The sequence below is a fragment of the Aedes albopictus genome, chromosome 1, assembly GCF_035046485.1.
Source record: "Aedes albopictus strain Foshan chromosome 1, AalbF5, whole genome shotgun sequence".
NCBI classification, from domain to species: Eukaryota; Metazoa; Arthropoda; class Insecta; order Diptera; family Culicidae; genus Aedes; species Aedes albopictus.
Window position 1 is genome coordinate 313,397,995 of NC_085136.1, and position 136,240 is coordinate 313,534,234.

The 136,240-nt window shown below is 39.7% G+C and overlaps 2 protein-coding genes across 3 annotated transcripts; one reads left to right on the top strand and one right to left on the bottom strand.

Annotated features, from left to right (window-relative positions):
• The first annotated feature begins 12,466 nt into the window (after positions 1–12,466).
• Positions 12,467–31,118, top strand: LOC109402465 (CLIP domain-containing serine protease HP8). The gene is made up of 4 exons (XM_019675153.3): positions 12,467–12,711; positions 12,780–13,141; positions 13,222–13,315; positions 28,984–31,118. The coding sequence occupies exons 1-4, from the start codon at positions 12,633–12,635 to the stop codon at positions 29,991–29,993; spliced, it is 1,545 nt and encodes a 514-aa protein (XP_019530698.2). The 5' UTR covers positions 12,467–12,632; the 3' UTR covers positions 29,994–31,118.
• An 11,852-nt stretch (positions 31,119–42,970) lies between these two features.
• Positions 42,971–114,256, bottom strand: LOC109402404 (elongation of very long chain fatty acids protein AAEL008004). Of its 2 annotated transcripts, none has more exons than XM_062847162.1 (8): positions 114,145–114,256; positions 86,295–86,402; positions 66,703–66,786; positions 65,419–65,475; positions 59,196–59,301; positions 56,330–56,466; positions 56,093–56,245; positions 42,971–45,079 (listed from the first exon to the last, which is right to left on the bottom strand). In XM_062847162.1, exons 1-8 carry the CDS (start codon positions 114,199–114,201, stop codon positions 44,786–44,788), a joined length of 996 nt encoding a protein of 331 aa, XP_062703146.1. In that variant the 5' UTR covers positions 114,202–114,256; the 3' UTR covers positions 42,971–44,785. The 2 variants fall into 2 exon arrangements, with proteins under 2 accessions (XP_062703146.1, XP_062703147.1); XM_062847163.1 differs by lacking the exon at positions 66,703–66,786 and adding an exon at positions 76,394–76,474.
• Between the last annotated feature and the right edge of the window lie 21,984 nt (positions 114,257–136,240).

The window sequence follows — 136,240 nt, forward strand, 5'->3', positions numbered from 1 at the left end:
TGCCTCAAGCTTTCCAGCATATGAAAGAGGGTAGATTCAATCTTAGGAAATCCATTTGTTTTACTTAAAATTTCACTGGTAACTTATTTAAATAGTTAGGTGAAGTAATAGCATTTTATGTAAGAAAAATGAAATTTTTCAATGATAAGTTTCTAATATGCCTGCTTGCATATGAAAGTTCAAAAACATTATACCTATTTTTTGTAAATGAAGTATAATAATGTATATTTTATACACCCAAAGGCAACTTATCATAAAAATGGGTTTAGATATGTTTTAAGCACTTTTTGCAATAGCCGCAATTTAATGGTGTCCCGTTACGAAAATAGCACATTTGTTGTAATAACTAATTTATTACGAACTTTAGAAAAATTATTTTCAGGATTCTCTTAGTACTCGTGGAGACCTTTCTTCCAACACATGGGTTACCTTGATCGACGCTTTATCTCAGGCGTTACAATGGGTACGTAGACATGGTGTCCCGTTACGAAAATTTTAAAGACATTCGTAAGTGGATAAATATGTTTGGTTTGATCAAATATTTAACCTAGAAACTGTAACCATGATGAAACGATATTGTAGGTGGTATATATTTACAATATCCTTCTTGGTGTAACGGCCCTACTGGAACAAAGCCCGCTTCTCAGCTCACGAAAACTACGTAAAGAAATGGCATTCTGATGGATCAGTATAACAAGTGATATTTTATTAAGTTTTGTTGTGACAGCATACTCTTTGAATGCTATAACCTTTTTAACATGTCCTATGAATTACCACCATGATGTATAAAAAGGCTTATAGAATCACAAAACATTCAAAACATGAAAATCCCGAAGTGATGGTTGGCATTCCTTTTTTACCCCATCAATCACCGTATAATTTACTTTTATGACGACAAACATATTTTGAAGCTTATATTCTTATTGAAAATAAAAAAAAAAAAAAAATGTAAAATGCATCACAAAAATTGCATTGCATTACTTTTTGTGACTACATAAATTAGTAACCATTGATTAAAAGTCTAGCGACCTCCCTCTTGTCATTTTGGTTGTCAACCTTTTTTTCTTCTCGAAATCCGTTTGTTTGTATTGTTACTGGTTGTCGTTAGCTAAATATCAACGGAAAGCCCCCATAATCCCATCGCTTCCAAAATAAAACATTGTTTTCTCTAACCTCGGCCAACCCGCGAGTTTAACGGTTCCCCAAAACTAACATAGTATAAAAGAAAAATCCCCTTTAAAATGTAAAATTTATTTCAAATAAAATTAGTTCCTTTATTCCCAAGGCGCATGAGTCTATAAATAAAGAATTAAAGCAACATGCGACATATGCTTGAAAAGAATGTGTTGGAAGAATGTACTATAGATAACATTAAATCTTCTTCGGATCATTATAATGTAGAATGTGGGAAAACCGCGAAGATAGATACGTCCCATAGTTTTGGAGATACAATTAAATTTCACGTATCCGACCCCCGATAACTCATTTTCAAAATACTGGCATTTCGTCAATTTTCATCCGATTTTTTTTTAATTGCTCTCGATCGATCATAAATTGGTGCTTATTTATTACACTCAAGTGACCATGTATTATCCGGAACCATTTGGGAGATATTCCGGGTTGTACTGTGGTCAGGGGGTGGGGAAGGGATCTGTTTTGCAAATGGCTAAAAGTGATTATTTCGTGTGTGTTATTGTGTTTTAGAGGCCCCCGCGGAACCTGCTCCTGGTGTTACGGAGCGGCCATATTAGTTGAAACATACTTAAGTCATTTTTTTCTATCCCATTCTTTCGAAATCATGAAGATTGACACGTCGCTCAGCATGTTTTGGTTGCCAACTAGAAATGTCCCCGATGACATCCCTGTGGAACCTGTGCTATATGTTCCGGGGTGGCCAAATTAGTTGATACATACTTCAGTCTATCGTTTCTGACTCAGTCATTCGAAATCATGGAGATTGATATGTCGCACGGCATGTTTAGGTTGAAAACCAGAAGTGTCCCCAATGAGGCCCCGCGGAACCTGTCACGGGGATTCAGATGGGCCAACTTATTCCAATCTGGTTACAGCAACTGTGTTTCACTGTTTGCAACAAAAATTTCGCTGAAAATCGATGGTTCAAACACAACAAACTTCGAAATAATCTCTTTTAGCCATTTTGACAACCCCCTGACCCCTGCACAATCCGGAATATCGCCGGAATGGTTCCGAATATTTAACGGCCGCTTGAGTATAACAAACTCGCACCAATTTATGATCAATTGAGGGCGACTTCAAAAAAATCGGATGAAAATTGACGGAATGCCAGCATTTTGAAAATGAGTTGTCGGGAATCGGGTACGTGAAGGTTTAATAAACCTCGAAAGAGGTTCTCCAGGGCTCATGCCGATGGGCACCATAGGGCAAGAGCGGATTTGAAGGCATATTTGTGTCCTGTCGGACAGCTACCATCTGTCTGAAAAACATTGCCGAAGACACCAACATTCTATCTAGCAAAGCATTTGATCTACAACTAGATGTCTTTAGCCGTAACGGGACACCATTAGCAAAACACTGTTTTCACGCGAGCGTAACGCTGCGCTCCCAAAACTAAATCAAGAATATTTCCGAAACTATACATTTCTCAGTAAAACTCACTTCGGCAGTCTTGTTCACATCAATCCAAAGAAGGAATGTCTAGAAGACTTTATTATTCAAAACCTCATAACAGAGCTGATATACGCATTTCAGTTTGAAAATTTTAAAAAGAAGATTTCTGCGATGGTGTCCCGTTACGAAATGTAACATGTTATATTATGTAAATTGAAACCAAAACCCCATAGAACAAGTATTGCATCAGGAAGTACATCTAATAAGCTTGTTATAAAACCTGTTAAACCATATGATCATGAACATTGCATTCGATTGCAGACATCATTTGTTCACCAAAGTTAGTTCCTCGCGGTGTCCCGTTACGCTGGAATGTGTCCTTGGCGCATGCATTCAACGATCAATTCAAATTTAATTTGATTTGCGCGATCCTTCCACCAGATGCGCTAGTGTTCGGTCGCTTTGACGTTTGCCAGTGTACACGTAGCTGAATGATACAAATGAAAATTACAGGCGCTTTGTTTAGTAGTGTGCGTGTTAGATACGCGCGGTCCTACCAACAGGTGGCAGTGTGCTCATGAAAAAGACACCGGGCAAAAGTTTTTGATGAATTTCCTTTAAGAGTTACGTCTGTTTGTCTGTGACTTGACGTTGATTTAACCGGCTTTAACCGCTGACAACCGTTTACAATCCTGCTTCGTATGCATCGATGCTAGTAGAAAGCATACAATCCCAAACACAAGGGTGAATCATAATCGAGCTGGCATCTAATTGCTTGTAAATCAAATATCGAACTGCGGAATCACAAAATTTTATCAATAACATGCAAAGAAAAATCACCTCACAGTCCGTTGCACTAGTCACACCATGCAGACCAAACCACCCTATAGTTGTAAACAACTGTGTAATAGTGCAAGACTTAGAACTCAATTTCCAAGTATAACTGCCATGTCACAAGTTGTTGCACGAAGTGACTACATGCATGCTGCAGTGCAGACCTGCTGACTGCAGCAGCAACCGGTGAATTAACGGATGACTGACTACGCTACGCAAGCTTCTCCACCAAACGGCAATCGTTGCGCCTAGGGATGGTCAGATCATTTAGATCATTCGCACAATGATGGTTTGCCAATAAATTAAATCCAAATCACCGCATCAACCAACAACATACATAGTGCTTTATGTGCGACAAATCTTACTTACCTTACCGGTCAGAACAAAGACATGAGTGTCTCCATTCTAGCGGGTCCATGGCTGTGTGTCTCCAGTTTTGCGCTCTGCGAAGGATCCATAAAACGTCCTCCACATGTTCGACCCACCTAGCTCGCTGCACACCAGGTCACCTTGTACAGGTCGGATGACTCTCGAGAACCATTTTAGTCGGGTTGCTATCCGACATCCTGATGACGTGACCCGCCCACCGTAGCCTCCCGATTTTCGCAGTGTGGAGATGGTTGGTTCTCTCAATAGGTGATGCAGCTCGTGGTTCATTCGCCTTCTCCAAGTCCCGTCTTCCATCTGCACTCCGCCGTAGAAGGTTCCGAACACCTTCCGTTTGAAAACTCCAAGGGCCCGTTGGTCCTCTGCACGTAGGGTCCATGTTTCGTGGCAGTAGAGGACGACCGGTCTAATCAGCGTTTTGTAGATGGTTAACTTCGTGTTACGGCGAACTTTATTTGATCGTAGAGTTCTGCGGAGTCCAAAGTAAGCACGATTTCCTGCCACAATGCGCCTCTGAATTTCTGTGCTGGTGTCGTTGTCGGCGGCCACCAGTGAGCCCAAGTACACGAATTCTTCAACCGCCTTGATTTCATCACTGTCGATATAAATTCGGGGTGGCGGGCGCGCTGATTCATCCCTGGAGCCCTTTGCCATCATGTACTTTGTCTTCGACACATTAATGACTAATCCTATTCGTCTGGCTTCACTCTTTAGTCGGATGTACGTTTCCGCCATCATCTCAAATTTACGAGCAATAATATCAATATCATCAGCGAAACCAAGCAGCTGAACGGACTTCGTTAAAATCGTACCACTCGTGTTTATCCCCGCTCTCCTAATTACACCCGCTAAAGCAATGTTGAACAGCAAGCACGAAAGACCATCACCTTGCCGTAACCCTCTGCGAGATTCGAAGGGATTCGAGAGTGTCCCTGATACTCGAACTACGCACATTGTTGGGACAGCAACGGAAAGTTATTCGGACGGTCTCGTAGCACGACTCGTTTGTGGGTTCCACATGAATCAGCTTTTTACCTGCAATATATTTTAATCCAATTAGCACATAATTGAACATTAAATGGATAGTTTTACTTACATTTCTAGTCCTCAAATTCAAATCTGTCCACTGTCCAGCAATTTTAATCTAGGTTTTAATGACTTTTAACTAGTTTTAGGATATATTTTAACAATTCAATGTGTTGTGTTCTAGTTGTAAGCCAATTCTGTTTGTTTTGTCTGCATGTAGCTATAGTTAGGTAGGGATAATTCAATCAATTCTGCATGACACATTCAATACTGTTGCGCACGTTGTCGACTCTTACATACTACGATCTTCTACTGTGAGTGGATCGAGTGACCCTGTCGCACCGGGGTGCAGGTTTCTGCTCGTTCGGAACACACATCACTCGATCCATCGTCGCCTTGATCAACCGTATCAGTTTATCCGGGAATCCGTATTCGTGCATAATCTGCCATAGCTGTTCTCGATCGATTGTATCATACGCCGATTTGAAATCGATGAACAAGTGATGTGTGGGCACGTTGTATTCGCGGCATTTCTGCAACACCTGGCGGATGGCGAACATCCGGTCCGTTGTAGCGCGTTCACCCATAAATCCAGCCTGATATTGCTCCACGAACTCTCTTGCAATCGGTGATAGTCGGCGGCATAAAATTTGAGAGAGTATCTTGTAGGCAGCGCTCAGTAGTGTGATCGCGCGGTAGTTCCCGCAATCCAACTTGTCGCCCTTTTGTAGATGGGACACACGATACCTTCCATCCATTCCTCCGGTTATACTTCCTCCTCCCAAATCTTGGTAATGACCCAGTGTAGTGCTCTCACCAGTGCTTTTCCACCGTATTTTAGAAGCTCGCTTGGTAGTTGATCTGCTCCAGCGGCTTTGTTGTTTTTCAACCGGCCAACCTCCTCCTCAATCTCTTGGAGGTCAGAGGCCGGAAGTCTTTCGTCCTGTGCACATACTCCTAGATCTGTTACCACGCCACCTTCGGTACTTGCAACGTCGCCATTGAGGTGCTCATCGTAATGCTGCCGCCACCTCTCGACCACCTCACGCTCGCTCGTGAGAATATTCCCCTGATTATCTCGGCACATGTCGGCTTGGGACACAAAGCCTCTGCGCGAGCGGTTCAGCTTCTCGTAGAACATTCGTGTGTCCTTAGCGCGGTACAGCTCTTCCATCGCTTCGCGATCTCGTTCTTCCTGCTGGCGCTTCTTCATCCGAAAGACTGAATTCTGCCTGTTCCGCGCCTGTTTGTAACGTGCCTCATTCGCTCTCGTACGGTGTTGCAGCATTCTCGCCCATGCTGCATTCTTCTCGTTTTTCAACTGTTCACATTCGCCGTCGTACCAGTCGTTTCTGTGATTCGGAGTCGCGAAACCTAGTGCTGTAGCCAAGGTACTACCTATGGCGGATCGGATGTCCCTCCAGCCATCTTCAAGTGTAGCTGCGCCAAGCTGCTCTTCCGTTGGTAGGGCCACTACTAACTGCTGCACGTAGTCTTGAGCCACTTCTACGTTACGAAGTTGCTCGATGTTGAGCCGCGGCGTTCGACTTCGACGCGTGCTGATAACTGTCGAAAGTTTTGACTAAATACCCAAGTAACAATGGTAGCTGAACAGTGAGAGTCAATGCTGAACAATGGCTGATTAATGGTGCCAATAGCTGAATAAGCCGGAAGCTGAACATCTAGTTGAAAAGTAGCTTGTTGAGTTTACAAAGCATATTTTGTTCAGCTTATCAAAGTATGCTAAATATGATACTCAATAGAAGATTACCCAACTTCTCTACATCCATTTATCCAGCCTCCCTACAATATTGAAACTTATGCGCTAGGACTCTTTTATTCAGCCTTTAATGATAATAACAAACCATCAGTGAGAAAGTTGTGCGGATCATAATAATTCACAAAAATGGATTGTATATCAAAATAATATTCAAAATGAATGATACTTATTACCGCAATTCAAAAAAATGTGAGAAATGTGAAAAAGTGTTGAAGATTATATTTTCTGAAAATAAAGGATGATTAAGGTTTGTGGTAGCAGATTCCCTTCGTTTGCTTGAGCTTGGAATTATGAAACGGTGTCTAATTGGATGGCGAGATGGAAGTCTCGGATACGAAGGAAAACTGTATGCTCGGGACATTGAAAAATTAACAACCTCCCTCATAAATACCCAACTTTCATCAGAAATTCATCGATCTATGAGAGGAATGGACTGCTTATCACTTTGGAAGGGAGTAGAATGGAGAAGTTTCCTTAATAACGTAGGGATTGTTGTCTTGAAAGATATTCTGAATGAGCATTTCTCGCTATTATTTGTTGCAGTAACTATTTGTTCAACTGATGCTCAAAAACAACATCGAAAATCTGCTCAACTGATGTTTGAGGATTTCAAAACTATCTATGGGGTTGAGTACATTACAAGCAATATTCATAATTTAGAACATGTCGTCGGGTTTTCCGCGTTTTATCGTTTCGACAGCCAGCGTTCTCTAAAAATAGATAACAGATACTTGTAATCCACACCGCGGATTATTAATTATGAATATTTACTTGTATTTCTGTTCATTTTTTCTGACTGCAGCGGTATTTTGCGATAAGCAAAGCGAGGAGCACCGAACTGTAAACAAAACAATGATGATTTGACAGCTAGTCCATGCATTCGTAACGCACTTCCACCGCTTATTGAACCTCAACACAGCCTTTGTTCAAAATTGTTCAACCTTTATTCATACAGTGATAGACATTCGTTTAGCCGAGGCCCAACAATTTTCAAAAAAGTGTCAGGAAACTCATACAAAAGATTTTATTATAAAACTTTTTTTATCGTAATGATAGTATATCTAGTACTGTTTTATAAAAATGTGATACATCATACTTACATATACACTGAAACAAAAACGAGGGTAAAACCCCTTCAAATATCATTTTTTGCCTAGACATTCGTTTAGCCGAGGTAAATGAAAAATTGGTTTTCAATAGATATTTTGCAATTTGGTGAGTATATTTCGAGGATATACCCCAAGGCATTTAGTTTATGACGTGTTAGCAAGATAATTGATCTTAAAAGTTTATTTATTTGTGACATTCAGAGAAAAAAGTGTCTCGATAAGGAGAAGCGATGATAAACAAATTTATTTAAGAAAAGTGATTTCTGTAAACACTCAAACGTAAGCTAGATTAGCAGTTTTGAAAATATGGCACAGCATTATTATTAGAAATGTTCAAATTGTTGCATAAAAGGTCTTGAAAAAATTAAGTATATTAGTTTTTGATTGGTTAAACCTTAAAATGGGATTGATAAAAGCTAAAATAAATAGTTCTGCGTTGAAATAAAAGCGTGCCCTAATGCCTGTGGAGTATACCTGTTTGATACTAGCATTACTAAATGATTTAGAAAACGGCTAAGTGAAAGAACTGCAAAGAGTGTCAGAATTTTTGTACCCTATTTATTGAAAAGCAGATGTTCATACAAAAATGCAAGATATGGTCAAACAATTGGCTTATTTCATCCAATCTGAAGAAATATATTATAAATGAGTCTTAGTTTTGAACGACATTCTTTTTAACATGATTTATTTGAAAAGAACGTCTAAATTATGACGCAAGTAGTTCATGCTAGAAATTTGAATACTTTCGGTGCCATTTCTCGAAATGTGAGCTGTCTTATGTATGTTATTTCAGCCAGAATACAGTCTAGAAGATATTGGGAGCTATTAGAAGACGTAATAGCAGTAAACGCTGTGATTTATGCAAGTGAAACCATCATATTTCATCAAAACAATAGTTAAATACGTGATTTTTCGATGGTTTGCGTTATTTTTTTCTGTTAAAAACATTGTTTTTCATCAATTTTCAACCTGCACTAGTCATGAAACTTTCATTAGATTCTTTTGAAACATTTCCGATAAAAATAACTACATCAAATCTTAATTTGGAAACATTTACAATATTATGTCATATTTATATGAGATGCAAGTAAAATTAATATGGCAACACTTCCAAAAACGATCTAATTCATGATTTAAAAGTCGATCTATAATGCAGGTCACCATACATAATGATTTTGTTGGATATTTTTCGAAATTTTTTAGTTTTTTATTATGGAATTCCAAAAATTGTATAATTCGGCTAAACGAATGTCTAGGCAAAAAATGACATTTGAAGGGTTTTTACCCTCGTTTTTTGTTTCAGTGTATATGTAAGTGTGATGTATCAAATTTTTATAAAACAGTACTAGATATGCTATCACTACGATAAAAAAGTTTTATCATAAAATCTTTTGTATGAGTTTCCTGACACTTTTTTGAAATTTTTTTGGCCTCGGCTAAACGAATGTCTATCACTGTACATGGTATAGCTTGTTCTTTCAAATCACTAAGCTCGTACCATTTCAGGTAGAGCAAATGCTAAGGTAAGTGACTAAGAATCAGTGCACCGAAGTTCGATTCTCAATTACATATAATCATCATTTATAAATTTCAATTTCAGCAACTATGAACTACTAGTCTACATCTAGACCAAGAGTCCTGGCAGTTCTGGCTTAAATTCTGTGGGACTAATTCTGATTTTTTTTATTTGGTAATGCTTCATAAGTAATGATGAATTGATGAACTAAAGATGATTAAGCGATTCTAAAGCTTCACCTATAAATAGAATCATAAATCATTCCCATTTGCAGAATAAAGACTGGAAAGCGTTCATCGCTCGGATATGAGCGCTTTTTCAACCTTAATCCAGCTTCATGGAGAGCTCAAATCAGCTTATGGCTGGATAAAATCACCAAAATTGGGTGTATAAGAGCTGAACAAATGTTTACAGCTCTTTTGCACAGCTTTTGTTCAAGTTAAGGCTGAGTAGCATAAGTTAGAGAAGCGCTTAATCAACATCGACCAATGTGGCGCTAGCTTCTATGCGCGAAAAATCGCTAAAAGTAAATCGCAAAAATATTGTATGGCGAATACCATCTAAAGGCAAATTCTTCAAAGTGGAACACATTATTCGAAAAAATATTTGGTAGCGGTTGTGCACAATGGTGACCACTATTAAGCCTACCAAATATTTTTTCGGGAAAAGCTTTGTATTTCAAGTAATTCAAGTTTAGATGCATTTCGCCATACAAAATTAAATTGATTTACTCCTGCTGATCAACTGTGGCCGCGCGCAAAGCGGGTAGTCCATTATTATTTCAATTCAATTTTATACCATAGGTGATAGTTTGTATTCATATGTTAATGATGTCCTCTTTTCAAATATTTTTCATTGACTTTGTATAGTACGCCACCATGAGTGTCGACTAGGATTTTTGTTCCGTTTTGTCACTGTTCGGGATGGCATCTTACAAATTATTTCTTCTTTTTATTGAATTTCATTTTTTTTGCTATCTCCTAACGACATACTGTTTTTCTATATTTCTGTTTATGTGTATTTGTTGTCTGTATTTTTATGAATAAATATTGAGCAATCACCTTACGTGAGTGGTCGATTGTTTGCTTTCGGCGTGATGCGAACAATAGCACTTCCGTCTGCATATTTTGTTGCTTCTTTTGTAGCAAATTTTGAGCGACCAGCTGACGAGGATGGTTGGTTGTTTGCTTTCCGCGTGAAGCGAACAACATCACTGCCAAGGTGTTTTTAAAGAAGGTGTTATCTTATGAGCAGTAAGAGGATGCAGGGAGTGCGGTACACTGCGGGGGGATGGAGATGACAGCCGGCCAGTTTGTGTATGCTGCAGAACGCTACAGAAGCGTGGCTGCGCCACATCGGCTACAACATTCTCAACACGGATAACCAATGTTGACATATTTCCATGGCACTCATAAAATGAGTAATATTCCCCCGGGTTTAAAATTTGCTCGTGCCCCCGCATTTTTGTGAATTATGAATACAATGGTGATTTCTTAACCAAAAAAGATGGCTATGCCGAAAATATTGCAAAATATTTGCTTAAGTGGCTGTACGAGCTAATTTGCAATCTGTGTCAGTAGGAAACACTTGATGAGTGTCATGGAGTTTGTCCGATTTTAGTGCTGAGAAAGTTAAACGTGAATAGTTTCTGTGGGGCTGCTACGTTGCTAGGACTGAAAGTTTTTGTATGTCATCTCACTAGTGAAAAAAAAATTAAACACAAACTTGCCAGCTGTCGTTAAGTTTTCCAATATGGCGGATGGTGCAATCTGACATATTGGATTACCTTCCTTTTACTTACCTTGATCACTGCAGTCGGCAAGGCATGCTTCAACTTCAAAAGGTCATATTACTTATCACAGTGAATCCTGACCCAACGATACCTTCCCTACTAACAATCACTCCTTCCTGCAGCCTTTGGTGGAGACGTGCGGTAAACGCCAACTTTCTCATAACAAAGGTTGCAGTTAACATTCCTTCCCCCTTCCAACCTGACTGCAAGGACGTGGCCGGCGCCGTTATTGTACCGTTAAAGAGAGCCTCTGAAGAGTGCACAATGAGAATGTTGACCACTCCCAGTCAATGGACTACCCGCTTGGCGCACACCCACAGTTGATCAGCAGGAGTAAATCCATTTTATTTTGTATGGTGAAAAGCATCTAAACTTGAATTACTTGAAATAGAAAGCTTTTACTGAAAAAATATTTGGTAGGCTTAATAGCAGTCACCATTGTGCACAACCACTACCAAATATTTTTTTCGAATAATGTATTCCACTTCGATAAATTTGCCTTTAGATGCTATTCGCCATACAATTTTTTTGCGATTTACTTTTAGCGATTTTTCGCGCATAGAAGCTAGCGCCACATTGGCCGATGCGGAGAGTAGGAAAACAGCCGATGTAGTTAACTCATTATTCAGTTGATTCATTGTGCAACTGTCATTGGTTCGGGTCAATCACGGAGTAGCAACCATAGATATGTGCAGTCAGTCTAAGCTTAGCTAAGCTAAGCTGTCATGTTGGTGCCATTTTTTTTTATCTGTATTAACGAGATTTTTAGCATTAGGCTAGTTCAACTCGGGACCCACGTTTTACTTCCCTTCCGAAGGAAGAACTCACATTTTGCGAGTTTGTCGATACGATCCCAGGTCCTCGGCGTGATAGTGGTGATAGTCAAGTATTCTAACCATCACACCAGGTCTGCTTCACATCTCCACATGTATGTATTGTTAAGTTTTTCTTATAAAAATTAGCTTCATCCTTAACATGGGCATCTTGTCCCCAGTTCCCGTACCGTTTTTAGGGCGTGATCCCAAGCATTCGATTGGGATTGTGTGTATTATCGATTGCGGAGCGTTAATCGGCGAAACGTCAGTTCTCCCTAACCGGATTGGTTTTCGATTGCTTTGGTTCTAGTAATACATAGTTCCCCTAACGACGGACGGATTGAAATCGTCTAGTTCGGCAAAGTGTAAAACCGCCTACTCTGTTATCATGCGAGCTCTAATTTGCAAACTCACCCACTATTGAACATCCCTCAGTGCACAGCGCTCAACCCAGCGCTCCAGTCTACGCTATAATTAATAAGTCGCATGCGACAAAAAAAATGACGCGGGGAATCACCCGCGAGCGCGTGTTTGTCGTCCGCCGTATAGGGGTCCCAGCCGGCAAAGGGGGATTCTCCTGCGCAGTAGTCCTCTTGTACGCTAACTATAGTATACATACATGAGGGTGCGCGCTGTGTTTGCCATCTGACTCAATGGGGGCTCGCTCTCCACCGAATGACATGATATTTTATAAAAGTGACGCGCTCTCTGAGGGAAACAACCAGTATCCAAGAGAAAGCCGTTGCGAAGGTTCCGTTGCGCAACGTTTCGTACTTCAAGAATAATGGTGAACTTATTACGTGGGAAGATGATTACGGTGTGCAAAGTAGTTATTCTAGTGTGTACGGTGCTTGTTCTTCAAAGTGAGTTAATCTGTCTAGTTTTACCTTTGTGTGCATCTATGATAACGATTGTTCTAACCACTCTTCAGCTTCCGCCGCCAAAAAGTGTCGCTCTTCGGACGAACTCTGCGTACCGGTACGGTACTGCCCGCACATTCAGAATGCCATCGAATCGGGAGCAGTTTACCGGAATGAAACCCTGTACGAGCACGTGTGGTCCCGGACGTGTCACGAGTCAGGCCAAGAGCCACGGGTTTGTTGCGTCCCGGAGAGCACCAGTATGGGAAAGCGATGTCTTACCGCAACAAAGGAACCTCTGGATGGGCGATGCGTTGGGCCCGAACACTGCACGCCCATCAAGCGGTATCTGGAGCAACGGCTGAGACGCAACGCCGCCTACGATAAGGAGTTGATGGAGAATGTGTGTTATCCTAGTGACGCCGATGGAAAGGTGGGTTAGGTCGCGATGCAACGACAACTTCGAGTGTATTTTTATACCAAATGGTTGTTACATACAAAACAATCTCTTAGGATTTCTATTGCTGCCCTGATGCATACGTTAGCGAGCCACAGAAAGCAGATACTCCAAAGAAAAATGAGGAACGGAATTTGAGAGTTAAAAACGGTAAGTGGAAAATAGTTGCAAGCCGATAGATTCAGTACTCAGTTGAAAGGTTTAATGGCTCTATTTACCCAGTCTCTTGACAGAAGTACTATACTCCTAGGTGCTCATAGCGACAAGCTTCAGTCGGGTAATAAAATGCATTGTGCTCTCTACTGAACAGTGCCGACAAACAGACGTAACACTCTGATTATTCCCATCGTACATCGATTGAATGGATTGTTATTAAATGTAATAGTTGGTCAACTGGTCATCTGTGGCACTTGCAAAGTTTTTGTTTAACGGTTGCCCACCAGAGTTGATGTACACGTGCTGTAGTCCCATGTACGGGAGCCACATTGCAAGCAAGCTCCCAGGAGCACAGTACATTTTGAGCCTGAAAGTTGTGCGCCTCATTTTTCTCAAGATGTGTCTCATGAGCTTCGTCTCATGCGCTGATTAAATTAGAAAATTTCACGACAAAAACTTCCTAAACGAACGAGAATTGAAACCTTAACCTTTACATTGAGAGTGCCTAGTCGTATCGCATAGACAAACCAGACACTTGTGTTGTGTATGGAAAAAAGTTGTTGAGGTTCTTCGTTACCAAGAAGGTGTTTTTCACCTTAGATACCAACAGCTCACGCAGCGCATGAGACGAGCTCCCCGGGAGCTATGTGCCTAGCTCGCACCCGCCAAATTTTCGTGAGCCTCCTAGCAGCGCAGCACACTGCGATTTTGAAGAGCTGGGAGACAATTTGGTGGGAGACTCGCTGTCACATTTATGTACACATGAGCAATGGGTAACTCTGTTGCCCACTGCCGCCACCTAGTTGATGGTTGGCCAAACTCAGTCTTTATAGCATTGGGCGAACATGTTTCCGAGACTATGATGTAAATCGAAAAATGTTCGAAGTGTTACGTCTGTTTGTTTGTGGTGGGCCATGATTAAAAGTGCTGAATCGCATCAAAATGACTTCAGCGCACTCTGTGCGCATCGATGATGTCTTCAGTGCTCTGAAGACATCATCGGATTGATTTATGGACGTACCACGGGATGGCAGTGGGAATATCCGTCATTGATCTGTGGCTACTAATATCGCAATTTTAAATTCTACTTCCTATTATGGAGGAAAAACTTAGCATTACACCAAGCATTATACTTGCTCACTTGCACTGCAAAATGTGACTGGTCATTGGTATCAGTCACGTCAGTGCGATGGAACTCGAGATTAGTATCTTTCAAATCGCGAGGCAAATCGCTAGAAAGAGAGGGAAGATAGTAAATATAGCATGCAATCCCGTATCACTTCGCGCGCACTATTATTAATACGCACTTGTAAAAACTGTTGCAATATAATTCGTACAAAAGGCATGACTGTACCGCACTGGGAAAAAACGCTTTATCTAATACCGGGAATTTACGGTATATACAGGGTGTTAGGTTCATGAGTGCAAACTTTTTAAAGGGTGATAGAGGAACATAAATGGTGAAAAAAGTTGTTCTACGCATATGGTCAAATCTCAACCGTTACGTAGTTATTGAACTCCCCATGTTTTTTACTCTTATTGACTTAACTGGCTGTAACTTTAAAATGGTCAAACTTATCGCAGTTTTTTTACTCTTATTCGAAAGATTATTGAATTTTCTATCAAATGGCATCTTTGAATCGATTGGTTTAGTTAAATAACTAAGTTTTCTAGAGCAAAATAGCTAAAAATAGTGTGTTTTTATTTGTTTATGTCAATTATCTTTGAAACATGCGTTATAAATTAAAATTCTTTCCTTCGCAAAGTTGTGGCCCCTGTTCCACTCTACAATTCGTTCTTTGACGCCAAACTTCTAACTCTTTTCGTTTTCTTGCAATTTTGATTTAAATGTACGGCACAGTGCGCAAAAAAGTGTTTACCATGAAGATTGCAAATTTATGATATGAAATGCAACGTTTAAATCGAAATTACAAGAAAACGATAAGAGATAGAAGCTTGATATCAAAGAACGAATTGTAGAGTACAACAAGGGCCACAACTTTGCCAAAGAAAGAATTTTAAATTATTACGCATTTTTCAAAGATAATTGACAAAAACAAATTAAAACACACAACTTTTAGGCTATTTGCTCAAGAAATCTTAGCTATTTAACTGAACCAATCGGTTCAAAGATGCCATTTGAAAGAAAATTCAATAACCTTTCGAATAAGGGTAAAAAAAGTGCGAAAAGTTTGACCATTTTAAAGTTATTGCCAGATAAGGCAATAAGAGTCAAAAACATGGGGAGTTCAATAACTACGTAACGGTTGAGATTTGACCATATGCGTAGAATAATTTTTTTCACCATTTATGGTCCTCTATCACCCTTTAAAAAGTTTGCACTTAGGAACCTAACACCCTGTATAGATCACATAGATATTGATATATTTTGATCTTATCTAAGTGAACCCTACACACTCATATCTGTGGGCTAGGTCACAAACATGCTTCAATTCTGTAGAAAGTGAGGTTTATTAGCTTTCTTCCAAGTTCTCAGTAAGGAACTAATTTACACATTTATCTCGACAATACCCATTGAGGATCCCCCCGTTCCACCGTCGAGAACATAAACAAAACTCACAAGTTCCAACTGCAACATCAAACAAGATTTCCTCCTGCAAAAAAGGCAAGATTCACCGAAAGTCTCCACGAAATCCCGCCGTTTTCGGGAGCCTATGTTATCTGATAGATGTATACATGATGTTGGCATTGAAAGTACAACACGGGAGGTGGGTTTTCCAGCGAAGGAAATGACTTTATAAGTGTAAACAAATATTTCCGTAGGGCCGACCTGCCACAGAAAAACAAAAATATTTACATTTATTTCTAACATAATCTGTCAGAAAATGCATTTTTGTTTCAAACATGGATTGAATACGCTTCAAATGTGACGTTCGATTTGCTCCAAACAGTTTTATTTTTGTGGCCTGAATAAATTGCCAATTTATTTGAATTTACCTCAAATATTTTTGATTTTAACATAGTTTTTTCTACGTGTATATTTGCATAAGATTCCAAATATTTTTTTTTCAAACATGTACTGAAGGGGCCTGCATCAAGTAACGTAAACGAAAATCTTACAAGAAACTGCAACAGATGAGTTAATGAGCAAATTGAATGTGATGATACTAAATCGAAATATGGTTTAAACATTATTATAACTATACTCTCAATCCTAAATTGACTGTTCGGTGCTTTATTGACGAAAATAAAACAGCCGAACTGTTTCGGTAGTTTTGGTTATCGATAGTGTTGAGGTTCAATATACCAATTACCAACAGTCAAAAACGCGTGGCAAAAGGTAAACAAACCATTAGTGCTACATTTAGTTGTTCTATTTTCATGAAAACTTACCGAACACGGTATTCAAAATAAAATGTAAGTAATGTAAATAATAAAATAAAGTACACGCACTCAATCCTGAATTGCCTGTTCAGCACTTTTTTGACGAAAATAGAACAGCAGAATTATTTCGGTAGGTTCGGTAATCGGTTTTACTGAGGCTCAGTACACCAACTGTCAAAACCTGGTGCAAAAGGTAAACAAAGCAGTAGAGCTGTATACAGCTGTTCTATTTTCGTCAAAAATTTACCAAACACGGTATTCCAAATTAAGTGTGCAGTAAATTACATAATGACCCGCATTGAACGCCCAAAAGTACGGCAATTCTTTGAAAATCGTTTGATTTTAGCAAAAACAATTGTTTTCTCTAATGAAGTTTATGCTAAACATTGTTTTCTCAAAGACAAGTTCAATGAGCCTAACATTAATGAATAAAAGAATAATTTTGAGTAATCTGGTATACATGGCGCTGATGGGAGGCAATGCTTTGAAAGAGTTCATTGTGTTTTCAGAAAAATGGGCATAAAAATTATCATTACGTCTTCAACACCACTCACAGCATTGATAGATATATATCATCCTCAGCGATTGAAGGAGTGTGGATCCCATAGTCATAAACTTCCCCCCAGATTACGGTACCGTAGAAGTGGGATGGAATTTGATGCTTGTAAGCGCATAACTCTCCCATATGCATATTGGTCAGTTACCTTAAACATGCATAGTGAGCTACAAATACACTACTTGACCTATGCTAAATAAACTTAACCTTTTTATGCAGGTTATTCTTAGACACTTTTAATTTATGCATATCTTTTTTGCCCTGCTATGTATGGTTTTGTTGTTTTGCAAGAAATTTTCAATTTTCTATTACTCCTATGTTATGGTATTGCATTACCATTGGGGCAGGCTATGAATTTCAGCTTAATTTGTCGACACTTCTAGAATTCTTCTTCTCCTTCTTTCTGGCCAACTAGCACCGTTCGGCGCCAGTTGTGTTTTACGTCGGCTGGGTCTAGGAGCTAAGCCTTAAATTCCGACGCCCCAGGAAGACAGCCACCACACCTGAGGACCCTACATATCGAACCCATCCACACATGGGCCGGGACCTACGGCTTTACTTCCTATCCGAGGGAAGACTTGATCACGGATTTTATGTCTCAGAAAATCCCATCGGCGTCGACGGGAATTGAACCCCGACCGACTTGGGTGAGAGGCAACCACGCTTACCACTACACCACCGACGCCGACTACACTTCTAGAATTGAATCTATGATCGCAGCAAACCGTGCGCGCGAGTGGCTGCGTTTTGAAATCGCTGTCACAGTTTTTCTCAGCTCCGTGATGTGGGGAAATGGATGAAATTCAATTGCTTATTTTCAACGAAGAAAACGCTTTATTCGACGCTTTTAACCCTAAAAGGGATACCTTCATGGCCTCAGTTTCGTCACCTCCTGAGTGTGTTCCATCAAAGACGAGCTCTGAAAGGCGCCAGGGGTCCAATTGACCCCAGGTATCCCTTTTAGGGTTAAAGTCAATGCTATCAGGTTGTATTACAAAAAGTAATTTGCCATGTTTTTCGGAACAATATTTGCCTAAAAAGTATGTCAAGAGCATTTCAGGATGCCCAGTAGGTTTCATTTGAAGCCCAGAGGGTTTCTGGGGGTACCATGAGATCTCAATGGGCCCCAGGGATGCGCCAAGGGATCTTAGGGGGCACCGCGCACTGCCCTCGGACGCATAAATGTCACATGTTACAATAGAAATACACGAGAAAAACGCATTTGAAGTTTAAAAATAAACTTCGGCTATTGTCACATTTGATTGACTTCAACGCAATTCAACTATTTAAATAGGGTGACGAAGGGTATAATCGGCAGGTTTGTTCTCTTCGTCATGGGGGGTTTTTGTGGGCCGAATGGCCTGAAATTTGAGCATATAACTCAGCTTGGTTGGGAAGGATTTGAGGCCAACTCTGAGACCAACAGGTTTAAAAAAAAAACCCACGACGAAGAGAAAAAAAACTGCCGAGAATACGTAAAGTTCCCCTATATATAAATTCATATGGAAACCTGGGACGATTTTCGGCTTGGCAGTCGCAATTGCAATCAAACGATCAGATATTCTCCTTCATCCGACGTTTCAATGTTTATTACATCTTCTTCAGGGAATTAGAAGTGTTAATCGCATTCGTTCTGAAATGTTTTGTGAAAGCATAATCCGTCAACGGCCGTTGATAGGGTTGTTAAAAGCGCGAACCGAATTCTGCGAATATTATTAGTATAATTGAATTTTATTGGCTTTTCTCGGTGAACTTAATACTACTCAAAGAAGAAGGGAGTAACGAAAGTAATGAAAGAAACGGTGGATAGAATCGCAAGTGTGCGACGAGAGAAATCAAATAGAAGTTGAAAATTAACAGAGGGCCATAATTGAACAACACAATCACAATCGTCGTTGGAAATGATTGCAATTGCGACTGCCAAGCCGAAAATCGTCCCAGGTTTCCAGATTACTCAGTCGATAGCTACCTCTAAATTCATATGTTGACAAAAAATTTCAAAAATATGTTTCAAAGTATGACGTTTGACATAAAAACCTCAAAAATGTCGAAATGTAACATGTGACATCCGATGGCAGCGCAGTTCAAGGTGTCTGAAGGAGTTTCAGGTCGTACCTGGAGGTCTCAGAGACGTTTTAGCGGGTTTCAAGGGTACCAGGAGGTCTCAAGGACACTTCAGGTGAAGATATGACGAATCCACACCTCAAATTCTCAAGTCCACAAATCTGAAGACCTCTTGGCACCGGTGTGAAAAATTAGCATTATTTAAAATTCACGAAGAAAAATAAATGAAAAAAAAAACTCCTTGCATCCCTTGAAACACTTTTTTTCAAGAGGGGTCTCAAGATTTAAAGAGCGTTCAAGGAATCACGTGGAATCCCCGTGAAATGACCTTGAAACTTCCATTTACCCCCTGACATCCACTAATACGCTCTTGAGACCGGATACTACCCTAAGATCATCTTGTACCCCCTGAAACGCCCTGAAACCACATGAAAACCCCCAGAAATGCCCCTGTGACCTCCTGAGAATCCCCTGACACCTCCAGGTGCCGCTTGAGACCACTTGAGACGCTTCTGAGACATCAGGGTACACCACTGCACTGAAACGCCTCTGCAGCACATGCAGCATCGCCCCTGTTTGATACCCCCTGAGAATCCCCTGATACCCTGGAGCGCCACGAAGCCACACCTTAAATTATCAAGAGCACACATCTGAAGAACCGCACTGGAAAGTTGATCGACTGGACACCAATCAATCAACTCTTCAGCGCAATATATCAATTTTCCTAAAGCTCCTTGGACCCCTCTAGTAGAAAAAAAGGATCCTTAAAACCGCTAAAAATGCCCCTGAAATGCCTCAAAATTCCCCTGAAACCCCCACAATCCTAACGCTTTTAAATCCTAGAAATCCATTTTAAGTGCTCCTGAAACTTCTTGGAACACCCTTGAAATAATCCTGAAAACCCTAGAAGCACTTCTGAAATGCCTCAAAACCTCATCCTCTCGAAACGCCGTTAAAATTAGAAACCCTTTTCGAAACGCCTGTAACTTTGAAATGTCTCCGAGGTGCCTTAAAATGCCCCTGAAATTTTTGTAATCACATTAAAACGTCAACGAAACCTGTCGGAACGTGCTTAAAAGGCTTCTGATTTTCGCTGAAAAAAAAACCCTGAAACGCTCCTGATGCCTCTTGTGGAAACCTTCATTTTTTGGGTTCCCAGTGAATTTCTCTTGGCCCTAAAAAAGCTCGCATGTTGTACACAGCGACAGAACGTCAATCGCCACCGACGGCACCACCGCCTGTTGAGAGGAGGTGGTTTAAAAATGTAAGAATGTAAGTGATGCAATTATGACGAATAACTCATCCCATCATGAATAGTTCCACCTTCATCCGTGGAGTGCACATGCCGTGAAGGGACTCCCGATTTTTAGCAGTGCTTTAAGTCTTCAAGATAAAGATTTCTCCGGGTCGCTTTAGGGATGTTTCGGGGAGTGTCAGTGGCTTTTCAGGGGGTACCAAGAGCTTTCAGAGGAGTTCCGGGGGCATTACAAGGGGTACCGTGAGGTCTCAGGAACGTTCTAGGGGGCCTAAGGAATGTTTCAAGAGGAATATAGGGATTTCAGAGGCGCTTCAGGGGATTTTAGAGGTCAGAAGGTTCCAGGGAGTTTCAGAGGACCCGTGGGGTAACGGCGAGCCTCAGGGTCACTCAAGGAGTCTCAGGGGGCTCTGGCGCATTTCAAGCGCTCCAAAACAGTTCCAAAGGGTTCCTGGAGGTGTCAGGTGCGTTTTAGGGGATTTCAAGGATGTGCCTTGAGGTCTCAAGTGCGTTTCAGAGAGTCTCACGAGGGTATTTGGAGTTCTCAGGGACGTTTAAGGGAGCCTCAAGTGGTCTCAGGGGCTTTTCAGGGGGGCCCAAAGGAGTTTCGTGGGGGTACCAGGAGATCTCAGGAGCGTTCTAGGGAGCTTTAGGGGGCACCAGGAGGTCTCAGGGACACTTCCGAGTGTCTCCGGGGTTTTTCAGGCTCCATAGGCGTTTCAAAGTTTTACCCTGAGGTTACATAAGCGTTTCGGAAGTCTCAAGGGGTACCTGGAGGTCTAAGACGATGCCCACCAATGCGAGATTAAACCCAAATTGGCAACCCCCAGCATAACGTAGGGCATCGTTGCTAAATCGGATTTGAAATTGCAACCTAAATATCTTCCCGGTGAACAGTGGAATGGTATATTTGGCAACCCAACCCAACCGTTGCTATCACCTTCTTTATGTTTTGGATCTGGATACCAATACAAAAATAAGAAGACGTTCAACAGTTCTAGTCTTGGATAACTTAATTGGACCTATAAGGAAATTAAGTTCTATGCCGGGCATGGTTTGAAATGTACCTAAACTCGATTGTCGGAATAAACTAAATATCGGAAAATTCAATATTCTAGAAGCTCCTTGAAATTTACACCGAAACAACGTCTCTGGCAATCCTGAACTGCGAGTTTAGAGAGCATTAGATTAATAAAAGCATCAGCAAATTAGCTGTCTGCAAAGATCGTTCGCAGAGTGATGCTTTACCAGAAGAAAACCTGCCTATCTTTCCAGAATTCAGGAGGTTTTACTGAAGTTAATTCAAGGATTTTCCTAGTAGGTCCTCTAGAGATTCCTCCGTGATTTTCTTCTTGGATTGCTCCAGGAATTTCTTCAGAGAATGTCCCAGGAGTTTCCATCAGGGATTCCTTTAGAAGCTCCGTCAAGGGTTCCTCATGGGGTTCATTCAGAAATTCTTCCAGAAAACTATTCAATCATTCCTCCAGGAATTCTATCAGGGATTGATTCAGAGAGTTCCTCAGTCATTTCTCCAGGAAATAATTCATGAATTCATTCAGAAGTTCCTTCATATATTCCTCAAAAAAATTTGTTAAAAAATTATGCTGCCGTTAATTCATGGATTCTTCTAGAAAATCCTTCAGAGATTCCTCTAAGATTTTTTCTTTGAATTCCTCTAGGAAATGATCTAGCAATTTATTTATGTTTTTTCAAGAATTTCTTCAGGGATTTCTCCAAGATTGTTTTCAGGGATTCCTCCAGAAATGTCTTTAATGATTCCTCTAGGAATTTCATCACATATTTCTTCAGCACTTCCTTCAAAGATTCCTCCAGCAATTTTCCAATGAATTCCTCCAGGGATTTCTCCAGGAATTCTTTGAAGAATTTCTCTTGAAGTTCCTCGAGGTACTTCTCCTGGAATTTCTCCAAAAATTCGTTCAAAGATGCTATCCGAAACTCCTGGGATTCCTCCAAGAATTTCTTCATGGATTTCTCCTTGAATGCTTTGATGTGCTTCTTTTGGAATTTCTGGAGAAATTTTGTCCAAGAACTCCTTCAGACATTTCTCCTGGATCTCTTTAGGAATTCCTGCAAAAAATCCTACAGGGTTTTTTTTTCCTGGAAAACTTTGTGAGATTTTTTCCTAGATTGCTTGAGCAATTACTACATGAACTCCTTCATGGGATCCCCCGGAAGCCATTTCTCTAAGGGATCTTCGAGGATTACTTTAGGATGTTGGAAATCTTTGAGAAATTTACCTTAAAATTGCTGGAGAGATGTCTCTAGCAACTCCTTCAGGGAATTCTTCCAGAATTTTTTGTGGGATTTTTCCTGAAATTCCTTAAAGGATTTCTTTATAAACTCCTTTGATGATTTCTGCAGGAATTTTTCGAGGTATTTCTTCACGGATTTTTTCAGTAATTCTAGTAATTCTATTATTATTTCTAGTAAGAGATTTCTCCTGGAATTGTTGGAGAGTTTTAGTCAGGAACTCATCCAGGGTTTTCTTCTCAAATTTCTACAAGACCTCCTTCACATGCTTTTTTAACCCTAAAAGGGATGCCTGGGATCCATTGGACCCCAGGCGCCTTCCAGAGCTCGTCTTTGATGGAACACACTCAGCGAGGTGACGAAACTGAGGCCATGAAGGTATCCCTTTTAGGGTTAAAGAGTTTCTTCAACCAGGAAGTGCTTCAGGGAATCCTCCAGGATGCACAGAAACAATATCCGGCGCATATGGAAACGCCTTTCGAAATACACCTCCAGGGGTACCTTCAAGGCTTCCTTCCGAAGTACATTTAGGGATTCCTTCAGCAGTGTCTTCGGGGATTTCTCAATTTAGCTTAGCTTGTTTATAGCATTCGGCATTTGAACGATCCATCTCTTGCATCTCTTGCGTTTGGTCCCGCATTTTCCGTAGTACCTGTCCTAGCGTTGGGTAATTTTGAGTCGATGTTCGCAACATCAATGTTTTTTGTTCCAATCAATTTTTTCGATCGATTTTTTGAATCGATGTTGAGGCCCCACAAAATCGACCAAATCGATTTTTTACATTCGATTTTTCTTTCGATTCAAAAATATGAAATTTCTTTTTTTGGAATGATTCTGAAAAGATTCCGAACCTTTTTTTAGAATGCCTCTCACAATTATAGATGAATGTTTCTTAATAATAAGGAAGATCCCCTCTTAGGATCCCTCTCAGTATTATGGAGCAATCTCTGGGGATTCTAATGGGATGTCTTTCAAAACTGCAGGAGAATTTCTCTCAGGATTCTAAGAGAATCCCTCTCAGGATTCTGGAAGAATCTATCAGTTCAGTTCTGGGGATATCCGTCTAAGCATTCTGGGAGAATCTCGAGGAAAAACTTCTCTTCTTCCGGGAGAATCCATCTTGGGTATCTGAAGAAGTCCCTCAGGATTCTGGAAGAATTCTTCTAAAGATTCTGAGAGATTCCTGGAGAAATCTCCCCCAGAATTCTAGGGAAATCCTTAATAGAATTCAAAGAGAATTCCTATTTGAAAAGTTTTCCTTTCTTTTCTGGGATAAGGTCTCTCAGGATGCTGGTGTGTTAATTTTCAGCATTTTGGAGGAATCTCTCACAGAATTTTAGAGTAAGGTTCCCTTAGGAATTATGGAAGAGTCCCTTTAAAAATTCCGGAGGATTTTTTCTCAACATTATTATATGGAAATACCTATCAGAATTCTAGGGAATTTCTGGATTCTAAGGGAATTCATTTCAGGAATTTGGGGGTATTCCTACCAGGGGTCCCTACCAAGGTTCAAATCGCATTCAGGATTATAAGACATTTCTGGATGATCTGGGCTGATTCCTCTAAGAATTCTGGAAGACCCTCGTTTAGGATCCCGCTCAGAATTCTGATGAAATCTTTCTCAGGATTCTCAGGAACTCCTCTAAAATTCCTCTCAATTCCTCTCAAAATTCTGGGGGACTATTTCTTAGGATTCTGGGGAAATGCCACACAGGATCACTAGAAATTTCTCAGGATTCTGCGTAAGATCCTTTTAAGATTCTGAGGGAATATCACTAAGTATTCTGCGTGTACTCTTCCCCAGATTCTCAGAAAATTCGGACTTTCTTGGGTAATCCCCATCAGGATTCTGGGGAATTTTCTCTCAAGATTCTGGGGAACTTGTCTCATAATTCTGGAGAAATCCTTGGGGTTCTTTGGCTTTATTTTTCAAGATTCTAGGGCAATTTCTTTCAGAATTATTAATTATTGAAAAATCTCTCACAAGATTCTGGGCAGAATTATCTGGAGAAATTTGGATTTTGGAGAATCCCTCGCATAGGTTTTAAAAGAAATCCTTCTCAGCATTCTACGAGAATCCCAGTAGATTTCAGTTTTCTGCGTTCTGGAACAGTTGCTCCCAAGAAATTCCTTGCAGGGTTCTGGGAGAATCCCTCTTAGCCCTTCCGTTACCAACCCCTCCAAACGAGAGTGCGAATAAACACTCTTTTCGCTATAACATTTTTGTTTTCCAGTATTTTTCAACCAAATTTTGACACAAGAAGTGCATGTCCTTCTAATTTAGGGATTTGCCTGGGATTTTTGGAATGGCCACCTGGTTTCGGAGTTCTTCCAGAATCAAAATGGGTCATTGGAGTTGGCCATGTTGGAAAAAGTGAATTTTCGATATGAGAACAGTTTAGTGTTCAGACCTAAATGAACTAAAATGATAGAAAAATATGCCTGAAAGTCCATCCTGGTCACTAAGTACCTTTGAACCAGTTTTACGGATGTTCCTTGAATCACGAAGTTCGAGGTGTCGCATGAAGGTATTGAATCATATTCAAAAATTTAGCGAGGGGTTGGTAACGGAAGGGTTAGTAATCAGGGAAAATCCTTGACAAGATATGGGGAAATTTTCTTGAGATTCTGTTGTAATAGTTTGAAGTATTTTGAATTCTTAATTCTAAATAAATAACTCTCAGAGTTCTGGAACAATCCCTTTCGGAAGTTTGGGGGACTCCTTTAAAAGATTCTAGGGGAATGTCTTTCAGGAATTTGCGATAATTTTTTGTTTTATGTGAGAATTCCTCTCAGAATTCCAGAGAATCCCTCTGAAGATGGTGGGGAAGTCCATTCTAGAAGTCTTCGTTCCAGGGATAATCCTTATCAGATTTTCGGAAAAGTCTCTCTTAGGTTCCTAGATATATTTCTCTCAAGAATCTGGAATGATCCCTCTCAAGATTCTGGGGAATCACTCGTAGAATTCTGAGGAATACATTTCGGGATTCTGGCAGAATTTTTTTCAGCATTCTAATGGATTTCACCCAGGATGTTTTGGGAAATCTGGGAGAATACTTAAAATGATTCTGGAAGAATTCTTCTCAAGATTCTGGGGTCCTATCTCCCAGAATTCTGTGAGAGTATATCGCAGGTTTCTTTGGCAATCCCGCCTAGTACTTTGAGGGAACCTTTCTCGGGATCCTGGAGTAATCCTTCTTAGGGTTCTAAGCTACCCTTTTCAGGATTCAGGGTCATTTCTTTTAAGTTTCTTGGGGAACTATCCTAGGAATCTAAATATCTTTTTTTTGTGAGAATCTCTCTCAGTATTCTAGATGAATTTATTTCAAGAATGTGGAAGAACCGCTTTTGGAATTCTTCCCAGAATTCTGGGAGAATTCATCTAAGGATTCTGGGATAATCCTATTCAGGGTTCTGGGATAATCCCTCTTAGGATTCTGAAAAATTTTGGGAGAATCCCAAGGGAACCCTTATCTTAGGATTCTGAGGATTCTGGGAGAATTCCTCACGAGACTCTGAGACAATCCGTCTCGGGTAATCTCTCTAAGGATTCTAGGAAAGTCCTTAACAAAACTCAGAGAGAATTCCCACCAAGATACCGGAAGAGTCTTTTTTTTTCTAGATAATGTCGCACAGGATTTTGGTGTATTTTCAGCATTCTGAAGAAATCTCTCTCATAATTCTAGAGTAACTCCTGGGGAATCTCATGATCTCAGAATTTTTCTTCCGATTCAAAATTATTTATATATTTTTTTTTCAGAATTTATTTAGACAAATAAAACATACCATGAACTTGAACTACATGCAGCAAACGAATTATTTTATAGTTTTGGAATATTTCATAATATCGATTCAAAGCATTCGATTAAATCGGTGAATCGATTCTGCTGATACGATTCGAATCGATTCACAAAAATCGATGTCTCAGCCAGATTTGCCCGCGAATTGCATGTCATCGTAACTGCAATCGAAAATTCGAACAGAGCACTTGAGGAACTATGTACCTTTGGGAATAGAGCATGCCACACCATATACTCATGAAGAATGCATGGTCATTTTCAGAGGACGCTCTCTACGAACATTTGAGGAAGTGCTCACAGAACACTAAGCTGGGAGCCAGGATGCTAGCTGGATCTCAGGGCTGTTTCTGGGAATCTCATGGGCTTTTTAGAGCGTCCCAGGAGGTTTCAGGAGGTCGCAGAGGCATTTCAGAGGGTACCAAAGGATCTGAAGGGCATTTAAAGGGGGCCTCAGGAACTTTCAGAAGGTATCTGTAGATCTCAGGAGTGTTTAAGGGGTCTCAAGGAGCTCCAAGGGGTCTCAGGGGTACTATAAGGGCGTTTCAGGGGGTAATAGAGGTCCTGAGGGTCACTTCAAGAGACTCAAAGGCGTTTCAGAGGGCTCCAGAGAGTACCATGAAATTTCAGGGGGCTCCGGGGCGTTTCAGGCGTGTACCGAAAGATCTCATGAGCGATTCAGGATGTACTTGGAAGTCTCAGGGGCGTTTCAGGAGATCTCACGGGGGTTCAGGGGGATTCCAGGGGGTCAATAAGACCCCTTCAGAAAAACTCTTGAAATCTCTCGAAACGCCCCTGGAACCCACATAATCCCACTGTTACGCCTTTGAAATCTCCGTAATCAATTTGAAATACCGCTAAAACCCCTTGGAACGCCTTTTAAAGGCTCTAGAAACCCCCTGAAATGCACCTTAAAACTCCTTAAAGAGACCTTGTAAGCGAGCTTGCAATTTTCCAGCTAAGATACTTCCCACGAAATTCTTCCCGGGGAGAGAGGTGTGTTTTAGATGGGATTGTTTCCCAAGTAACACACTTGTCACAGAAGAATCAAGGCAGCGCAGGTTTTTATTGCGCAGAAGTCACTACCTACACAGCTAATCGCGTTCGGTAATTTTTACCGAAATCTCAACCGCTGAGCGTTCGGTAATAGATTTTTAACAAAATTCTGTAAAAAAATAACAAATTTCGGTAAAATGTTATCGTTTATCTGTCAAACTCTAACGAACTTCGGTAAAAGTTGCTACCTTTACCGAATTTTTCCTGTAAAACAAACTTAACGGTTGAGATTTCGGTAAAACATTACCGAAGTCGGTGATTTTTTTCTAACTGTGTAAGTAACCATGCTGTTGAAGCTGTACGTATTGCATATTTAAAGCACATGTATTGGCATGCATTGCTCTACATTAACCATTAAAGTTGAAATAAAGTGGCAAGTGGCGCCACTATTGCTGACTTACGATTATACTGGTATAATCGTAATTCAACAATAGTGGCGCCACTTTAATACAACTTTAATGGTTCATATAGAGTAATGCATGGCAATATATGTGCGTTATTTATCCCAAGCAACACACATGTTATAATATAGTTACGACAGCGCAAGTTTTGGTTGTATAGCAGTTTATTTTACGTAATTCCAACATTGTGTTGAAATAACGTAAAATAAACTTCTATACAACCAAAACATGCGCTGTCGTAACTATATTATAACATGTGTGTTGCTTGGGATGAAATACGTACAGCTTCAAAATATTATTATCATTAATATTTATTAAAGACACTTTACCACTTATGTGGCATTCGTGTCTGGCAAACGTAACACAGCTTCAAAAGCTTGGTTACTTGGGTATGACTCACTTCTAACAAATAAATACTTACTTGCTAGAAGTGAGTCACAATGACTTCTACACAACAAAAACCTGCGCCGCCGTGACTCTTCTGTGACATGTGTGTTACTTAGGTTGTTATACTTATGGCCTTTTCGAAGGTCGAGTAGGTGCTGGCGTCAAATGTTACGCTAGACTTCTGTTAAGATATTCAGGCATGCTATTGAAGCTCTTGCTTAGGTCAACTCTAGGTCGAGCTTAGTTATCGCTTGTCGAACTCAAATCGAGAAGCTGAATTCAGTAAACACTGTTCACCTTGAATGATCACCTAACCCTTCTTCCATCGCAGGATATAGGCCGGGTCCTGCCTTTTAGGGCACTGTTTGAACCCATTGTGGTACGCTTGAACGTTAGTGTCGTCTTATATATTATGAGGGTGGTTGCTTGCAAGAATACATGTAAATTCTCTTAAAATGGTTTTCCTTTTTTTCAAGACGACTCAACATTATATCACTAAAACCACTTTTATCCAACTCTTCCATCCACAGCATTCCCTCCGTGTCACGACCCAAACGGAAAGCCCGGCCTATGCGTCCCGGTGCGCCACTGTGACGGCATTCATGCAGCGTTCCTGGACTCACGGATCACACGCGACAGCAAGCTGGCCGACTTTGTGCATGCCAGTCGTTGCAAATCGGATGCCTCCGGTGGTCATTCGATCTGCTGCGCCAAACCCTCCACCAAACGGAAGAGCGTCTTCATCCGGAACCCGAAGGCAGCCAAACTGGGACTGTCCCGATGTGGTAAGGTCCCGTTCACCAATCGAATCTTGCAAGGAAGCGAAGCCGGCCTGGGCCAGAATCCGTGGATGGCCAATCTGCTCTATCAGAAGCGGCATGGCCTCGTAAGTCTCTGCAGCGGATCGTTGATCCATTCGAGGTACGTCCTGACGGCGGCCCACTGCGTGCAGGGTTCTACGAAACCCGTAGCCGTCCGACTGGGGGAGTACGACACCGAAGCTAACCCGGACTGCGACGAAAGTGGATGCGCCGCACCGATTCGGGACTACAGCATCGATAAACTTATAGCGAACGACAACTTCAATGGCCGCGATGCGGATTTCGACATTGCCCTAGTTCGGCTTCAGCAGGAAGCGGCCCTGAGCGAGGGAGAGATCTACCCGATCTGCCTTCCGCTGACAGAGAACCTGCTGATGCTGAAACCGACCAAGCTGACCGTGACGGGATGGGGTATGACCGAGCGCCAGGAACCGTCGCCGGTTCTGCTGGAGGCAGATTTGAACATCGTGAGGAGGACTAGCTTCTGCGAAGGGGAGGCTACGTGCTGTGTGAGGGGTAAGCACTCGGAGGGGCACTGCCGAGGGGACTCTGGAGGACCGATGCAGGCTGCGGTGCCGGTTGGCAAAAACTACCGGTTCGTGCTGTTCGCGGTGATCTCTGGGGGATCGGGCTTCTGCAGCGTCGAGGCGAAACAGCCCGGAGTGGGGGTGATGGTTGGCTATCACTTGAATTGGATTTTGGATCAGATGGATGTTTGAGGATAGTAGGGGTTGCCGAGGAAAAAGTTTGAGTAACGCTTTGTGATTTAGGTTTTAAAACTTCGAGTAGTATTTTACATGTAACTACATTAGTTACATAGCATAAATAAAAAATAAATGGACTACCCGATTGGCGCACAACCACAGTTTATCAGCAGGAGTTAATCCATTTAATTTTGTATGGTAAAAAGTATCTAAACTTGAATTACTTGAAATAGAAAGCTTTTCTTGAAAAGATATTTGGTAGGCTTAATAGTGGTCACCATTGTACCCAACCACAACCAAATATTTTTTCGAATAATGTATTGCACTTCGATAAACTTGCCTTTAGATTCTGCTTTAGATGCTATTCGCCATACAATATTTTTACGATTTACTTTTAGCCTATTTTTCGCGCATAGAAGCGCCACATTGGTCGATGCGGAGAGTAGGAAAACCACCGACGAACCGACGTGACAGCTAGAACAAATAAATTCAAATTTGTTGTCCGCGACGCCATGATGAAAAATAGCCGAACACTATCGCCACCTCTATAAGGCAATCTAACGATAATCACCCTTCTCTCTCAAGCAGCAGCACATGATAGCAATTTTTTGTTTAATATGTTCATACGGAAACGTTTCCGTATGAAAACAAACCAATCCTTCTCGGGAGCTAAAAAGAGAAGAGTGATCAAACGTCAGATAGCCTTATAACGGCTCGCGATGATTAGTTAGCTTGACACCGAACCCCCGTGTGTTCATATAGGAAACGGTTCGCGTCTGCGCTGATTTGACAGAAGCGATCGCTCGCTTCGGTGGTCGACCGTTAAATATGGGGGGACACTTTTGAATCACCACTGTCACGTCGGTTCGTCGGTGGGAAAACAGCCGATGTAGTTAATTCATTCTTTGTAAATAAGTACAAAAATTCATTTGAATACATTTGATGTAGTTAATTCATTCTTTGTAAATAAGTACAAAAATTCATTTGAATACATTTTACTTGGTTTAGTTTAGTCCACATATATTATACATACAGCCATACATTGAAAGAATCCAGGATAATGATAAAACCGATTATTTCAATCATTTGTTATTCTAATAAATATTACTTTTTCAGCTAAAAGCTGATTCGAACTATGGAGTTTGGTATTTCACTGGGATGGAATCACCCCTCACGTGCAGCACACACAACTTACCCAGGCTGACGTCGGTTCGCAAGTGGCGGTTGGGTGACGGCTGGAGTTGTTGCTACGCAAGCAGGGATGCTAACATTGCCTGCTTGACAGTTCGCATCACATTCAAATCGCCCGCTGTGATCATTCTCTTTATCACAGCTTTATTCAGTACATCTTAAATCTCACACGCACCAAACCCCTTGAGTTGTGAGCTGCTCCGAAGGTTTCTGTATGCCTTTGATCCCGTAACAGCCTTCTTTTGCTTTCTGACGCTATCTGGGCTGCAACTCGTCAGGATATTTAAAGTTTTCTGCTTTCTTCACGGCTTGCCTAACTACTGTAAAGTTTAACCCATTAACGCCCGAATTATGCCACAATCACAGTAGATGTCTGATTTTTTCTGGAGTACCTCAACCCCATAAAAGAATGTTATTGCAGTCATTTGAACGGAAATCTACGGTGAAATTTTCGTTTTAATACACAGTGGGGCATATGCACGTGAAACTTTGAAAAAATATTTTTCTATTTTCTTTTTTTGCGCAGCTACGTTATTTTTATGAGCTATGTAAATCTATTTTAGATGACTGATTATGATGCAATTTTCAGTTTGAAATGTTCCAGAAAGAGATTACAATGTAATCATTAGTAATAACTAATAAAAATCTAATAGTAGTTTATCAATGGATAATTTTCAACAGTTTTTAGGCATTCCAATATGCATCATTCTAACAATTTCTATACATAATGAGTTGATATTCGGCATTCTAGTAGTATATCCTGCCCACCGTATCCTTCTGGATTTGGCAACCGCAAAGCGTAGCGAGCACGTGGCTCACCCTCTGCCGCCACACACCGTTATCTTGTACAGCGCTAAAGATTATCCTTAGCACTCATCATTTGAAAACTCCAAGTGTTTGCAAGTGTTCTTTGAGCATGGTTTATGATTCATTTTTATAAGGGACCAGCTTATTAGCGTTCTACACATCTCATTCTCATCTATCTCAGTTTTCCGGAGCTCACAGTAGAAACGACTTCTACTGATGATGCGTGATCGTATTTCACGGCTCACGTATTCTTCTATGTAGTCTGATTCTCAAGTTATAGAAATTCAGAATTTTTAGAACCCACTTGCGCCACCTAGCGGACAAACCTACAACCAACTAGTTCACTGTCGGATAGCAGTATATGTCCTGATCAACCTTGTCGAAGACAGAATTCTTTTTTGTAGTCGGATTCTCGAGATACAGAGGTTTAAATTTTTTAGGACTCACTAGCGCCATCTAACGGACAAACCCAGAACGAACTAGTTCACTATTGGATAGCTATTGATGTCCTGATCAACCTTGCCGAAGGAGAAATTCTTCTATGTAGTCGGATTCTTGAGATACAGAGGTTTAAATTTTTAGGACTCACTAGTGCCACCTAACGGATAGACCTAGAACCAACTAGTTTACTATCGGATAGCTCTTGATGTCCTGATCAACTTTGCTGAAGACAACATTTTTCTATGTAGTTGGATTCTCAAGATACGAGCGCGACAGTATGGGAAGCTGCGTTTATGCTAGAGGGCCGGTAGAGGCGCTTTCCTGATAAATGCGGTAAACGTGAATCAGTGCTGAAAAATTCATTTCGTCATATTGAAATTCAACCACCAACAGCTCATTTTAGAAGCTGAACCTGAGAATATGGTATAAGAAAAACTTGTGCGGCTAGACCAATGAATTAACTACATTGGCTGTTTTCCTACTGTCCGCATCGACCAATGTGGCGCTAGCTTCTATGCGCGAAAAATCGCTAAAAGTAAATCGCAAAAATATTGTATGGCGAATAGCATCTAAAGGCAAATTTATCGTAGTGGAATACATTATTCGAAAAAATATTTGGTAGTGGTTGTGCACAATGGTGACTACTATTAAGCCTACCAAATATTTTTTTCAGTAAAAGCTTTCTATTTCAAGTAATGGACTACCCGCTTAGCGCACGCCCACAGTTGATCAGCAGGAGTAAATCCATTTAATTTTGTATGGTGAAAAGCATCTAAACTTGAATTACTTGAAATAGAATGCTTTTCCTGAAAAAATATTTGGTAGGCTTAATAGTGGTCACCATTGTGCACAACCAATACCAAATATTTTTTTCGAATAATGTATTCCACTTTGATAAATTTGCCTTTAGATGCTATTCGCCATACAATATTTTTGCGATTTACTTTTAGCGATTTTTCGCGCATAGAAGCTAGCGCCACATTGGTCGATGCGGAGAGTAGGAAAACAGCCGATGTAGTTAATTCATTCAAGTTTAGATGCTTTTCACCATACAAAACAAAATGGATTTACTCCTACTGATCAACTGTGGGTGTGCGCCAAGCGGGTAGTCCATTCTGCAAGAAAGTCACGGGAAAACTTCTATTTTTCGAATATTTAAGGTAAATGTCACGGACTACCTTCGAAAAATGCCAAATGATATTCACCGTGAATATCATTGGGGTTTTTCGAAGGTAGTCCGTGACATTTACCTTAAATATTCGAAAAATAGCAGTTTTTCCGTGACTTTCTTGCAGAACTGGTCTAGCTGCACAAGTTTTTCATATACCATATTCTCAGGATCAGCTTCTAAAATGAGCTGTAGGTGATTGAATTTAGATATGACGAAATTAATTTTTCAACACTGAACGTGATAACAGTGTAAAGTAACGGCGAAGGTTACGCTATGCGATCGTAGACGGCGCTCGTGTTCACGTGTTTTTCACATATACAGCGGCGCCGCCTGGCACCTATCCACTCCAAACATCATGCGCAACACGGGTGAAAAATGCCAGTCAGAAAAAAAGAAGTAAACAACTTGAAATTTGTATGGTGGTGCAGTCTTCCCACGAACTCAACTCATGTTAAACTTGTGTACGTTTTCTCGCACTTGTGTTGAACATCAAACACCAAACATCGAAGTACGCGTGTTTGCTAGCATACTCCGTACCGAAAAGTACGGAGTATGTCCATACAAGAAAAATGATTGTACTTTTAATGTGGTGGCGCCATCTCTGAGAAAAACAAGCTTTGATTTCTTACTATAGTAAGAAATCAAAGCTTGTTTTTCTCAGAGATGGCGCTACCACATTAAAAGTAAAATCATTTTTCTTGTATGGACAAATCGCTGGCTTGCACTTGTTCCACCGACGAACCGACGTGACAGTGGTGTTTCAAAACTGTCCCCCCTCATTTAACGGTCGTCCAGCAAACCGAGCGAACCCTTCTGTCAAATTAGCGCAGACGCGAACCTCTTTCTATATGAACACACGGGGGTTTGGGGTCAAGCTTGCAAATCAACGCGAACCGTTATAGAGGTGGCGGTAGTGTTTGGCTGTTTTTCATCATGGCATCGCGGACAACAAATTTGAATTTGTTTGTTCTAGCTGTCACGTCGGTTCGTCGGTGCTTGTTCCGCATCGCAACGATTTGTACCCTGGGGCAAAAAGTTGTAAATTAGAAACAAAATCATTATACCTATGCGTTTCTTCCGGATTCATTACAGTAACAGAGAATTTATTACGCCACCATACAAATTTCAAGCTGTTTACTTCTTTTTTTCTGACTGGCATTTTCAACCCGTGCTGCGCATGATGTTTCCGAGTGGATAGGTGTAGGCGGCGCCGCTGTATATGTGAAAAACACGTGGAACACGAGCGCCGTCTACGATCACATAGCGTAACCTTCGCCGTTACTTTACACTGTTATCACGTTTACCGCATTTATCGGAAAAGCGCCTCTACCGGCACTCTAGCAAAAACGCAGCTGATTGCTTCCCATTAATGCGGTTGGGTGACGCCTGGAGTTGTTGCTACGCAAGCAGGGATGCTAACATTGTCTGCTTGACAGTTCGCATTACATTCAAATGCGCTATTTCGCCTGATGTGATCATTCTCTTTATTACAGCTTTATTTGGTACATCTTATATCTCACATCCTTCTTCTACTCTAAAGAAGTTTTACACATTTTTAACATTAAATTGAATTTCCGTATCTTATTTGGAGTATTTACTTACAACCATTCAACATATTAACTTTATATTACATCGTCACATACGTTGCAATGGACTACCCGCTTGGCGCACACCCACAGTTGATCAGCAGGAGTAAATCCATTTTATTTTGTACGGTGAAAAACATCTAAACTTGAATTACTTGAAATAGAAAGCTTTAACTGAAAAAATATTTGGTAGGCTTAATAGTAGTCACCATTGTGTACAACCACTACCAAATATTTTTTTCGAATAATGTATTCCACTTCGATAAATTTGCCTTTAGATGCTATTCGCCATACAATATTTTTGCGATTTACTTTTAGCGATTTTTCGCGCATAGAAGCTAGCGCCACATTGGTCGATGCGGAGAGTAGGAAAACAGCCGATGTAGTTAATGGATTAACTACATCGGCTGTTTTCCTACTCACCGCATCGACCAATGTGGCGCTAGCTTCTATGCGCGAAAAATCGCTAAAAGTAAATCGCAAAAATATTGTATGGCGAATACCATCTAAAGGCAAATTCTTCAAAGTGGAACACATTATTCGAAAAAATATTTGGTAGTGGTTGTGCACAATGGTGACCACTATTAAGCCTACCAAATATTTTTTCGGGAAAAGCATTGTATTTCAAGTAATTCAAGTTTAGATGTATTTCGCCATACAAAATTAAATTGATTTACTCCTGCTGATCAACTGTGGCTGCGTGCAAAGCGGGTAGTCCATTGTATTTATTTGTATGGTGAAAAGCATCTAATTTGTCGGGGCCCGTGGCGCAGTGGTCCACACGTTCGCTTCATAAGCGGATGGTCATGGGTTCGATCCCAGCCCCGGTACTTGCAATTTTTCGTCAGTTGCTCTTCCCCCCGAGAGCAGCTGACACCAGACCCTCTTCGGAGCATATAGCTCTAACGGACCCGGAATTTGGATATCGGCGAACCGCAACTCATAATGGACGTCCCTCAATGGACTACCCGCTTGGCGCATACCCACAGTTGATCAGCAGGAGTAAATCCATTTTATTTTGTATGGTGAATAGCATCTAAACTTGAATTACTTGAAATAGAAAGCTTTTACTGAAAAAATATTTGGTAGGCTTAATAGTAGTCACCATTGTGCACAACCACTACCAAATATTTTTTCGATTAATGTATTCCACTTTGATAAATTTGCCTTTAGATGCTATTCGCCATACAATATTTTTGCGATTTACTTTTAGCGATTTTTCGCGCATAGAAGCTAGCGCCACATTGGTCGATGCGGAGAGTAGGAAAACAGCCGATGTAGGTAATTCATTGGACTGGAAAGGGGCCGTTCATAAACCACGTAGACTTTTTGGGGGGAGGGGGGGGGGGTCTGGCCAAAGTCTACGCTCCATACAAATTTTAAAATTTTTGTATGAACGAAAGTCTACGAGGGGGGAGGGGGGGTCTGAGATGACCAAATTTTGGTCTACGTGGTTTATGAACAGCCCCAAAAGGAACAGCAACCCACAGCATCATCGTGCTCATCATTCTACCGGGGACAGGGTAGAAAAGTGGAAGGCAGCACAAATGCACCAGTTCGATACATGTAGCAGAATGAATTAACTACATCGGCTGTTTTCCTACTCTCCGCATCGACCAATGTGGCGCTAGCTTCTATGCGCGAAAAATCGCTAAAAGTAAATCGCAAAAATATTGTATGGCGAATACCATCTAAAGGCAAATTCTTCAAAGTGGAACACACTATTCGAAAAAATATTTGGTAGTGGTTGTGCACAATGGTGACCACTATTAGGCCTACCAAATATGTTTTCGGTAAAAGCTTTGTATTTCAAGTAATTCAAGTTTAGATGCATTTCGCCATACAAAATTATTGTGCCTTGCAAGATAAATCCGCAAAACGCGTTAGTCTTCTTCTTTTCCATCAAGTTGCAAAAATATGACCGCACCACTATGAGCGACCTGATGGTCAGAAAATCTACATGCGGCGCTTATATCAAATCCACATGAGGCTGCGACGATATAGCCGCGAGGAGATGCACGCGATACAGACGCAATGTGGAAATGGAAAAAAATGCAGCCGCATCCCCCTGCAGCATCACTAAATAACATCCCGATTATTAAACACAAAGCCGACGAGGTGATGCGTATGCGTATATTGAATCAATGTCGCGATAAATATTTATTATTAAATACGATTTCTGGCCACCTGAGTTGCCATTGTGTTAACTTTTGTTTTGGTATGAACGGCCTGAAGGCTGCTGCGATGCTGCTGGGTGGGTGACAGTATCTGTTCGATTTTGACATTGCGTCTGTATCGCGGGAATCTCCTCGCGGGTATATCGCCGCCGCCCAATGTGGATTTATTATGAGCGCCGCAATAAATGGACTACCCGCTTGGCGCACACCCACAGTTGATCAGCAGGAGTAAATCCATTTTATTTTGTATGGTGAAAAGCATCTAAACTTGAATTACTTGAAATAGAAAGCTTTTACTGAAAAAATATTTGGTAGGCTTAATAGTGGTCACCATTGTGCACAACCACTACCAAATATTTTTTCGAATAATGTACTCCACTTCGATAAATTTGTCTTTAGATGCTATTCGCCATACAATATTTTTGCGATTTACTTTTAGCGATTTTTCGCGCATAGAAGCTAGCGCCACATTGGTCGATGCGGACAGTAGGAAAACAGCCAAAGCATTTAATGGACTACCCGCTTTGCGCGCAGCCACAGTTGATCTTCAGGAGTAAATAAATTTAATTTTGTATGGCGAAATGCATCTAAACTTGAATTACTTGAAATACAAAGCTTTTCCCGAAAAAATATTTGGTAGGCTTAATAGTGGTCACCATTGTGCACAACCACTACCAAATATTTTTTCGAATAATGTGTTCCACTTTGAAGAATTTGCCTTTAGATGGTATTCGCCATACAATATTTTTGCGATTTACTTTTAGCGATTTTTCGCGCATAGAAGCTAACGCCACATTGGTCGATGCGGAGAGTAGGAAAACAGCCGATGTAGTTAATGGACTACCCGCTTGGTGCACACCCACAGTTGATCAACAGGAGTAAATCAATTTTACTTTGTATGGTGAAAAGCATCTAAACTTGAATTACTTGAAATAAAAAGCTTTTACTGAAAAAATATTTGGTAGGCTTAATAGTAGTCACCATTGTGCACAACCACTACCAAATATTTTTTCGAATAATGTATTCCACTTCGATAAATTTGCCTTTAGATGCTATTCGCCATACAAAACTTTTGCAATTTACTTTTAGCGATTTTTCGCGCATAGAAGCTAGCGCCACATTGGTCGATGCGGAGAGTAGGAAAACAGCCGATGTAGTTAATTCATTCATTCATTCAAATCGAACGCCAGAGTTGATAACAAATCGCATTGAAAATGACTGCAATAGATGAGTAAAAAACTCTTTGAGTGCATAGGAGGAAGTACTAGAGCACATGGTTGAGTTTCTTCTACTCACCGCTAGAGGGCCACTGATCTGTACACGCTGTTGCACAGTTAGTCAAAATTCAGCTGAAACTTACTCATTTCTGGAACTATGCACGGAGAAATCAAACTACCTAATTTTTGGGTCGATTTTACTCAAAGCTGAGTATATCGAATAAACTAGTTACCCAAAATTAGGTTGTTTCCCTCTTTCCCTCACCAATGTTGTCAAAATCAAACAGAGATGCATCTACCCAACGGGGGTCCTTGAGCCCAATAAGCCAATTTTGGGTAAATGCAGGTTTACTCAAATTTGGGTTGATTGAGGGGGGGGTTCTTGGGTTGAATTTACCTACTCTTAAGTAAATGTTTTTGCTGGAGGTGAAGGCAATTTACCTAGTGTGAGTTTAATCGATTTACTCAAATTTGGCTTATTGGGCCGAACTATGGGATTGCGTCAAAAGAACTCAATTTTGGGTAGTTTGGCGGCTCCGTGTGGGAATAAAAATACAGAGGATAGACAAAATGATCGGGACAGGCAAAATTTTCTCTTCTAAAAAAATTTTCAAACAGCTGAAATTTTTCGAAAAGTGCATCGAATATTCTCAAATGTTCACTGCAAGTTGATCAACTAGTTGTGTATCACTCATAAATGGACAAAACTTCATTGCATTCGGTTCGTTGAATCAGGAGATATTACAGCTCAAAGTTGGCTATCGGATGATTATACCTTTTTCCACAGAGAACAGACATCCAAGCTAGAACAAATTTTCTCTCGAAAACTGTGTAGGAACTCAAATATTTTTGGCGTTGACAACACTAGCGCCACCATACAGCAAATTGCCACAATCAGTGGTGAGTATACATATCTAGATAAGTTTTATATTCACCACTGACAACGGCACGGGAACTTTGCGATAGCAGCGCCGCCACGGAATTGCCACTTGTGTTGCCATTTCAAATGACCGTTAAATTCCTTACACAGTTTTGGAACTGGACTTGGATGTCTGTTCTCTGTGCTTTTTCTAAAATGCTTATAACTTCGTGCAGAATAACCCGATCTTTTCCAAATTATGTCCACTGATACACAACTAATGGATCACTAAAATAACTAAAACGGCCGCTATGAAATGAACAGATAGCGCCACCGTAGCCTTGTGTGTTTGACGTAACTCGACTGCTGTCACTGTGTGACCTTCCATATATGGTGATGCTTTTGTTTTGATGCGGTGAGTAGCGGCTTCAATGATACATTGATCAACTTACAGAGAAAATTTGAGAATATTTGATGCACTTTTCGAAAAATTACAGCTGTTTGAAAATTTTTTGAGAAGGGAAAATTTTACCTGTCCCGATCACTTAGTCTATTCCCTGTAGATTCAGAAAAACTTATGTGAAGCTTTAAATCCACAAGGGGGGAGGGGAGGTGGTAGTTGCTTGCAGTGTAGCAGCCGGCATAGAACAGCACTACTACGGATCACCTATCACCTGTTTCACGGTGGTATGAATCTATCAAACAAGGTTCATGGTTTTGAGAAGCTCGTGCCAAGAAATGAGTGATTGAGGGGGTAAATGAGATGCTGGATCGAAAACGATGCCTTTTGGGTACATGGGTACCCCTCACAGTTATTTAACACCGCTAGCCATCATGGTTTCCCATAGCGGAAATCATCATGACTACAGGTCGCAAGCTCTGATAAAGTGTGGAACGTTTTGACGGCTGTGATCCCTGACCATCATGTAATCTAAACCCCAGGGATACTCAAGTGACCATACTGTTGGGTTGTGGGGGTTGCGTGTGTGGGGTGCATAGATTGACAAGCATTGCTATGAATCGTTAAGGCTGAGTAGGAGCGGAGAATGGATCTACGATTGCTGAATGAATGGACTACCCGCTTGGCGCACGCCCACAGTTGATCGGCAGGAGTAAATCCATTTAGTTTTGTATGGTGAAAAGCATCTAAACTTGAATTAGGGTCTTTCTTGTACCATTTGGGCAGGTGTACCTATTTTGGGCACTTGTCGCTATAACTAAGTCAATTTCAAACGTATTGATTTGAATTTTTGTATAGGGTTAGGTACGTACAGCATCTAATTCTATACAAAAACTCAAATCAATCGGTTTGAAATTGACTTAGTTATAGCGACAAGTGCCCAAAATAGGTACACCTGCCCAAATGGTACAAGACCCTACTTGAAATAGAATGCTTTTCCTGAAAAATAATCGGTAGGCTTAATAGTGGTCACCATTGCGCACAACCACTACCAAATATTTTTTCGAATAATGTATTCCACTTCTATAAATTTGACTTTAGATGCTATTCGCCATACATTTTTTTTGCGATTTACTTTTAGCGATTGATTTGAATTTTTGTATAGGGTTAGGTACGTACAGCATCTAATTCTATACAAAAACTCAAATCAATCGGTTTGAAATTGATTTAGTTATAGCGACAAGTGCCCAAAATAGGTACACCTGCCCAAATGGTACAAGACCCTACTTGAAATAGAATGCTTTTCCTGAAAAAATAATTGGTAGGCTTAATAGTGGTCACCATTGTGCACAACCACTACCAAATATTTTTTCGAATAATGTATTCCACTTCGATAAATTTGACTTGGATTTGGTAGGTAATTCATTAATGAATTAAATGCTTTGACTGTTTTCCTACTCTCCGCATCGACCAATGTGGCGCTAGCTTCTATGCGCGAAAGATCACTAAAAGTAAATCGCAAAAATATTGTATGGCGAATAGCACCTAATGGCGTATTTCTCGAAGTGAAACACATTATTCGAAAAAATATTTGGTAGCGGTTGTGCACAATGATGACCGGTTTGGTGCCTACCAAATATTTTTTCGGTAAAAGCTTTTCATTTTGAGAAATTCGAGTTTAGATGCTTTTCGCCATACAAAATAAAATGATTTTACTCCTGATGAGCAACATTGAACGCACTCCCTGCCGGTAATCCATTACCTGCATCGGCTGTTTTCCTACTCTCCGCATCGACCAATAAGGCGCTAGCTTCTATGCGCGAAAAACCGCTAAAAGTAAATCGCAAAAATATTGTATGGCGATATATCGTAGAAGCGTGCGAGGTAGCCGTAACGGGTGGAGCTTCCAGGCGACGCTCGCGAGGCCAGGAGGTTTTTAACTCTGAGATCCAGGAGTCCCTGAAAGCTACGAACGGTGGGTCCGAAGAAGTCGGCTTTTCTGAATCGAAAGGAGCAAAAGGGGTGCGACCATTTTTTGGAAGGTCCTCAGACACCACGAGTAAGGGCGAGTGACGGAGAGGTCACCTCTTGAACCGAAAGGACAGGAAGAAAAAGATGAGAAAGAATAAAGAGGAACAGGAGTGTAGGAATTCCAAGCCAAGGAGAGATAAGAAGGGCTGGTGCCAAGCGCGTGAAAGGTGACGCCCTCGTCATCAAGACGGACGAGTACTCGGAGTTCTTGAAGGCGATGTGGAGCGATGCTAAGCTCTCGGATCTTGTAGCCAATGTACGCAGTATTCAACGTACTCGTATCGGCGAGCTGATCCTCGCGTTTAAGCGAGGCAAAACCCGTACAAGCGCCGCCTACAAGTGTCTAGTGCAAGAGGTCCTTCGAGAAGATGTAGAGATGAGGGCTGTCGCTGCTGAGGCAACTAAGGTTTAAAAAACCTGGACATCGTAATCACAGCACTGTGGTAACAGTCAGGGACAGGTATCCACCGCAGCCCTTTGCAACGGAATGGCCCGGCTGGGACACAGGTGGCCTTGTTTTAGCTATCTGTGGTAGACGCTAATAAGTTTGACTGGTCGGTATGCCCTCTACTCGCTCCACATCCACTGGGCAAACACGAGCTACCGGCGGTTTGCTTGAAGTGTCTTGAACCAGGACACAAGTCGCGGAACTGTAAAGGCCTTGACAAAAGCAAGCTTTGTAGGCGATGTGGAGGTGAAGCACAAACCCTCCCAAGGGCTTGATTTGTTCCGGGAGATTTGCTCAGCTCTCAAATAAACAAAAACTCACAAAACTGGGAATTTCGGATCGTCCAGAACCACAATCAGACTTGCTTTTTTTCAGCAATATTTACCTTTTATTAGATTGACCGCCCAAGCGCTCTAACAGCTGGTTCTGTGTCTGTAACCAATGTACATTGTTCGACTTTCATTTTTTTGTTTCGCCAGATTCACGCCATTGAAGTGACTGCTCTTCCAATGCTTATGGCGCTGAAGTTGATCTGTATTTGTGTCTATGTGTATGTGATTTGTAAATATTCTGCGAATGGCTTTTTTTCTTTTGTATATATGCATACTCGTACTCGAAGCGGATATACAGTATGGACACGGAGCGCACTCGATGGGTGTAAGCATTTGTTTTTCTTTTCTCTACTTTTGGGTTTAACAATTATTTGAAATTGTTTGCGGCGGAATATTCTTCAATATTTTTTTTTTTTTTTTACATTTTCTCCTTACTACACAATTTGCTTGCTTTTGCATTTTCCTTACAAAAAAAATAAAGAAATCACATTAGAGTTTTTTCGTTTCTTATCATTTTTAGGTTTATATCCTACATAACGACAGAGGCATCTTTGTCTGTCTGTCCCCTAAACACCTTCTATTTTTGTGTGTTTTGTATTTTGTGTGTATCATAGACTTGATATCTACTGTTGTAGCCTTACTAAAGTATGTAGTTCCTGTTCCTGAATCAGTGTGGTTTGTCTGTATGGGTTGATGATCGTGTTTGGGTGTGTATGTGTTGAATGATCTTACCGTTTCGTCGAGAGGGATAGAAGGAAGAAATCCAAAAAAATTGGCCCAATATGCCAGAGAAGCCACTAAAACAAATACACATTTATTTTCCTCACATTGTAAAGCTGTCTGTGTGTGCCTGTCCTAACAGTCGTGTCCTAATAATTGAAATAAGTAAAAAAATCCTAGTTGATAGGTAAAATATAGCATCCAAAGGGTACTGTCTGGCGTTTTCTTTTTTAGAATCTTCACCGTTAGTTCACTTTTTTCATCCTCCACTAACTGCTGTTGTATAACCTTAAACCTACATCCTTAACGCCTACGCTTTTAGGTTATCTAAACTATTTACAAATTATATGCTTGCCTGTCTCGCTCTTCGCCCAGTAGTAGTTCCTCTTTGATTTTAATCCTTTACATTCACAAATTACTTCCCTACACTGCTCTAAACAAAACCACTCCAAAGATGCCGCCATTTTGTTTGGTTTCATTCTGTTTTGTTTTGTTCCATGTTCATTTTTCTTTTGTTTAATTTTTCCTGAATCCTCCCCACAGTGTAAGACGAACCTGCCAGGCTGACGCTGCTATCACCGCGCAAGTTACTAACACTTTATTTAAAAACTCTAAATAAAGGTAACACATTTCTCTCCTATCGTCGTCGCCGCATCCAACCATCGAAGAAGGGCGGGCCGGGCCGGCGACGACGAAGATCGAAACGGAAAAGCTTTCACCTCTCATTTATTCTCTTTCTCTCTCTCTCTCGCTTAGTTTGTTTTGGCTTTTGCTTACATTTTTTTTTGTATATGTGTTGTGTGTGTTTTGTGTGTAACTGTGTGCTTTGTTTGTTTGGTTTACATTTCCTGCGTGTTTTGATTGTTTTCATGCTTCTCTGTTGATTAAAACTTTTTTTTCGTAATTTTCGTTTTACAAACAGTAAGTAACAATTTTTTTTTTTTCGGTGTGTACATGTTTCGCATGTTTTTTATCATGATAAAATATACTTTTGCTTGCACTTTATTGCGAATGTTGACGATTTTTATCCCGATTTGGTGTGAATATGTTTCAGTGTGTATGTATGATCGAAGAAGAGATTGACAAAAAAAAACTGGAAATACAAATAAAAACTTGACAGCGAGTTCACATTCACATTTTCTGTGTGTGTCTTTGTGTTGGTCTGTGTGTGTTGGTTTATGAATTAATAATATTAAAGAAGTTTCACAATAAATTAATTAATCATAACAATAGAAACCACTGCGCTTTGTATGCGTGAAGGAGTGTACTAGGGAAGGAAGGGGAACTTTTGGTTCTCGTTGAGAGGAGCAAAAAGGAAGCCAGGGAAGTATGTTGGATTGCATATTGTCTGTGTATGTGTGTATGGGTATTTGTGAGTGTCCTATCGCCTCCCGTACGGGGAAGTGTCTGTTTTATCGTATTCGCTATTATTGGACCTGATTGCGGCTGCTGGGTTGTCGCTGCGTGATCTCGATCTCGGCCGGGAGATCGCCCCGAACGTAGTAGTCGGCGGCCTTGTTGCCATTGCCGACGCCGTTGGACAGTAACGAGGTGCCGTTGGAGGTGGCACTGCCGTTACTGTGATGGTGCACCGAACCGTTCTTCCCGTGGTGTCCGTTGGCAGTGATGGCGCTACCGTTACTACTGGCAGCACTGCCATTCTGCAGTTTGGCTTCTTCTGCTGCCAGCCGTTTGGCTTCGGCGGCTGCCGCTTTTCTCAGCTGAAAATATAAGAAGAAAACAGTTGTGGTTAGCAATAGAGTTTTGCATCGAAATTTAACATCAATTTTCTCTCCGAGAGAGAAAAGAACGGCAACGAATGGGAATCAAAACAAACCACCGGAAAATGTCAAAATTCGCGTGAGAGGGAAAAGGAAGGGACGAACGAGAATGAATCGAACGTTCATTCGTGACGTCACCTTGCAGAATTCTATAGTTGAAGACACATAGATCGTAGCATAATATTGTTGGATGAACAGTGTGCGCCCATTATAAACTGGCAGCACTGTCACGTTAAACATTGTACAAGTGTATGTTATTTGTTTTTATGTTATGCCTTTTAGTCAATAAGTAAACGCTGGGACGGGACGTGACAGCTCACTGGTACAAGCCCTCTTATTATTTTTGTTGCTGTTCATACGGGGGTTGCTCTAGTGCTGCCAACACTTTTCATATGCAAATCAATCAAAACTTGTTAACTAGTTTTATTTAGCATTCTACTTCGAAGAATGAGTTTGTAAACAAACTGATCTTCCTCGTTTGGATCTCTCACCCAGACTTCCGTCCCTTGCCGGCAATCCTTCGGACTCTTCGAAAATTAGTAAAAATGAAGCCCAGAATGATACACATCACTGCGCCCATAATTTATCGTTTTGCACTTCATTTCACCATGTCGATTCCGGACAAAAACAGCACAGCAAACGAGAAAAACGATTATTGTTGTTAGTTATTAATTATCAATCATACGAGATTCAAAAAACCCGTAACTACTAGCAACACGGCTAACTCAACAACAGAGTGTCCTCTTGTAAACGAACGTATCGGGACGCAACGCTGCTTTTGTCAAATTGACCAATCAGAAGTGGTCTTTTCTGACAGGCAAATGGTTTAGTATTTGCACTAGCACCTGACGGGTCCCGTCCCAGAGTAAACGTTTCGAGAGAAACATTAAATATACGATAGTCCTTAGCAACACGGCGCGTAGTCTTTCTTTTGAGATCTTAATCGTTCTTCATTTCGAAGGTCGGCCAACAAATATGTCTGATAAAATGACGAGAATTTGCAAGGAATACGTGTTAAAAGACACATGTAGCCGCATCTGTATCGAGTTCAACTCCCGATCGGTCCAGGAACTTTTCGTAAAGGATACTTCCTAGCCTTCCTTGTGCATAAAGTACCTGTCACGCGATATACACATGTAAAATGGTCAAAACTTTGGAAGAGCTCATAGAATACTGGAATAATCTGGAAGCAGGCTTTTTCTAAACACGGCTGACTCTAAGCTTCGTAACCGTGCGCTCTACATTTATAGCATTTCTGACAATTTGTAAATTTTCCGTTTCCCCGCGTCTGCCCTAAAAATGCTGTATCGCCTCAGCTATACCTAAAAAGGCATGCCTAACCCCGGTAAGGTAGCCTATAGAAGCCTTTCTACACCATGAGAAATAAAATTAGAAAAAAATGGGCCGAAAACCGGCCCGCCACCGAAGTAAAGACTATAATTGAAACTCGTTATTTGAAACGTCAGAACCTTGAATGAACTTGGACGAGTGAATCTTTTGGTTCGTGAATTTCTGAAAGTTGATGTGGTGCGAGGCTGCCAATCAAGTAGTGCGATGGCTCATATCAGGTGAATGTGAATTCAGGACGGTGAAATAAGTCAACTTTGCTGCAGTCAGGAGGATGACCATTATATTCACCTACTTTGGACGCAAGGATATTCACAAGCATACCTGGTGACACCCAAAGGGCAAAGTGTGCAACCTAATCAATCATGTACTGGTATATGGCCGGCATTCGGACGTCATTGATGTTAGAACTTTGAGGGGTTCCAACAACGACTCAGATTACTATGTCGCACTGCTCAAAGATGACCTAGGAACGGGTGGTTCAACGAGGAGTGCCAGAGGGTAACGGACGAGAAGAATGCTGCCCGGCAGAACAGTGAGCGATATACCTAAGCAAGAGTAGCCGAAAACCGAATTCACCGCAAAATGAAACGAAAGCATAAGAAAAATGTTATTGCTCAGGCACAAGAGTTCATGGAACAGAATGATATGCGGAGGTTTTACGAAACTGTGAACGGTGTACGGAGATAATACAGCACCTTGACTGCCAGGTGGAGTGAGCACTTCGAGGTACTGTTGAATGGTGGGAAGAGCAACAGACCGAATCCGGATTCGAATCGATGACGACGGACAGGCTGTAGAACCTTCAACGTTAGACGAGGTCAATACAGCCTTTGAGGGCTGAAGGCAAAAGAACTAGGCTGCTGAATCCTTTAGTTTCAAACTACGGTGTTTGATTCGAATCAAACTAAGATACGGTAGATTGTAATGCGGTTTGTGAAAGAAAATAAAAACTTCGTTCGTGCAACATAAACTTCCAGTTAAATCAGTTCAAATATGGCTTGCGTTTAAATTTTCTTGCACATTGTGGCAAAAAGCTTCTAGAGTCAAATATCTCGAAACTCAACGCCAGCCAAATATAAAAGACTCCTCTTGTTGAAAAATTAAAACGCAGATGCTTTTCGTATTATAAAATTATTCGCCCTGATGAACAACTGGAGGACAATCTGCGGACCCTTCGCAGAGTGCGGAACTGGGTACACAAAGCCATGGACCGAGTGGAATAGAGACGGCTACTATGTACAGCAGAGGCCACCCAGGCCTAAGCCCGTCCGCTGAGGTAAGTAAGATGACCAACTGTGAAAAAGACAAAATATTGTCGTTGAAGTTGAAACCGAAAGATTCGCCACACGCGACAATCGACTTTCCGCCAAATTCATATACGTGAAACCCAACGTCGGGCATAGTGTGCGCTGGACAGCGGGCCTAGTTCTCTATCCAGCGTACTGTACGCAACGTACGTTAGACTCCCGGTTAAGGTGGAAGAAGTCGTTATTCACATAATCGTCATCATGAAAAATTTGAAAGCAGTTTTCTAGTCTAGTCTAGTCTACACATGCACAGTCATTCGTTAAAAGAATCCTGGAAAATGATAGAATCGACCATTTCCATATTTTTTTTTGTCATTATTATTGTTGCAGTGCATCGGAGATGCATTACAAGCATTGAAGCGGCCAGGCCTACTATACAACGATTTTAAATCAACGATAAAGACTGGTGTGGCTTCGTGGTCGTGCGGCTAGTGTCACCAAGCATTTAGTCGCATCGTGCTAGGAGCGCGGGTTCGATTCCCGCCGCAGCTGTCAGGAAAAGGTTTCGGTTGTGCCACTGGGCGTTGCATGCTAGTCCGTTATCTAGTGTCGTGCTTCCTTCAAAGAGCGAATAGCTCACTGGAAGTACTAAATGTGTCCGTGTCGTTTAAAAAAAAAGACAATGAGTAGGGTTCGTACCAACCGCTCAGTTTATGAACAAGCAAAATACGGTTGCCGGGGCCCGTGGCGTAGTGGCTACACGTTTGCTTCATGAGCAGATGGTCATAATGGATCTCCAATCGGACTGGAAACAGGAACAATCAACAGACACACATCAGCATCCTCGTGCTCATCATTTTACCATGATAGGGTAGAAAGTGAAAGCAGTGCAACGGCAACCAGTTCGATGTAGTAGAGTTGTGATGGACAATGGTTGATGTAACACCTGATCCCAACTAAGCACAACTCGTTTTATTAAGATTATTACCCTGTTGGGATTACTTCTTCAAATTTCCAAGGGCTCTAGAAACCCTTTACCAAATATCGCCAATCTGTGATGGTACAGCAGAGATGCCAGAAATACAGATTTTTCTGTATTATACAGATTTTTGACCTTCCATACAGACAAGATACAGAGTACAGAAAAATACAGATTTTTTAAATGTTATACAGATTTCTCCAGAAAGCATTAAATTTGAAGCTATTCCCACTAAATCTAATGAAAACTTTTTAAATTGATGCTTAAATTTTGAAGACTTTATGAAAAGGGGAACATTTTCACAAATATTGAAAAAAAAATACCTGTAAAAATTAAAAACTGTCAAAAAGCAGTACATTTTTTTTAAGTTTCTATTGAAATTTTGGACTCTCGGTATCTGCTACATCCTCAAATACGGTGATACAGAAAAATCTGTATTGATACAGATTTTTGATAAAATAATCTGGCATCTCTGTGGTACAGCACTCCGCAGTTGCAGAGTAAATGCTTGGCAGTTTCGATTTCCGTTTGACAGAAACGACACTTGGAGGATTGTATTTTTCCAATCTTACTTAGATGATATTTACTCGGGCAGTGGCCAGTCATCAGACCAGTAATTGCCCTGAGATCTCTTTTGTTTAGATTCAGTATGGACCTGGCTTTTTCTGCAATGTGTTTTATGAACCTTTTTGCTTGCTTGGATGTATCCGTGGCATTCCAATTAGATTCTACCGTGGACATTTCCCAAGTTTTTACTTTCATCCGAAGAGCACACTCAGGAACTCCACAGAAAGGTTCAGGGCCTACAAAGCTTGATGCCGCACCCGGTCTAGCTAAATTGTCGGCGTTTTCATTTCCCAGAATTCCACAATGACCGGGAACCCAGTATAAAATTACCTCGTTACTATTGGCCAATTGCTGCAGAGAAATAATGCATTCCCACAAAAGATATTATAGTACAAGATAGAGATTGTCGCTAGTGGTCCCATTGTTCTGGCGTCGGAGCATCTCAGGTACATATCTGTCAAAACAAAATGTGGATGTCTTGAAATCACTACACCGATTATGCTGATCATCGACGATAATCAGCACGATTTGCATTGGGATCCCTAGTTCCTCTCATTTGCCTTTCAATGTTTCTATCTCAACATTTGATTATACCCTGAATCACTTTTTCTCACATGCGGAGTACTCGTTTCTTAAAACAAAATTAGATTTTTTTTTTTGTTAGACGGCGTTGAAAAACCTGACAAAAATTTCTATGGTTAATGTTCGGCTCAGATTACTTAAATCATTGATTTCAGTTACAAAAATTTTCAGGATTTCGTCACTCAGAATGGAGGCTGACATATTCTATTTCAGACACTTTCATATGCTAGCCTTTCATCGCCACCAGCTGATGCTGTAAACAAACCGTTTGACAGATATGGCCCGGAGATGTTGCGGACAGCGACGAGAGCGACAATCTTCATCTTGTACTATAATATCTTTTGTGACTACGGAATTCAAGATGTCTGCGAACCGTGTCTCGAAGGGAAGCAAACTCGAAAACTGGTCGCAAAATTGACAGAAAAGAACCTACTATACACGGATGTTTGCGGTCCCATGGAATCGTACTCGGCACTATAATGTACATATGTGAAAATATATAAAAATGGTCAAGACGCAGCATGGACGGGTTCATAAAGCCTTTAGGTCGGATAACGGTGTAGAGTATACATACAGACAAACAGACGTAACACTTGCAAAATTTCCATCGACCACGCATTTAACGATCACTTAAAATTTTCATAGTTGTGGCTTTCACAACCAGAGGCGCTCGTATCGTTTTTCTTTGCGTTTGACGTTTCACACTAGCGCCTTTTGTTGACGATATTGCACAACACAGTGATTCGTGCAACTTTTCCACCAGGTGATGGTAGTGTGAACTGGGCGATGGATTTCCATGAAAATCGTTCAAGGTGTTACGTCTGTTTGTGTGTGGTATACATCAGTGCATATTTGCGAAATTTCTACAAACACAACGGGATTCTGGCGCAGCACTTTAGAAGTTATTCACCACAATCCAATGGCGTCGCAGAACGTAGAAACCGCAAACTTTCAGAAAAGACTAGATACAAGCTAACCGATTCTGGGCGGAGCCTATGAATACGGCAGTCTATCTTCAAAACGTTCTTCCTTCAAGATCCATTGATGCAACCCCTTATGAACTGTGGTATTTTGTGGTAAGAATACAACCGGACAAGAAGCATCTACGTGTTTTTGGATCCCAAGCTTATGTGCACATTTGCAAGCAACGACGCAAAAGCTGAGCCTTGTTTCCCAAAGATGACTTTTGTTGGGTATTCTCCGGCATTGAGGTTGCTGGATATGAAATCGCTGCAGCTGGTTGTTAGCAGAGATGCGATTTTTTTGGAATGGATAATGGAGAGAAGAAACAACAGATCACGATACTGGAAGACACTCAATGTTGCATTCGACAGTTGGATGGAGAAATGATCGAGAAGTGATCAATACAAATACGCTTTTACGAAGGAGTTGAGAAAGAAAAAAAAGTTTTTATCAAAGTATCAGTACTAGCAATACTAGTTATGAGGACGAAATCACTATCAAAAACCAAGCTGCAGACATTCAGAAGTGCTGCTGGATTGAAACAAGAATACTACGTTTGAGGAGGAGTGTTGTGAAGTACATCTAAGTATTCTTGACATAAGTTAATCTAAGTAGCCGTAATTTCATTGTCAGTTAAATAAATGAGGAGGTTAAAGGGGGCTGTAAGTGACAAAAACCCACTTTCAAGTAAATGAGGCTCATAGTTTTCTACTAATTTGTCATTCCATATAAAATCCTGAAAAGCATGAAATCTAAAGATCAAAATGATCCCTACACCCCTTTGCATTTTTCGCTCCTCAAATGTATTCCTTAAGTTGCCCTAAAACAAACTTCAAGCGTTTTCCCCTACGCTAAGAGCTTTTATGCTGTTTTATTTCTCCATATGAAAGCACATTTCAATCTAGTTTACCAAGTTTCAATTTCACGGCTTCACACTTGAAATTTCAAGTTTTTTGGCGCATTCCTTCCAGCGTGGAGACAGGTAAACAAATCAAACAGGTTGCTTCGATTGGAAATAACTACCAAAATAAGAAACTGATGACCGTTGCATAATAGTTCCAATGCAAAGTAGAACACCAACCAACAACAGCTGTCACCAGTTGAACCTATAGCCACACGGCTGAGCAGTGTGGTTTGATGGTTCGAACAACACTTGTAGTACAAACTCGATTGCAAAGAAATAATATGTTTGAAAAAAGCTGGTTTAAGGGCGGACGGGACGGTCGAGGAAATATCCGCCATTGCTCTGTGGCTACTAAGATGGTAATCTCAGATTCTACTTCATATTTTGCAACAAAAACCTATCATTGTGTATGCTCACTTGCAGTGCATATGCTGATTGGTTTTCAACATCTTCAGTGCGATAGAACTCGAGATTACCATCTTCAAAATCGCGAGGCAAATTTTTAGAAAGAGAGGCAAGATAGGAAAAATAACACGGCGTCCCGTTTCACCTTAAATGCCATAACAACACCACCGGTTCAGCAGCTACCGATATCATAGTTGCTTCAATAAAGTACAACACAACGTTCTGAAAAATATGAACAAGCATACGTTTCTGTATCTGTACAAGCAACTTCAAGGGGAATGGACTACCCGCTTGGCGCACTCCCACAGTTGATCAGCAGGAGTAAATCCATTTTATATATAAAATGGTAAGCAGCTCTAGTTTGACATATGCGGTAGACCTCAAAGTGACGGAATTCGGCAAATTTCACATGAGATTCGTCGGACTCAAAAATGTTCCCATCTGACGTACACTGACTGTACAAAAATGTCTCAAAATATGGGTTAAAAGCTAGGGGTGTGACACTAAATAAATATATTATCAACTACAACCAACAAAACCATCTAAAAATAAGTAAATGTGTACTCTTAAGCCATGTTTTGTGAATCAAACCAGAAATCTAGAAAGGGGTTGAAGATCCTGTTTTTGTCATATCCACCATATAGAAAAGCATCCATTGTGTTCCTGCACGTTGATGTAAACACCAACAGTTGAAAAATAAAATAAGCCATATTTTTGTTATGCCGCAGTGATCGGGTGTCAGCGGTCCCGTCCAAGCGACAACCCGTATTGTATTTTGTTTTGCTACTGACGTTGGCGGTCAAAAAACTGTCTTGGACGTATAGAAAAAGTAAATAAACCAACCTACCAGCAATGGCTGGTTTGGTAGGGCGAAAAATTTCAAGAACAAACCATCCGAATGATGTGGTGATGTTGTGCCGTTACTATACGGTGAGTTGTCTATGTCCAATGCATGCTTACATCTACATATATGTCCGAGCCAGAGATGCCAGATATACAGATTTTTCTGTATTATACAGATATTTGGAGGTCAATACAGACAGGATACAGAGTACAGATAAAATACAGATTTCAAAAATATGATACAGATTTTTCCTCCTCATATTTTTTGCTTATAAAATGGTTTGCCCAAGATGAAAGATGAAGTGACAAAAAATATAAGGAACATAAAAGCATTTATTCATCCATCTTTTTCACAGTGGACCTTAAACTTCAAATTTTTTTTTTTTTGAATAAATGCCTTCAAAATTGCAAAATTTATGAGACATCAAACGTCCAACAATAAGCATGCATCATGGGCGATTTTTTGTTAATTTTTTTTTAATGTAAAAACTTAAATTTTGGTGAACAATAACTTTTACATCGTTCCTGCAATATTTAGTCTGAAGGCTGAAGTCTGGACGTATTTCATCATTTTTTGGCTTTTTTATGAAATTACGAAGCAATATTTTCCAAATCAGCTTTCGTGCACATGTAGAGTATGCATCAAAGTAATTTCTGATTTTTTTTTCCTGGAGGAAAATGTTTTTCGTTTTAGAAATCATTTTTTTCTGAAATTTTGTTTAAAAATGGTTTCTGCAAAACGAAAAACATTTCCACCAGAAAAAAATCAGGAGATACCTTAATCCATGGATATCCAATAGAGTATGGATACTCTATAAATACACGAAAACCGACTTTGGGAACATGCTTCGTTATTTAATAAAAAATCAAAAACCAATGAATGAGGAAATGCTTCCAGTTTTGCCTTAAATCATTTTTTTAAAGAAAATGATATTTTCAAAAACAAAATCAAACAAACTGTATCTTTTTGATATTTATGTTTGACAAAAACTGCCAAGAACCTTGTAAATTCATTAAACTATTGAGATGCAAGATAAATTTCATTATTTTTAAACTTGCTTTAAGTAATGAATCACCTAAATTGAAAGTGGTGAATAATATATGTGAAATGAAAGCTGTTTTTTTTTGCAATTTAAGTGAGTTGTTTTTGTTTTATTTCCATGAAATCCGATTTCTTCAGCCAACAAATAATGTACATATTCAAATTCATCAAAAACATTTTTTCCGTCGAACATTCAAGATGATGAAAATTTTTGTTTTAATACGAATACCGTGGAAAAGAATACTTGGTTCATAAGCCTTTTTGAAACAACTAAACTTGCTTTCAAATTGTGTTTGAGGTAAAACTGAAACGGTGGTAGGGAAATTGTTGCTGACAAAATATATTGTTAATAGAAATAGCAAAATTTAAAAATAGCTCCTATTTTTGTTTTTTTTTTTAGATAACTTCAGAAAACGAAAATTGTCAATCTCATGATCCGAAAAAATATCCAAGTTTTATCTTGGAAAAGGCTTAAAGACTTAAACTTAGTCTAAAATTTTCAAAAAAAAATAATAGTAAATGGGTTAAGCTAGATTGTATAATTAACCTTTCAGGACGCACGCCATCAAGTAGCTGAAACTGCACCGCACTCGCGCTGTATACGACAACCAAGGTTTTTTGGTAGTTTTTTACAACGGCTCGCCTCCTGAAGTGTTAAGCAATCCGATTGCTTGCTCTCATGTGAATATCGATATTTTTGCATCAAGTTCTTTTTTTAATTAAAATATGAGAAGCCCCAATATTTTTTTTTTAAATTAAATTTCCAAATACAATTGTTTCTTTTAACATTGCAACGCTACATTCAGAACACTTTTGGTAGATAACTAGTAAATTTAGCTGATTTTTGCGAAGCCAATTGCATTCATATTTTCTGCACAATTTTCTGGAATATTGAGCAATTTGTGCTGATAAAGCACAATGTTGTGCAGGATTCCATTAAAGTTTTCCCGAAAATTCGGTAATTCGTTTTACTGATTCTTGCTTTGCTGCTTAGAAAAAAATATTGGACCGTACTTCGTTAGAGATTTACAGGTAAATGACAACATTTAATAGAAATGCGGTATTTTACAGAATTTCGGTAAAAAAAAACATCATGAATGATCTTGGACACGAATGCCAACTTATTTGGTAAAGTGTATTTAATAAAATATAATAATAATAATAATCATGAATGATCAGCATGAATGATTTCGGTAAAACTTCTGCACGCGACAAGCTGTCTATGAAAAGACGCAATTTTCATGAAAAATCGGTAACAAAAAAATATATGTGGAAAATACAGATAAATACAGATTTTTAAAAACTCTGATACAGATTTTTGAAAAAATCATCTGGCATCCCTGGTCCGAGCATATGTCCATACCATCATCAACGAGTGATAATGAATTGACAAAATACCTTGCGCAGATTGGAGGGGCGACAGTCCAGTTTAGTTCGGGTTAGTCAGTCAGTCAGTCAGTATCTTAAGGCATGCTTTCGGAGTTTGAAGGTTACGAAATCTGACTGAAGAAGACTCGATTTCTTCACATAGAATACACTGAGCATCGGACTACAATTTTCATGATGATGATTATATGGGACGACTATACACACATGTCATAGAATGACCTGGTCCCTCGTCTGTCCCGTCCATATCTAGGAAGAGATAGTTCAGTACATGCAGAGCGTTTCTAATCTTCATTGAAAAAAATTCACCGCCATATTTGCAAGATTTTCAAGAAAACTTAATAATAATGAGGTTATAAAGCTTTATCCAGATTCTTTACCACAAAACACGATTCAAGAGTACCTAGTGATAATTTTATGTTTAAGAATTTATTTAAATTTTGGTTACAAGTATATTTAAAAAAATATTAAATTTATTTATTTTTGGTCTAGTGTCACTCCCCTTAAGGGTGAAGCTGGACGCATTTTCTTAGTTTTTTTTTGAATTATTTTCCTCCGCCATTTCTGACTAAGAACAAAAATTTCGGCACCACTATCGAGCAAACTTCCCTCAGAGGAAGACATTACGGTTTTACGGTTATCTATCATATAATAATGAAAACAATAAAAACAAAAGGACACCCACCTTGTTCGCTTTGTACGTGCTCTGGTAGAACTCGTTGAACAGGAAGAAGAACATGACGGCGTGCATTCCGATCCACCAGACGAAGGCTTTCGGGTAGTTGCAGTCGATGAACAGCAGCTGGAAGGCGTGCACCATGATGGCGACAAACTGGATCTGTAAATGAACGCGATGCGACGACATCGATTACAGTTATAGGTAAAATTTAATCTGAATTCTCTTTCCGGATGATGAACTTACCATCTGCAGACTGGTGAGGTACTTCTTCCACCAGAGGTACTTCTGGAACTGGGGTCCTAGGGCCGTGAACAGGTAGTACGTGTACATGACGATGTGTACGAAGGTGTTGAGCAGTCCGAAGAAGGTGCTGTGACCACCTGTTGATGCGGGAAAAAGGGATTAACAAAATAAAAAAAACGGATGTTAATAACTGTGAGAGTGTAACTCTATAATTCTAGAAAAATTCCAAATTGAATATAAGGAGCATTTCAAGTGGCATTCTAGAAGAATTCCAAGTGGCATTCTAGAAGAATTCCAAGTGGCATTCTAGAAGAATTCCAAGTGGCATTCTAGAAGAATTCCAAGTGGCATTCTAGAAGAATTCCAAGTGGCATTCTTGAAGAATTCCAAGTGGCATTCTAGAAGAATTCCAAGTGGCATTCTAGAAGAATTCCAAGTGGCATTCTAGAAGAATTCCAAGTGGCATTCTAGAAGAATTCCAAGTGGCATTCTAGAAGAATTCCAAGTGGCATTCTAGAAGAATTCCAAGTGGCATTCTAGAAGAATTCCAAGTGGAATTCTAGAAGAATTCCAAGTGGAATTCTAGAAGAATTCCAAGTGGAATTCTAGAAGAATTCCAAGTGGAATTCTAGAAGAACTCAGTGGAATTCTAGAAGAATTCCAAGTGGAATTCTAGAAGAATTCCAAGTGGAATTCTAGAAGAATTCCAAGTGGCATTCTAGAAGAATTCCAAGTGGCATTCTAGAAGAATTCCAAGTGGCATTCTAGAAGAATTCCAAGTGGCATTCTAGAAGAATTCCAAGTGGCATTCTAGAAGAATTCCAAGTGGCATTCTAGAAGAATTCCAAGTGGCATTCTAGAAGAATTCCAAGTGGCATTCTAGAAGAATTCCAAGTGGCATTCTAGAAGAATTCCAAGTGGCATTCTAGAAGAATTCCAAGTGGCATTCTAGAAGAATTCCAAGTGGCATTCTAGAAGAATTCCAAGTGGCATTCTAGAAGAATTCCAAGTGGCATTCTAGAAGAATTCCAAGTGGCATTCTAGAAGAATTCCAAGTGGCATTCTAGAAGAATTCCAAGTGGCATTCTAGAAGAATTCCAAGTGGCATTCTAGAAGAATTCCAAGTGGAATTCTAGAAGAATTCCAAGTGGAATTCTAGAAGAATTCCAAGTGGAATTCTAGAAGAATTCCAAGTGGAATTCTAGAAGAACTCAGTGGAATTCTAGAAGAATTCCAAGTGGAATTCTAGAAGAATTCCAAGTGGAATTCTAGAAGAATTCCAAGTGGAATTCTAGAAGAATTCCAAGTGGAATTCTAGAAGAATTCCAAGTGGAATTCTAGAAGAATTCCAAGTGGAATTCTAGAAGAATTCCAAGTGGAATTCTAGAAGAATTCCAAGTGGAATTCTAGAAGAATTCCAAGTGGAATTCTAGAAGAATTCCAAGTGGAATTCTAGAAGAATTCCAAGTGGAATTCTAGAAGAATTCCAAGTGGAATTCTAGAAGAATTCCAAGCGGAATTCTAGAAGAATTCCAAGTGGAATTCTAGAAGAATTCCAAGCGGAATTCTAGAAGAATTCCAAGCGGAATTCTAGAAGAATTCCAAGCGGAATTCTAGAAGAGTTACAAGCGGAATTCTACAAGAATTTCAAGTGGAATTCTAGAAGAATTCCGAGCGGAATTCTAGAAGAATTCCAAGCGGAATTCTTGAAGAATTCCAAGCGGAATTCTAGAAAAATTCCAAGCGGAATTCTAGAAAAATTCCAAGCGAAATTCTAGAAGAGTTACAAGCGGAATTCTAGAAGAATTAAAAGCGGAAGCAAGGATTCCGAATGGAATTCTGCAAGTATAGCTAGTGTTAATTCTGCAAGAATTCCGAGTGAAATTCTGAATGAATTCCGAGTGGAATTCTGCTGGAATTCCGAGTGGAATTCTGCTAGAATTCCGAGTGGAATTCTGCTAGAATTCCGAGTGGAATTCTGCAAGAATTCCGACTGGAATTCTGCAAAAATTCCGACTGGAATTCTGCAAGAATTCCGACTGGAATTCTGCAAGCATTCCGACTGGAATTCTACAAGAATTCCGACTGGAATTCTGCAAGAATTCCGACTGGAATTCTGCAAGAATTCCGACTGGAATTCTGCAAGAATTCCGACTGGAATTCTGCAAGAATTCCGACTGGAATTCTGCAAGAATTCCGACTGGAATTCTGCAAGAATTCCGACTGGAATTCTGCAAGAATTCCGACTGGAATTCTGCAAGAATTCCGACTGGAATTCTGCAAGAATTCCGACTGGAATTCTGCAAGAATTCCGACTGGAATTCTGCAAGAATTCCGAGTGGAATTCTGCAAGAATTCCGAGTGGAATTCTGCAAGAATTCCGAGTGGAATTCTGCAAGAATTCCGAGTGGAATTCTGCAAGAATTCCGAGTGGAATTCTGCAAGAATTCCGAGTGGAATTCTGCAAGAATTCCGAGTGGAATTCTGCAAGAATTCCGAGTGGAATTCTGCAAGAATTCCGAGTGGAATTCTGCAAGAATTCCGAGTGGAATTCTGCAAGAATTCCGATTTGGAATTCTGCAAGAATTCCGATTTGGAATTCTGCAAGAATTCCGATTTGGAATTCTGCAAGAATTCCGATTTGGAATTCTGCAAGAATTCCGAGTGGAATTCTGCAAGAATTCCGAGTGGAATTCTGCAAGAATTCCGAGTGGAATTCTGCAAGAATTCCGAGTGGAATTCTGCAAGAATTTCGAGTGTAATTGTGGAAAACTCCAAAGTATAGAATCTCGGACGACCAAAACTGGCAACACTGTTGGTATTTCTGCACACAATCCAGTCCTCCGAAGAGGGGAGGGACACTTACCTGGGGTGAACTTGACGCCGAACCACACGGACATGGGCATGCATCCGTGGTGGATAACGTGCAGCGTCGACACTTGACTAGTTTTTTTGCGCATCACGAAGAAGAACTGCAAGAGAGAGAGAGAAACAAAAACAACGATCGATTAGCATCTCTGGTTTTTTGGTTTAGCAAATTGCATTCGCAGTGCGCACTTTGCGAATGCTTTTATTGCGTAGTATAACTGGTCAGAAAGGAATGAAGGAATGCGATAAATCTGCCTGGACTGGGATCAGCCAATTAGTCGAACCGGATTGGTTCACATGCTACGACCTTATTTGTTTACGATCTCCGGGAAACCCCGATCGTGGTTGCCAACCCACCCGACCGGCATCACTGCCGCCGCCCAGTTGTCAACATTGGCGTGACCACCGGCAATAAATCGCGATTTTTTGTGACGACGAATCACATGTTGTCATCCTGCTGACGGTTTGGTTTGTGATGAAGACGCTGATGATCACCAACCGTTTCGCAGTCAGATGCTAATTGCCAGCACATAAAAATATTACATTTCCCAGCGCTTGCACCAGCTCCAGCACTACTGCTGCTGCAACACAAGCGAAGGATGGATGATTTTTCAATCGGATTGAGTCCCCTTGTCTCCGTCTTCGTCTCCGTCTCTGTTTGTCTGTCATCAGCACTGGCGTTGCGTTGATGAAGTGCAAATTGCTGAAACGGTTTTGCGAGCAAAACAAATAGCCGCACTGGATCACGTAGTGATCGAGACTCGAGAGGGACTTTTTTCATTTAGTATTAATTAGTCGAATTAAATTCGAATTTGAAAATTCTGGATGACTGTTCGAGGAAGGTGGCAGCACTGCCATCTGTCAGATTTTGAGTGACACTGAAACAAATTAACGGTTTGCTTTCGAACAACAACCTGGATGATTCCAAGGGCGACGGCTTAGAATCTGGAAAGATCCAGAACCGAGTGCCGAAGGGTTATGACCCCATGGCAACAAATGTCAAGTGCAGCTGTCGTCATCAACAAACTCGACTGAGAGGCACACTTGAAAGTGATGGGGATCAGGCCAATCCCAAAAATTGTGCGTCGTTCAAATCAAGTGGAAACCTCAAAACATCTCCAAAAGAGGCAAACAAAACACGCAAAACCACCCGGTAATGATGATTCGGAATATCTTCGAGTACCACAGCGGGTCACGGAGCTGCAAAATTTGGAGGTCACAGCGAACGCGAAGCCAAAAGTTCATTAATCCAGCTTTGAGCTTGAGAGTCAACATTTGCTAGCTCTTATGATCGCCATCGATCGCAGGGGTAATTGCTGTTCAATTGTTGTTTGCCTGAATGTTTGGCAGGTTGAGTACTTGCTCGAAACTTGCCGCCAATTATTGCCGCTGTTGGAAATGGTTGCGTTGCAGGGCACCCGGCTGCGACCGTCCCGGTCGGTGCTTGAGATCTAAATTGAAGTAATATTCTTATGACGCAAATTCAACGATCGAGCTGAAGTACGATGATGCGTGAATTTGGATTTCGAGTTTGCGAAAATGCTGGAAAGAATTTCTTTCGTATTTTAATTTAAAAAAAAACTTTCGAGCACCCCTACATAGAATCAAAGTAACATTTATAGGGGTGCTCAAAACGAATCAAGAACAACTGTCAAACAACACAAGCTAGATGTCAGATTATTTGATCCATAAGGTAGGCATGGATTAAACGCTCTTACAAGTTGGTTATCCCTCTAGCGAAGTTGAACTGTATCAGACTAATAAGCATAGAAAAACAAAATATTAAGAGACGAAACGTCAAAACAACGACCGTCGATTTTCTGTCACCCCCATAGTCACCTAGTTCCAATCGAACAGGAGTTCTGTCAAATCTGAAAGCATTCGTCATTGTTTGAGATTGAGACACTTTGTGTCCGACCACGGCATAAATCACAAGAAATGACTTTTTCGCTTCTAGGGATGCTTAAAACGTCTTATATGCATACATAATCGAACAACTGTCAACTGACACAAGCGAGACTACTTGATCGCTTGAATCCGATCCAAAACCAAACTTTACTGTAGCAGTCGTTGGCAGCCGTCATAATCTGGATTATGAAAGCTTGACAAATACGATAATTCTCGACATTCTTGTAATTCTTTTTTCTTAATTCTAGGGATGCTCAATACATTTTTTAAAATTCTTTTGAGACAGTTGTAAAATTCCGAAATATAATTTCAAAACCGTTTTGTTGTTTACCAAAAAAAACTTCTTTATCGTGAAAGTATCCATTGTTTGAGACTTGACACCCCTATGAACTGAGGAATTTCGATGAAAACGATTGAGTGATTCATTTCGCAGCTGTCAATCGATCATTTAGCACAGTGTACTCAAATGACTGACCTGTCCCCGGTCATATAATTCATTTCTCCAACTAAAACTATAAATAATGATTGATTCCGATCCGACTGCGTATATGCTGAGTGCTGTTGTACGCCCCTGATAGCCAGCAGGGTTGGGCTAATTGATGGTTGGTAGATTGGTTTATGCGTTCCTAGAATTGAGGATTGGAACAACGGGGAACACACCTCCCAGAAGAAGCTAAAAGAAGAAGGGGTGTTATGGGCCCTTTTCAGTTGTTGTTTTTGTTTCTAGAACCAGGGGTGGATTGATGGATGTCTATAATCAACACAATCAATCGATGACCACCACGACGGCGATGTTGTGACCGGTTTGATCGGGGGTTTCTGTTGATTGAATTGAACAGAGTAGTTGGATTGGATTGGTAGTTGGATGTTATCCCCAATGGTAGTTCATCGAATTCCCAGAAGGGAATTCATCAAATTCCCAGGAGGGAATTCATCGAATTCCCAGGAGGGAATTCATCGAATTCCCAGGAGGGAATTCATCGAATTCCCAGGAGGGAATTCATCGAATTCCCAGGAGGGAATTCATCGAATTCCCAGGAGGGAATTCATCGAATTCCCAGGAGGGAATTCATCGAATTCCCAGGAGGGAATTCATCGAATTCCCAGGAGGGAATTCATCGAATTCCCAGGAGGGAATTCATCGAATTCCCAGGAGGGAATTCATCGAATTCCCAGGAGGGAATTCATCGAATTCCCAGGAGGGAATTCATCGAATTCCCAGGAGGGAATTCATCGAATTCCCAGGAGGGAATTCATCGAATTCCCAGGAGGGAATTCATCGAATTCCCAGGAGGGAATTCATCGAATTCCCAGGAGGGAATTCATCGAATTCCCAGGAGGGAATTCATCGAATTCCCAGGAGGGAATTCATCGAATTTTCAGGAAGGAATTCATCGAATTTTCAGGAGGGAGTTCATCGAATTCCCAGGAGGGAATTCATCGAATTCCCAGGAAGGAATTCATCGAATTCCCAGGAAGGAATTCATCGAATTCCCAGGAGGGAATTCATCGAATTCCCAGGAGGGAATTCCTCCAATTTCCCAGAGGAAATTCCTCGAATTTCCCAGAGGAAATTCCTCGAATTTCCCAGAGGAAATTCCTCGAATTTCCCGGAGGAAATTCCTTGAATTTCCCGGAGGAAATTCCTTGAATTTCCCGGATTAAATTCCTCGAATTTCCCGGATGAAATTCCTTGAATTTCCCGGATGAAATTCCTTGAATTTCTCGGAGGAAATTCCTCGAATTTCCCGGGGGAAATTCGTCGAATTTCCAGGAGGAAATTCCTTGAATTTCCCGGATGAAATTCCTTGAATTTCCCGGATGAAATTCCTTGAATTTCCCGGATAAAATTCCCCGAATTTCTCGGAGGAAATTCATCGAATTTCCCGGGGGAAATTCCTCGAATTTCCCGGAGGAAATTTCTCGAATTTCCCGGAGGAAATTCCTCGAATTTCCCGAAGGAAATTCCTCGAATTTCCCGATGGAAATTCCTCGAATTTCCCGATGGAAATTCCTCGAAGTGGAGCGGACCTGGTGTGATGGTTAGAACACTTGACTATCACGCCGAGGACCTGGGATCGAATCCCACTCCCGACAAACTCGCAAAATGTGAGTTCTTCCTTCGGAAGGGAAGTAAAGCGTGGGTCCCGAGATGAACTAGCCTAGGGCTAAAAATCTCGTTAATACAGATAAAAAAAAAAAAAAATTCCTCGAATTTCCTGAAGGAAATTCCTCGAATTTTTCGAAGGAAATTCCTCAATCTTTCCGAAGGAAAATCCTCGAATTTCCCAAAGGAAATTCCTCTGATTTCCCGAAGAAAATTCTTCGAATTTCCCGATGGAAATCCTTCGAATTTCCCGGAGTAAATTCTTCGAATTTCCCGGAGGAAATTCTTCGCATTTCCCGAAGGAAATTTTTCGCATTTCCCGAAGGAAATTTCTCGAATTTCCCAAAGGAAATTTCTCGAATTTCCGGAAGGAAATTCCTCGAATTTTTCGAAGGAAATTCCTCGATCTTTCCGAAGGAAAATCCTCGAATTTCCCAAAGAAAATTCCTCTAATTTCCCGAAGAAAATTCTTCGAATTTCCCGAAGAAAATTCTTCGAATTTCCCGAAGGAAATTCTTCGCATTTCCCGGAGGAAATTCTTCGCATTTCCCGAAGGAAATTTTTCGCATTTCCCGAAGGAAATTCCTCGAATTTCCTGAAGAAAATTTCTCGAATTTCCCGAAGGAAATTCCTCGAATTTCCCAAAGTAAATTCCTCGAATTTCCCAAAGGAAATTCCTTGAATTTCTCAAAGGAAATTCCTTGAATTTCCCAAAGGAAATTCCCCGAATTTACAAAAAAAAATTCCTCGAATTTCCCAAAGGAAATTCCTCGATTTTAGCAAAGGAAATTCCTCAAATTTCCCAAAGGAAATTCCTCGAATTTCCCAAAGGAAATTCCTCGAATTTCCCAAAGGAAATTCCTCGAATTTCCCAAAGGAAATTCCTCGAATTTCCCAAAGGAAATTCCTCGAATTTCCCAAAGGAAATTCCTCGAATTTCCCAAAGGAAATTCCTCGAATTTCCCAAAGGAAATTCCTCGAATTTCCCAAAGGAAATTCCTCGAATTTTCCAAAGGAAATTCCTCGAATTTCCCAAAGGAAATTCCTCGAATTTCCCAAAGGAAATTCCTCGAATTTACAAAAAAAAATTCCTCGAATTTCCCAAAGGAAATTCCTTGAATTTCCCAAAGGAAATTCCTCGATTTTCCCAAAGGAAATTCCTCGAATTCCCCAAAGGAAATAACTCGAATATCCCAAAGGAAATTCCTCGAATTTCCCAAAGGAAATTCCTCGAATTTCCCAACGGAAATTCCTCGCATTTCCCAACGGAAATTCCTCGAATTTCCCAACGGAAATTCCTCGCATTTCCCAACGGAAATTCCTCGAATTTCCCAACGGAAATTCCTCGAATTTCCCAACGGAAATTCCTCGAATTTCCCAAAGGAAATTCCTTGAATTTCTCAAAGGAAATTCCTTGAATTTCCCAAAGGAAATTCCTTGAATTTCCCAAAGGAAATTCCTTGAATTTCCCAAAGGAAATTCCTCGAAATTATCAAAGGAAATTCCTCGAATTTTCCAAAGGAAATTCCTTGAATTTTTAAAAGGAAACTCCTCGAAATTCCCAAAGGAAATTCCTCGAATTCCCCAAAGGAAATAACTCGAATATCCCAAAGGAAATTCCTCGAATTTCCCAAAGGAAATTCCTCGAATTTCCCAACGGAAATTCCTCGCATTTCCCAACGGAAATTCCTCGAATTTCCCAACGGAAATTCCTCGCATTTCCCAACGGAAATTCCTCGAATTTCCCAACGGAAATTCCTCGAATTTCCCAAAGGAAATTCCTTGAATTTCCCAAAGGAAATTCCTTGAATTTCACAAAGGAAATTCCTCGAAATTATCAAAGGAAATTCCTCGAATTTTCCAAAGGAAATTCCTTGAATTTTTAAAAGGAAACTCCTCGAAATTCCCAAAAGAAATTCCTTAAATTTCCAAAAGGAAATACCCAGAATTTCCCGAAGGAAATACCCCGAATTTCCCGGAGGAAATTTCTCGAGTTTCCCGGAAGAAACACCCTGAATATCCCGGAGGAAATTTCTTGGATTTCCCGGACTATGTAAATTCTTCGAATTTCCCGGACAAAATTCCCAAAATTTCCCGAATGAAATTCCCTGAATTTCCCGAATTCCCTGAAATAAATTCCCCGAATTTCCCAGAGTGCAGGCAGATTTTCGCATATGATGATTATTACATAGAGGAGAGTACTCACCGTATCGAAGAATTCCGTGAACTTGGAGAAGTAGTACCACCAACACGCGTGCACCATCTGTTGTTGGTCCCCGGGTGAAATCCAGGCGAAATCCACGTCGCGAGCGAAGGGGTGATACATTCACACGTTCAATTGGCATCAATGGAAATAAGAACGGTACAGGTAAAGGTTGAAGAGAAAAACACCAATATTAGAATCAAAAGATTGACAGAGTAACAGTGGGACGATATCTGACAGCGCGGAGCGTTACGTAAACAAACAGTAGGGATGCCCTAACACACTAATTCGGACCAAGGTGCTTGTATGATCAGGTAATGTGAAATATCACAAAGTGAAATGGCGGCCATTTTGCTGCTTGCTTCGTTTTATTGACAAACATTGACGTGTCTAAGTCAATAAACAACTGTCAAGTTAAAACTTTTAACAGACCCGATTATACAGACACCTTGATCCGCACTACATACTAAACTGGGAAAAGAATAGACAAAAAAAGAACGAGCATAAAAGCTGACGAGCGATTCCGCGAAAACAAGCTGCTATCTCTAAACGTAGAAACTATCATGACTAGAAGAGAAGAAAAAACACACACACAACCAATGAAGGGAAAATTCGGTTTTAATCACATTCACAAGACAAGGTGATAAGAGCACAAGGTGTTGAGGTGATGGTTCCTATTGCTTCCTAGACTATTTCCGCGAAAATAAAACAGGGTGAGTTCTCTCGCTTTCTCGGTGAGTTTCTGATTCTGGGTTTAGAAGTGTTAGTACGAAGCAAGCGGGTTACGTTAGTGTCAGGTTACTCTACTTTGAATAACAGGTGAGGTTTTGGATCAGTGTTTGTGTGGTTTTAGATAAAGATGGTGTTAGTTAAGATGGAAACAGGTTACCCAAAACGATGAAATAGGCTAAAAATGAAACGGATGGCCATTAGAGTGGTCAAAACTACGAAAAGTTCTAAACATTAGGAGCTACTTTCAATCTACTTGCGTTGCTTCGGTTGCTTAGTGACAGGGTAGAACACATACGATAAGAGGAGAGCTTGTGGTAAAGAGTGGAAGAGTAGGCTGTTGGATTAATCACAATAGGCTATTGTTCGAAATTGCTGGTTTTAACCACGAATGCACATGAGGGTGTGTATGTGTGAAGCACAAACACAGTTTTAGGGGGAAAACAGACATGCATAACATTGTTTTTCTCTCACATCAAAATGGCGGATGCAAAAAATGGTGATTGATTCTCTATAACAAACAACCAAAGATATTGTGCATTTTGGTACTCAACCTACCCTTAACGTTTTAGGGTGGTTACTATAGTCGACTGGCTGACATCGGAAGTTATAATGTCCCGTTAGCCAACCCGATATACCGATCTGTGGATTGGAATTAGAAAGAAAGAAGAGGTTCCAAGTTAGTTTTTGGTGGTCGAAAAAAAAAACATATCTCTGATTCTGGCACGGCTTTACCTCGCGTTCCGGAAGCCCGGGTGCAAAACGGCTTGCCCGCTCTTAATGGGAACCACTTTGAACCCGGGCTTCGAAACTCGGCTGTGTGAAACGATCATGAATACGGCTGAATTTAGGCTTGTCCAATAGGATTGATAGAGGTTGTCTGTAGGAAAAGAAAGGGGTGTTGTCCACGTCTCACGGAGCTGTCATTTTGCGGGGGCTTACGCTGGCGTCAATGGCGACCTTCTGATGACCATTATTATCTGTCTTTCACTTTGTACACGCGCGATGAGTTTTAGCGATGTAACGGGTGGTGCGTTATGATAATAGGTATGTGCGATATTAAATCCATTCGTTGGGAGTGATTGCGCTGAAGATCCCGGTTATAGCGGGGAGTTTCTTCGGACAATCTGCATTTTGTGGGCCGTTGGGATTGATTGTTTTGGGAAATGTAATTGTGCGATAATAACCAGTGTCACCAGATTATAAAATATACGACAAACCTACCGGAGGAGATCAACTGACTTCGTTCAGTGTTGCAACTGGGTGTCTCTTCCAAGGTAGATCTTTCATCACGCCTTTATACTTACCTATCCGATTCCAGGAATACAGTTTTACACAGTTCAGAAATATGTGGGAATGCCTCTTAGACCAAGCCCACTCGTGGGCTTCATACTACACACGCAACAGCACGTCATTAACGATTTTTAATTTCGTTATCCACCCATTTTCGCACCGGTCGTTCGTTTCCATGTGAGTAAAATAATGATCGGTCGCCTTTGCGCACCGGTGGTCTCTATTCTATCCGTACCATCGGTTTTTTGCACTTCTGTAAATCATCGCAATATTTTGTGTATTTCTATGGTGTTATTGCAAATCTTATTCAGTACCTATAATAATCTGTGCTCATATTTTGAAAGAAGGGGTTTGGATAAGACTGAAAACTGTTAGTAAAAATTAAACTCAAATAAATAATTCCCTTGGAGATTTATACCAGTTTTGGTGCGTTTAAAGATATCATTTTCTCAATAATGTATGATTGTATTTAATTCCGGAATTCAAGCACTCTCTTTTTTTTTTTTAATTATATGTTTGTTGCTTACTGTATTACTTGTACGTTGAATTTTTATCTAAAATAATATCCATCTCTTCGATATCCATGTTGCCTTTCTCGCAAGAAATTTATCTGAATTTGAGATTTTTAACATCTTTTTCAATAATTAGGTTTATTGAATAATTACATCCCTTGCATTTCCAACACATTTATAACGTAGTTGTCTCCTTTACAACTTCACGTAGGTCAAGATTCTTGAATCCTGGTCATAGTAGAAGCTGTCTTCTAACAGTCTGCGATAAGTTTGCGCAACTTTTTTTCATAAACGTGTATTTTAACATCAGCTAATTCTATACTCAGTCACAACCTTTTAGTTACAAAGCATCAATCGGAAATCTTAATATATATTGCGATCTTCTATATACTGGTATATGAATATTTTGTTGGAAGCAGATTCTATGCGTTTTAAGTAGACTGCGTATTTGTGAAAGTGCATAATGAGCCCACTCTCTTTTTTGGCACTTCATACAACAATTGTTGCATTTAAACATCCAACACCTTGCTTTTTCTATAACGAGGAACCTACAATATGGCAGTCCTGCACACCGCCCATTTTAATTGATGAAACTTGGCAGTTCGACTACATTTTTTTTAGATTTTTATCGGTATGATTAAAGTATGTTTTAACAATAAAAAATAACTGTAGTATGTCTATGATATCTGAATTGAGTTAGGTACAGTCAAAGCATCTTTGAAAAATCATGACTACTCTAATCTAATCTTATACATATGCATCCAGTACGCGGAATCACCCAGGAAAGCAATCGTGTTACTTTTCTTGTCAATGTTGTTGCTAGCAGCATATCAGGACACATGCATCAAAGCGGCCAGGTCTATTGCGTTGTATTTACGCGCAAAGATGATTCTTCGAAATACTTGGAGTACAGAATGTTTTCTTTCGGCAAGGTACTTCTCGAATTTACAGGGGAGGAAGGATGCGTGTACCAAACGATCCAGATTACATGTTGATGATATATATTAAAATGTGTATAATAGAGCTATATATTGGAAAAATCTCCCCTATTGTTGGGTTGTTTTTATAGATCTAATGTCGAACCTCCTATTCTGTATGATCGGTGTTATTCACATGGGATTGTCGCAGATTTTTTTTTTCTGCTTTGCCCTATTGTTTCTACAAGGGTGAAGTTACCCATTTCGCACACATTCTTCCTAAAGTCTCGTTTATTTTATTTATATTTTTAAATTTATATTGAATCAATCACCCACTAACGGCCACCATTTTCAAAAACAGCAATCAAACCAAAACACCTTTGCCTTTTTCGAAATATACACGACAAAACGAAATGCGAGGCACAGCTCTTTCAAAGCGAGGGATCTCAGCCCGGAAAGTGGAGAAAGAAAACCTTGTGGTCACTTATTATTGTCAAATGGTATCTTTTCGGGTTAGAAAATACGCACATCTTCTTACCGGAATCTGCGACGGATGACGATAATTTTGGAACTTGTCGGAACGAACTTCGCGAGTTATTTATTTGGACATTTTTCTAAATGTGCGAAACCAAACTTTACTTGCAGCGTAGAAACCACGGCTCAAGGATGTACGTGTTAAAATAGCAAAACTCACTGAATCACTATACATTTCAAATATTAGTTTCAAAACGATCGGCCGAATCAAAAACTAAAAGTGGGATTATGAACAATCGTGACTATTTTAAGAGAAAATCAATACATTTTCGATATGCATGATCCTAAAATTGGCGAAGAAGGGAAAACTTTATTCATAACATACTTAAGGACAAGGTATTCGGAGTACATTGCTCAAAATTTCTAGAGCACCGTTTTTTAGAACCGTTGAACGGATTTGGATTAAAATGCATGACGCTGTTGACAACCACTGAACAATTAGCGTGATGCATTTTCATCCAAATCCATTCAATGGTTCTAAAAAACGGTGCTCTAGAAATTTGGAGCTATGTACTCCAAATACCTTGTCCTTAAGCAAAGCTTGTCAATTTAAACCTATTATTTTTCTGCGTTTGTATTGTCACTCTATCACAATTGTATGTCAGACAATTTGTTGTATTATTCGTGTAACGATCTATGATATTAATTGGTTGAAAATTTCAAATATTTGATGCAAACTAAAATAAATTCCTACCTATACAAAACAAGAAAATCATTCTCAAGAAACTATATACCTGGCAACAAATCCATACTCATGTTCTTTCGTCTCCTCTTTACGCTACCCAGAGAGCTAAACGCGAGAGAGCGCACGAGCCTACGGATAGAGACCGTACTTTGCGTGTCTCTATATTCTAAGCCCTGCTACGAACCGTACGTAAACTTTTCGCTTTCGAGCCCTTCTTAGCAGCGACTGGTGCGGTTCGTTTCTTTGTTCGGGGCTCTACTTAACGTTAAAACGCTTGATGGAGCCCATGAGTGGGCTTGGTCTTAGTTCGGAAAAAATTGGTTTGAAAGTTCTGCAGAGATGCTTGGAAAGCTCCAGAGATGCATGGGCAACTTTACGAAAAAGCTTGGAAGTTTTGTAGAGATGCTTGGATAGCTCTGAAGAGAAGTTCAAATAGCTCTTCAGAGTTGCATGAACAGTTCTACCAAAAAAAACTTGGAAGGCATGCGGAGAAGCTTGGATAGCTTTACAAAGAAGCTTAGAAGCACTGCAGAGAAGTTTATACAGCTCTTAAGAGAAGCATGGAAACCTCTACAGAGATGCTTGGAAAGCTCTCCAGAAAACCTTCGGAAGCTCTCACGAAGAGTTTGGGAAGCTTCAGAGATGCATGGACAGTTCTACGAAGAAGCTTGGATAGCTTTCAAGACTCACTCAAAGAAGCTTGGATAGCTTCAAGACTTTCACTCTCCTGCGCCCCAGTCTGCATAGGACTAACTATGGAAGTTACGCGCCGTTTCCTGCGATGATTAACGAATTCAATAAAGTGCAGCAGCTTTTTAATTTTAACATGTCGTTAGCCAGCTTTAGGGACAAGGTTCTTGCTCTAAATTTACAATGAATATTAGTTTTAATTTTTATAAATGTTTTAATTAGTAATGTTCACTAGGATATAAAATCCGATGAATGTAATTTTAATAAATAAAAAAAAAGTATGGAAAGCTCTCCAAAAGCTCTTCAGATAAGCTTGAAATGCTCGCAAGCAAAGTTTGCAAAGCACTATAGAGAAACATGAATAGCTTTGCCAATAAATATACCATTGGACGGTGACTAAAACCCTACATAATTTGCAAAGATGATCGAAAAACTCCAGCGAAGATTCCCGAGAGGCTTGGTAAGCCTTCCGGAGAAGCTTGGAAAGCCTTCCGGAGAAGCTTGGAAAGCCTTCCAGAGAAGCTTGACAAACCTTCCAGAGTTGTTTGTGAAGTCTTCCAGAAAAGCTTGAATGTCTTCCAGATAAGCTTGGAAAGCCGTCTGCAGAAGCTTGCAAAGCCTTCCAAAGAAGTTGGGAAAGCCTTCCAGAGAAGCTTGGAAATCCTTCCAGAGAAGCTTGCAAAGCCTTCCACAGAACTTCCGAAGAAGCTTAGAAAGCCATCCAGAGAAGCTTGAAAAACCTTCCAGAGTTGTTTGTGAAGTCTTGTAGAAAAGCTTGAAAGCCTTCCAGATAAGCTTGGAAAGCCTTCTGCAGAAGCTAGCAAAGCCTTCCAAAGAAGTTTGGAAAGCCTTCCAGAGAAGCTTGGAAAATCTTCCAGAGAAGCTTGTAAAGCCTTGCAGAGAAGCTTGGAAAAACTTCAAGAGAAGCTTGTTAAGCCTTTCAGAGGAGCTTGTTAAGCCTTCCATAGTTGTTTGTGAAGTCTTCCAGAAAAGCTTGGAAGCCTTCCAGATTAGCTTGGAAAGCCTTCCAGAGAAGCTTGGAAAGAATTCCACAGAAGCTTGGAAAATCTTCCAGAGAAGCTTGGAAAGCTTTCCAGAGAAGCTTGGAAAACCTTCCAGAGAAGCTTGAAAGCCTTCCAGATTAGCTTGGAAAGCTTTCCAAAAAAGTTTTGAAAGCCTTCCAGAGAAGCTTGAAAAATCTTCCAGAGAAGCTTGTAAAGCCTTGCAGAGAAGCTTGGAAAACCTTCACGAGAAGCTTGTTAAGCCTTTCAGAGGAGCTTGTTAAGCCTTCCAGAGTTGTTTGTGAAGTCTTCCAGAAAAGCTTGAAAGCATTCCAGATAGGCTTGGAAAGCCTTCTGCAGAAGCTTGCAAAGCCTTCCAAAGAAGTTTGGAAAGCCTTCCAAAGAAGTTTGGAAAGCCTCGCAGAGAAGCTTGGAAAACCTTCAAGAGAAGCTTGTTAAGCCTTTCATAGGAGCTTGTTAAGCCTTCCAGAGTTGTTTGTGAAGTCTTCCAGAAAAGCTTGAAAGCCTTCCAGATTAGCTTGGAAAGCCTTCTGCAGAAGCTTGCAAAGCCTTCCAAAGAAGTTTGGAAAATCTTCCAGAGAAGCTTGGAAAGCTTTCCAGAGAAGCTTGGCAAACCTTTCAGAGAAGCTTGAAAGCCTTCCAGATTTGCTTGCAAAGCCTTCCAAAGAAGTTTGGAAAGCCTTCCAGAGAAGCTTGGAAAGCCTTCCAGAGAAGCTTGGAAAGCCTTCCAGAGAAGCTTGGAAAGAATTCCACAGAAGCTTGGAAAATCTTCCAGAGAAGCTTGGAAAGCTTTCCAGAGAAGCTTGGAAAACCTTCCAGAGAAGCTTGAAAGCCTTCCAGATTAGCTTGGAAAGCCTTCCAAAAAAGTTTTGAAAGCCTTCCAGAGAAGCTTGAAAAATCTTCCAGAGAAGCTTGTAAAGCCTTGCAGAGAAGCTTGGAAAACCTTCACGAGAAGCTTGTTAAGCCTTTCAGAGGAGCTTGTTAAGCCTTCCAGAGTTGTTTGTGAAGTCTTCCAGAAAAGCTTGAAAGCATTCCAGATAGGCTTGGAAAGCCTTCTGCAGAAGCTTGCAAAGCCTTCCAAAGAAGTTTGGAAAGCCTTCCAAAGAAGTTTGGAAAGCCTCGCAGAGAAGCTTGGAAAACCTTCAAGAGAAGCTTGTTAAGCCTTTCATAGGAGCTTGTTAAGCCTTCCAGAGTTGTTTGTGAAGTCTTCCAGAAAAGCTTGAAAGCCTTCCAGATTAGCTTGGAAAGCCTTCTGCAGAAGCTTGCAAAGCCTTCCAAAGAAGTTTGGAAAATCTTCCAGAGAAGCTTGGAAAGCTTTCCAGAGAAGCTTGGCAAACCTTTCAGAGAAGCTTGAAAGCCTTCCAGATTTGCTTGCAAAGCCTTCCAAAAAAGTTTGAAAAGCCTTCCAGAAAAGCTTCAAAAGTCTTCCGGACAAACTTGGCAAGCCTTCCAAATAAGCTTGGAAAGCCTCCCAGAGAAGCTTGGAAAGCCTTCCAGAGAAGCTTGGGATGCCTTCCAGAGAAGCCAGGAAAGCCTTCCAGAGAAGCTTGGAAAGCTTTCCAGAGAAGTTTGGAAAGCCTTCCGAAGAAGCTTGGAAAGCCTTTTGAAGAAGCTTGGAAAGTCTTCCGGAAAAGCTTGGGAAGCCATCCGGAGAAGCTTGGAAGCCTTCCAGAGAAGCTTGGATAGCCTTCCAGAGAAGCTTGGAAAGCCTTCCAGAGAAGCTTGGAAAGCCTTCCAGAGAAGCTTGGAAAGCCATCCAGAGAAGCTTGGAAAGCCTTCCAGAGAAGCTTGGAAAGCCTTCCAGAGAAGCTTGGAAAGCCTTCCAGAGAAGCTTGGAAAGCCTTCCAGAGAAGCTTGGAAAGCCTTCCAGAGAAGCTTGGAAAGCCTTCCAGAGAAGCTTGGAAAGCCTTCCAGAGAAGCTTGGAAAGCTTTCCAGAGAAGCTTGGAAAGCCTTCCAGAGAAGCTTGGATAGCCTTCCAAAGCAGCTTGGAAAGCCTTCCAGAGAAGCTTGGAAAGCCTTCCAGAGAAGCTTGGAAAGCCTTCCAGAGAAGCTTGGAAAGCCTTCCAGAGAAGCTTGGAAAGCCTTCCAGAGAAGCTTGGAAAGCCTTCCAGAGAAGCTTGGAAAGCCTTCCAGAGAAGCTTGGAAAGCCTTCCAGAGAAGCTTGGAAAGCCTTCCAGAGAAGCTTGGAAAGCCTTCCAGAGAAGCTTGGAAAGCTTTCCAGAGAAGCTTGGAAAGCCTTCCAGAGAAGCTTCCTGAAAAATCCTACGAAGAGATTCTACTCGAATTCCGCGAAGGGATTTTACTCGCATCCAGCAAGAGGATTCTACTCAAATCCCGTGAGGGGATTCTACTCAAACCCCACGAAGATATTCTACTCGAATCCCGCGAGGGGATTCTACTCGAATCCCATGCGAGCATTCTACTCGTATTCCGCAAAAGGGATTCTACTCAAATCTTGCGAGGGGATTGTACTCGAAACCCGCGAGGGGATTCTACTCAAATCCCGCTAGAAGATTCTACTCGAATCCCCCGGGGGAGATTCTACTCGAATCACACGGGGGGAGGGTTCTACTCGAATCCCACAGGAGGGGATTTTACTCGCAGCCCGCGAGGTGATTCTACTCGCATCCCGCAAGGGGATGCTCCTCCTATCCTGCGAAGGGATTCAACTGGAATCCCGCAAGGAGATTCTACTAGAATCCAGCGAGGGTATTCTACTCGAATCCCGCGAGGGGATTCTACTCGAATCCCGTGAAAGGGATTCTACTCGAATCCCGCAAAAGGGATTCTACTCGCATCTCGTGAGAGGGATTCCATTCGAATCCCGCGAGGGGACTCTACTCGAATCCCGCGAGGGGACTCTACTCGAATCCCGCGAGGGGATTCTACTCGAATCCTATGAGGGGACTCTACTCGAATCCCACGAGAGGATTCTACTCGAATCCTACGGAAATTCCACTCGAATCCCACGAGAGGATTCTACTCGAATCCCGCGAGGGGATGCTACTTGAATCCCGCGAGAGGATTCTGCTTGAATCCCGCGAGGGGGTTCTACTTGAATCCCGCGAGGGGATTCTACTTGAATCCAGCGAGGGGATTCTACTTGAATCTAACGAGGGGATTCTACTTGAATCTCGCGAGTGGATTCTACTCAAATCCCACAAGGAAATTCTACTCGAATCCCGCAGGGGAATTCTACTCGAATCCGGCAAGGGGATTTTACTCGAATCCCGCAAGGGGATACTCGAATCTAGCGAGAGGATTCTACTCGAAACTAGCGAGGGGATTCTACCCGAATCCTAAGAGGGGATTCTACTTGAATCTCGCGAGGGGATTCTACTCAAATCCCGCAAGGAAATTCTACTCGAATCTCGCAGGGAAATTCTACTCGAATCCGGGAAGGGGATTCTACTCGAATCCTGCATGGGGATTCTACTCGAATCCCGCAACGGGATTCTACTCGAATCTAGCGAGGGGATTCCACTCGAATCCCATGAGGGGATTCTACTCAAATCCCACTAGGGAATTCTACTCGAATCCCACGAGAGGATTCTACTCGAATCCCGCGAGAGGATTCTACTTGAATCTCGCGGGGAGATACTACTTGAATCTCGCGAAGGGACTCTACTCGAATTCCGCAAGGTGATTCTACTCGAATCCCGCAAGGGGATTCTACTCGAATCTCGTAAGAGGATTCTACTCGAATCCCACGGTGGGGTTCTATTCGAATCCCGCGAGTGAATTTTACTCGAATCCCGCGAGGGGATTCTAATCGAATCCCAAAGGTGATTCTACTCGAATTTCAAGTAAACTTATAAGCAGATGATTTTAAAATCGTTCTGTAGAAGGTATTGGAATGATTGGAAAAGTTGAAAAGTTGTTCACAGTTGCGTTGGGATGATCTGCATTGCGTTGTAGGTACTTTCCGCTTCCTCGTCGCTCGTTCAGGGATGGCCTAGGTCATACCGCTAGGTTTTCCTGTTCGCGCACTTGAGACTGCAACAATGGGTTAGTAAACATCATCACCCTTAAACAACTTAAACCCTAAGAGTAACTACAGTACAATTTGGAATACTGAAGTAGGTAATCTACCCGTCGGCCGATGTTGGTTGGTGGTGGTGTAGTTGCACCAGATCTGTGAGAGTTACGACGGTCCCGTTTCTAGTGCGGGCGTTCTCCGTAGTACAAACTCGTGTCCGCTTGGCTTCAGCTGGATCGTTTTGTGTGAATTTTTTGGTATGTATTTTGGGGGTTGGGGCGTGTATGTAGATATGTGCTGCTGGCCTGTCGCACCGACTCCGCTCCTCTCTGGGTCATAGCTTGAGAGGATCCCATATAGGTGGGTGTGTGGGTGGTGGTGTATGGACGCTCTAGTACCTGCTCTGGTCCGTTCCTCGTGCGGGAAGCGCGGTACTAGAATCGAGCGATTTTCCTTCGAAAGGGGAGAACTTTAAGTTTCTTCTTGAGAGAGGGGGGGGGCTAGACTAGACTAACTGCGGTGGATCCTGACTTCTGAATATCTGGGGCTCTTCTCGATTCGTGGCGTTGTTGACGGTTTGTAGAGGGTGGGGAAGGAAGGATTCTGTGGCACTTACTCTCATCGCTTGGCCGGTCGTTCCGTGGTCCACCGGTTGACACCGGAAGCTGTAGGTTCCCCACCAACCGCCCATCAGACACTACAGTCGCGGGTTGGGGACAAGCGGGGTAAGGTTATAAAGCATTCGGTACAACAAGCAATCAGATCAACCATTGTTCAAGGAAGGGAGGGACAGAAAAAAGAAAGAGAGAAAAATAATAAATTCGATTAGCGTTAGGGCGCAGGTAGCTGCAAAGGCTGCAAACGGTTCCGGGTTGTTCGAGTACAGAGAGCCATGCACTGCCAAGCGCTGTGCTGATTCATAGGAAGGTCGCACGGTTCTACGGGGCTATTGATCTCCTAGAATATGTAGGTACCTAGAGACATGTGGATGGACGGCCTGCAGCAGAGAGCGCAGAGAGGGTGGTAGGCACGGGGGTACAATGGCACGGTAATGAGGGTGCTTTGCGTGGTTTTCTTGCGCTCAAATTGAATCATAACAAAAGCATATGGCGGTGGGAAGGCAGATCCTGTCCGAAAGTGAAAGGAAGGTCGTCGTCATCGTCGTAGTTGATCTTGTCGATCGAACGGCGGTGAAGTCGTTGCCCGGTCTTGGCGTGCTGCAGTCAACGTGGATTGTTTGAGTTAATGTGAATGTCTTCTGGATGGGGTGATGCTGGCGGAAAAAGTTGAACCGAAAGGGTAATGAATCGATTTCCGGATGATTAGTTCATTGAACTGTGTCACCTCAGTCATTCTAGAATTGTGCCTGGACGGTATTTCAACAATGGTGTTCATATGGAGAAACAAATCGTTGCTGTCGAATCTACCCTTATTTTTACGTACGAATAACTATCAAAATTTATTTATGTTCTAAGAAACAATGAAAGTAAAAATTGTGATATTTGTAAAACTTACACATATAAAAACCAAATTTTTATATGTCAAAGTATTGTTTTAATTTACATTTTATCTTTTCTTGCTATTTTTTTCTTTTTCAACATTTTTCATACTTACATTCACGACTATGCCTTGCTGAGATAGTTTGGAGCAGATTCATACAGAAGTTAAAAATATTAAAAAAATGTAAATTTTTGTTTGTTTCAAACTTTAATTTTTGAAAAAGTGACACAAAATCCTAATTTTTGTTTTGATTGTTTTGTTTGAATAACAATCGATTGTATTTCTCTAGATAGTTTATTTTTCTAACTAAAGGAACACCGAGAACTATTCCGCAACAAAATTCTAGAGGATGTTTTTTTGCAAAAATCTTGGAAGAATCCCGGTTGATAACTCTGAAGAAACTCTGTGAGGAAATTTAGGAAACAAAATTCCGGGAGACATTTTGGAAGAAATTCTTGAAGGAATTCCAGGTATTCTGCAAAAAAACTGTGGAAAACTACCAGGAAGAACCAAAAGGACGTATTCAGGACATATGTTAGTTTTGATCAATATTTTTGGGTCACAACTTCTCAAACATGGTAATTTTTTGAGTCCACTTTTTTCTAGAATTTGTGTCCGGATTCAAAAATATTGGTCTTATTGAGAAGATAATACGTGGAAAAACCATGATTTCCAAAAACATTTCTCAAAAAAAAAAATGTTTGGAATAGTTTTCGGAATTTCTGAAAGGAACTGCGAGAGAATTTCCGGAAGGAGCTACTGAAGAAATACCTAGAAAAAACTATGGAATCAATTTCTGTACAACTTACGGGAAAAGAAGAACTCCTGAATATATGTCCTGGAAACCTCCCAGGTAACCTTCTTGTAGTCATTCCGCAGTTCTCACATAACCATTTCCGGGATTCCTGTAACGATTTCTTCTGGAATTTCTCCCGGAGTTTTTCCTGATATTCCACCCAAAACTCCTCCCGAGATTCAACCCTGATTCTTTCTCCAGGGCTTTTGCAAAATTTCACATAGGATTTTTTTCTCGGAATTCTTCTTGGTTTTCCTCTATTTTTTCAGAGAGCTTTCCACGAATTCCATCCAGGATTTTTACGGGTACTTGTGCAGGAATTTCTTTGAAAATATTTCTTGCGGGCATTTTCACGGGATATATTTTGCAATTCAATCCAGGATTCTTCCCGAAACAACTGCTTCCGAATTCAACCTGGAATTCCAGCCCAGTTCATTGGAGATTCATCCCAGAATTTCTCCCGGAGTTTCTAATCGTAATTCTCTTGGCATTCTACGGACAAAGTTCCAGAAGAAATTCCGTTAGAAATCCCGGGTGGAATCTTCTCATTTTTTTCGAAGAAATATCGGCAATAATTAAAAGAAATCAGCAAAATGCTCAGGAAGAAATCGCCTGGGTTTCCTACTCTAGTTTAGCTCTGATCATTCTTTAGAGAAGAAGGAATTCTGACAGTAATACAAAAAGAGAGAAAATTCAAGAAACTCCAGAAAGACCTCTGAGAAAAATCCCGAAAGGAACTCTAAAAGGAATCCCAAGAAAAAATCCGGGATGAGCTTTTGGGGAAATGCCAGGAGGAACTCTGGTAAGTGTTTCGGGAAAAGTTCCAGGAAAAATCATTTGCAAATCACTTTAAGAATGCAATAATGTATGTCTCGTCTACATCCTTGGGCTCCTCTTTGAAGTCTTTGCACAGTTTCTTACAGAGTTATTTCTGGGATTCGGGCAAGAATTTCTTCCGGAATTCCTCCCGTGATTCTTTCCGGATTTTTTTTTTCACGGGATTTCTTCAAATGTTTCTTCTGGGATTCCTCCAAGGCTTTTGTAAAACTTCCCCAGGGAATTCTATGCGAAAAGATTTGCTCGGTGTTCCCCTAATTTGTTCTAGGAATTTTCCTGGAATTCCATCTGGGTGTTCCACGGATTGCCTTTCAATAGCGATGTCACGGGAGGAGCTCTGTGAGAAATCCATGGAAGAGCTATTGGAGTTAGGCCGGCAGGAACTGTGGAACAAATTCCGGAGAAATCCAGGAGAAACTCCGGGAAAAAAATCTCGGAAAGATCTCTGCCAAAATTCCCGGAAGGAACTCAAGATGAAACTGCAAAAAGAACTCCGGAAGAACACGCGAGGAAGATCGGGAGAAACTTCTGCGGAAATTCTGTGAGAAACTACGGAAAAATATCTGGAAGGTACCTCGTGAAGATCTGTTGAAGACAGGAGGAGGAGTTCGTGGAATTCATGGAGAGACACGAGGAAGTCCAGAAGAAATCCCGGCAGAATCTTATAAAGAAAACTCGGGGAGTTCTCTGGAAGAATCCATGGACAGATCCCATGAATCTCAGAGAAATATCTCGTGAAGAACTTGAGAAGAAATATCAGGATAAATTCGTGGAGGAAGAAGAAGAACTCCAGAAGAAATTTCTAGAAAATCTCTAAAAAAAACTCGAAAGATACTCTGGAAAAAAATCTGCAAAACAAGCTGCAGAGATTCCTTCAGGAGCTACTGAAGAAGTGCCGAGAGTACCTCCAGTAGAAATTTCGGAAGAAATCCGGGAGTAATTCTGGAAAATCTCTGAGAGATTTTTTGAAAGAAAATATTGAAGCAATCTCAAGAGGAACTCCAGCAAAAATCCACACAAAACCTCTAGCAGAAATCACCTAAGGCGGAAACCTCTGGAAGATAACCCGGTAGCGATTTCTGGAAGAAATTTCGGAAAGAGCTTCTGGAGAAAATGCGCATGGAACTTCTGCAGAAATCCAAAAAGCAACTCTGAGAGACATTCCGATAGATATGTATTGACTATGGGACTATTGGAGAAATTTTGGGATATTCGGGTGGGCACATCCGGGAGAAATTACGAAGGGAAACTTCCAGGAGGGCTTCCGAGAGAAATCCAGAGATCTCGCGAGAAACTCTGGGAGAATTTCCGGAGAAATTCTGCTCAAATCCCGGGGAAATAACTGGTAGATATCTCGTGAGTATCTAGGGAAAATATACCAGAAGGATTGCTGTATTCCCGCGAGAACCTGTGGGAAAATCAAAGGGAAAACTTAAAAAAGAAATCCAAGATAAATCCCGAGAAAACCTTCGGAAAAAAACCCGTGAAAAACTCTGTACGAACTGCCGAAACTAACTCTGGGAGAGATCTTACGAGGAACTCCGGGAGAAATTCCAGGAGGAGCTTCTGGAAAAATCGTGGAAAGAAATCCCGGAAGAATGTCTGGGAGATATCTCGACAGGAACAACTTATTGAAGAAATATTAGGAAGAACTTCTGCTGCAATTACGGAAGAATCTCTAGAAGGAATCATCAAGAAAACTTCCTACAAAAATCCCAAGAGAATTGTTAGTAGAAACCCGAAATTAATTCTGGGAAAAACTCTTAGAGGAATCCCACGAGAAAATTCAGAAGAAATGTCGGAAAAGATAAAAAAAACGCCGGGAGAAACTCTAGGAGAAATTCCGAGAAAATTTTTCTTTTTCTGGGAAATCCCGGATAAAAAAAAACTCTTGAAATGTTAGAGGGGGGAACTTTGGTAGACATTTTGGGAGGAACTCCCAGGAATCTCTCTATAAAAGAGATCCACTCCAGCAAAAACTTCGGGAGAACATATGGGAAAACAAATTGAAAATATCTCGTGAGGTGCTGTAGATGAAAAATAAGGGAAACTTCTACTTAAATCCGGGGAGAAACCCTGAATGAGTTCCGGAAAGAACTCCTGGGGAGGTCCTTCGAGGTAGTCCGGAACAAATACTGAAAAATAAAGAACAATTCGTGAAAGAAACTTATAAAAAAAATTCTGGCGGAAACTCCAGAAGAAAGCCCGGGAAAATTGCAAGGTGATATTCCGGGAAGAACTATTTGAGAAATCTCCTAATTTTTTCCGAATTATTTCGGGAATTCCTACAGGGTTCCTCGATGATTCACTCCCGGAATTTCTGGTTTACTACACTAATATCTGGCATGGCATTTTTTGGAGAAATTTCCAGAAGGAACAGCGGTGGAAATCCCGGGAGAAATCCTCACAAATTTCCAAAGGAAATCCGCTATTGGGGATGTGAAATACCATCGGAAATTTCGGGAAGAACCTTAAGAGAAATCCAGGACGGAATTCTGTGAGATATATCATGAGGAAATATCCGCAATGAACACTAAAAGAAATGTCGGGAGAAGATATTAGATAAACATCAGAAGGAATTCTTACAGAAATTTCGGAAGAAAACCGGGAGAAACTTTGTCGGAGAAATCTCGAAAAAAACCTCTGAAAGAATTTCGGAAAAGAACTACTGGACAGATTTCACGAGGATCTCCGGTAGAAAACATCTGGAAGATAACCAAGAAGGAACTGTAGAAGCAATCCCGGGAGAAGCTCTTTGGGAGAAATCCCGAGAAAAACTCAGGTGATATCTCGTAAGAAATTATTGAGAAATTTCATAAGAAAATTCTGAAGGCATTTTGGAAGGACAACCTGTGGAAGAAATTACGGGGATAACTCTCGGGAGGGGTTCCGGGAGAGATAATGCGAGGAACTCTGGAAGAAATTCCGATAAAACTTCTAGAAGAAGTTTCGGGAGGATTTTGGTAGAAATTCCGAAAAGATCTCCTGGAAGTTCCGAAGAAATGGTCTGGAAAAAAAATCTGGTAAGATCTCTGAAAGAAATCCCGGGATGAACTCTGGAAGTCATCACGAAAAGAATTCCTGAAGAAATGCTGGGAGAAACTCTGAGGAAGTAAATAATGAAGAAAAATTAGGGAGTAACTTCTGCAGGAACCTCTGGGAGAAACCATGGGTAAAACTCTCGGAAAGGGTATCGATGGAGATCATGTGAGGAACTCTGAAATAAATTCCAAAAAATAACATACGAAACAAAACCCAGAAGGATTTCTGGAATAAATACCGGAAAGAACGCCAGAAGAAATTCCTGGAGAAACTTCCGAAAAATTCTGAAGAGCCTCAGGGAGCAATCAAGTGAAAAAATCCTGAAAAAATCTCGGAATGAATTGCGAGAACAAATGCCGAAGAGATCCTGCGAGCACATCCGGGAGAAATACCGGAAAAGAAAACAAAAATTCTGGGAGAAACTATTGGGGAACACCCCGAGAAGAACTGTTGGATAGATAGAAGAAGAAAGTCTCTAGTAGAAATAGCAGGAGAAACAGTGAAAGAAATCCCGGAAGACCTCTATAAGACAAATACCGGAAGGAAATTTGTATGGGGTTTTACGGCTGGAAACATTCTCTCAAACCAGTGCACAGAGAATTGTATAATATAAAAAATATAAAAAAAAACAACACATATACATGGAAAGTCACCCACAAGAGCATTCCGTATGCAAAAACCCCACAAACGATAGACGGTAGACACAACGAACCTTGAAAAAGGCTAAATTCCCAGGCCAAAACGTCAGGAATTCAGATAAAAATCGTTATTGATTCGAAGACAGAGAAAGCCATTTGCCCTTTCTACCGGAAGGAACTTCTGGAGAAATCCCTGAAGAAACAGTGTAAGAAATTTTGAGAAGAATTCCTGGTGAGATATCCCGCGTGCAACTCCAGAAGCATCTTCTGAAAGAGTTCCGGTAAAATATGTAAGTGGGAGATATCCAGTGGGGAACAATTAAAGAAATTTCACGATAATTTTCTTCTGAAACCCCGCGATAACCTCTTGAAGGAATGACGGAACTCCTGGTAAAATTCCATGAAAATATTTCAGAGCAACTGCCGGAAAAGAACAAAAAATTGAGAGAGAAATCCCAGGAAAACTTCTAAGGGAACTATAGGGAAATACCAGGAGAAGAAAGAAATCCGGGTAGACATCTCGTGTCATCACGAGAAGAATTCTGCAAAAAAAAAAAATCCCGGAGAAACCTCTAGAGAAATCCATGGAAAATATCTATATTATATCTCGCGAGGAACTATTGAAGAAATCTCAGAGAAAAAAACTTTTACTGAGATCCCACAAACTTCTGGAGAAACCCCAAAAGGATCGCTGGCAGAAACTCGGAAAAAATCCGGAAAGAACTCCTGGAGAGATCTAGTGTGGAAATCCGGGTCAAATATCGTAGAAAAAATAAATTCCTGAAGAGAATGCCTATAGGAGGTATTGGAAAAATTTCTGGGCGAAATTACGGGCAAAAATCTCGGGGCACATCACACGAGGAGCTTCGGAAGAAATGCATAGAAAACCTCTTGGTGGAAAACCCGGAAGGATCTCTGGAAGAAATTCAGAAAAAAAACTCTTGAAGAAATTTTGGAAAGAACTTCAGGAGAGTTCCCCCGAGGAACTCAGGGAGGAGCTTCTGGAGAAATGCGGAAAAACCTTTGGAAGAAATCATGCACAAATCTCTGACCGGTCTCGTGAGGAACTATTGAAGAAATCTCATGAGGAACTTCTACAGGAAACAAAATCATGGGACAAGCTTTCGACTGGGCTCCCCGAGAGAGATCCACGAGAGAAGTCCAAAGAACCTGAAGGAACTGTGGAAAACACCGGAATCGGGAGGAACTTTTGAACAAATCCAGCGGGAGAAATTTCGACAGAAATATCGAGAAAACATCTTGGGGATATGTATCTCGTTGGGGGTTTTATTGGCATTTCAGTCTAATTTGGTCAATTAAAAACAACTAGATGTTTTCTTAACCCGACGTTTCGGTCCTTATTGGAAAGGGGTTAATTGACCAAATTAGACCAAATTAGACTGAAATGCCAATAAACCCCCCAAAGATATCATCCAACGTACATTCGATCACCCAAAGATATGTATCTTGAGAGAAACTATTGAAGAAAAATATCTGGGGGAATATTTGAAATTCCAGGAACGTCTGTAAGAAATCAAAGGGAAAACTCTTGCAGAAATTTCGAAAGAATCAATGGTAATAAAACGGAAAAAAATGGGAAGAACTCTAGGAGATATCCTGCGAGGAAATCCAGGAAAAATGTCTAAAAAGAAAAAAAAACAAGCTTTTGCGAGAAACTTCTAGGGGAACTTTGGGAGAAATCCCGGAAATTTTTCTATAAGAAATCCCGGGACTATCTATTGGGGAAAATCCCAGCAAGAACTCCTGGAGAGGTCGAAGAATTCCGCTGGAAATTGCGGGAAGAAAAGTAGGAAAAAACCTGGGAAATTTCTAAAAGAAATCCCGGCAGCAAGTTCGGAAGAATTCCCACGAGGAACTCTGGTAGCGATTCCGTAAAAGTTTCTGGAACAAATCGCAGGAGTCGCAGTTTTGAGCATGAGCATGGGCATTGGAACCCCGGGAGTCGCAGTTATGATAACAAACAAATAAAATAACGGAAATTTTGAAAAGTTTTTGATTGACACATTGGAAATTTTCTTAAAAAAAGGGATATTTGATAGGGTCACGGTGACGATAGTGATCCAATGCTTCCAAATTCAACCTATTCGAAAACGAAGTGACAAGGGCACCGATTTCGTCATTTTTTTTGTAATTAAAAGAACACACTTCTAACAAAACAAAATACAAAAACACAAAAATAGGAAACAAAATTAATAGCACATGAATCCTTCGATTTGAATGGGATGGAAATACATAGAAGCACCCTGTTAAACAGATGAAAAGGTCTTTCTAATTAGCTAAATTTTTGAAAATAAGCTGCGAAAAACTCCACCCCTTGGAATTAAGATGAAATTCCGTTATTTTTTTAATTTTTATCAAATAATGAAAGTTTAAAAAGCCCCTCAAGAGATCCTTTGAAAAACTAGATAACTCAGGGTAAGAAATCTTTGAACTGGCGTAACGCACATGAATTTAAGATTTTGACTTTGTTGTGTGGTATATGTCTAACAATTCAGGAATAATCATGATTTTAAATTTTTATATTTTTTGTTTTGTTTTTTTTTTTTTGAATAAAAAATGAAGTACCGAATAAATCTAACAATCTTTTAGTTTGAACAAACTCATACTTTGTCGAAACAACAGTTGACATGAGGCACGAGTACACAGGGTCAAGCATATTTGACTAAAGACAGATCAACGCTCAAACATCTGGTTTGACCCGATCAGATCACCATTAGTTTCAAACAAATGTTCGCCCTTCAGTTCATTCCTTGTCAAATAGTTGACCCTGCGTACTTGTAACCATACTAATGACTAGTTGCTATTCGCTAACCTCAAATCTACCTGTTAAATAAGTATAATTTCTTGAATTTTACTTTAACAATTCGGTAATTACTTAGTAGCAAATGACAGGAACCGATAGTTTCACCCATTTTCATTTTGATTATGATCGTAAAACCTCCGCTACTGCAAAGTTTAGGGTAGTTGAACAGGTAAAAAGTGAGGTTACGAGACGCCACGGGTAATGCCAACAGTTCATGATTGTTTCTCGGTGCAAAGATCGAACCATCGTCATCTGATCGTTTCAGGCCAATGAACTCTTGCCCATATCCAGATCTGGAATGCCACCCTAGCAGATTCCACCGTCGCCGCAACACAACCCGAACGAACCACAGACAACAAGGACGACAATCCGCATTGCTCTGAAATGTTGCAAAAGTGAAAGGTGCAGTCAGTAGGTAGTAGATAGTCGTTATCCCTGAGAGAGTCGATGATTCCGTTTCTTTAGTTGTCGGTTGCTGCTACCAAAGAAGATTCCTGGCCTCATTCAAGGACGACTTCAACGCACTGGAACTTCAACAATTGCTAATCAGCTCAGCAATTATCTAGAGCAATTGAATGTAACCTGTTCGAAGGTTACGGGTGGATAACAACGACCCGACCGTAATTGTAAAAAACTTTTCCTTTTTGGAATCATTGTCGGCTTCCGTGTCTCTTCGTACTACTCGGGTTGTCGTCGTAGTCAGTTGAAATCGTCGTCATCATGGCAGTGGTCGTAGAACTGTCTACTTTACGTTCTTTCGCTATTGGTAGTTATAATGGTGGGGAGGAGGTCATTAGAGAATGGATTTTTTTTTAATGGATTTAATGGGATCAAAGTTGATGGTTGAATGCTGAAACTCCCTGTGGAAACTTGGTCATACCTCGTAGAACAGCCAGGCACTGAAGACGACTTGCACGAAGTTGTACAATATGAGGGTGTTTCGTAGCTGGAATGGTTTTCGGTTCTCCATAAGCCTTGGGCCTAGGACCTGGAAAGGGAAAAAAAAAGAAAAAAAAATCGTTAGTTTTATGATTAGTTGATAAATTGTGAGTCATGTTCAAATCAGTTGACGGGCAAACATAAAAAGATTAGATAAGACTGCTCATACATCAAAAAACCATCTCTCAGCAACCCATTTTGACATGGAGATGAAAAATTTAAAAAAATCTTTAACTGCTACAGATTTTTTTATGATAGTAAGTTTAATTTATTCCACCAAATTAGGATGGGAGTGTGTAACTACACACAACAAAAAAATAGTTTTAAGCTGATGAATGTAATACTTGATTAACATGCAAAAACAAAATTTTCAAAAAATGGAGCAAAAAAATAAAAAAAAAACATCATTTGTTTCATTAAATGTTATATACTAATAACAAATACTAATGGAAGCCTAAGTTTAGCAAGGTAGTGTAAAATTGCACACTTCTTTGTTTAAGGTTGACGAATGATAGAAAAACAAATAAAAAAAATAAAATAAATTTTTATTTTTTATTTTAACAGCCCCAACCCCAAACATGTGCTTCGCCCTATGAATCACTTCTCATAAAAACTAATAATCGCAACGAACCAGTTTATCGCTGCTCCATGCACTTAACCGCTCATGCTACTTAATCTCGACCGACTGAAATTAGATATCCTTAGCCCCTTGGTGTGTGTGTGTGTGTGTGTGTATCGATAAACGGTCGGAAGACCATGAACCACTTTTTCCGGCTATCGAACGTCTAACGCGTGCTACCAAAGTTCCCAATGAACGACGGCGAAGAGATTAAATCACGGCCCGTTGCCCCGTTCGTGTCCCCTTCTTTTGTTGCATATACCGAAACTCCGCTTGAACCGGGGGTCGCTGGTGAAGCCCATTGCAGCAACAATGTGTGCTCACCGCCACCTCACCGTCACCGTCACCGTCAACCGTCAACCGTCGTCGACGGTATCGGAGGAAATTCAAGGTGAACAGCGAAAGCCTTTGGTGTTAGCTGCTGAATTTCATTAGCAGCTAGCTATCAGCTTATCAAATCTATCCAGCGACGACGACGAGGAGAGACCGGTATACCTATTGGCATATTCGGTTACGTGATCACCACGTACTAAAAGTGGCGATCGGTTGACGGAACGTGATCGGGTGCCGTGTCGTCGAATCATATGAAGATCGTTAAAGGCGAACAAAATTGCATCGGATGAGATGAGTTTGAAAGTTCAGAGAAGGGTATTGAATGTTACTATCCCAGTTCAGAAGGATTGAAGAATTTCGACTGAAATTCTGGAAGCTTTGCAATCACAAGCTGGAAGTATTCCAGGCGGAGTCCTGAAAGAATTCTGGGTGGAATCCTGGATGAGCTCCGGGGGAATTGCATAAGAACTCAACGCTGCAAGAAATCCGAGAGGAATTCTGGAAGAATTCCGGGTAAATCTCTTGAAGAATTCTGGGTGAAATCCTGAGAGCACTCCAAACAGAGTTCTGAAAAAAAAACTTTGGATGAATTCCTGGGATTTCGATTGAAATCCTGGAAAAAATACTGATTAAATTCTGAGAAAATTTCGGGTCAAATCCTGGCTGAATTCCGGGTGGAATTCAAGACGTATTCCGGTTGTATTTCTAAAAAACCTTCAAGAAAGAATCCAGGCAAAATTTCGAAGCGCATCTTTAAAATTTTCCAGGAAGATTCCTCGAGTTATTCCAGATGGAATTCTGAAAGTATTCTGGGCTGAATCCAGGAACAAGTAGAATTCTGGAAAAATTCCAAGTGTAATTCTGGAAGAATTCTAAATGTAATTCTAGAAGTATTCTAAATTTAATTCTGGAAGCATTCCAAGTAAAATTCTGGAAGCATTGCGAATGGCATTCTGGAGTAATTCCAAATGGAATTCTGGAAGAGATCAGTGTGGAAACTCTGGAAGAGATCAGAGTGGAAATTCAGGAAGAGATCAGAGTGGAAATTCAGGAAGAGATCAGAGTAGAAATTCTGGAAGAATTCCTAGTGGAAATCTGGGAGAATTCCTAGTGGAATTCTGAGAGAATTCCTAGTGTAATTCTGGGAGAATTCCAAGTGGAATTTTGGGAGAATTCCTAGTGGAATTCTGGAAGAATTCCTAGTGAAATACTATAAGAATTCCAAGTGGAATTCTGGTAGAGTTCCTAGTGGAATTCTGGTAGAGTTCCTAGTGGAATTCTAGAAGAATTCTTAGTGCAATTCTGGAAGAATTCTTAATGCAATTCTGGAAGAATTCCTAGTGGAATTCTGGAACAATTCCTAGTGTAATTCTGGAAGAATTCCTAGTGGAATTCTGGAAGAATTCCTAGTGGAATTCTGGAAGAATTCCTAGTGGAATTCTGGAAGAATTCCTAGTGGAATTTTGGAACAATTCCTAGTGGAATTCTGGAACAATTCCTAGTGGAATTCTGGAACAATTCCTAGTGGAATTCTGGAACAATTTCTAGTGGAATTCTGGAACAATTCCTAGTGGAATTCTGGAACAATTCCTAGTGGAATTCTGGAACAACTCCTAGTGGAATTCTGGAACAACTCCTAGTGGAATTCTGGAACAATTCCTAGTGGAATTCTGGAACAATTCATAGTGGAATTCTGGAACAATTCCTAGTGGAATTCTGGAACAATTCCTAGTGGAATTCTGGAACAATTCCTAGTGGAATTCAGAAACAATTCCTAGTGGAATTCTGGAACAATTCCTAGTGGAATTCTGGAACAATTCCTAGTGGAATTCAGAAACAATTCCTAGTGGAATTCTGGAACAATTCCTAGTGGAATTCTGGAACAATTCCTAGTGGAATTCTGGAACAACTCCTAGTGGAATTCTGGAACAATTCATAGTGGAAATCTGGAACAATTTCTAGTGGAATTCTGGAACAATTCCTAGTGGAAATCTGGAACAATTCCTAGTGGAAATCTGGAACAATTCCTAGTGGAAATCTGGAACAATTCCTAGTGGAATTCTGGAACAATTCCTAGTGGAGTTCTGGAACAATTCCTAGTGGAATTCTGGAACAATTCCTAGTGCAATTCTGGAACAATTCTTAGTGGAATTCTGGAACAATTCCTAGTGGAATTCTGGAACAATTCGTAGTGGAATTCTGGAACAATTCCTAGTGGAATTCTGGAACAATTCCTAGTGGAATTCTGGAACAATTCCTAGTGGAATTCTGGAAGAATTCCTAGTGGAATTCTGGAAGAATTCCTAGTGGAATTCTGGAAGAATTCTTAGTGGAATTCTGGTAGAGTTCCTAGTGGAATTCTAGAAGAATTCTTAGTGCAATTCTAGAAGAATTCCTAGTGGAAATCTGGAAAATTCCTAGTGGAATTCTGGAAGAATTCTTAGTGGAATTCTGGAAGTTGCTGGAGTTGCTTCAGAATCCTGCAAGGATTCGCTTCAGAATCCTGAAAGGATTCGCTTCACAATCCTGAAAGGATTCGCTTCAGAATCCTGAAAGGATTCGCTTCAGAATCCTGAAAGGATTCGCTTCAGAATCCTGAAAGGATTCGCTTCAGAATCCTGAAAGGATTCGCTTCAGAATCCTGAAAGGATTCGCTTCAGAATCCTGAAAGGATTCGCTTCAGAATCCTGAAAGGATTCGCTTCAGAATCCTGAAAGGATTCGCTTCAGAATCCTGAAAGGATTCGCTTCAGAATCCTGAAAGGATTCGCTTCAGAATCCTGAAAGGATTCGCTTCAGAATCCTGAAAGGATTCGCTTCAGAATCCTGAAAGGATTCGCTTCAGAATCCTGAAAGGATTCGCTTCAGAATCCTGAAAGGATTCGCTTCAGAATCCTGAAAGGATTCGCTTCAGAATCCTGAAAGGATTCGCTTCAGAATCCTGAAAGGATTCGCTTCAGAATCCTGAAAGGATTCGCTTCAGAATCCTGGAAGGATTCGCTTCAGAATCCTGAAAGGATTCGCTTCAGAATCCTGAAAGGATTCGCTTCAGAATCCTGAAAGGATTCGCTTCAGAATCCTGAAAGGATTCGCTTCAGAATACTGAAAGGATTCGCTTCAGAATCCTGAAGGGATTCGCTTCAGAACCCTGAAAGGATTCGCTTCAGAATCCTGAAAGGATTCGCTTCAGAATCCTGAAAGGATTCGCTTCAGAATCCTGAATGGATTCGATTCAGAATCCTGAATGGATTCGATTCAGAATCCTGAATGGATTCGATTCAGAATCCTGAATGGATTCGATTCAGAATCCTGAATGGATTCGATTCAGAATCCTGAAAGGATTCGATTCAGAATCCTGAAAGGATTCGATTCAGAATCCTGAAAGGATTCGATTCAGAATCCTGAAAGGATTCGATTCAGAATCCTGAAAGGATTCGATTCAGAATCCTGAAAGGATTCGATTCAGAATCCTGAAAGGATTCGATTCAGAATCCTGAAAGGATTCGATTCAGAATCCTGAAAGGATTCGATTCAGAATCCTGAAAGGATTCGATTCAGAATCCTGAAAGGATTCGATTCAGAATCCTGAAAGGATTCGCTTCAGAATCCTGAAAGGATTCGCTTCATAATCCTGAAAGGATTCGCTTCAGAATCCTGAAAGGATTCGCTTCAGAATCCTGAAAGGATTCGCTTCAGAATCCCGAAAGGATTCGATTCAGAATCCTGAAAGGATTCGATTCAGAATCCTGAAAGGATTCGATTCAGAATCCTGAAAGGATTCGATTCAGAATCCTGAAAGGATTCGATTCAGAATCCTGAAAGGATTCGATTCAGAATCCTGAAAGGATTCAATTCAGAATCCTGAAGGGATTCGATTCAGAATCCTGAAGGGATTCGATTCATAATCCTGAAAGGATTCGATTCAGAATCCTGAAAGGATTCGATTCAGAATCCTGAAAGGATTCGATTCAGAATCCTGAAAGGATTCGATTCAGAATCCTGAAAGGATTCGATTCAGAATCCTGAAAGGATTCGATTCAGAATCCTGAAAGGATTCGATTCAGAATCCTGAAAGGATTCGATTCAGAATCCTGAAAGGATTCGATTCAGAATCCTGAAAGGATTCGATTCAGAATCCTGAAAGGATTCGATTCAGAATCCTGAAAGGATTCGATTCAGAATCCTGAAAGGATTCGATTCAGAATCCTGAAAGGATTCGATTCAGAATCCTGAAAGGATTCGATTCAGAATCCTGAAAGGATTCGATTCAGAATCCTGAAAGGATTCGATTCAGAATCCTGAAAGGATTCGATTCAGAATCCTGAAAGGATTCGATTCAGAATCCTGAAAGGATTCGATTCAGAATCCTGAAAGGATTCGATTCAGAATCCTGAAAGGATTCGATTCAGAATCCTGAAAGGATTCGATTCAGAATCCTGAAAGGATTCGCTTCAGAATCCTGAAAGGATTCGCTTCAGAATCCTGAAAGGATTCGCTTCAGAATCCTGAAAGGATTCGCTTCAGAATCCTGAAAGGATTCGCTTCAGAATCCTGAAAGGATTCGATTCAGAATCCTGAAAGGATTCGATTCAGAATCCTGAAAGGATTCGATTCAGAATCCTGAAGGGATTCGATTCAGAATCCTGAAGGGATTCGATTCAGAATCCTGAAGGGATTCGATTCATAATCCTGAAAGGATTCGATTCAGAATCCTGAAAGGATTCGCTTCAGAATCCTGAAAGGATTCGCTTCAGAATCCTGAAAGGATTCGCTTCAGAATCCTAAAAGGATTCGCTTCAGAATCCTGAAAGGATTCGATTCAGAATCCTGAAAGGATTCGATTCAGAATCCTGAAAGGATTCGATTCAGAATCCTGAAGGGATTCGATTCAGAATCCTGAAGGGATTCGATTCATAATCCTGAAAGGATTCGATTCAGAATCCTGAAAGGATTCGATTCAGAATCCTGAAAGGATTCGATTCAGAATCCTGAAAGGATTCGATTCAGAATCCTGAAAGGATTCGATTCAGAATCCTGAAAGGATTCGATTCAGAATCCTGAAAGGATTCGATTCAGAACCCTGAAAGGATTCGCTTCAGAATCCTGAAAGGATTCGCTTCAGAATCCTGAAAGGATTCGCTTCAGAATCCTGAAAGGATTCGCTTCATAATCCTGAAAGGATTCGCTTCAGAATCCTGAAAGGATTCGCTTCAGAATCCCGAAAGGATTCGATTCAGAATCCTGAAAGGATTCGATTCAGAATCCTGAAAGGATTCGATTCAGAATCCTGAAAGGATTCGATTCAGAATCCTGAAGGGATTCGATTCAGAATCCTGAAGGGATTCGATTCATAATCCTGAAAGGATTCGATTCAGAATCCTGAAAGGATTCGATTCAGAATCCTGAAAGGATTCGATTCAGAATCCTGAAAGGATTCGATTCAGAATCCTGAAAGGATTCGATTCAGAATCCTGAAAGGATTCGATTCAGAATCCTGAAAGGATTCGATTCAGAATCCTGAAAGGATTCGATTCAGAATCCTGAAAGGATTCGATTCAGAATCCTGAAAGGATTCGATTCAGAATCCTGAAAGGATTCGATTCAGAATCCTGAAAGGATTCGATTCAGAATCCTGAAAGGATTCGATTCAGAATCCTGAAAGGATTCGATTCAGAATCCTGAAATGATTCGCTTCAGAATCCTGAAAGGATTCGCTTCAGAATCCTGAAAGGATTCGCTTCAGAATCCTAAAAGGATTCGCTTCAGAATCCTGAAAGGATTCGCTTCAGAATCCTGAAAGGATTCGCTTCATAATCCTGAAAGGATTCGCTTCAGAATCCTGAAAGGATTCGCTTCAGAATCCTGAAAGGATTCGCTTCAGAATCCTGAAAGGATTCGATTCAGAATCCTGAAAGGATTCGATTCAGAATCCTGAAAGGATTCGATTCAGAATCCTGAAAGGATTCGATTCAGAATCCTGAAAGGATTCGATTCAGAATCCTGAAAGGATTCGATTCAGAATCCTGAAAGGATTCGATTCAGAATCCTGAAAGGATTCGATTTAGAATCCTGAAAAGATTCGATTCAGAATCCTGAAATGATTTGCTTCAGAATGCTCCAAGGAGTCGCTTCGGAACCCTCCAAGGATCCGCTTCAGAACCTTCGAAGGATTTGCTGCAGAATCCTGCAAGGATTCGCTTCAGAATCCTCAAAGGATTCACTTCAAAAGCTTGCAAGGATTCGCTTCAGATGCAGCAATCATTTCTAGGTTGAACCCATTAGAAGTTGATGAATCACAAAGAGCTCCTCTTGTAACGTTTGCAGTGTTTCGCTACCTGATCAATATAATTCCTCGGATCAAGTCGCCTCGCTGTTCCAGCAAACTTGCGTCAGTCGATCAGCACTGCGGCATCTGACATAATACTTAATGTTACGACGAAGGATATAACTCGCATTCTTTATCACCACCACCACCGACCGACCGACCGACCCGAGGTAGGCAGGCACCTCCCTGCTGAAGGCTGCTACTAGTGGTGAGCACCCGCCGTCGAGGGGAGTCTCTCTTAATGTATTCAGAAAAAAATAATTGTTCAAATAATTATAATCCAGCGATAGAATAGGAAACAGATAGACTTGAGAACGCCTTTGAGGTGGCTGCGCTGTGGATCGGTTTGTATGAGCGATGATTACGATGAACGCTACTCTACCATAAAGGTTCTCTAATAAGATGCTGTGCAAACATTTTCAATTACCAGCAACGTCCGATCGTAGTCGTTACCGAGGTTTATCTCAACGACACAATCTTCCAATCTACCAGTTGTATATGAGAGTACCTGTGTGTCTGGAAGTTGTCCGTGCATGTAGTTTGATGGGTCGAATTATTGTATCATTCAAGTGACCATAACTCTGGAACGCATTGACCAATCTGGTTCAAATTCAAAAGGCAACAAAAGGGCAGATAGTGGCAAAACAAGTTAAAAATATAGAAGCTTCATAATTTTTTGGCTCAGTGCGCATCACACAATGCTTAGCACACACACACACACACACACACACACACACACACACACACACACACATACACACTCACATACAGACAGACAAAAAAATCGCAGTTCGTCAAGCGAAATCCACTGGTATAGCAATGTTTGTTTTTTTTTCCTAAACATTGTTTTACATTTTTTTTTTATAATTTAATAGTTTTTTATTTTATATTTCTTTTTTATTTTATTTATTATTCTTTATAATTATTTAAACACTTTGAATTCTTCATTTTTTTATTTTTGTTTTACTAGTTTACAATAAAACTATCAATGAAATATATGAAATAGTATTTTTGATGAAATCTGTATCAGTACTCAGAGTCTCAACTCATTGTAAGTGTTTCTACAGTCAGTTGTGTTAGAACTTTTCTCCGCATGATGAGACAACGACGGAATCGCTTACATGAAGGTACACACACTTGATATCAAATTGCATATTCCGATTCGCTCGGTGCAAAAATGGTTTGCCACCAGCGCTGGTTTGCGTTAATTGTTAGCCCCTCTAAGATAGTGAAGGGACACAAATGATCCCCTATGACGCCCTCTTTCAAGCAGGGGCCCCATTAGACACTACTGGGCATTACGAGATGCTAAGTGGAACGGTTAGTGTCATGTAACAGACCGTTAATTAGCCACCACCGGGTTACATCCGATGATGATGATGATGGTTGCGAGGGAGTATGTGTGCGTGTGTGATCGTATGTGGAAGGGAGCCAATTGCAGGAATTTGATACGAGCGCGAGATTAAGTCACGGGCGCAAAGCGATCGTTATACAACTAAGTTGTAAGTCATTTTGCAAAATGATAATCGTGGGGCCACCGGATCGTGCCCTGTAATGTTGAAAAACGATCTAGCGAGCGTGGAATTCAGGTCGATCTCAACATCTATTAGCGAAGTTCAAGGTGATGCAATGGCATTGGAATGATGCTTCAAATGATGGGAACTACATTTTGTCGCAACGTTTGAGAGCTCTGGATGGCATCCTTACATGGTACAACCGGTCATCCAAACTGTTCTTGGGTTTGAAACTCAGAAGAGCCACAGCTCTATGTGCACTGGCTCTGTTAAGAAATAGCTCGCGATATTGATAGTAAAAATCCATCTCAAGCTGAACGATGACAGCTCTTTTATTAGTTCTTTTTTCTTTTTTTTACTTATTTTTTCTTTTTTTACTTTATTGTACTTCGGAGATTAGAAGAGTCGAATTTCTTTCTTCACTGATTATTTTGAGAAATTTCTTCGGATATATGTAGAATAATTCCATCTCGAACTTCTCGACGTCGTTTTTATTTTTTTTATTTTTTTTTCAGTAATTGTGACTCTAGAGCTCAGAAGAGTACCAGCTCCATATGCACTGACTCTGTTAAGAAAAAGCCTTCGATATGGATTGTAAAAATCTATCTCAAACTTCTCGACAAAAACCTCTTTTATTTTTTTTTTGCGTTTATTTTTTGTTTTTTTTTTTATATTTTTAATTTTGTTACTCTGGAACTTATAAGAGCTACAGGCCTTTTTTTTTTTTTTTTATCTAGTTCGTTTATTTGGGGCTCAATCGCGTATAACGCTTTACGGAGCCGAGAATCTTTCTTTGTACTTAATAGTATACATTATACAGAGTAATAACTTTTTAATGATATCTGTTAGTAATGGGTGGAAGCCAGGGTACTCGTGGCAGCTCGAGGTTAGAAGGTCACATTTTGAGGGATGGACAGGGTAAGGATTGGGCCAAAGGTTTCACTGCTGCTCATCCGGGGGTGAATCGCATCTTGCTAGCGTATTCGGTGCCTTGTGGTGTTGGTACCAACTTGTTGTGGAACTTGGTTTTCCGGATGGCCAGGAGCAGCTTGGTAACACAAAGAGGACAAAACAGAGAAAAAAAAAACTGGAGAAGAAAACACAAGCAAATTAAACTTTTATACCAGCAGAGTGAAGAAAGTCGAAAATACATCCCATGTATGTGACATCGCGGGTCCCCAACACATCTCTCACAAGAACAAAGGGTTGTCTACCTCGGGCCTCAAGGGTATCCAAAAGTAGCGCTCTGGAGGCGTCATTATCCGGGCATTGCCAAACTACGTGGTCGATGTCATCATAACCGGAACCGCACTTAGTACAAACATTGCTCAACGCGAGGTTAATCCTGTGTAAATGCGCGTCTAGCGAGTAATGGTTGGACATAAGTCTTGACATCACGCGAATGAAATTGCGACTTACATCCAGACCATACCACCACACTCGCAAAGAAACATTAGGAATAATGGAATGTAACCACCGTCCCAGCTGGCCATCTCGCCAATCATTTTGCCAACTTTGAAGAGAACTCTGGCGAACAAAATGGAAAAATTCATCATGTGAAATTCTTCTATCATAGATCTCACCTTCCTGTGCGCCCACCTTTGCGAGAGAGTCCGCCTTCTCATTGCCATAAATTGAGCAATGTGAGGGGACCCATACAAAGGTAATCTTGTATGATCTTTCGACCAGTGCACCCATCTGCTCCCTTATTTTTGTAAGAAAGTAAGATGAATGTTTTACAGGTTTCATCGACCGGAGTGCCTCAATCGAACTAAGGCTATCCGAGAAGATGAAGAAATGGTCTACGGGCATGTTGGAAATCATCCCCAAAGCGAAGTTGATTGCTGCCAGCTCAGCAACATAAACCGAACAAGGTTCCTGAAGTTTGCGGAAGGCGGTGAAATTTTCATTGAAAACACCGAAACCAGTGGATCCATTTATGCGAGACCCATCAGTGAAGAATCTCTTACAGGAATTGACATTTTGGTACTTTTCGTTAAAAATGCGAGGAATAGATATACATCGAAGTTGATCTGGTATTCCATGAATAGCTTGTTTCATGGACAGATCGTATTTAACAGAGGAACTGTCATTAGTGAAGTGTACACGGGGAGGATTATAACTTGGTAGGCTTATATCAGATGACATGTAGAACAGATAGATTCTCATGAATTTTGATTGAGTGTTCAGACTGAGCATTTCTTCGAAATTTTCAATGACAAGTGTGTTGCTCACTCCACACTTAATAAGTAACCTTAGCGAGAGCTCCCAGAATCGGTTCTGGAGAGGTTTCACCCCTGCCAGGACCTCTAGGCTCGCATTATGCGTTGAGTGCATACAGCCGAGAGCAATACGCAAACAACGGTATTGAATTCGTTCCAACTTTATTAGGTGGCAGTTTGCTGCTGAGTGGAAGCAGAAAGAGCCATACTCAATAACAGAGAGAATAGTCGTTTTGTAAAGTTTTATGAGGTCTTCCGGGTGAGCACCCCACCATGTTCCGGTAATTGTGCGTAGAAAATTGATCCTTTGTTGACATTTTTGCACCAAATACTTGATTTGGGTACCCCAAGTGCCTTTTGAATCAAACCAGACCCCAAGGTATTTCGAAGTCAAAGACTGGTCGATTTCTATTCCCAAAAGATTGAGTTTCAGTTGGGCTGGGTTCCGCTTTCTAGAAAACACAACCAATTGAGTTTTTTGCGGAGCAAACTCGATCCCTAAATCTCTTGCCCAGATTGACAGATTATTTAGAGAATTTTGCAATGGTCTTTGCAACATTTCTGCATGTGGGCCTTTTAGAGAAACCACAGCATCATCTGCAAGTTGTCTTAGCGTGCATTGTCCTTCCAAGCAACTATCAATGTCTTTCACGTAAAAATTATAAAGCAAGGGACTTAAACATGAGCCTTGGGGTAGGCCCATGTAACTTATTCTGGAAGTTGTCAGTTGTCCGAGATTGAAACTCATATGTTTTTCTGACAACAAATTATACAAGAAATTATTTAAAATTCCTGGAAGTCCACTATTGTGCAGTTTTTCTGACAATATTCCTATGGAAACTGAATCAAAGGCGCCCTTAATATCCAAGAAAACTGAAGCCAGTTGCTCCTTTTCCGCAAAGGCCAGTTGAATATCTGTTGAAAGCAACGCTAGACAATCGTTTGTTCCTTTGCCCTTGCGAAACCCGAACTGTGTATTTGAAAGCAAGTTATTTGATTCGACCCAATGATCGAGTCGTGATAGGATCATTTTTTCCAACAATTTCCTTAAACATGATAACATAGCAATTGGGCGGTATGAATTATGATCAGACGCTGGTTTACCAGGCTTTTGAATAGCTATTACTTTGACCTGTCTCCATTCATGCGGAACGATGTTGTTCTCCATGAATGAGTTGAACAGGTCCAGTAATCGTCTTTTCGCGATATCTGGGAGATTCTTTAGAAGATTGAACTTGATCATATCGCGTCCCGGAGCGGAATTGTTTGATGAAAGAAGAGCCATAGAAAGTTCCAGCATAGTGAAGGGTCTGTCCAGAGAACCGTCTCTTGGGGATGTTTCCCAAGAAATCGGTTGTGCTGGGACTGAGTCTGGGCAGACCTTTTTCGCAAAGCTGAATATCCAACGGTTGGAGTATTCGTCACTCTCATTAGAAGAAGAGCGGTTTCGCATGTTGCGAGCCACTCTCCAAAGCGTTGTCATTGAAGTTTCTCTTGAGAGACCCTCAATGAAGTGTCGCCAATAACTACGCTTCTTCGCTTTCAGCAGGTTTCTCAGCTGTCTTTCGAGCTTTGCGTACTCTTGATAAAGATCTGAGGTACCGTGCCTACGAAAAGTTTTGAAAGCATCAGATTTTTTAAGATACAACTGGGTGCAATCATCATCCCAACCTAGTGTGGCTGGTCTTCTTTTGAAGGTTGCACTTGGAACACGTCGTTTTTGTGATTCTAATGCACTCTTATATATCAGTTCAGACAGGAATCGATACTCATCCAAAGGTGGGAGGGGATTGAATGATTCGATGCCAAAAGATACCGCTTCTGCATACTTTTGCCAATCGATATTCCTTGTGAGGTCAAAAGGAACCTGAATTGGATGGTCTGACCTTTCACTATTATGCTTTATGGTGGTTATAATGGGTAAGTGATCACTACCATGAGGATCCTCGATTACCTTCCACAAGCAATCGAATGATAGTGAGCTTGACCCCAGTGATAGGTCGAGACGACTTTCTTTGCCGTCAGATGCAATACGTGTCACTTCACCTGTATTTAAAATGTTCAAATTGAAATCGTCGCACAAATCATAGAAAATAGCCGCTCTATTATCGTCATATGGTTCGCCCCACCCTGTACCATGCGCGTTCATATCACCCAGAATTAAAACTGGATGTGATAGTGCAGAAACCGCATTCCAAAGATGACGGCGGTTAATTGAAATTCTTGGAGGAATGTAAACGGAAGCTACGCAAAGTTCTTTACCCTTTACGTTTATTTGGCAAGCGACGATTTCTACGCCAGGATGAGTCGCGATTGGAATTCTATAAAATGAGTAAGTCTTTTTGATCCCCAAAAGAACTCCCCCATAATGGTCATCTCTATCCTGGCGTATAATGTTAAAATCGTGGAAGTTGAGTTCATCTTCAGAAGAAAGCCATGTTTCACAAAGGGCAAATATATCACAATCAGAGTTGTGAATCAAAAACTTAAACAGGTCTAATTTAGGTTTTAGACTATGACAGTTCCACTGTAGCACAGTGATCATATCTTGTACCTCACTTGATGAATTATCCATCGAAAGATATGATCGCAGCAAGGAGGGGCCATGAATGTGTCAGATTCCGAAGATATTCTTCTACTGTAGGTATAAACATATCAATAATGCCTCTAAATGTTTCTGGAAGGCTGAGGGCATCATATAAGCGATCCACGAGAACCCTAAAAGTAAACAGTCCTCGCTTGGGTCTAGGAGGCTTGTTTGAACTGCGAGGAACTTTGGTAGCTTTTTTCTTGCTACCTTGTCGATTATTTCTCTTTGAAGTGTATTTAACAGGCGGAGACGGGGGTGACAGGTTCTTGCTACAACATGGATCTGAAGCTGAAGGAACCTGATTCTTCGGAGTTTTTAAGTTTACCCCGTCTCCTTTAACATTAGGCAAACTTTTGAGGGAAGACTTTAAAAAGACCTTTCGGCGCAATCCCGGGGAAGATGATGACTTCCTTTTTCCAGGTGCGTGTACCTCCGAAAGAGATCTACCCTCATCAGTTTCGCCATCGTCCTGATCATCGGAAGACAACTCCTGATAGGGATTTTCAACTGGGACAGCTGATTCAGACACGGAATCTGGTGTTTTAAAAGATTTCACCATCTCCGCATATGTCTGTTTGGAGCGCTTTATGATAGAGCGACTCTCATTTCGAATGCGTCTTTTGTAAGCCGGGCAAACTTGCAAGTCGTGTGGATCTCCGCCACAGTAGCAACATTTTTCCGCTTCCTGTGTGCAAGAGTCCTCCAAATGAGCTTGGTTGCATTTGCCACAACGGGGCTTGTTGTCGCAAAAGCTATCACTGTGACCAAACTGCTTGCATTTGGTACAATTAAAAACCTTCGGCCTAAAAAGATGCACTGGGTAAAAACCACCATCAATTACAACAAATTCCGGGAGGACGGAACCTGGAAAAGTCACTCGAAAAAACGCTGAAGGCGAGTACACCTTTTTATTTCCTTCCATGGAAACCTTAGATAAGCGTTTACAATCTAGGATAGCCACATCAGGAATTGACCTATTTTTGAATCGACCAAAGCCGGTCTTGATGTCCTCACATGTCAGCATTTCGTCGAGGATCTTCCCCTCCACCTCCACTTCTCGTGCTGGCACATAGACCGCGTATTCAACAGTAAACGCTTCGTGTTGAGCAATTTCATTTGCTGCTTTGTAGCTAGGTGCGGTAACACGCAGCTTGGATGCTTTCACTTGGTGAATAACGGTCCCAGGATACTTACGCGTCAGCTCTCGAGAAATCGAAAGCATATTCAATGGTTTGCATTTGCGCCGGAAATAGACAACCCAAGGTCCAGGCGAAGATGGCTGATAAAACCGCGTACGAGCAATGATATCATTGGGAGGCGTTTCGCCTCCAATCGAATCGTCCATGTGGAAGCAAATTTATGGAAAATAACTCAAAAGTGCAAAAGAGGAAGAGAAAAACCTTAAAGTATTTACAGTGCACTTTCTTCCTCAGGACGACAACTGTTTGGTTTGTAAACCAAACAATGTGAATAATATATAGAAAAAAAAAATAAAGCAAAAAAAAAAAAAAAAAAAAACTTGTACTAATAATATACGAATTCAATTCTTATGTTTATTTTAGCGCACCCTGTAGGATGCAAAAAAAACGGTATCGAAATAAAAAGAAAAAATAGCTAATAAAAAAAAACAAAAAAAAAATGTTCTGTTATTTACAGTTTGTACACCCTTACCCGTATACAGTAGTTTGGGAACCACTGTTATGGATGTCAAAAAAAAAAGCACGTGGTCGAATGTGGACTGGGGATACAATAGACAAAAGCGATCAAAACAAATTGGGCGGACAAAAGAGTGTATCGAAAGAGTGATACTTATCTGACCGAAGTAGGTAGAAATTTATCACAGGCAGGTCGATGGTAAAGCTGTTCGTCGCGTCTGCCTTCGCACCCGTTGCCGCCGTCCTCTTCGATGATGGAGGGGCTGATGATGGCGATAAAGATGACTTTCTTGGATGCGATGCTTCTTCTTTGATGTACGATGATGCAAGCACCTCGCTTCCCGGGTTGCGCTGGATACCACCTTGCGACACTACACTTCGCACAAGCAGGAAAACGTACGATATAAAAAACCTTCCGCACTTGCGGGGGAAAAAACTCCACTTATACGAGGTCTATCGCGTGGTGAGATACGGAGCACACGTCCGACTCGTCCAAATGCACAACTGGGAATGAGCTACAGGCCTATTTTCACTGACTTTTTTGAGAAAAAGCTTTCGATATTGATAGTATAATTCCATCTAGATCTACTGGCCACCTTTTCTATTTTGATGTTTAATTTATTTTTTCTTGTTTTTAATTTTCAAATAATTTTAACTCTAGGCCTCTAGGAAGAGTCACAGCTCTATCTTCACTGGTTCTGTTAAAAAAAAGCTTTCAATATAGATGGTAAAGAATCCATCTCAAACTTCTCGATGGCACCATTCCGATTATTTTTTTTTTTGTTTATAGGTACTTTTTTCTAATTTTTAAATAATTGTTGCTCTAGAACTCCGAAGAGTCACAGCCCTATCTTCACCGACTCTGTTAAAAAATAGCTTTCGGTAATGATAGTAAAAATCCATCTCAAACTCATCGATGGCGCCTTTTCTATTTTATTTTTGTGTTTTTATATTTTAAAGTGATTGACAGTCGAGCCACAGGCCTATTTTCACTGGCTTTTTTGAGAATCAGTTTTTGATGTGATAGTTTCCATCAAGAATTTCTAGATGACACGTTTTCTATTTTAACTCAGAAGAGTCACAGATCTATCTTCACTGGCTCTGTTAAGAAGAAGCTTTCGACATTGATAGTAAAATTACATCTCAAGCTAGAACTCAAGGTAGAATAATTTCATCTCGAACTTCTCGATGACACATTTTGTATTATTATTATTTTAAATTTGTTTTTATTTTCACTTTTTCAGTAATTTTAACACTAGAATTCAGATGAGTCACAGCTCCATATTCACTGGCTATGTTAAGAAAAAGCCCGCGATATGGATTGATAAAATTAATCTCAAAGTTCTCGATAACATCTCTTTTTTATGTTTTCTTTTTTTTTATATACATTTTTTATATTACTACTCCGGAACTTGAGTCACAGGTCTTTTTTCACTGGCTTTTATGAGAAATAGCTTTTGGTATTGATAGTGTAATTCCATCAAGACACCTTTACTATTTTGTTTTTTAATTTTTGCTTTTCAGTTTATTTTTTTTCTTGATTTGAATGCTCAAATAATTGTGACTCTAGAACTCAGAAGAGTCACAGCCCTATCTTCAACGACTCTGTTAAAAAATAGTTTTCGGTTTTGATGCAAATGCATCTCAAACTTAGCGATGATACCTTTTTTATTTTATTTCAATGTTTTTATTCGTTTTAGTGATTGACAGAAGAGCCAGATGTCTATTTTTACTGGCTATTTTGAGAAACAGTTTTCGATGAAATATGATAATTCCATCTAGAACTTCTAGATGACACCTTTTCTATTCTAACTCAGAAGAGTCACAGCTCTATCTTCACTGGCTCTGTTAAGGATAAGCTTTCGATATAGATAGTCAAAATCCATCTCAAGCTAGAACTCATGGTAGAATATGTAATTTCATCTCGAACATCTCGATGACATATTTTGTATTTAGGGGAACGGAACCCATCTTCAGCATAGTGCTCCCATTTTCATCCCATCGAAAACAATGCTAATAAGCGCTATTTGTTTTGTTTTTTTATTATTTTTATATTTTTTGTTAGGAGTGACCATGCATTATAACAAAAAGAGCGAAAACAATTGGTGCTTAAATCGTCTGTTTTTGGAATAGAACGAACATGGGAGCATAGGCTGAAGAAGAGTGCTCTTTCCTTTTTTTTTGTTTTTTTTTTTACTTTTTTAGTTATTGTTACTCTAGAATTCAGAAGAGTCCCAGCTCTATATTCACTGGCTCTGTTAAGAAAAACCCCTCGATATGAATTGTTAAACCCATCTCAAACTTTTCAATGACACCTCTTCTATTCTTTTTTGTTTTTTTTTTATTTTCCTTATTCAGCCATTCCATAGAAAAACGATATAGTGCATCTCCGATTGTCGTGAAACTTGGTGGGCTTGTAGTTCTTCGGAAATAATTAGACCCGTATTTTTTATTTCGTCATTAGGGTGACCAATTTCCAAAAAAATAAGGTTTTTCAAATCTAAAATTTTTCAAAAAATCGTAACTTTTGAACCAGTTGACCGATTTCAAACCTTCTTTTTTTTTGTTTGAAAGCTATTGAATTGTAGTTTTCAGGAAAAATACGTTTAAGGGGCTAAAATGTAAAGAGTACTATAAAATATGCAAATATATTAGTTTTTTCACGTTTTCATGGTCTCGGGACCAAAGAGGTACCCTGGTTTTATATTTTTATCAGAAAATACAGGAAATTTGGCGTAACATATCAAACAATCAGAAATGTATGTTGTTTTGTTTTTGAGATATGATTTTTTGAATATAGAGAGTCATATATTTTAGCACTAGCTACTCTAAAATTGCTTGAAATTGCACAACTATGCATAGTATTGCTTTTTGAAGTGATTCCTGGTGGTTTTGGTATCCATAATATTATAAGGAATCAAAATATAATCAAATTTAAAAAAGTGTCATGTATGGGAAAATTTGACCTTTTATTTTCAAAAAATCATATCTCAAAAACTAAAAAACATACATCTCTGATTTTCTGATATGTTACGCCAAATTTCCTGAATTTTCTGATAAAAATATAAAACCAGGGTACCTCTTTGGTCCCGAGACCATGAAAACGTGAAAAAACTAATATATTTGCATATTTTATAGTACTCTTTACATTTTAGCCCCTTAAACGTATTTTTTCTGAAAACTACAATTCAACTGGTCAACTGTTCGGTCAACTGGTTCAGAAGTTACGATTTTTTGAAAGTTTTTAGATTTGAAAAACCTAAATTTTTTGGACAACCCTATATGAAAATTGGTCACCCTAATGACGAAATAAAAAAATACGGGTCTGATTATTTCCGAAGAACTACAAGCCCACCAAGTTTCACGACAATCGGACATGCACTATATCGTTTTTCTATGGAATGGCTGTATTGTTACATCGGATATCACAAGAGCCACAGGTCACTGGCTTTTTCGAGAAAAAGCTTTCGATATTGATAGTATCTCGCGTATAGTATCATACAGGCGCGTCTACAATGATCGATTTCTCTTCATCGATTTTCTCTTCGGATTATTTCGGGAAATACGACCACCATTCGGATGATCTCTCGGTGTATTTCGGTAAATGACGACTAGGACTACCTTCTAAAACAACAAAGACAACCGAAACTGGTTTGCCGGCCAAGTTTTTAACCAAAGAGCGACGTATCATTGCATATAGAACTACTGAATGATGCCTTTTCTGTTATTTTTTTATATTTTGTTGTTTAGTTTAGTTTTTTTTTCAAAGCCACTGCTTGATCTTCACTGTTTTTATTGAGATAAAGCTTTTGATAATGATAGTAAAAATGCATCTCAAACTCCTCGATGACACTTTTCTGATTATTTTTATTTTTTATTTATTTTTAAAATTTCCATCTTATACTTCTCTATGGAATTTTTTTTATTTTATTTTTGTATTTTTATTCTTTTTAATGACTCTTACTCTAGAACTTGAAAGAAATCAAAGCTCTATCTTCACTTATTCTGTTGAGAGATAAATTTCGATATTTATAGTAAAACTTTATCTTAAACTTTTTTATTTATTTTTTTTAATTTTATTTTTTCACTCTTTTTTATTAATTTCTACTCTGAAACTTAATAGAGTCATGGCTCTATCTTCCATTTCATCTCAAACTTATCTATATTCAGTTCCATCTCGAAGTTGTTTTTATATATATTTTGTGAATTTTTTGTTCGGTAATTATTACTTTAGTATTCACAAAAGTTGCAACTCTATTTCCATTGGCTCTGGCACTAATTTGCAACAAAACACTTCAATCTCAAATACGATTTCCGCTTTTCCAATTGGCGCCCGGTGCGGTTAACCGCCAGTTTGCAACATACTACACCAATTCTGCAAAACCAACAATCTTAAGCAATCGGTGCGGCGGCGTTTGGAGAGATCTCCTACGGTGGAACGGATTCGTGCAGTCAGCGCATCGGACCAATTTAGTAGCCACATGGTCACCACCTTAAAACCGCATCCGCACCGTAGCTAAGCGCGATCTCATCTAAATCAAAATATTATCGTTAGTGCTTTTGCTGTCTGCGTTTAGTAGTGGTGGATGGACATTGCCATTGAGCAACACGCCACCACAGCGCCTTGTCTCGCCTCGCCACTCACCTAGCCACAATATCATAAGTCTCTAAACGAATGCCAATGTCGTAATTAGTAAAATAATCAACATCAACAAAGACGATGGATGACCGCCAGCGACACGGTATGGCACACGCGGCCACCGTCGCCAGCGCCGCCGGTAGCCAACAACGGATGGAAGGTGAGCAAGCAAATTTAAGGTTGGATTAGGCTCTAGCAGAACCGATGGAGATAGAGTTGTCGTTCTTTTGAGCATCAGTGCAACAATAAAAGAGTTCAAAATAATTGTATGAAAAAACTAAAAATTCAAAGGACTCTGTCCTGAAATTGGCTGTAGATCTCCACGTTCTAAACTTCAGGGCTATTTGAACAATCTAAATATTCAAAAAAAAAAAACATTATGTTTTAAAAATAATATCATAATGTCCGTCGATCTTTCAGATGATTGAGTTAGCGTAGTAGGTGGAATACACATTGATGTTTTATCAATGGGAAAAGCCACAGTACCAACCTTAATACCACTTCTCAGAGCATCTCTATAACAAATAGGACTTCAAATTGTTCTTTTCGTAATTATTGTGAGGGTGTAGCAGGCGCTATTATAGATGGCTGTGAAGTTGGGAGCTCTCAAACCGCTCACAATTATTAAGTATTAAATTCGAGAGCAAGATATAGCGGAGGCAAGCAAAGGGATGCTGGTATAAAATTAAACATCGGATTCCGAAAAAAAATCTGAAATTCCATATCTACAAAAATGTATTGAGTTTTTTTTTTTCATCAATGTTCTCTAGAAGACCATTTGACAATAACTTTGGAATTATTTAATGAATCCACTAGTTCTTAATTTTTGTTTTTTTTTTTAATATTTTCAATATTTTTTTTTTTTTTATATTTTACTAGGAACTAACTCTTCTAAGATTTTCCCGGTTTTTTATTTGATCAGTATACCAAAATGTATTTTCGGGGGTTTTTCTGTTATCTAGTTTTCCACAAATAGTTGCTCAAGCAAATTTTTCAAAAATTGTTTCGTATTTTCTCTGTGAACTTCTGAAAAAAAAACATCACTCCACACTACTCCAATAGTTCATTTGCATTCCACCAGAATTAGTTTTTTCAACCGGTATAATTTATTTCCGGTGGTTATCCGTTGGCTAGTTATCCGTATAAGATGAGTACGTATGGATGAGTGCGACTGTAAATCTGTTGATTTCGGAAAACTAGGGTTCTTATTATTTGGTAAAATTTGCCCTGAAGCAAAACTCGCCGTTTTTTTTAACTACCCAAGACTAAAAAAGCTAGTTTTGCATGTTCTTTTGAAGACTTATTCAAGATATAGCAGAAATGTCTCCATGGATTTCTCGTTTTCTAAGTAATTGAACTCTTTAGTTCCCAAGATTTACAACAGATAAATACTGGTCGAACATAAGCTCATGGTGAGATTCATGGTAAAATTCATATTTGGTTCTCTTGGATTAGTTTGCCTTAGGAATTATAGCAAGAATTGGGAGATATCAACAAAAGTAACCACTTTGGGAATGGCTTTTTAAAACAGTATTTACCAAAATATTCGGATAAAGATTGTTCTCGGCCATCTTATTACTGAAGTGAAGTTTTTGAGTTTTTACTGCCGTGCAACTTTCTATTGCTGGATGCTTTTTGGCATATTAAACGAAGGTTCAAAAGTATAAACATAGGATCCTTTAACCAATTCAAAAAAAAAAAAAAAAGAAACAACTATTTGCGCTCTGTAATGAAAAATTTCACCGGCAAATTTAACAGCATCCACCCTTGATCAAACAGCTGCAGTGAACTAAAATTCAGCGACTGTTCTGGGTCATTCAAAAACTTTTTTGAGTAAACCTCGAAAAGTACTCGCATGAAAGAGCAGTATGCTCTACTGCACTGTACATCAAGTTCCCCTATATTAACTCTAAACGATATAAAGTTCGAAACTTGCATAGTTTAGAAGCATGGATTTTAAACTTTTGTTCAGATGTTCATTTATTTTTTTTAAATTTTTATACATATATTTTTTTAAATATGGTCCAGCACTTTAAACCCCATCTAAATAAATCGATCGCTCTCTTCGGTCTGCATATATTCTCACGTAAATTCTACATTGATCAGCAACTCAATGGATCGTCTAACTTGAAATGCCTGGTTTATTGAAAACCTTATAAGGTCTCGGAGGAATGCTTGGAGAAATCCTGGTAAGAATCCCGAGAAGAATCCGTGAAGGAATTTCGGGAGAAACCCATGGAGAAATCTTTAAAGCAATCCATATACTAACTGGAAACGAAATTGTGCTTAAAACTCGCATGTTTAAAAAAGTTCTTTTTTTTCATTTTTCTTTTATTTTTTTTTAAATTTATCTTTTTTTTTTTCATTTTTCGATTTTTTCCATTTATTTTTTATATTTTTTTCGTATTTTCCCTGATCTGGATACATTCTTGCGACAATTCCACATTGTTTCCTCAATGTGAATGTTGAGACTTCCAAGATCTTGGAGGAATCCTAGGAAAGATCTGGTGAAGAATTTCGAGAATAATCCTTAGAGAAAACCCGGAACATATTACAAGAATTGGGAAGTATCAACAAAAGTAACCACTTTGGGAATGGCTTTTTAATACAGTATTTACCAAGATATTCGGATAAAGATTGTTCTCGGCCATCCTAGATCTTTATACTGAAGCGAAGTTTTTGAGATTTACTGTGTGGATGTCTTGTGGCACATTAAACGGAGGTTCAAAAGTATAAACATAGGATCCTTAAACTCTTCCAAAAAGAAAAAAAAAAGAAAAAGAAACGACTTTTTTGAGATTTGTAATGAGAAATTTCACCGGCAATTTAACAGCATCCACCCTTGATCAAACAGCTGCAGTGAAATAAAATTCAGCGACTGTTCCGGGTCATTCAAAACTATTTTGTGTAAGCCCCGACAAGTACTCGCATGAAAGAGCTGTATGCTCTACTACACTGTACATCAAGTTCCCCTATATTCACTGTAATCGATATAAAGTTCGAAACTTGCATAGTTTAGAAGCTTTGATTTTTAATTTATGTTCCAACATGTTCATTTATTTATTTTTTAATTTTTATATATATTTTTTTAAATATTGTCCAGTACTTTAAACCCCATCCAGTTTAATCGATCGCTGACTTCGGTCTGCATATATTCTGACGAAAATTCTACATTGATCAACAGCTCAATGGATCGTCTAACTTTAATGCGTGAAATGCCTGGTTTATTGAAAACCTTATAAGGTCTCGGAGGAATGCTTGGAGAAATCCTGGTAAGAATCCCGAGAAGAATCCGTGAAGGAATTTCGGGAGAAATCCTTAAAGCAATCCATATACTAACTGGAAACGAAATTGAGCTTGAAAGTCGGGATGTTTAAAAAGTTTTCCTTTTTATATTTTTTTCATTTTTCTATATTTTTTTTTAAATTTATCTTTTTTTTTCATTTTTCGATTTTTTCCATTTATTTTTTATATTTTTTCGTATTTTCCCTGATCTGCATACATTCTTGCGACAATTCCACACTGTTTCTTCAATGTAAATGTTGACACTTCCAAGATCTTGGAGGAATCCTAGGAAAGATCTGGTGAAGAATTTCGAGAATAATCCTTAGAGAAAACCCGGAACATATTACAAGAATTGGGAAGTATCAACAAAAGTAACCACTTTGGGAATGGCTTTTTAAAACAGTATTTACCAAGATATTCGGATAAAGATTGTTTTCGGCCATCCTAGATCTTTATACTGAAGCGAAGTTTTTGAGATTTACTGTGTGGATGTCTTGTGGCACATTAAACGGAGGTTCAAAAGTATAAACATAGGATCCTTAAACTCTTTCAAAAAGAAAAAAAAAAGAAAAAGAAACGACTTTTTTGAGATTTGTAATGAAAAATTTCACCGGCAAATTTAACAGCATCCACCCTTGATCAAACAGCTGCAGTGAAATAAAATTCAGCGACTGTTCTGGGTCATTCAAAAACTTTTTTGAGTAAGCCTCGAAAAGTACTCGCATGAAAGAGCAGTATGCTCTACTGCACTGTACATCAAGTTCCCCTATATTAACTCTAAACGATATAAAGTTCGAAACTTGCATAGTTTACAAGCATGGATTTTAAACTTTTGTTCAGATGTTCATTTATTTTTTTTTTATTTTTATACATATATTTTTTTAAATATGGTCCAGCACTTTAAACCCCATCTAAATAAATCGATCGCTCTCTTCGGTCTGCATATATTCTCACGTAAATTCTACATTGATCAGCAACTCAATGGATCGTCTAACTTGAAATGCCTGGTTTATTGAAAACCTTATAAGGTCTCGGAGGAATGCTTGGAGAAATCCTGGTAAGAATCCCGAGAAGAATCCGTGAAGGAATTTCGGGAGAAATCCTTAAAGCAATCCATATACTAACTGGAAACGAAATTGAGCTTGAAACTCGCGTGTTTAAAAAGTTTTCCTTTTTATATTTTTTTCATTTTTCTATATATTTTTTTAAATTTATCTTTTTTTTTCATTTTTCGATTTTTCCATTTATTTTTTATATTTTTTTCGTATTTTCCCTGATCTGGATACATTCTTGCGACAATTCCACATTGTTTCCTCAATGTGAATGTTGAGACTTCCAAGATCTTGGAGGAATCCTAGGAAAGATCTGGTGAAGAATTTCGAGAATAATCCTTAGAGAAAACCCGGAACATATTACAAGAATTGGGAAGTATCAACAAAAGTAACCACTTTGGGAATGGCTTTTTAATACAGTATTTACCAAGATATTCGGATAAAGATTGTTCTCGGCCATCCTAGATCATATTACTGAAGCGAAGTTTTTGAGATTTACTGTGTGGATGTCTTTTGGCACATTAAACGGAGGTTCAAAAGTATAAATATAGGATCCTTAAACTCTTTCAAAAAAAAAAAAAAAAAGAAACGACCTTTTGAGATTTGTACTGAGAAATTTCACCGGCAATTTAACAGTATCCACCCTTGATCAAACAGCTGCAATGAAATACAATTCAGCGACTGTTCCGGGTCATTCAAAACTTTTTTGTGTAAGCCCCGACAAGTACTCGCATGAAAGAGCTGTATGCTCTACTACACTGTACATCAAGTTCCCCTATATTCACTGTAAACGATATAAAGTTCGAAACTTGCATAGTTTAGAAGCTTTGATTTTTAATTTATGTTCCAACATGTTCATTTATTTATTTTTTAATTTTTATATATATTTTCTTAAATATTGTCCAGCACTTTAAACCCCATCCAGTTTAATCGATCGCTGACTTCGGTCTGCATATATTCTGACGAAAATTCTACATTGATCAACAGCTCAATGGATCGTCTAACTTTAATGCGTGAAATGCCTGGTTTATTGAAAACCTTTTAAGGTCTCGGAGGAATGCTTGGAGAAATCCTGGTAAGAATCCCGAGAAGAATCCGTGAAGGAATTTCGGGAGAAACCCATGGAGAAATCTTTAAAGCAATCCATATACTAACTGGAAACGAAATTGTGCTTAAAACTCGCATGTTTAAAAAAGTTCTTTTTTTTCATTTTTCTTTTATTTTTTTTTGAATTTTTCTTTTTTTTTCATTTTTTGATTTTTTTCATTTATATATTTTTTTCATTTTTTTTTATTTTTTTCGTATTTTCCCTGATCTGCATACATTCTTGCGACAATTCCACACTGTTTCCTCAATGTAAATTATGACACTTCCAAGATATCGGAGGAATCCTAGGAGAGATCTCGCGAAGAATTTCGAGAATAATCCTTAGAGAAAACCCGGAACATATCAGATGAAATCGGAGGCGGGCACCTACAGTTACTCTAAAGTCTTTTCCGTTTCTCAGTTCTAATCGGATGCTAGGGGAAAATATAATGGTTCGATTGCGACTGAGTCACTCCAGCCGAAATCGACCCTAATTATTGAGTTCATCAAAGGAAAAAAAAGTCTATAATAATTTTTGGAAAACTTTCTAAACTATTTTCTGGGAAAATTCCTGGTGAAATTTTGGCGATATCAATCAGAAATTCCAGGTAAGTCAAATTCACCCGAAATTTCTTTCAGTAACTGATTAAGATCATATCCATATTTTCCTGCAGAACGTTGACCAGATACCTTTATAAGAAAGAAATCGCACAAAAGGGATCATTTTATTTTTATTTATTTATTTTTGTTTGTTTGCTGATTTTTATGAATTCCTCAACGAATCCACGAAATCTGCTGGAATCGAATCCGGAAAGACCATGCAGTAAATCCATCTAGTCATTTAAAGTCCACGAGCCGTGACTTTCGACCAAATTCAGCAGGAACTTCATACACAATTTAATAAGGAAGTCATACAGGAAAAACTCCACTTGTCTTGTTATTGTGTTACTTTTTAAAGATAGAAATAAGAAATTTCTCCAGGTTATTAACCAATATTTGTTTTTGACATTGTGCAAAAACATTCCTCACTTACTGCAGATTGAGCATCAAATGGAAAAGAGTCTTCTCAAAAGGGCTCCTGTTATTTTTTTTTTGTAAGTTTTTCTATTTTTTTTTTTGTTTTTGGCAAAAACTGTTAAGTATATTCTTGTTAGGAGTTCGGTGAACAAAAATTTTACCAAACGGCTGATGCCATGTACAGTTCATTTTTCGTGAAATAGATTTAAAGGTAATAAAATATTTATGAAAAAAAATAAAGAAGTAGTGGAAAAGGTTATGTGAGACCATTGACAATATTCGTTGGTAAAATGTCCTAGTAATAGGAATCCTTTTCGGAACACAAATACACCAAGTTTTAAAAAGCAGAAACGTGTGAATGGCGTGAGGTATTAACTCGGGTTCCTGCTTTTTTTTCACTTAACCAAAGCATGAACAACGAAATTATAAATTTTTTAGTTTATAAAAATTCCATACTACTACAGCGATTCATCAAACAGAGTTTTTTTTTGTAGCAACATCCTACATTCTAACCCACAGTGCACCCCACTAGTGCACCAGCTGATGAGGTCACTCTGAGACCTTCGGAAGCTGCGTTTGGGTCAATTATCTCCACGCAGCAGCAGCAGCAGCAGCAGCAGTTGCTACTGCTCGCAGCTTCTGCGGTCGGTCATTATTGGATAAGCTACCGGAGGCTAACAATTATAAGAAGCTAGAGGTAGGTAGATAGATAGTGAACGCAAAGGCCTCTTTTTTCCGTACACGCTAAGAAAATGTTACTCTAAAATGAGTAAGATTCACACAAAACTGAGCTAAACTGGAACAGCTCAAAAAATGAGTAAATTGCATTTCCAGCGATAGCGCTGGCCCAAGTGCAAGAATCCAACTGGTTTAAGCCGTATAATATTCTTCGCATCATCAAGAATATTATACGGCTTAAACTGATGAGATTTTCGCACTTGGGCCAGCGCTATCGCTGGGAAAAAAATTTACTCAATTTTGAGTTGTCCCACTTTAGCTCGAAAATGAGTGAATTTTCTGACCGTGTAGCAGCTCGGCGCTGCGCAGCAGGGGCGGCAACCAATGTAAATTGACTTGACGGCGTGTGAAGTTGAATTGAGCCGCTTGACATAAAGAGGAAAGTGAAGTGCCGGATCGAGCGAGAGACCGACCGACGACGACGACCGCACGCCAATGAATTAGGCAAAGGTCGTCGTCGAGCAGCTGAAGTAGGGTGGGCGGGACGGCACTGATGAACAACACTACTGTGTACTGTGAGTGCTGTGTGTGAATGAATGGGCCGGAGGCCCATACAGCGAAGAAAACGCGAAAAGAAGAGCAGGAGAAATGTGAATCAAACAGCAAGCAGCTAACCAAAGTCAAGGTCAAGGTCACCGGCGACGACGGCAACGACGATGTCGGCTGAAAGTGGTGATTCAGTGATGTTTTGGAGAGTTGGTTTACGGTGGTACTTACTTTGACTAAGTAAACATATCCTAAACATAGCGCTAGTGTGGGGAAGGGAGATGACATTAGGGGCCAATCCTTTGTCCGGGGATCTGAAATGGAGAATAGACGTGATTAGATCGATGTAGATACCTGGTCAAAATGTAATGGAAATAGTGTTATACATTAATCAGATTCTTTTAGCAATTATCTTCCACATACTATTTTCTATCTTTGTCTATCTGTGTTGTGTTCTGTCTTTAATCTTCACTTTCTATTTGCTAGCTTCTTTCTTTTGTTTACTTAATTCAGGCTTTTATCTTCTTTTTTAATTTATTTCTAAATTTATTTGTGAATTTTATTTCATTGCTAATTTTTCACATCTTTTATACTTATCTTCTCTTTGCTGTCTTCAGTATTTCATCTCCTTACTTTACTCTTCTGTTTCCTGTCGTCAGGCTTCTAACTTTTACTATCTTTTTCTATCTATCTTCTGCATTCTATTTCGTACTCTCCTCTCTTCTGTTAAATCCTATGTACAAACACTGTTATTTGCTATCTTCTGCCTTGCCTTACATTTTCTATCTACTATCTTCTGTTTTCTACAAGAGTTTTTCAATCTTCAAGAGCTCCCAACGGAATTCCTCAAAGAAATCATATTGGGAGCATCCATTTAGTAAATCACGTTAAAATCGACGATTCTTGTCCCCCTCCCCTCTTTGTACGGAGTTTTTCTATACTTAAAATATTGCTTGTCACACTTTCGAGACACCCCCCCACCCCCGCTCTTTCATACAAGCATGACGTACGTTATAGATGGTCCCTATGATATTTTCCCACAACTCTCCACGAAGCATACTGGAAAAACTTGTAATTAGAAGGCACGAAATGTTGCTAATTGATAAATTGAGAGATTAAATTTGTGAAAAAAAAATCGCGTTCTGGTGGGATTCAAACCCACGTCTCCGTATTCGCTAGACCGGCGCTTTAACCAACTAAGCCACAGAACAGGTAATGATTCTGCGGAATAGAAAGCCAAACTGACTCCGAAGCCACACCGCGAACACTCCTTTTTCACAAACCCATCTCTCTTTCGGCCTGGATGCCAATTCACAACACACTCGCGTTTTGTGCCCACTAACTACAAGCGAGAGCGAAATGTTTCTATGAAGCCGAGACTTACTCTCGCACTTCGCATACCTAGCCACCAAACAGTTTGTTTTGCTGGTGTCTAATTAGTATGCGTCGAGAGTTCAGTTTTGCTTTCTATTCCGCAGAATCATTACCTGTTCTGTTGCTTAGTTGGTTGAAGCGCCAGTCTAGCGAATACCAGAACGCGATATTTTTTTACAAATTTAATCTTTCAATTTGTCAATTAGCAACATTTCGTGCCTTCTAATTACAAGTTTTTCCAGTATGTTTCAGACATGCCAGTAAATCTGGTAAAATGCCAGTAAAGGGCAATATGTATCATTGTCTCCAAGAAGTTATCCAAAAGAAATCATACAGAATACTCAGAAAAAGGTTACTGTATTCACACATATCTCTCCGCGAAAATCTTCTGGAATTGCCCATGACTTTTCCAGATATTTCCTCGAAAATCTTCTATTATTCCTCAGAGAATTTTCTAAAAGTTCCCTACGAAGCATTTTCTGAAATTCCCTAAGAAGATTCCATAGAATGTCTATCGACATTCCACTGAAATACCCCACGGAATTCTGCTGAAATATCCCACGGAATTCTGCTAAAATATCCCATGGAATTCTCCTATAATGTCTCATGGAATCCTCTTGGAATCCATTAGAGAATTCTTCATAAATTCCCAATAGAATTCATCTAGGATTCCCAATAGAACTCTTCTAGAATTTCCCCCAAATTTCTTCTAAAACTTCCCACTGAATTCTCCAAGAGTTCCCAGCAAGTCAACAAAAACTTCACACGGAAATCTCCAAGAACTACCCACGAAATTCTCTTCAAAATTCTCCACAGAATTCCTTAAAATTTTCCTAGAGAAATCCCCTAGAATTCCCGTGGAAATTTCCTGGAATTCTCCACGACATTCTTCAATATCATTTCCTTATGGTATTATCCTAAAACACTGGAATTCACAGGGAATTTTCCATTGTATCTCTCCGCGAAATCCTTCTGGAATTTCCCATGATTTTTTTTCCAGAAATTCCCACGAAATTCTTCGATTATTCCTAGGATAATTTTTCAAGAATTCCCTACGAAGTTTTTCTAAAATTCGCCGCAGAGTTCTCCTAGAATTCCGAAAAAAAATCCTTAAAATGTCTACGTGGAATTCTACTGGAATTGCCCAGGGAGCTATGCTGAAATATTGCACGGAGGACTCCTACAATTTCTCATGCAATCCTCTTGGAATTCGTTAGAAAATACTTCATTAATTTCCAATAGAATTCTTCTAGAATTTCCTGCAGAAATCTTCTAAAATTTCCCATTGAATTTTTCAAGAGATTCCAGCAAGTCTCCAAAAACACCACACGGAAATCTCCAAGAACTATCCACGGAATTCTCTTGAAAATTCGCCACAGAATTTCCTTCAAAATTTTCTAGAGAAATCCCCATGAATTCCGGTAGAATAATACTGGAATTCCCAGGGAACATCTCTCCGCGAAAACCTTCTAGAATTTCCCATGATTTTTTTCAGAAATTCCCACGAAATTCTTCGATTAATCCTAGGATATTTTTTCAAGAATTCCCTATGAAGTTTTTATAAAATTCGCCACAGAACTCTCCTAGAATTCAGAAAAAAATTCTTTAAATGTCTCCATGGAAATCTACTGGAATTGCCCAGGAAGTTATGCTGATATATGGCATGGAATACTCCTATAATTTCTCATGGAATCCTCTTGGAATTTGTTAGAAAACACTTCATGAATTTCCAATGGAATTCTTCTAGAATTTCCCACAGGAATCTTCTAAAATTACCCACTGAATTTTTCAAGAGTTTCCAGCAAGACTCCAAAAACTCCACACGGAAATCTCTAAGAACTATCCACGAAATTCTCTTAAAAATTCGCCACAGAATTTCCTTCAAAATTTCCTAGAGAAATCCCCAAGAATTCCGGTAGAATATTCCTGGAATTTTTAACGAAATATTCCAATATCAGTTCCTTATGTTATTATCCTAAAATACTAGAATTCCCAGGGAACATCTCTCCGCGAAAACCTTCTAGAGTTTGCCATGATTTTTTTTCCAGAAATTCCCACGAAATTCTTCGATTAATCCTAGGATTTTTTTTTCTAGAATTCCCTACGAAGTTCTCAAATTCGCCGCAGAGTTCTCCTAGAATTATAAAAAAAAATCCTAAAATGTCTGCTTGGATTTCTACTGGAACTGCCCAGAGAGTTATGCTGAAATATCCCACGGAATACTCCTTCAATTTCTCATTGATTCCTCTTGGAATTCGTTTTCATGAATTTCCAATGGAATTCTTCTAGATTTTCCCTCAGAAATCTTCTAAAATTTCCCACGGAATTTTTCAAGAGTTTCCAGCAAGTCTCCAAAAACTCCACACGGAAATCCTAAAACATAACCCACAGAGCTCTCTCCAAAATTCTCCACGGAGTTCTCTTCAAATTTTCCTAAAGAAATCTCCTGGAATTCCCGCTGAATTCTTCACGAAGTTCTCCAATATTATTTCCTTATGGAATTTTCCAAAAATACTGGAATTCCCAGGGAATTATTCATCGGATTCTCACACATCTCTCCACGAAATCCTTCTGAAATTACCGATGATTTTTTCCAAATATTCCCAAGAAATTCTTTTATTATGAAACTGCCCATAAAGTTTTTCTAAAATTCCCCACGGAATTCTTTCAGTATTCCAGAAAAAGTTTCTAAGAATGTCTTACGAATTTCTACTGGAATACCCCATGCAATACTGCTTAAATATCCCACGGAATTCTCCTATACATTCTATACATTCTATTCTCATGGAATATTCTTTGAGTTCCTTAGAAAATTCTTGATGAATTCCCCATAGAATTCGTCTAGGATTCCCCATTGATTTTTAATGAAATTCCTCACTGAATTCTTCCCAGCAAATGTCCAAAAACTCCACACGGAAATCTTCAAGAACTACCCACGGAATTCTCTTAGAAAATCTTTACAGAATACCATTTAAATTTTCCCAAAGAAATCTTCTATATCTTCTATATTCGTGGTATTCACCACGAAATTATCCAACATGATTTCCTGATGGAAGTATTCAGAAATACTGGAATTCCAGGGAATCGTAATGGAATTCCACACGAAATTTTATTGCATTCAACCAAGCAATAGTCTCAGATTTCCCCACGGAATACTCTTAGAGATTCTGACGAAGGAATTCTTCTGGAATTTTCCAAAAATTGTCGACAGAATTCCTCCAAAATTATTCACGGATTTTTTTCCTAATTTGCCCACTTAATTCTCCACAGCATTCTCCTTGAATGGAATTCTCCTGGAGTGAATGACGATATTTCCTTGGATTTTCTCACGAATTTGTTTTGGAATTCACCAAAAAAAAAGATATTTCAATGACTTGCCACGGGATTCTTCTGGAATTCCTCGCAGAATCCACCGTGAATTTTTCAAGTGTCTAAAATTTCCCTTTCGAATTATTATAGAATTGCTCAAGAAGTTTTCTGTAGCTCTACACAAAACTCTCCTAAAATTCTCTAAGTATCTCCAATATTTGTCCTCGGAATGGTCAAAGAATTAGCGACGAATTTTTCCAAAGGATTCGCCACAGAATTCCCGTTGAATTGTCAAGGAAATCTTCAGGAGATCCTTTCATAACTCTCCTAGTATTCCCCACATAATTTACGTACAATTTTCAAAAAAAAAATTGCTTGAATTTTTAACAAAAATATTCAAGAATTTCCGTAATAATTTTCCAAGAATTCGCCATGGAATTCACCTCGAACGCTCTACGGCCATCTTCTTGAATATTCGTGGGAAGATCCGAAAGTTTCTGGGTTCCTCTTGAATTCTCCAAGAACATCTGTATAAATTCTCCTAGAATTTCGCACAGAATTCTCCTAGAATACCCCAATGGGTTTCTTTCCGTGAAGAGGAGACTGAGGAGACTTGATCCACATAATTCTTTCAGAATTTTCTATGGATTTGTTTCCAGAACTCCAAAGAACTTCTGTGTGGAATTCCCCCAGGATTCTAGAAGCAATTCTCGAAAAATTCCACCAAAGCTACAGTGAGAATGCACTGAGGTTCCTAAGGTCCTCTTGGAAATTCAAAAGAAATTCTCTCAGAAATTCCAAGCAGGATCTTTTCAAAATTCCCACTGAATTTCGCTCAGATTTGCACAAATAATTCTCACAGACTTCCAGAGAAAACTCTCTACGAAATCGAGAAGGGATTATCTTTAAATTCCAGAAGTGATTCATCAGCAACTTCAGGGAAAGTCTTCCTGAATTGCGGCGCCAATTTTGTCCGAATTCCAGTGAAAACCGTCCCAGACCTCCAGTGTATGTTCTCACGAAATTCCAGAGGGAGAGGGTGCTCTCTCAGAATTCCATTGCAAGTTCTTTCAATATTCTAGCAGAAATCTCTCAGAACTCCAACGAGAATTCTCTCAGAATTTCACCGGAAATTCTTTCAAAATTCCAGTTGAAATTCTATCCGGGTATCAGTGGAAATTGTTTCAGAATTTCGGTGGAAAATCTTCCAGAATTTTAGTGAGAATTTTCCTAGGATTTTAGCTGCAACTCTCAGGAATCCAGTGAAAATTGCCGCTGATTTCTGGTGGGAATTCTCACATGATTTCTGTGCAAGTTCTCTCAGAATTCAAGTGGGCATTCACTTTAAATTTCTTTTGAACTCGTTCAAAAAAAGATCTCTGAGGATTCTTTTGAAGATTCCTCTTGAAATTCTTCCGGAGACTTTCTTCGAGCTTTTTTTTTCAAAAAATCCTCCAGAAATGCCTCCGTGGATTTCTCCCTAAATTCTTCCAAGGATTTCTGTAAAACTTCTCCGTTGATTTATCAGGAAATTGCTTCACCTTGACTTTTCGAACATCGATTTTTTTTGACAGTCTATTATTCTGAGGGATTCCTCGAAGTAATTTATGGAGGATTCCTTAGAAGAATTCCCGAAGGAGTGCTAGAGGAGAAATTTTCGGATGATTCAACGGAGAAGTTCCTACAAGAACCCTTGAAAGAAATTATGGAGAAAGCCACGGAGACGTTTCTGGAGAAATTCGAGGAATTTCTGAAGACAATTTTGGGGAAATCTAAAAAAAATAACAGGAATCTCCTAACCAATCCCTTGAGAGTTTAAGAAGGGAGCCCTTCCATAACTGGAAAGAAAGACTCTTCTAATGAATTCTTAGAAGAATAACTTATTCACGAAGTAATTTCTAGAGAAATTCTTAAAGAACTCTTCGCAGAAACATTTAAAGAAGTCCTCTAATGAACCTCTCAGTAACAAATTTTACGAGGAATCGTCCGACAAAAGGTATAATTTCCGAAGAGTTTTTGATAAATTAAATTGAGTATTTCTCGGAGAAATTATTGGAGCATTTTTTGAAAGAAATTCTGAAGATTTTTTTTTTCAGAGAAACTTTTGGAGAAATCTTTGAAGGGGAGGTATGGAGGTATGTCTAAAAAATTCCTTTAAGAATTCATGAAAGAAATTCTGGAAGAATATCTAGAAGAATGTCTGGAGAAAATTTTGTATAAACACTCGGTGATTTTTTTTAAGATCGCCGAGGGAATTGTGTCATAATCCTCTATGAAAATTCAGAGTAAACCTTTGAAAAAATCCAGGATAAATTCCCAAAACCATCTTCTGAACAATTCTTTGAACGAAAGTGAGATAAACTTTATGGCAATGTCCTTTCAAAACCCTTTGTAAGTATTTTTACAGCTGTTTTTTTTTTTCAATAAAGCAGAAATTATTGGGAGAATTTTTGAAGAAATTTTCAATAAATTGCTAGAGTAATCTTAAAGGTTCAAGAATTCCAGTGAAATTTTCTCCTGGAATTTCCAAGAAATTTTCCCAAAAATTTCTGCGAGAACATTTTTTGAAATTCCTCCAAAATTTGCTAAGATTGCTCTGCAGATTGCACAAAGTTTTTCCAGATATTTCGCCGTGAACATTTTCAGAAATTCCTCCAAAACTTAGAATTTCTGAGAATTTTCAAGAAGGATACTATCTTTAGAATTCTTTGGAGGTGCACTTGGTGGTATTTCCATAAAAATTCCTTGAATAATCCATAGAAGAATTTTCTGGAAAAATAACTGGAGAAATTTCCGGAAAAAACATATTCGGTCACCGAGGAAATTCTCAATGAGAATTCAGAGTAAATCTTTCATAAATCCTGGGTAAATTTCCGAAGTCAACATATGATCGGTTTTTTGAGCAAACGTAAGAAAAAAAAACATAAAAAAACTAATACTTATAATAAATACTTAGAAATTCTTCCAAGGGTTTTAGCAAGCATTTCTGGAAGAGTTTTTATTAATATTTATTAAATTTTTAGCAGCATATTAGAAGGATTTTTAAATGAATTGCTAGAGTAACATTAAAGTTTTAAGAATTCCTGAAAATATCCTCCTGGAATTCCCACGAAATTTTCCCAGGGATTTTTTTCGAGAACATTTTAAGAAATTCCTGCAAAATGTGTAAAGATTTCTATTGGATTTACGATGTTTTTCCAGGAAATTCTTTGGGAAGATTTCAGAAATTCCTCCAAATTTTGTGGAGCCTCGTAGCCGTGCGGTGAGGGTCACCAAGCTTCTAATCGCACCATGCTGTGGGGTGACTATTCGTGAGAATAGTTTCTTCTCCGTATCCACTGGTGCATGCTCTGAGTGCCCCTTGTCTAGTGTTCAGTCGTTCGTGTCTTTTAATCGAGAACATTCCATCTTTAAAAATCCTAGAAAACTTCGTAGGAATTCCAAAAGAAATCTTCAAACAGTTTCTGCGAAGATTTCGTAGATATTTCAAGGGAAATATTTTCAGGAAGTTTTGAACAAATCTTCGGAAAATTCTGGGAAAAATTCTTGGTAAAACACTTGAACAAATTGCAAAAAGGTATTTTCTGGTGAAGTCTACACACGAATCTTCTATTAAATCTCGTTGAATTTTTCAGAAGAAACTTTATCTCAGGATTTTAAATATCTTCGAGAAGCTAATGTGTGAATACATCGTATATCTCCTTTCTTCTCACATAAGTATTTTGTTTTATGTTTCTTCGGTATTACAAATATTATCTACTGTCTTCAATTCTCTGTCACGTATCTTCTGTGTTCTTGATTCGGTCTTGCTTCGTTTTGATCTCCTCTCTTCTGTCTTGCATTTCCTGTCTCCTGTCTTCTTTCTTTTGTCTTTTGCTTCCTATCTGTTTTGTTCTGTATTATAATTTTCTATCTTTCCTCTTATGTAATCTGACTTCTATCTTCTATCTACTATCTTGATTTATTTATAGTTTATCTTATGCACTATATATAAAATATCTTATGATTTGTGTATTCCTATGCTCTCTTCCTACCTTCTACAGTTTTCTGGTTTCTTTGTTAACTTTTCTGTAATTTCCCTTTTCTTTTTTGTTGTATTTTTTTTTGTATTCTGCCATTGATTTAGTGATTTCAGTTTTCGAACTTCCGTCTCCTGCCTTCTACCCTTCATCATCTTTCATTATCTCTTTTCTCTTTTGTATTCTTCCAGCTTCCTTTTTTCTATATCTCAACTTCCATGTTCTACCTTCTGTTTGTTTTTTATTTATTCTCTGTTTTCTCTTATCAATCTTATTCCATGTAATATATTCTATCTTCTATCTGATTTCTTCTGTTTTATGTTTTTTTTTGTCTTCAATTTTCTATCGTCTAGACCAATTGCCACACAGTGAGTACAAATAAAGTTACTAATTACTCTGAAAGCAGTTAGTTGCGCAGACCCCTACAGCCATATTTACACACAATTCAACCCATTATTGGCGCGTAATTATGTCAGCCTTTTTTCTCCATCCGTCCAGCAGAGACGGGAAGTTCCCGCTTTACGTGTGATCATCGTGTGTACCTACAACAATTGACGGCGGAATACCTAATGAGGCGTTAAACCGCTTGCTTGCTACCCACCCAACGTGAAACAAACGCACTCGAACGCAGTCAGTAGTAATAATCGACCTACGACGACCGTAGAAAAGTTAAACAACTGGCTCAACACGGGGCGGGGGCCTAACTGGGTTTTGGGTATTAATACCCACAGTGACTAATGTGACTGTTAATGAGTAATCATAATAAACCGGACGATTTTCGGACTGGAACCTGTCACGGAACCTTCTTCACATTTTCACAGCAATGACGATGATGACGAGTGTGATGGTTAACCAACAACGCATACGGAAATCACGTCGGTGGTGACGATCCTCGATCATCTGGGACTTTTTCACCATATGGGAGGGAAGGTGGGTTAAACTGGAAACTGGATGCAAATTTTAACTTTTTACAGCTTTTTGAATTGAAAACATCGAATCTGAAAGGAGAAAATTTCAGCAAAGATGATCCCTTAGCACATTTGTACGTCTCCAAGACGTTGCATACATTACGGCGTTAAGGTTTACGCTTGAAGTTTTGACGAACATTTGTAAGGTTTTAATTTGTATTATGTAGTTAAACACCTAAATTTAACGTAATAGAAACGAATCACACGTTTTTGAGATAGTCAAATCTGGCCATTTTTGCCAAATAAAGTCATTTTACTCAATTTTCCTCTCGTGCGAGACGACGTCGGCGAATCACAGGAAAACACACTCTCGCAGAGAGTGTTGAATTGCATTAACCCATTCTTCTTCGCAAGCTAGGGGCTACACGCGTAATTGATATGATTAGGTCGTGTGTTAGCAAGCCATAATGAAGTTTCTCCGGGTAAGTCCCCGTGTTGGGTTTCCCTCTTCTCTTCCAGCTTCCAACACCATCCAATCAGATCCCCGCTCAACTTGTCCTGGACTGTGGGTGTGTGGGTGGAAGCTAGACTCCCTTGCTGGGACATGACCTCGTTCGTCCACCCCAAACCAGTGCAGTGGTAGTAGAACACACGACGGGGAGTCACACTCCCCGTCCCCCCTAAAATGCCCATCGAGTCACCACGTCCAACGTACCCAACAACAACGCAGCGCACAGCAGTAGTACCTAGTTCATTGGCCTCGGTGTCGGTGTCGACGAAAGCAAAAATTCTCATATTGCTTGGAGGCAAAGCAGCTTACCAGCCAGCAGCGCAAGTGCGGTGGCAACGACAGCAACCCGTATTACTTGTGTGAAGCGCTTTGGAAGGCAAGCATTTACACACAAACGCACTGTACACGTCTACGTCTCTGCCCACACCCCAATTCGGGAGGTGCCATATATCAAAAAACACTTGTTGAAACAAACCTTCGCAGTGACACCAGCCGGTGCACAGTGGGTCAGGACGGGGAAGTTCGCGGCAGAAACTCTTTTAGATTTTTACTCCGAGAATTCCCAACGAAATTCTCCATGGATTCCAAACGGAATTCTCCAAGAATTTCCCACAAAATTCTCCAAGAATTTCCCACGAAATTCTCCAAGAATTCCAAACGGAATTCGCAAGAATTTCCGACGGAATTCTTCAAGAATTTCTGTCAAAATTCCCCAAGATTTCCTTGCGGAATTCACCGAAAATTCTCCACGGAGCTCTCCAACAATTCCCCATGGAATTCTCCAAGAATTCCCCAAGGAATACTCCAAGAATTTCCCAAGGAGTTTTCCAAGAATATCCAACGGAATTCTTCAAAAACTCCCCACGGAATTCTCCAAGAATTTTCAAAGAATTCTCCAACAATTTCCCTTGGATCTTTCCATGAATTCCACACGGAATTCTCCAAGAAATCCCCACGGATTTCTCCAAGAATTCCCCACGGAATTCTCCAAGAAATCTCCACAGAATTCTCCTATGGTTCCACACGGAATTCTCCAAGAATTCCCCACGGAATTCTCCAAGTATTTCCCACGGAATTCTACTAGGGTTCCACACGGAATTCTTCAACAATTCCCCATGGAATTCTCCAACAATTCCCCACGGAATTCTCCAACAATTCCCCAAGAATTTCCAACGAATTTTTCCAACAATTCCTCACGAAATTCTCCAAGAATTTTTCACGGAATTCTCAAAGAATTTTCCAAACAAATCTCCGAGAATTCCTCATGGATTTTTCCAAGAATTCCACACGAAATTCTCCAAGAATTCTCCACTAAATTCTAGAAAAATTGCTCACGGAACTCTTCAATAATTCCCCGCGGAACTCTCCATGAATTCCTCACGGGATACTCCAAGAATTTTGCATGGATTTCTTCAAAAATTTCGCAGGAAGTTCTTGAAAACTTCCGTGGGAAATACTTGAGTAATACCACGGGAATTTTATGGAAAATTCCTTGGGAAATTCTTGAAGAAATCCATGGGGAATTCTTGGAGAACTCCGTGGGAAATTCTTGGAGAATTCTGTGGAAAATTCTTGGAGAATTTCGTTCGGAGTCCTTGGAGAATTCCGTTGGGAATTCTAGGAGAATTCCGAGAGGGAATCTTGGAGTATAGCGTGCGAAATTCTCCAAGAATTCCCCACGGAGTTCTCCAAAAATGCCCCACGGAAATCTCCAAAAATTGCCCTTGGAATTCTCCAAGAATTCCCCACGGAATTCTCCAAGAATTTTCCACGGTATAACCCTGTAATAACACGCGGAATTTTCCTGGAGTCTACACGACATTTTTTGCCTTTCTCGTACACTAAGTGTACTGGAAAGGCTATATGTTCACTCCAAAAATGACTTTTTGATAGGAGGCCCGGAGATTCGAGTCACATATACCAATCAACTCAGCTCGACGAATTGAGGTGATGTCTGTGTGTGTGTATGTGTGTGTGTATGTGTGTGTATGTGTACAAACGAACTCACGTCACTTTTCGGCAGTAAATTTCAACCGATTTTAATGACCGACGGTTCATTCGACGCGGAATCTGGTCCCATTGTTTGCTATTGAAAATGGTCCGGATCGGTCCAGCCGTTCCGGAATTATGGCCATTTAGGCGTCCCGGATCGGTACCCCAGGAAGGGGCTAGATATGAAAATGCAACAAACCCACGCATGCGACACATCAAACCACGGCATTTTCGATAATATGATGAACGGTAAGCAAGAAAATAGTCTCAGACCATATCTGAACCGGTAATGTTCCGGAACCGGTTCCGAAGGTCCCACCAGAAGTGGCCAGCCAAATATAAAAGTGAACCAAACCCATACATGCGACTCATCAAATCGCAGCTTTTTCAATAACCTGATGAACGGCTAACAGGAAAATAGTCTCAGATCATATCTGAACCGGTAGTGTTCCTGAACCGGTTCCGGGCGTCCCGCCGGAAGTGGTCGAATATAAAAATGAAACAAACCCATGCAAGCGACACGTCAAATCGCGCCCTTTGCGATAATCTGATGAACGGTTAGCAAGAAAATGGTCTCAGATCACATAAGAAACTACCGGTGTCCCAAAACCGGTTCCGGAGGTCTCGCCGGAAGTGGCCAAATATAACAGTGAAGCAAACCCAGGCATGCGACACATCAAGTCGCGGCTTTTACAATAACTTGATGAATGATAAGCAAGAAAATAGTCTCAGACAACCTAAGATTCTACCGGTAGTGTTCCGGAACCGGTTCCGTATGTCCCGCCAGATGTGACCAAATATAAAAGTGAACCGAACCCATGCACGCGACACTTCAAATCGCGGCTCCTTAGGCGACCTGATGAATGGTTAGTAAAACATAGTTTTAGACCATATTTGAGACAACCGGTGGTGTTCCGGAACCGGTTCCGGGTTCCCTCCGGAAGTGGCCAAATATTTTTTTTGTGTTTATTAACGAGATTTTTAACTCGAAGCTAGTCCATCTCGGGACCCTTCCTAGAACCTACGTTTTGTGAATATGTCGGGAGTGGGATTCGATCCCAGGCCCTTCCCAACTAACAATCACTCATTTAACAGGCACCATTATGACGAATTAATTCAGCATGATGTTGAATAACATTTGAATTATTTTCACGTACAACCTATGTTCGGGTTTTGTTCACACAAATTTGGAGAAGTTATAAAGCATCATGTTGTGCACCAACTTTTTTTTTTTTGTTTTTCAAAGCGTTTTACAAATGTACAAGAAAGTTGTTATTAAGCTTTGGCAAAAATGACTGAAAATAAATAAAATGCAAAATTGTTGAACTCTCTTGCTCTCATGTTGAGAACACCTATTATGAAATAAGAATTACATATAAAATTACCTAAATCCAGATTAAAACTCGAGACCTGTCGATTGCCAGCCGCATGCCTTCCTAACTGCGCCATCCTAGAGATGGAGAGTTGCAGCACTCTAAGCAAAACATAATCTTCCCATGACTCAATAATGATCACTCCTGAACTTGTGTTCAGCAGTGGTGAATTAGCACAGCACGTGGTAATCAACTGAACATCGTCTTATACTTCAACCGCTGTTCAACTCAAAACACATGTTTTCCATTCTGATTTCACTGTCAGTATTTTTATCGCACGGTGAGAAAACTTGTATCGAATGCGGCCAAAAAGTGCGGCCAACTAATTGCGATATGAATATGTTTTTATTTGTATTAATACATATCGATCTTTAAAAATGCATGACAATATTTGGTGCGGTATGGTCTTAGACATGGTGCATTCACAGCATCTGTTCAGGTAATCTACTCAGGCTCAGTCGAAGATCCGTTAAGATTTTTTTTATTTATGCTTTTGGCATGGAATCTTGATATTATGTGCAATAAATAGTGCAAGGATATTTAGGGATACTTGTAATGTGTCGATTTCTGAATGCTGTTTGGTTATCTAGGTGACTGTGGGAAAAATATTCAGTAAACACGACAGCACTGAAATGTCAAATGCATCGATCCAAGCGTCTCGTACAATCGAACTGCTGCGGAAGATAAAAAAATATAATAATCAAGGTACAAGATATCTTGTTACACACTAATAATAATAAATAAATGCCTCATTTTTACGTTGATTACGTCTCTTGGCACTCAATGTTAAACTACATTATTCTAATCCGTTTTATTTTATGTGATTCGTTTAAAATTTAGGTTCATTGACAACTTGGTTGTCTAAACAGTTTTAGCCATGATTTATCCCATAATCCGAACAAAGTTCCGAGTCAAACTATGACGGACTGCAGGTGTTTATTTGACAAGTGAAAAGCACATTGTTCAGGAGCATATGCTTATCGATACATCAGCTTAATAAGATGCAGACAAATGTTTTGTTAAACTGTTTTGTTAAGGAATCAATGCTTGTCGAATAAATTTCTTGTTAAACTTTTGAAAAGTGTTTTAATTTGTCATTGTTGATACCGATGAGGAAAGTCGAACATTGACTATTTTCTCAATTGAAAAATCATTTAAACAGTAATGTGTAGAGCATAACTTTAGTTCAGCTATCATTACCATTATTAAACAACAATTCAGCAAGCTTGCTTGTTTGTGACTTGCAATTGTTAGTTGGGTTGACATGATAGTCTTGTGTTCAAACCATCAAACCAGGCCCACTCCACCGCCAAATATTTAAGTGAACCAAACACATGCATGCGACACATCAAATCGTGGCTCCTTAGGTAACCTGATGAACGGTAAGCAAGAAAATAGTCTCAGACCACATAAAAAACTACCGGTAGTATTCCAAAACTAGCGTTGGGTGCTTCGTCGGAATTCAAAAGTGGGAAAAATTAAAGCAAGCGATAGATATCTTAACAAAACTAAGACGATCTCATGCAATCACACCATTTCAGATTCCTGAGGTGTAATAATGCAGAAGGATGGGTCAACGTTGTATGTGAAAATTAAAATTTAATCGTAAAACTCCGAACAAACTTTTTCAATTCTCTTTCGCGTCTAAAATGACAGCGTAAAATTTTTGTGCGACTGTTTGTTCCCTCACGCACTGTAATGTGGTTGAAAGTTGAATGGGGTTCAGTATGAAACATTTCAGTTACTTGCATGTTTTTGTCAAATTTTACATGCATCTTGTAGCCAATGATAATAAAATATAGCGTGTGTAGAAGTGTGTAGAAAATACTTTGTCGAAAATCGTTAAGGTATCTGTGTTTGTGAAAAAGTTGTATCGTCTTGGTGTTGATCGGCCTCCAGTGATAGTGAAGGAGGTCAAGCTGTCAACTGAGAGGTCTGATATTTTTCAGCTTTGCCTATACGTTGAACATAACGTATGTGCCATCAATAAGTTTAAAGTCAATTCAATGATGGCTCTGATAAAGTTCTAAGTAAAGTATTCTCATGATTCAGAAACATTTCAGCTCACGTTTACGGAAACGTCATGAGTACATATTAGACGAGAAAGGCACTATCACCACTAGGTGGATCAATCCGGGTTTTTTTTTTCAAATCCTCACAGAGTTCCCTCGGAATTGCTAACGGATTTCCCTTGGAATTGCCCACGAATTTGTCCCAGAATTTCCCACGGAATTCTGCTGGAATGACCAGCGATTTTCTCTTTGAATTTCAGAAGAAGTTCTCTCAGAATTCAAGCGGAAATTCTCTCAGAAATTCAGTGGGATTTTTTTTTGGAACTCTAATGGATTTTTTTTTTTTGGAATTTCAGTACGAACTAGAGATTCTAGAATATTAAGGAAGATCTGTTCTAAAAATTCTAGTAGAAGTTCTCTCAGAATTCTAGCAAAAACTCTCGTAAAAATCCAGCGAGAGTTTTCACAGCACTCTAATGAGAATTTTCTTAAAATTCCAGTCCAATTTAGAGATTTCAGAATTCCAGGGAAGTTCTAATAGCATTCCAGCGGAAATTCTCTCGAAGAACTAGCGAAAATTTTCTAAAAAATCCCAGAGGAAGTGTTTTTTAGAATTTCAGCGGGATTTTTGTAGAATTTCAGTAGAAGTTCTCCTAGAATTCAAGCGTGATAATCTCAAAAATCCAGCAGGTATTTTTTCGGAACTCTAAAGGAAATTTTCTCTGAATTCAAGTTCAAGTTAGAGATTTCAGAATTCCAGAGAAGCTCTATCAGAATTCCAGTAGGAATTCTCTCAGTGAGCTAGCGAAAATTTTCCACGCATTCCAGTGGAAAATTTTCTCAGAAATCCAGGAGGATTTTTTTAGCAATCCAGTGAATAGTTCTCAGTGTTCCAGTGCAAGATACAGATTTCAGAATGGGGCACGTTCGGTGTAGTACTAGAATTGTAGTAATGAGCTGAATTTTAGTATGGTGAGAAGGTCAATTCTCCGTTTCTGCAATGAAATGGTGCAAAAAGCGTGGGTATTATGATTCCTTGCCTAATTTGATGCTGTTTGAGCAAAACTTTGGATCACTATGTTGTTTATGTTGCAAGAAATGAAGAAAACAACAACACTGTTGCCCAAAGTTTTGCTCAAACATCATCAAATTAGGCAAGGAATCATAATACCCACGCTTTTTGCACCATTTCATTGCAGAAACGGAGAATTGACCTTCTCACCATACTAAAATTCAGCTCATTACTACAAATCTAGTACTTCACCGATCTGTCCTATTCCAGCGGGAACTTTCTCAGCATTCAAATAAAAAAAAATCTAAAAATTCCAGTGAAACTTTTCTCAGAATTCCAGCGCGAATCCGGAAATTTGAAAGTATTCCAAATTCGGTGGAAATTATCTCAAAATTCAAGAATCAATTCTTACAAAATTCCAATGGAAATTCTATTCAAAATCTAACAAGTTCAGAACATTTCTTCCGGAATTATGCCGCAAAATCTCGCTTCCTAGTCCACACAGCCCAAGTCACCACCGCGGTAGCTTTTGCTTGACTCAGTATAATTACGGTTGTGTACCGTGTTGTTTTTTCAGTTTAAGGTGTTTGGCTTAAATTTTATGCCATTCTCGCGCGTGCAACTGTGTCCACCAGCTGCTGGCTGGCTGGCTGCAGCTAGGCCAGCAGCAACTAAGTGGCAAATTTGGCACTGCAGAGGAGCTTTCTGCACAACCAACAACGGAAGGAAACCGGTAGACTGGCAGACTGGCTGACTGACTGACTACAATGCAAGTGTGGCGCGAGAGACCAAATTTGGTGGTTAGCGGAAGCCTTGGAGACTTGAAATTCTACGAGGTGGCATGATAAGGGGTCTCTTGGTTATCGGTCGGTTGCTTACCCGACAACAACTGAAAGTGGTGGCAGCTCATCAACGCTGGTCAGATTTGGCAAACATAAACGAAGGCGAAGCTTTGCTATCTTTTTCTGTCATAGATAAGAAATTTTACGGTTTTTAAATCGTCCGGTCTGGTTCAAATTGTGTCTTAAACTTGGGTTCTTGCAAACAGATTTTGATAAAAAATTGTTTCTGACATTTATCAGATTTCCTTTCTTTTCTTTTTTTTTTTCTGAGAATTCTATAACCACTTCCGGTTATTGCATCGAAATATAGTTGAATTTCGATGGAACATCGGGCAGAAAGGTCTTTAGCATTTCATTTTTTAATTATTGGCATATTTTAAAAATTTTTATTTTTATTTTTTTCACATATACGTTTATAAACACTTACCAAGCTAGAGATAAATAATCGTTTAGAAATAAGATGAATTTTATTGGATTATCGATATGTTTTACGAACAGGTTTTTTGAGTATTTTGCTATAAATTGTTTTATTATTATATTTAATTTTATTATATTTTTTTAATTTTCTAATATTTTCAAATTTTTACTTAGATTTCTGAAAAATGTTTACCAAGCTTCGATAATCGTTTCAGAATAAGATCAAACATTATTGGAAAATTGATGTGTCTCGAAGAAGTCTTCGGTATATTTTTTTTTGTTTTTTATTTATTTTTTTCATTTTTATTTTTTTATTTTTATCATTTTACATTAATAACAATAAAAGAATAAAAAATTCGATAGTTCGTTACAAAGTCCACCCGAATTCCCAGCTGTTAATCTCTTTCCAATTTGTTCACCGAGGTCGGGCAGCGAAACAGCTCCAATCAGTAGTGAGTGAGTGTGTGAAGAAGCCGGCAGTCAATCTCGTGATAATTGTTACACAATCGAAGCCGCGTTTATACAACACCCCTTTCGAAGCTCTCGAACTGATAAGGGTACGATGCGGTGTGGTGCTGCGTGCTGTGGCGCTTATCACCTTGACCGACTGAATCCAAATTGCGGCTGGATTTCAGCCAGGTTGGGCGTTTGTGTGTTTGTGTGTCGATGACTCTCGATAGAAACGCTTCCGAACGCAAAGTGAGCCGAGCTGATAATTTCGATTACTTTGCAATTTACTTGACGGGGATGATGAATCATTTTGAAGCAAGTCGCGTGATAAGGAAGGTGCTCTGCTTAGGACGATGACCGGGGTGAGAAAGTGAGTCACGTGATGAAGCACTATCATGTATTGATTCTACTGAGACCACTGTGGGCCCAGAGGAAGAAGAGGACGAGATTAGCTGAAAGGGCTAATCGGCTAGAATTTGTGAGAGGAGGGAGTAGCTGACTGGAAGCCGTTGAGTCACATAGCCTTAAACATTGTTATGTAATAAAACTAAAAATGGGTCATCCAAACTGTCATGGAGCTCAATCCCTAACATCTGCAGTCACTACAATTGTTCTGTTCGATATAAACATTCTAAAGGAGTATAAGAAAGCACATCCGTGGAACAATTTTCAATCATACAGACTTGAATAGGTTCTGAGAACCATCACAAAACTAAAAAATTACTTTTTTGGCATCATGACGGTTTTCAGATCCTCCTCAAAGCAATGTAGACTTCAAATTGTTCCACAGGAATCTTATGAAGCTCACACTAGAATTTCCTTCTGGCTGCTGATCTACTTAAAAAGTTTTGTCAGTCTTCCAATTGTTTTCTACAAGTTCTCCAAGGAAACCCGGGAAACCCATCTGTGTTTCTCTTAGGTAATCACATAATTTTTCTGCCAATTTCATTTGAAGTCAGTCTTAAAAATTTGAAAAACTAGCAGACATAATAAGCAGCAAAATAAGTGATGAACGAAGAATAACTTATGACCACAGACAGACAAACATTTAGGTGAAATTGTTGGGGCAACTGCTGGAAGGTGTTCTGACGAGGAATGATTGACATATATGTAATGAGAAAATTCCCTACGAAATTTGGAAAATTCGCCAACAATTCCCCACGGAATTCTTCAAGAATTCTCCAAGAATTCCCATTGGAATTCTCCAAGAATTTCTCATGGAATTATCCAAGAATTATTCACGGAATTCTCAAAGAATTTCCCAAAGAATTCTCCCGAGAATTCCCCATGGATTTTTCCAAAAATTTTACACAGAATACTCCAAGAATTCTCCACTAAATTCTAGGAGAATTGCTCACGGAACTCATCAAGAATTCTCCACGGAACTCTCTATGAATTCCACAGGGAATTCTCCAAGAATTTTGCACGGTTTTCTTAAAAAAAAATCGAAGGAAATTCTTGAAAACTTCCTTTGGAAATACTTGGGTAATTCCACGGGATTTTTTGGAGAATTCCGGGGAAATTTCTTGAAGAAATAGGGAATTCTAGGAGAATTCCGTGAGGAGTTCTTGAAGTATTGCGTGCGAAATTCTCCAAGAATTCCCCACGGACTTCTCCAAAAATTTCCCACGGAATTCTCCTAGGGTTCCCCATGGAATTCTCCAAAAAAAAATCCACGGAATTCTCCAAGAATTTCCCGCGGAATTCTCCAAGAATTCCCCACGGAATTCTATAAAAGTTCCCCACGGAAATCTCCTAGGGTTCCGTACGGAATTCTCCAAGAAATTCCCACGGAATTCTCCAAGAATTCCCCACGGAATTTTACAAGAACTCCCCACGGAATTATGCAAGAATTCCCCACGGAATTTTCCTAGGGTTCCCCACGGAATTCTTCAAGAGATATCCACGGAATTTTCCAAGAAATCCCCACGAAGTTCACCTAGGGTTCCGCACGGAATTCTTCAAGAATTCCCCATGGAATTCTCTAACAATTCCCAACGGAATTCTCCAAGAAATCCACACGGAATTCTCCAAGAATTACCCACGGAATTTTACAAGAATTTCCCACGGAATTTTTCAAGAATTCCCCACGGAATTCGCCAACAATTCCCTACGAAATTCTCCAAGAATTACCAACGGAATTCTGAGAAAATGTCCACAAAAATTCTGAAAGAACTCACGCTAAAATTCTACGTAAACACGCAATGTAATTCTGAGATAATTTCCATTGAAGTTAACAGCAAATTCCCACAGGAATTCTAAGAAGATTCGCACTGGAATTCTGAAAAAAAAAACTTCCGCCGGAATTACGATAGAATTCTTAGAAAACTCCCGTTGGAATTCTGAAGGAACATCCACCTGGAATCCTGAGAACATTCACGACGATGTTCCGAGAGAATTATCGCTGAATTGTATGCTAAAATTCTAGGATAACTTGCAGTGGAATTCTGAGAAAATTCCCGCAGGAATGCTGGGAGAATTACCACTGGAATTCTGAGAAAATTCCTACTGCAATTCTACGAGAATTTTCGCCGGAGTTCTAAAAAAACTTCCGCTGGAATTAGGACAGAAATCTGAGAAACTCCTGTTGGAATTCTGAAAGAGCTTCCACTGGAATCCTGAGAAAATTCACGATAAAATTCAGAGGAAATTCTCCTTAAATCCTCTTTTAAAATTCTAAGAGAAATCGCACTGGAATTTTGCGAGAATAATCACCAGAGATCTTAAAAAAAATCCGCATAAATTTAGATAGATTTCTCGACATAACTCAGAAAAAAATCCCAATGGAATTCTACAGAGAATTTCCGCTGGAATTCTGAAGAGAATTTCCGCTGGAACTCTGAAGAAAATTTCCGCTGGAATTCTGAAGAAAATTTCCGCTGCTGCGTTGAAAGAATGTTCACTAGAATTATGAGAAAATTAACGTTGAAGATTTGCGGTGAAATCCTTTGGAAAATCGCTAAAATTATTCAAAGAACCGCTCGATGAGCTTAGCCAAAATTATACAACAGTTCATCCAAAGCTTCCCAATAAACACAAACATTTTTTTTTATTTTTTTGCTTTTTAGTTTCATTTTTTTTTTCACTTTCTCTTCACAAGCCGCAGTATGCGTACAAATTTGTCCAGATATTAAAGCGAAAGTTTTCAAAAATTCCAGCCATGAATTTCAAAAGAAATACCACTTGTTTGATTTTTCAAAGTGTGTTGGAAGAAATCATGTTAAAATGTAGGTCAAATTAAGCTTTGAAAATTTACCCAGATTTTATATGAATCGTTCGAAAAGCTTATCCAAAATTATACAGAAGTTAATCTGTAGCTTTCCAAAGAACACAATTAATGTTCAGTTTTATTTTTATATTTTTTTTTGTTTTCTTTTATTAAGTTTTAATAAACTTTTGAAAAATCTTTTCACAAGGCACAATATTTGTATATTCGTCAAAGTATTTCAGCAGAAACTTAAAAAAAATGATTTTAAGATATTCATAAAACTTTTGCTGCTTTATTTTTTGTTGTACAAACTCTTCTTAAAACGTATAAAATGATTCTCTTGAAATTTACTTTGATATATACAGATATAGAATCGCTTGAGAGGCTAATTCAAAATCACACAGAATATCAGTCGAAGCTCTCTAAAACACAAAATACATTTTTTTGTTCGTAATTTTTGTTTTTTTTTTCGTTCAAATTTTTTTTTGTATTTCTTATTTATCATAACTAGCAGATATTTTGAGAAATATCGTAATCTTTATGTGTCTGTATTGTACAACTTCTTATTAAAATGAATACAATTATGCTCTAGAAATCAACTCAGACTGTTAACCTTCCGTCAGTCGCGCGGTTATCCACCACCACCGCCAGCACCACGCTAATGCTAAATACAAAAAGCGAGATATTTTCAACGTGTTGTACAAAATACAACAACGCGATTACTCGAGGGATAAGTATCGCTCCAAAAGCTTATCGAAAATCATGCAAAAGTTCGTCCAAAGCTTCCCAAAATTCACAATAACCTTTTTGTGTTTTTTCTTATTTTTTATTTTTTTGACTTTTGAATTTCAATACATTTTCCAACATTCTTTCAACCATGCGCAGTATTTGAATCAATTT

Coding starts and splice junctions, on each gene's coding strand:
- LOC109402465 (XM_019675153.3), top strand. CDS start 12,633: ATGGTGAACTTATTACGTGGGAAGATGATTACGGTGTGCAAAGTAGTT. Junction 12,712..12,779: donor TACGGTGCTTGTTCTTCAAA/GTGAGTTAATCT, acceptor ACCACTCTTCAG/CTTCCGCCGCCAAAAAGTGT. Junction 13,316..28,983: donor GAATTTGAGAGTTAAAAACG/GTAAGTGGAAAA, acceptor TTCCATCCACAG/CATTCCCTCCGTGTCACGAC.
- LOC109402404 (XM_062847162.1), bottom strand. CDS start 114,201: ATGTCATCTCCCTTCCCCACACTAGCGCTATGTTTAGGATATGTTTAC. Junction 66,787..86,294: donor GTGCCTGGCTGTTCTACGAG/GTATGACCAAGT, acceptor TCCAATCCACAG/ATCGGTATATCGGGTTGGCT. Junction 59,302..65,418: donor TCACGGAATTCTTCGATACG/GTGAGTACTCTC, acceptor TCTCTCTTGCAG/TTCTTCTTCGTGATGCGCAA.